This window comes from Pinus tabuliformis, chromosome 5_1 (assembly GCF_031772625.1).
Source record: "Pinus tabuliformis cultivar Carrire ecotype Pingquan chromosome 5_1, CPIR1, whole genome shotgun sequence".
Classification (NCBI taxonomy): domain Eukaryota; kingdom Viridiplantae; phylum Streptophyta; class Pinopsida; order Pinales; family Pinaceae; genus Pinus; species Pinus tabuliformis.
The window spans coordinates 721,450,783-721,594,961 of record NC_142305.1 but is presented as its reverse complement, the minus strand read 5'-3'; positions in this window follow the sequence as shown (position 1 = coordinate 721,594,961).

The following is a 144,179-nucleotide window of genomic DNA, read 5'->3' as shown; positions in this document are numbered from 1 at the left end:
GCTTTCAACCTAGGCTGAGCATTGTAAATGGTGATGAGGTTGCATGAAACACCGATACAGGATTCGGGGCTAGGAGTTCAACAAATCCACACGCAGCTACAGAATCTCTACTTGGAAATGCAGAGCCTGAAGCAGGATAGGGCACCACGACCGGAGGCATGCAAGGAAGTGTGGTGCATAAAATGCAAAGGCTAGGGCCACAACAAGGATCACTGCCCAGTATTCGTGAACTACTTAGTAGGAGGGGGGCTAATGCCGTTGAGACTAGAGGCACAGGCAGGGCCAAGTGCGGCACTCATGCAATGGTGTGTGATCTGTCAGATAGGGGGAAAGCACATGATGGATAACTGTCATTTGTTGCAGAAGTACACACAGGCTCCCGAGCAACTGTTTTGTAATTTCTGTACGTCAGTGGACCATGACAAGTGTACTTGTCCTAGCTATGAGTTTATGATGGAGTGAACCCCAGCCTATAGAATGCAGATAGAAACGCGAGGCCTTGACCCAGCTGTACGGATGGCGTGCACTGGATTTCAGGGCTGAGGTCAAGGACGAGGAGGGATGGGGCCAAAAAGGGGTTGCGGATAGTTGATTTTCTACAATTGCAGAGGATTAGGACACTACACCCATGATTGTACTAATCCAAAAAGAATGTCTTGTTCATATTGCAATCATTTTGATCATGAAATGATAGAATGTCCTACATTAATTGCACAGATGCGTGAGAAAGGGGTACTACAACCTACTCCAACTTAGAATATCCAAATGATGAGGTATGAACCACACAAAGAAGACCCCAACATGAACATGATGCTAAGAAGTGGTGCAACCACAAGGGAAGATAAGTGGAAGCAGCTTGAGGAAGACACATGGGTTTGCAAGGCTCCTACAAAGGAACCTGAGTTTGACTTAGAACGCCCAAAAGATATGTTTATGGAAGCTAAGAAGAGTTTCGTGGAGGCCTCTACCTCAGGTAGTAAGGATCAACCAGAGCCAGGAATGGATCCTTCTATGCTTACTACCTTTTTAGAGACATGCATGAAGTTGTTGCGCGATAATAGGGAAGTTAAAGGGCTACAAGAGCTGATCACTAGGTGTGCAGGGTCGGGTGAACCGCGCGTACTATAGAAATTGGGAAAACATACGTTGCGCACTAGAAGGGAAATGAGATTGACAACGTAGATTGGAGAATACGAAATGGATCAGGTAATCTTGGACCTGGGGTCCGACGCGAATGTGTTACCTAAGCAGACATGGGAACGCATGGGTGGGCCCGCGTTACAGTGGTCCCCTATTCAATTACGAATGGCGAACCAACAAAATATTTTGCCCATGGGGAGGTTGCAAGGGGTAACAATTGATATCAAAGGCGCAAGTACGTAGACGAACTTTGAAGTAATAGAGATTGTTGATGACAACAACCCTTATCCTGCATTTTTAGGGATAGACTGGGCCACTGATATAAATGGAATCATCAACCTGAAGAAGCAGAAGATGATATTCGTAAAAAAGTCCCTATGCGTAGTAGTTCTGCTAGATATAGCCAAAGGAACGCACTACACCAAACCTGTGCACAACGATGACAACGACGATGAGCTAGATTGCATTTACCAAATAATGGCACAAGACTAGGATCAGGTGAACCTGACTACAAATGGGAAAATTTCGTGGGAACGCAATAGTTCCTGTATTTCGGATTCAGATAAGTAAAACGCTGGCAGAATTGGTTGCACGAGGTAATGACACTAAATTGTAACATGATGATTAGATCATTCTATTGTGTAACGACATAAGCAATGGAACCACCAACACATGACAATGTGATGGTGGTAGAAGAATTTCTAGAGGAGGTTGAAAGCACAGTACCATAACAACAACAATACGCTAAACTGGAAGGGATACTATGCGCGACACCTGTACAGGGAGGGAGTACATGAAAAGAGACCATGGTAATCTGGTGCATAGGTAAAAGGAAGATGTGGGTATAGGTTGGAGGCCCCCATTGTCGAATAAGAATCGGGCAGCTAGGACAAGGAAGTCTACATGCCCACTTGTTTCGAGGGGTGCAGACGCATGTTGTGCGAGCACATCCCAGACTAAGTATCGACACTCGGAACCAACTACAGTAGCAAGAAAAGCACCGCACACTACAAAAGTTCCGCGTAAAAGCATTCAAGGGGGTACGCGGGATCTGGAATAGGGTTCACCAGGCCAGACAAACTAATTGGGAACAATGCGTACCAGCAGTTCAATGGGCCTCTAGAGCAATGTACAAGAATCTAAGTGCGGAAATGATCCTAAAGATGACGGGCAAAGCCGAGGCCATAGGTTTGGGAGGAAAGAATCCTCACATAACTGTGAGTCGTAAGGACCCGAACGAAGGAATTATGTCATCGCGTAGGGCCAAACACATGCAAATTTAGGAAGCCATTTGGCAAGGGCACTTGAAAATTCGCAAACTCAAATAAAATCGAGTATGGTTGTGGATGAAAAGTAGGATCTTGGATGAAGAAATCAACAAACTAGAAATCAAAATTGCATAGGCAGGCTGCACCGAGAAACTAAGTCCGATAGAACAAAAGGCAGGCAGCCACACTATCGTATTGGAAGGACTTGGGGTTTTGCTGCCATGGTTGTGGCCGCACCTCATTAGACAAAGGAATCGGGGGAGTGTGCCATGTAAAGAAGAAAGCAAAGCGCTCACTGACATTAGGGTAATTTTGGGGTAGCCGTGGGCTAGGATGGAAGGTACAGGGAAGCCTCGTGCGGGTGGAGTAACCACCTGACTATCCATAGAAAGCACAGTCTAAGCACTCCAAGCGATTGGAAGAGAGCGCGAGACTATAAATGAGTCTATATGGAAGCAGTGCAATAGGAGGACTACGCACAGAACTAGTTAGTCCCAAAGATCGCGCCTGCGCATGGGAGGCCACGCTGTCGTGCAAGTAGACTGGGAAGTGACCATTGGGGTCACTGTTCATGATAAGATATCCCATTTAAGACAACAAGGAGCAGGCAACGAGCAATTAACACATGGTGTCAGAACTCGATTTGAAACAATCTATCACCATTGTCGCATTAATGTGCTGAATATGGGAGGAATGGTCAAATTTGAATTCAAAAGGGCCTATAAATCACAGGGGGCTCTCCACCAAACAAACCTTGGAATTTTGAGAATTCAGTTGTTGCGTTATCAAGAGGGTATGAACCTGACGAATTTGGAGGTTATGAGAGAAAGTCCGTGATTTGAAGCGTTGCCATAGGAGACACAGGATTCCCTAGTCAGAATGATGTCAACAACCAAGGGAGCCATGCAGAGTTGTATGTCACCAATGGGGGATGTGCTAGAAATCCCAAAATCACCCCAAACACCGAGGACTAAAAAAGATCCGCAGGGAGCAGGACTGGTCTGTATGTCTCCACACAACTTGCGGTTTGGTAAGTTTTCCATGGAAGAGAAGGGAAAAACGGTTACCATTGAAAGCGATGATGAGGGGGAGGATTTCCAGGCATTCGTAGAGGAGATTGAACGAGAGGAAGAAATGGAGGAAGACATCCCGCCAGTATGCACCGCAACAAAGCTACCCAAGTATGTCCCTTTGCAGAAGGGGAGGGTAAAGGTACCTTAAGATCTGGATGCCCTTAAAAGCACACTCAAAACCCCATTCCTCCCCAAGGGAATTTTGTTTGAAGGTTCAGCTGTGAGCCGCATACCCATGATGAAGTTTGAAGACTGGGACCTCACGGATAGCGAAAAGTTCCCTCATTTGGAAACTAGTCAACTGATGAAACAAAGCAAGGAGGGGGTAGTTACAGCGCTATAGCCACAAAAATGTTTGTCTTGGGTGGAGGAGGCCGGGCTACTCCACCTCCTATGGATTCCACACTTTCATCGGGCCCCAATCACGATATTTGTCATCAGGAAACTGCTTTGCTTGGTGCACGATGGGTACTTGTGGTTGGAAGAGCCCATTACCATCACGGCGGAGCTTATACATAGGATTTCTTGGCTTCCCTGTATAGGAAGGGACCCCGCGGAAATAGTTGGCACAAGTGGAGACTTGGTGATTGTAGAGGCCATGAAAAATAAATATAGGTTGGAGAGAAAGCAGAGCGGGTACGTTATTACTAGCATTCAAAACAAAGGGGTCTGAGTCGCTACCTAGTTACTGGCAGGAAAAGTGATGAGAAAATGTCATAGCAATGAGGTACCAGCAACGGTCATCGCGCTGGCCGAGCAATGCACAGACGGGGTATGGTTCAACTGGGTGTAGTTCCTTTTTGAGGAGTTCCTGACGAACTGCAGGGAGGACCAGGAGTAGGGTAAGACATTCCACTACTACGTGGTTTCTCTTATCCATCCTGTTGGTTGCAGGAGAATTGCTTGAGGATAGTAGTTTCCTCCCCTTGACTAGGACCTACTAGAGGCAGCAAAATATGTGTCGCTTTGGGTGACAAGGCATGCCACATGCATCCGCAAGATCAAGATCTTCTGGATACTTATGGAGGCGAGCATATAGATGTGGATCAACAAACAACCGCGCCTATCCTCCATGGTGTATGACAGTCTGTGGAGCTTTGCAGAATTCAAATCAGATATGCAAAATGTGTATATCAAGGCACGCAAGGATCTGGAGCAGAGATGGAGCACGCTCCCCTTCATCGTAATTGATGATGCTTTTATCGCGGTGCTCGCTTCATAGCCACTAGAATGACGCGCACCAGATCTAGCAGTGCGTGATGAGATAGTGATTCAAAAGTACAAGGAGGCCGCTAGGCTGCTAGTACAACAGAAGCAGAATGAGCAGCTAGCTGAAGAAGTATGGGCTTCTCGCAAGGCCACGAAGCCTTTCATGGAAAAGATAGCAGCAGCACTAGCATCTGAGGAAACCATGACACAGAAAGAAAGGGGACAAGGGATAGAGGACACAACAAAAGGCGTAGACCCACCCACATCATCAACACAGCTAAAGCGGTCACACAATACAAAACGAACAGGGCCAAGGAAGAGGACCAAGGCTTCCAAATTAGATGGGGAACCCATCACACTGACTGAGGGTGACCTATACGACATCGGCGACACAGTTCGCAAGGTCACCAAAGAGGCGCTCTAAGAAGCAATGATGGAGCAACAGACTGTGTTGGGGGCACTCTAGGCGAAACTCCAGGAACTTCAGGTGCAGCCCCCACAGTAGGGAATGGCAGCTGCCTATGGGGATACGGGTATGTCAGCCACAGAGCAATTGTTGCGGGCCAAAATGGCTAATACCATCGCGCTGCTGGAAGGCACACTGACAGTGAGCAACATAGAAGACAGAGCTGCGGTAGGCCGGCTCAAGGGACTAGGCCTAAACTTGGCTGCCCTCCCGCATGAGATATTATACCAAGTGCAAGATGGAGCAATGAAAGAGCTCCACACTCGAGAAGGACGCGTAGTGCAGATGTTCAGTGAACAACAAATCAACATCGAAAAATTGAGCCTCCAATAAGATGAAGCGGTAGCACAGACTTAGCAATTGGAGCAAATCATCAAGGAGGCATGTCGTCATGTTCCCGAACCAGAGATTGCAACAGACTTGCCAGTAGGTATACGGATCCACAAATTGGCTAGTGGATTCCGCAAGGCAAACGAGGAAGCAACAAGGATCGAATTGGACCTCAACCTGTAGATCGTGGAGTTGCAACTAAATGCGTAGCCTTCTACACCCCCAGAAGTCAGAGAGCAATGGCACCGCACCATTCAATCGGGGTTGGAAGCAATAGAGCGTGCTATACAGGATTGCATGGGCTTATTAGATCAGTCACTTGTCACCCTCACATTACTGCAGGAAGAACCAATGCTACAGCGTTTATAGTCAGAAGCACAGGAGTTGCAATAGGCCTATGACAATGTCTAGGGGACCGTGCAGATGGTTTCCCTTACTTAGCGACTGGCCAAGATGAGGGAAGCCCAGGCTCTAAAGGAACAGGTGGACGCCGCGCGTCAAAAAGAAGTAGTGCTCAAAGCACGCATCCAGCCTTAGCTCAAGGAAGCATTCACGGTCACCGCCAAGATCGACGGAAAGTTGGCACAGATGCAGGGCATATATGCAGTCAGGCAAGGAATTGCATTGAACAATGACGCATCACAGATATGCACACAACTGGTACAACAGATAGGGGAAGAATGTGTTGTGGACGTCAGCGAAGCGCAGAAGTTGCTGGATGAACTCCATGCAAAGATCAACGCACCAGCCAAGTGACTTGGGACGAGTCACAATGATTGTGTTGGGGGCCTGTTGGGTAGGGAATCCCCCCATAACATGTTTGGGGCTTAAAGCCCGAGGTTTGGTCAAGATAATGTAAAGACCCTACAAAATGTGAGCACAGAGTGCGGAAGTCTAGGGTTGTCCTCCCTAAGATAATGTAAATTAATATAGAATGAGTTGGCCTACCCATGGTCCATGGACCATGGGATTGTATAAATAGAGCGAGGCTCTAAATGTAAAGTCAGGTTTTGTTAGTCTTGATCTTAAGTAATATGGGTTGTTGAATAAGGAATTCGCTCTGAGTCTGTAAGTCCGAGTCTTGGGTTGTAGTAGTAAGGAGAGGCTCTGCAGCTATGTGCGCAAGGCCTGGTAGAGTCCACAATTGTGTGCGCAGACCCCTGTAGTTGAGTGCATAGGGAAAAGTTGGGATTGTAATTGAACAAAGGTTTAATAAAGGATAAGTTGATTCTAGAATACTATGTGTTATTGTTTATGTAATATTTATGCATCTCTTTACAATTTATGATTGTGCGCACTGGTTATAACTGTTAAATTATTAATAAGAATATTGGGCCCATATAATTAAGTTAATATCTATAATAAGGCACAGTAAGGATAAGGGATCTAGGCAGCATCTCTTCACGCCCTTTACAGAGCTACGCGGAATAGTTGCATAAGGCGCGAAGGATAGACGGCTGCACAGAGCAGTGCGAGCATGCAAGATCGGTTTGCAAACTTTGCAAACTTCATCAAGACATCCCTAGGGTGCAAAACCCTGGTTCCAGAACCCTCCCATACTACCTCAAGTGAGACCTCACTTTGCACACCATGGACTGTTGCCAAAAGGACCGGTAGTACTAGGATTTGCTTTGCTAAACTCACTGTTGAACCTGGGTTAGGCTCCAAGTAACCAATAGACAGCCAGCCCAGTAGCTAGCAGAAATTGCAAGACACAATCAGACATGCTTCCTTGAGGAAAGTGTGGGGTCTGACCCAGGACAACTACTTAGCCTAGAAATTGTGCAATACCTCTGGGACAACCATCTTTGCTCAGCACAGAAACTGTGCAGATTTCCGTTCCAGGATCACAGACCAATGCATGTGCCTTCAGATTGACTGGTTCCCTCTAGGAGCAAGAAAGACTGATTTTCATGCATGGACTGCTTCTCCCAAGGTAGCATGCAAAGACATCCCTTGATTTAGGGATCTATTTTTAGTAGTTGGAGGTTACATGCAGGGATCATTTCAGAAACCTCCCACCAAGTTTCTCTTTTCCTAGATTGGTGGCATGCACATCACAAACTCGATCTTATAGAAACTCATCAACCAGATGCTACAGAGATCATTCCTCACATTGACCTTGCATCTCTAACATCCCACATTGCATCTAGGAGTCGTCGATACATTCAGCTATGTTGTTTTGAGGTAAGCTCGCTCTTCATGTCTCGAGCTGTGTTTCTATCATTTTTTTGTTTCACTTCATGTGAGTGTTGTCTGCTTGATTTTAGTGAGCGCTTGTCATTTTGATATATGTTATCTTGTAGAAGCATCGTTTCAATTTTCGTTTGCATCTCACTGTTGTCGCATGAATGACATTGTTTTTGCATGAACAGTCGTCATTGTGGCAACTCGCTTGACACACATGCATTCTTTCCCATTTTTCAAATCCTAAACTTGTTGTTTTCATATATGACCATTCATTCTTGTTTGCACTCATCTCATCATGCATTCAGACTTCTCATTTTTTCAATTTCCCATCGACCGGCCTAGGCTACCTTGGCCTAGATCGTGCCTTGCACAACTAGCACTGTGCATTCCCCGAAGCGAAGACTCTACCTTCCCTCTAGAAATTGAGCAAGTCTAGCCCAGCATTGACCTTTACGCTTTCATTGCCCAATTCTTGGAGGCAGTGTCTTGCTGGCCCCAGAAACTGCGTAATGCAGTTTGTTGGTTGTATGTCACTGCTGATTGAAATTGTGCATTGTGATGTTTCAGTCCTCAGCAAGCCAAGTTGGACTATGCATTGCACAGTTCCAACAGTCAGTCAGCCTCCTAACATCCCGGGCTATGCCTTGCACAATTTTGGTAGTTAGTCTTCTGACCTCCCAGCGGAAATTGCACAGCTTTCACAATCAATCACATCGGTATGTTGCATGTTAGTCCTCAAGTTTTTTTTGGTTTTCGACTGTCAGATTGCTTTCCATAAGTGTTGCTATGTCTCCAGGCATCGCAGGTTTTTGTCTGTCTCTTAGCAACACAAGTACAATGGCCTTCAGGAGAGCAAAATCAAAGGACACCATTGAGAACACAAAAGGGGTTGCCGCCAAGAAAGTGTCTATGATCTTTCCTACCTATGAAGACATCAAGTTTCTTATAAATAAGGAAATCAAGATAATATGGCAGCAACATCATAGCAAGAAGCACCATCAGTAGTAGTAGAAGGCAACACAGCTGCATGCAACGAATACAAGAGGAAGGTTATTGACAAGGCAGAGGCGAAACAAAGTTGCAAGCTCAAGCAGATCCACTTGTGATGAAAGAAAATTTGGAGACTGAGGGTATGAGGTGACGGTGTGACATGAATATCGTATGAAGGCAGAGAGAGAAACAAAGAAGGAGTCGCATGTGCTGAAGTAGAAACTCAAGGAAGAACAGGAGTTGCACAAACGAGAGAATGAGTTGTAATAGGAATAGGTACAATAGGGTGTGCAACATGCATAGACAGATGAAACTGTCCCCACACAAGTTATAGATCCATCTGAGCAACTGGCACGGAGTAGACAAGGTGAGAAGTGTTGTTGATCGCATGCAAAGGAATTTGGCAACATACATGCCATTGTGCGCAAGCATGAGATCCCACCCATTTGGAACACTCACCAAGGTGAATACAAGAAGAAAGTCCAACTGGAGCTAAACATGTACTTTGACAAGTTGATGCACATGGTCACCATCACACACTTGGAGATCAACACAGACACTATGCATCAATATGTTGCTTGTCCAATCACACTCAAGACGATGATGTGCATGCTATCGAATGAGTTGGATAGAGGGGCCATATCACCCTCAGCAGGATGTCACCATTAAGTGCATGGACACCATCACAGATGACCAAGCTTAGCATCATTTCACCATCATCGACCATCACAATGATGTCAAAGAGTTGGTCTCACCAAAATTGTCTAAGTGTTAGTGATGTCTTGCATGGCTTGCTCAAGCTATTTTCTCTCACATGGGTACATGTGCAGATTGTATGTAACGTCTTGTCAAGTGGAAGTTCAAGTGTCGATAGTTGAATGTAACAGTCATAGAGTAGTTGAAGAGTCATGAGGATAGACGAATGGTCACAAATGGGAATGTCAAGGGTCACCCCACCCTTTTCTATATATAGAGTACCTCATAACTCATTATATAGGCTTTTGGTCAGCCAAGCTTCCAATAGGAGTATCTTAGAGAAATCTTGGATAGTATTGCAATGAGCCTTGGCTTCTCCACTATGCAGAGCTAGTATATCTCTTTGGAGGAGCAGGTGGTTGTGATTGTAACATTCCACTATCAGGACTAGTGGTTGGACATGGATGTATTGTATCACTGGAACTTACACTTCTTAATATAATAGAGCCAACATGTTTCATGCATATCTCATATTGTATTCCAGCTATCTTGTTTACTCTAAATGATATATGTATTTGTTTTCTTACGCATGCATGTATGGACTACTCTGTATAAGTATGTATGAATCTCACTGAAATGTGTTGATTGGTTTAACCATCACTTTGGATTTCTCGCTATCTTGTTTTCCATCTTGTCATGAATCTTCTCTCGTGTGTTCCCTTCTAAGCCGCGTGCTATTACAGGTTTCCAAGGGGCATGCTCACCCCAATCTTTGTGTGTTAGAACCATTCATGCACCTTCCTTGACTCACTGCAGTTGTCACACCCTTGCTAACAACAGGGATATCTTACTTGCCTCTGTGCGAAACCGCAGTTAAGGCGATAATGTACGACCCACTGATGGGAATCGTACACCAAATGGTCTGAGGTCTAATTGGGAATTCTTACCGAGGAGATCCCTAGACATGATTGTGGGTCTAGCACTGTCAACAGGTCACTTGTCACCAGTGACTTAAGTGGGATGTTTTTGGTACACCTTCCAAGAAATTTCATACTAACAAATGGTGACTCTATTGGTGTAGTTATTCAGTTCTTAGGTGACTGAAATTTCATTAAATTTCAGGGTTTTCTACAACAATTTTTAGCCTCTCAGTTTCTATTTATAATTTTCTTTCCTTTTTTGTCAAATTTTCGGATTCTAGTGGATTTTTGGTTCTTTCCACAAGTCACGGGTACCATCCAAGTAGAAGATGACAAATTCTATTTGAGATCTATCGATCGAGAGTCCTGGGAGAAAAATGCACTTTTCGTCCCTAGATCTACGTTCTAGAACACACCTTTTGGTTCAATATTTGTGTTTTTCAATGTTTCCAAGTCAGTAACTGTGCTTTGGATTTTTTCCGAGAAATTTTCATAATTTTTTCATACTTGCAAAGAGTTTTCTATGTAGACTAGGAAGGTTTTCTTATCTCTATTTAAGTCTCCCCTAGTCCTATATTCTCTTAGTTTTTCTCTTTAAGGAAGGAAAATCCCCCCTAGGGTTTAGAGTAAACCTCCATATTTTTAGGAAGAGATTGGCTAGGTGAAGAGTCTAGGGTTTCAACATTTTTTCACCACTAATTTTCAGAGTTTGATCCATTACTTTACAACACTTGTGGATATGTTTATTTCACATTTTCTCCCTTTATATTTTCGTTTTTCCTTTCCCCCTTAGGATCCCCTTGAGCATCCTAGGCTTTAGAGCTTCATACCTATCCTTTACAACAATTGTCACCATTGATGTTTGTTGTGTATCTGCACCATTTACAATAGATTAGTTCCTCTAGATCCCAGTCCATTTGACATTAGATAATTTAGGAATTTTATGTTTCTTTGAGTAGCTTGTTTTCCTTCTCTTGATTAGTTGCTTGATAACCTTTTTGGGTGGGGTTTTTGTGTGCATGATTGGCTATTTATTTTTTCTGTCATTTTAGCATTATTTATAGCATTTCAGCACTTTATTTTCAGTAGCAAATGCATCATAAAACATTCTCAATTAACTCATCTACTTGACACATCATTTTCACACACTCACACCCTATGCGAATGTGAGCTTGGTTAACACCTCCAAGACAATACTTAAAACACGACACCTTAATAATTTAACATACATAGATTAAGCCCACTTGGGCACCAGGGCCAAACAACCTTTGTAGGTTAGGTGTAGGATCAGAGGGACTGGCTTCAAATAACACCCTGTTACACAACATTTTTTCACTATCCCTATACTCCCCATTCCTTGATCTTGGAGGACCTCTACAGTGAACCCTACATGCTTTCTCATCATGAAGAGACTACCCTTATGTTCCTCTTCATGGACAGAACATTTTGCTTTTGCATCATTTCCCAAGAATCTTCCTTTTATCCCAATTTACAAGACCGACACTAGTGCTCAATTACTTCCTCGCACCGATTTGCAGGGTTTAAAACTAGGCCTAGCATCGTACAGCACAAGTGAGCCCTTCATCACTCTTGTTGATCCTCTTTTGGCAAGTTTTTTAAATATGGAGTCAAATCTTCCAGGTCTAGAAGCTTTGTAACAAAAGTCTAGTAAATTGTTGGGCTGGATAGAGCCGAGGAATTCAGTTTGGGATCCTTTCCCCCATTAAGATGGAACAAACCCAAGAGATAATGTCTCTCCCATCATAAGAGGAACCATCTCCCCTCCATCAAAGTTATATAAACTCCTCCTTTTCCAAGCTAAACTAGTCTTTTTTGGAGCTTGAATAACCAACAAGATATCTATAGCTTGTAGATTTCTAGTTTATGTTTGTGGGGGGAGAATATTTTTTTTGGTTCAGTTTGGAACTAAAGGTAAGAAGCCTTAAAACTTCCATTGTTGGGGCTATCCATGAGATTCTAGCAGACGTGTGGGAACCCGGATACGTTAGAGGATACTTGCAATGTCAAGGCTTTGGTTGTAATCTCTTTCTGAACTTATATGAGTACAACTATTGATTTATTTCCCACACTAAGTGTTATCTTACATTTGATGGCTTAAGATTCCTTGACTTTTTAAGTAGGTTGAATGCAATTTGTATGCTATCATGTTTTTTGTTGTTGTTTGTTTGCTTGTTTTAGGTATTCGAAGGGAGGAAACAAAAATTAGCTGGAGTAAGGAAGCAGGATCATCACCAAGCGTAATAGTGTTCTAAGAGGTAGGCCCTCTTATTTGATTCTAGCTTAAGGAATCTTTCCATAGATTGTTTGTGTATGGCTATACCCGCTCTCTCGGGCTAGAGGAATTGTCGTTTTCCACATCGAGAATTTAACTACACCACAAATTGGCGACTTCACTGGGGAGCCAACCTCTTGTTTGATTGATTTTCATTTCATTGTTTGTGTGAACTTTTGTAGTATCACCCTTTCCCTTTTGTTTTCTCTTCTTTACCTGGTTTACTTCTTTGTTTCTGAAATTTAGAGTGACAGGTCTGGTTTTGATCTTTAAAAATTTTTGTTTTTTCTTTGAAATCCTTGATCAACACATTTTATTTTCTAACAGTCATGCCGACCAGTGTGATTTTCTCTTAAACAGTCGCATCATACCCCCTTCTGGTGCTTGTTTTCAGTTAGGCAATCGCATCGATTCCAGTAGGTGAATATCAGGGTTTCTCCTAAATCATAACCAGTGGGTCTTGCCCTCATAATTTCTGCCTATTAGTATGTTTGAAGGCATACAAACACTAGACCACCCTCTAATGTGTTAAGTCTGGCCCTATGTGAAGTTATTTTTTTATTTTTTCTGTGAATTCCTCGATCAACTCTAGTTGTCGCCTAGCTAGTCGCGCTGATCAAGCATATCAGTGCTAGTTGTAGTCTGGCCAATCTAAATCTCTAATTCCAAATGTAGGTTTCAACCCCATATATAAATTACCTGCATATGAATTCTAAAACACAGAAAATAAACAATGTGAGAGAATAACACATAAAACACATATACACAGAGATTTTCCCCTGGATCCAAAAACCGGGACTACCAGCTTGATTTTTCATTATGTTCCTTTCAATGTTACAATACATATTTATACATGTCGAAGCATCCAACGCCATGGACCGAAAGCCATCGCGTCCAAAACCATGGACCGAAAACCATAAATCATGTGCGAAAATCATTCACAAAACCATAGGTAGATCTGCCCAACCTAATATAGGGTCCAAAAAACAAAAAAAAATTGGGTCGCTGCCCAAGACCCCATAGAGGGGGGTTACCTACACCCCTCAAACCCCTTGTTACCCCCTCGCTACGCAATTAGTGCAACGAAGGGGGGGCTCCACCCCCTCTTTATCCCCCCTGGTTAACTATGTGAGCTAGTCGTGGAAATAATATAACACAACCCAACATTTTCCCACTTGTTGTTTTCTTTCTACAGGGGGCCACAAGAGAGCTTAGTCGTTTATCCAGCCCTATAATGCCCATTGATTCTCTACACCAAGAGAACTTCTCAGAGCTCACATATTTTGTCAATGCATCTACAGTATTCTTCAAAGTGTCCACCTTTACCAGCAACACCTTTTTGTATTCTACCACCTCACAAAGTGATACTGAACATCAATGTGCTTTGTCTTTGAATGATATGCAGGGTTCTTTGCCAAGAAAATTGCACTTTGGTTGTCATAGCCTATCCTTATAGATCCCTGTACTAACCCCATACTTGAACACAATCTCTGCAACCAAATTTCTTCCTTGTTTGTATGAGTGGCTGCCATGTATTATGCCTCTGTAGTTGATAGTGCCACTACATATTGTATCTTACTCATCCAACTGACTGCACCTCTAAATAGGTTAAACACATACCCACTTGTAGATCTTCTCTGATCCAGATCTCCAGCCCAGTCTACATCAACAAAGCCACGAATATCCAACACTCTGTCCAATCCTGGTCTTACTTGGTAGCACAAACCATAATGACTAGTGCCACGTAAATACCTGAAAACTTGCTTCACTTATGTCCAATGCTCCTTCCCTAGTTTTGACATAAACCTGCTCAATACTCCCACCACATGTGCAATTTCTGGTCTAGTACAGACCATTGCATACACCAGGTTACCGACTACACTTGCATATGGAACACAGGACATGTCCTCTTCCTCTTCTTGTGTCTTGGGATAATGTTCAGCAGATAACTTCACACCTACAGGAATAGGAAACTTCACCGGTTTACTATCCTGCATGTTAAACCTCTGCAGTATTGTCTCAAAATACTTCCTCTAGTTTAACTAGAGCTTCCTCTTTACCCGGTCTCTTTTAATTTCCATTCCAAAAATATAGTTTGCAGCACCAATATCTTTCATGTCGAATTTGGAGGACAATTGGGTCTTCGAATCTTGGATAATTGCTTTGTCATTTCCAACCAACAACATATCATCCACATACAAGACCAGATAAATAACACGAACACCAATTAATTTAAAATACACACAGTGATCTTCTTTGCTTCTAGTGAAGCCAAGTCCCCGTATAAATGTATCAAATTTCTGATACCACATCCTTGGTGACTGTTTTAACCCATACATGGACTTCTTTAACTTGCATACCAGTTCCTTCTTACCCTTCACCGCAAAGCCTTCAAGTTGCTTCATGTAGATTTCCTCTTCCAGATCCCCGTGAAGAAATGTTGCCTTCACATCCATCTGTTCCACCTCAAAATCAAAAGCAATAGCAACAGATAAAAGTAATCTAATAGAAGTTACCTTGGAAACAGGAGAAAAAATATCACCAAAATAAATTCTCGGCACCTGGAAATAACCTTTTGCTACCAACTGAGCTTTGTATTTCTCAACCTTTCCTTCTACATTTGTCTTCTTCTTGAACACCCATTTGCTACCAATGAGTTTCCTTCCAGCCGGAAACTCCACCAGATCCCAAGCCTCATTTTTGTGCAAAGATGCCATTTCATCAACCACGGCCTCTTTCCAGAGTTTGCCATCCTCTGAATCTACTACTTCCTTCACAATTCTAGGATCATCGTCAATAATAGATAAAGCAAAATTTGAACAGAAAGCAGATGGACTATACATTTCTGGTTGCCTTCTTTCTCGAACTGATCTTCTCACACCAAGAATTTGTGGCTCTTCAACTTTTGGTTCCTCCTCTGTTGTAGAGTCTGATTCTTCCTCCTTAAGCTCAAACTCTATCTTCTTAGGTTCCTTTGATTGGACTTCATGTTTAATAAGATCCTTTACCTCTCTGAACACCACGTCTCGTTTGTACACAACCTTCCTTGTTACTGGGTTCCAAAGCTTATAACCCTTTAGACCATCCTTATACCCAATAAAGATGCACTTTTCATATTTAATATCCAACCTAGTTCATTTCTCCTTTGGAACATGTACATATGCATCACATCCAAATACCCTCAGATGTGAAAGTGAGCGTTTCTTACCGGTCCATACCTCTTGTGGAGTATTATCTTCCAACACTGATGAAGGTGATCAGTTGACCAGGTAACATGCTGTGTCCACCGCCATTGCCCAGAATTCCTATCCTAACCTGGCACCATTGAGCATGCTTCTTGCCCTTTCCATCAACGTCTTGTTCATTCTTTCTGCAACTCCATTTTTCTCAGGTGTGTATGGAGTAGTCTTCTGTCGTGGTATACCACACTTCGTACAGAATTCTTCAAATTCCTTACTGTAAAACTCTCCACCGTTATCTGTCCTCAACACCTTTATCTTCTTCTCTATCTGGTTTTCCACCAGAGCCTTAAATTCTTTAAACCTGTCAAAGACTTCAAATTTATTCTTAAGGAAATATATCCATGTATTCCTTGAGAATTCATCTATAAATGATACATAGTACACAGACTTACCCAGTGATGGAACCTTCACAGGTCCAAACACATTGCTGTGCACAAGTTCTAATATTTGTTTCGCCCTCTTACCACCAGAGGGGAAGCTCACCCGATTCTGCTTCCCATATACACAATTTTCACAGAAATCAAAATCCAGAGAGCTATTACTCATACCTTCTACCATACCTTTACCATGAAGTATTCGAAGTCCCTTCTCTCCAATATGTCCAAGCCTTTGATGCCACAACATGGTCTTCTCTCCATAGACCACTAGATTTTCTGCTCCACTTTCAGGAAACATAGAGCTGTTGCACCCATCAACAACAGTGCTACCTTACAGCTTATACGGAGTTCCAATCCAAACTCCCCGCATCAATACTAGTGCTCCCCGAATCATCTTGCAGGTATCCTTCTCGAACACTATTTTTACACCTACATCATCCAGCTTGCTTACAGAAATCAGATTTTTGGCCAATGCAAGAATACGCAGAACACCCGAAAGTGTTCTAATCCTTCCACCTTGCAACTTCAACTTCACTTTTCTGCGACCAATGATTCTAGCCTTCCTATTATCCCCTAAGAAGACATCACCACCATCGTATTTCTCATACTTGCAGAACCACTATCTATGGGGAGTGAAGTGACAAGATGCACCTAAGTCAATCAACCATGCCTCATGATCTACATGTGTACTTGAAGAATCCAAGTACACATCCCCACCTTTATTTGAGGTGATTTTCACCTATGCAGAAGGAGCATCACCATATCCCTTTCCTTTATCAGGAGCTTTAGATTTACAGTCCCTTTTGTAGTGCCCTTCCTTTCCGCATTTCCAGCACACCACCTTTACAGGTATCCCTGGAGATTTAGATATCCCTCTAGATTTAGACATCCCACTCGATGACTTTTTTTTTTTTCCTATTTTGGGACTGTCCTCGTACAGGCAAGGCATCACCATTCTGGCTCTCCATATTTTTCCGTCTCATTTCCTCCATCAGCAAGGATGAGACTATTTCATCAAATTGCAAGGCAGTTACATTGCTACCTATTGCAATAACCAGACTATCCCACGAATCTGGTAGAGAACACAACAAAATGATGCACTTATCTTCATCTGAAATTTTAATATTAACAGATAATAACTAACTTACCATAGTATTAAATGCGTTCAGATTCTCTAGCACCAATTCTCTGTCTTTCATCCTCAGGTTATACAACTTTTTCCATAGGAACAATTTATTCACTAGAGACTTAGATTGGTACAAAGTCCCTAACTTGTCCCACAAATCCTTCACCGTTGCTTCTCGTGATACATTCAGCAATACTAAATCTGAGACACACAATTGTATTGTTCTCTTTGCCTTCTGATCCAACTTCTTCAATTCTTCATCAGACGCTCTCGTTGGTTTAGTACCTGGATCTTCCTCGATCCATTGATCTTTATCCACCAACAACTCCTCCATCTTGAGTTTCCATAACTCAAAACTCTAACCATTAAAATTCTTTATCTCTATCTTTCCACTACTTGCCATCTTCTTTCACCACCAGAATCGATCCTGCAGATCTCCCATTGAACAGGGTCTACCATAGGATCGAGCGAAACCCCTCAGTAGTAAAGGCATCCCCTTGAAGCCAAAAACAACTATGATACCAAATGTAGGTTTCAACCCCGTACAAAAATTACCTGCATATGAATTCTAAAACAAAGAAAATAAACAATGCGAGAGCATAACACATATACACAAAGATTTCCCCCAGATCCCAAAACTGTGACTACCAGCTTGATTTTTCATTATGTTCCTTTCAATGTTACAAAACATATTTATACATGCTGAAGGATCCTATACCATGGACCGAAAACCATCATGTCCAAAACCATGGACCAAAAACCATGACATCCAAAACCATGGACCAAAAACCATCGCATCCAAAACCATTTGCGAAAATCATGCACAAAACCATAGGTAGGTCCACCCAACCTAATATAGGGTCCAAAAAATAAAATTTCCTAGGGTGCTACCCCGGACCCCATAGAGGGGGGTTACCTGCACCCCTCAAACCCCTTGTGGGCCCCCCACTACACAATTGGTGCTACAAAGGGGGGCTCCGTCCCCTCTCTAACCCCCTGGTTAACTACGTGGGCTAGTCGTGGAAAGAATATAACACAAACCAACAATGCTAGCATGTTTGTTGTTGTTGTTTGTTTGCTTGTTTTAGGTATTCGAAGGAAGGAAACGAAAAGTAGCTGGAGTAAGGAAGCAGGTAGGTCCTCTTATTTGATTCTAGTTTAAGGAAGGTTTCCATAGATTGTTTGTTTATGGCTATACCCGCTCTCTTGGGCTACAGGAATTGTCTTTTTTAGGATCGAGAATTTACCTACACCACAAATTGGTGACTTCCCTGGGGAGCCAATCCTCTCATTTGATTGATTTTCATTTCATTTTTTGTGTGAAATTTTGTAGTATCACCCTTTCCCTTTTTTTTTCTCTGCTTTACCTGGTTTACTTCTTTGTTTTTGAAATTTAGAGTGGCAGGTTTGGTTTTGATCTTTGAAAATTTTTATTTTTTCTTTGAAATCCTTGATCAACTCATTTTATTTTCTGACAGTCGCGCCAACCAGTGTGATTTTCTCTTAAACAATCGCGTCGTACCCCCTTGTGGTGCTTGTTGTCAGTTAGGAAATCGCATCGATTCCTGTAGGTGAAGATCAGGGTTTCTCCTTAATCATAACCAGTGTGTCTTGCCCTCATAATTTCTACCTCTTAGCATTTTTGAAGGCATACAAACACTAGCCCACCCTCTAATGTGTTAAGTCTAGCCCTCTGTGAAGTTTTTTTTTTTTTTGTGAATCCCTCAATCAACGCTAGTTGTAGCCTGGCCAGTCGCGCTAATCAAGATTATCAGTGCTAGTTGTAACTTGGTCAGTTGTGTTAGTCGTGTCGATCAGTGCTAGTTGTAGCCTGGCCAATCATGTCGGTCTCTGAGTTAAGAAAAAAATCTGAATTTCTCCCTTTCTAGTGCCAATGTGTCCTGACCCTTAGACTCCCTTCTTTTGCCTAGAAGTGACTAGAATGCTTTATTTGCTGATTTTTATTGATTGGATTGAAGTTTCATTTCTTGAATTTTTGAGTTTTTGGATGGTTTCTATGACCCTAGGGCATCTAGGTCAATTACCGTTCATTTGTTTATTTACTCATTTTGTCAAGTTTCTGATTTACTACTTCATTTAATCCATATTTTAGTCGCGACATCTTCATTGCTTAATTTTCAATTGAATGAGTGAAAGAGTCTTGTTTGTTCTCTTATTTTGAGTGTCTCTTTACTCTTTCTAAGCATAGATTACATTGCATGGTTTCTCAGTTGAAGCATTTATGTGTTTGGTTTGTTCGATTCAGGGAAGAAGTTGCTTTTAGTTTCATTTTTCATTCTTTAGATTTGATTGATGCTTGTTTGTTCCAAATTGTGAAAATTTTCATTAAACTACTTTATGTGAAAGATTCATTTTGCATTTTATGAAAAGAAGAACATCATTCTAGTTTACTTAAGTGAAAATATTGCATTAGTAGCATTATTGAGAAGCTATAATTACATCATCATAAGCATTGGAAATGAAATGAAACTTCTTTTGTTATTGAGGGAAGATTAAGTGCATTTAGGACATTTATTAGTCAAAGATTTCATTATTTGATTCTTGCATTGATTTTGTGCTTTATATCCCTCAATTAGTGTAAACTTTCATCGAAGACAAAGTTTTTTTTCTCATACAACTGTATATAGGATTTTTCAGATGACAATGGTAGGGCCTTAGAATTGAAACCTAATTCAAGATAAATTGTCAAAATTCATTGAATTAACCTAAGGAAGCATTGAAACTTAACGCTCACATTTAGTGGTCTAGGCTAGAGACGTGTTCCGACATCTTTAAACCTAGGAGCTGTCGTTTGCTTTGGCATTATGCAGCGCTAGTACGGACTTGTGCTCCTCATACCATCGCGTATATAAAGGGAACCCCCTATAGGTTGCAATCCTTTATCCATAAGAAGTCAAGTTTTCTGCCTTGTAAACGTGATACACCAAACACAACATTCGGGGAGATTGCTTGCTCGTACTTTTCGGTTCACCGGGAGGTATTCTGTAGTTCACGTTTACCTGGTAATCCCTTTTGCCTAGACTATCTTGAGCAATCATTTTGGTCTTTTTGACTCTTTAAATTTAAAATACCATTGAACACTTTTCCTTTTGAGCTCGTTAACTCCGAAAGTGACTAGATTCATCTTTCATCCTTTTCTTGACTCTTAAAATATGAAAAGGAAAAGTTTTACTCTACTGTCTTAAAATTAACTACCAATGAAATACTCCTAGTTAAAGTTATCTTTCTTAGTGATTCTTTAGGGTCGATCCCAATGGCAACATTTCCAGAGTCTACCAGTCAAGGATTCCCCTTGGATGGGAATCCTAGTCCTTTCCCTTCTTTTGGAAACATTGGTGCTCCTTATATGCCAATGTTGTCCCTTCCTGGGTTAACCATTGGTTTACCTATCTTGTTATTTTTTACCTCGATGGTCCCGAGTGTCCCAACTCCTGCCTATCCATCTCCTTCATTTGAATCACATCACGATGATTCTAAGGTTGACCTCTCCCCTTCTTTCCCTATTTCTTCACCTTCCTTTTCTACTTCGCTTGGTGAAAGTTTGAAATCTAGTAACTAGGAGGCTAAGAAGAAGAAGAAGAAGTCAGATAAGTGAGAGGCAAACCGTGCAATTGTTACTCCAAATGCACCTCCCGTAGAAAAACCTTTTGATCCTCTACAGAAGGTCAAATTCCCTTGTAAGCTGTGTAAGGGTGACCATCTCCTTCGAGACTATCTTGGCATTCTCAAAGTCTTAGAGGTATGGTCTCAATACCTGGACCGCCACCCTCGTCGACCTCTGGAGATCATGTCGATGCTATGCCTTCAGCTAGTGATGGTAAGAAGAAGGGAAAAATTAAATTTCCCTATAGGTTATGTGAAGGAGAGCATCTTCTTCGCATTTGTCCTCTTATGGGTAAAGATTCTAAAGTTTTGGAAAACCTTATAGCTCCTCAACCCGAACTTCCTGTTGGTTATCAAAGGCTTTCTTCTAACCCTCTTCTAGTTGGTAAAGAGATTGAATTGGATTCATATCTTTCCCATCCTACTCTTCCTAAGCATGGCTCTCTTGTGTTTGTTCCCAACCAGCCATTGGTCAAAAATACTGTTGACTTGGCTTTGCCTTCAATTGTTCACTATGTTCCTCAAGAGAGTAGTGATGATCATACTGCTCATGTTATTCTCATCTCCTCAGATTCTCGTGAATCGAAGAGTGACCCTCCCATCCCAATTGTTTAGGAGAGTCTTTCTCCTTCTCCTAAAGGGCATGGGGGCAATCATATGATACTCCCACCAAGTAGTTTTGTTGTTTCTTTTGATTGGAGTCAATTGATTGCTTTCTGCCTCCCATCTTATGTGCCTTTCCATATCACAGTACAAGCTTATAATATGGTAGTACATGACACTATATTAGATGAAGGCACATTTGTTAGCATCATGTGTTCTACTACTTAGCAAGATTTTGGTTCCCCATAGCTTGTGCCTGTCACCCAGGATATGTTGGCTTTCAACGAAGGAACCAATCAGCCCTTAGGGATCCTTATGAAGTTCCCTATTACTTTGGGAGGAAAGACTGTCTATATAGACATGATGGTATTCCAAGGTCCCTTAGATTTCAATCTTCTCCTTGGATGTGACAATGTTTATGCCATGGGATCTCTTGTTTCTTCACTTTTCCATGTGGTTTGTTTTTTACACAAAGGGAGAATAATGACCATTGATCAATTGTCATTCATTGGTCACCAGGTGCCTCCTATGCAACCATCGTCCCCTATCGGTTATTTTTTTCAAGAAGTGCCCTCCCCACCACGGGTCAATTATGTGGTTATCCTTTATGTCTCCACATTTGTTGATGATCACACAGATCATATAGTACGTTATGTACTAGGGGCATTGGAACCCGATCTATCATTGGTACCAGTTGACATGTATTCCTCCCAGAGCATGGTTCTCCCGTCTAGTGAGGACCTCTTGGGAGCCATGTTCTCATATGGTCCATGAACAGATGTGAGAATAGTTCCTTGTCTTGTGTCAAGCTCATTAAAATATGAAACAAGGAATGTGAGCATAATTCCTTATCTCATGTCAAGCTCGTTAAAAAATGAAACAAGGAGTCTTACAAATAGTTATTTTACTATGTCAACCTCGTTAAAAAATGAAAAAACTCCCTTTTCCAAATTGAATCTTTGATTAAGATCTCGTAAAATCCTAGTCAAGTCTTTCCTAGATCTCAAAAGTGAACCTTCATTCCATCCACCTAGATGAATGAAATGAAGTTTGGGGGGCACATTCCGTGGCTCTCATCATATTGGGGGCATGCCATTTTTCTTATCCAAGCATAGATTTTCATTTCAAGCTTGTGTAAACATGAAACTGAACCTAAGCATAGTTCCCCATGGTTTAGGCTTGTATAAGAATGAAACCATCTCCATTTTAACTCTCGTGATTTCCATTTTTATCAGCTAATATTTGCTAGATGAGCCTTGGTTGTTTTATTCCATCGCTACCATCTCATTGGCTGATCATTCGCTTTCACTTGGATGTTTTACCCTTTCCTGAGGAACCGCAGCGATGAGTGGTTTTGCTAGCTATCCTCTTAACCTTTTAGTGTTTCGAGTAGTTCATTCCTTAACCAGACCCTGTTGCTACCCTTTATACCACTTGTTCCTGCATGACGAGTCACCTTTTCCTAACTCATAAAAACTCAAATGGAAAGATCGCCGAGTATTTTTCCCTTTTTAACTCATTAATGAGAATAAAAATGTGGGGTCCACTTTCAAGCTCTTTTTCGACTCTTTAAACACGAAAAGATTGTCAAGCTCTTGTCTTTTTGAACTCATTAAAGGCTGCAAAACATCGTTTACCCAGTATACGTTTACCCCTTTTTTGAGATGGGATAAACTATTTACGAAAAAGGTACTCCTTGATTGACATGGTCAAGCAGTTCTCTCAAGTATTATTTTCTACCTTTTCAGGCTTGAGAGACACAAATGTACAAAAATGGACCTTTTGGATTTTTCTTTTCCGTGTCTTTTTCAAACTCTCTAAACATGAAAAAGATATTGAGTTACACCTTTGTCGGACTCGTTAAAACATTAAACGACATCGGATTTGTCAACATGATGAACATGAGCTTCTCCTTCCTAGGGATCATTAATCTTTCTAGGTCAGGTTCATTTGAAGGATGGACTTAAAGAGCAAGCACATGCTATCCACTTCGTGCTTGCGATTAAAAAATAATTGGGGTACCTGCTAGAAATGGTGGGGGGAAATGGGAAATTCTATCAGTTGTGTTGGAAGCTCACTTTTGAACATGACACTTTCTGCTATGTATCGGGTTGGGATATCCTTACTTCATCATTGACCTTCCTAGGTTGGGCCATTCATTTTTTCCTTCCATTTGATCTTTTCCACATCATCATGACCTCTGATCCTATGGATCCAAAAGCTACCAAACTCCGGGGTCGTGTCATAGATATGTTCAAGAGTTTTCCTTCTACAGTTATACTCATTCCTGATTCTTTGTATCATCCATAATCATTGCATCCCTTTGTCTCGTGTCAGTGATGTGGGATACATCATGGCCCTCTCGTGGCACAATCACTTCATATCAACTTTAGCTCATTATCCCGGAAGTTGGCCGAGAGATTCCCTTCGAGTACCTCAGAGATTGCATGCCCTAATGGCAAGATCTTCACACTTGACAACAAGTTCACATCATTGGCTTTCAATCGAGTTATTTCATGGGTGTTCAACTTCAATTCCCTTATTCACATTCTATGGATTGCACTACTAGTACCTTTAGATCCATTCTCATTATTGGTGGTTTCTCTCGTGCTTGTTAACAGTTCACATCATTGACCGGTAATAAAGCGAATTTATAGCATGTTCGACCTCAACACATTTATTCACATGTTAGAATTTGCACTCTGATAGGTTCATGTTGGAGCGCAAGACCCTGGGTTCAGATTAAAAAAGCTCGGGTTGCAAGGCGATGTGACATGATCATGCTGACATACATGTCTCTCTCAAATGGATGGTTGCGACCATACCATGATTTTTTATATGTGTGATTCAAGAGAAACCCTAATCTCATTATTGGATGGCTACAACCATACCTTGGTTTCGATATGATCCTCTTTATTGGATGGTTGTGCCCATGCCTTGGATCCATTTACATGATCTCTCTTTAGATGTCTGCGTCCATACCATGATTCATGTATCATTTGTTAGATTTTAGTGATGTATATTTATCTATGCTTTCTTCTAGGTTTTCCGATGATGGACTCTGATTCCCTGCATCTACTTGTAAAGCATTTCACCCCACTCTATTTTGGCCTTCATGCTTTAGGGGGCATTTGTTACACAGCATTTTGTCACTGTCCTTGTACTCCTCATTCCTCGATCCTCGAGGACCTCTACAGTGAACCCTACATGCTTTCCCATCATGAAGAGACTTCCCTTATGTCCCTCTTCATGGGTAGAACATTTCCCATTTGCATCATTTCCCAAGAATCTTCCTTTTATCCCAGTTTACAAGACTGGCACTAGTCCTCAATTCCTTCCTCACGCCTATTTTCAGGGTTTAAAACCATGCCTAGCATCATATGGTGCAAGTGAGCCTTTCATCACTCGCGTCGATCCTCTTTTGGCAAGCTTTTTAAATATGGAGTCAAAGCTTCCATTTCTAGAATCTTCGTAACGGAAGTCTGGTAAATGGTTGGACTGGATAAAGCTGAGGAATTTAGTTTGGGATCCTTTCCCCCATTAATATGGAACAAACCCAAGAGATAAGGCCTCTCCCATCATAAGAGGAACCATCTCCCCTCCATCAAAGTTATATATACTCCTCCTTTTCCAAGCTGAACTAATCTTTTTTGGAGCTTGAATAACCAGCAAGATATCTATAACTTGTAGCTTTCTAGTTTATGTTCTTGGAGGGAGAATAGTCTGTTTGGTTTGGTTTGAAACTAAAGAGAAGAAGCCTTAAAACTTCCATTGCTAGGGCTATCCATGATATGCTAGCAGAGGTGTGGGAACATGAATACATCCGAGGAGACCTGCAACGTCAAGGCTTTGGTTGTAATCACTTTCTGAACTTATATGTATACAACTATTGATTGATTTCCTACATGAAATGTTATATTACATTTGATGACTTAAGATTCCTTGACCTTTTAAGTAGGCTGAATGCAATTTGTATGCTATCATGTTTGTTGTCATTGTTTGTTTTCGTGTTTCAAGTATTCAAAGGAAGGAAACGAAAAGTAGCTGGAGTAAGGAAGCAAGATCATCACCAAGAAGAATAGCATTCTAAGAGGTAGGCCCTCTTATTTGATTCTAGCTTAAGGAAGTTTTCCATAGATTGTTTTTTTCTATATAGACCCGCTCTCTCGAGCTAAAGGAATTGTCTTTGCCCACATCGAGAATTTACCTACACCACACACCCATCAATCGCTTACCTTGAGACATACAATTTGACATATTTTGGATCTTGAAATCCTTCACCATCCCATGGTCCAAAGCCGGAGTGCGTCAGAAACCCAATTCAAAGGGGGTTAGGCTAGGTCATCGTGTGAGCAGTTCTCCTCGAGGCTACCCAAACCATGGCAGGGAATCCCGTGCAGTGGTTGATCACCAAGAAGCTCAAGACTTGACCACCCCTATGGGATGAAGGTAACCATAGTGACCAATATTAGGAAAACACCCTATAGGATTGGTTGTGGGAAGCAGTTGGTTCTCTACCCTACCTTTCTCTGGAAAACTCTTCTTTCGGGGATGAGATTATGTCAAGTAATAAGTTCTTTGGAAGGCTATCTAAATCAATAGATTTAGGATTGTTTAAGGATTTAGACCAACTATAGGCTATAGGTCTTTTTCTTTCATAGGATGTGCTTACTTGTATTAGAGTAACATCATTAATATAGTTAGTTTACACTTGGCACCACTGCGCTACATGTTTGGTTGTTGTTTGTTCTTCTTTTACTCATATCATCATCCTTTAGTCTTTAGCGTCATCATTTTATTGACATCATTTCACCCCTAGGCATTTTTCGTAGAGAATTTGAGGCCTTCACCCTCAGTTTCCATTAGGACATATTACTCCTCCTCATCGAGCTATAGTCCATCCTCCTAGTCCTCCATCGATTCCTCATTCTGACTTTGGTTCTCCTGATTCTTCCAGTTCTTCCTTTGATTTTGTGTCTTCTCAACCTCATACCATCACCATGTCAGGCCCAACGTGGGGCATGAAACAAAGATGGTGACCAAGTTACTAACCAGGGTAACCCCGCAAGAGGGACCTCCACCAGTATGATCACTCCTACTCCATTGCTTCCTTTTATGAATGGTTTGAGTCTCCTTTCTTTCATCCAGCTCATCAATGATCCTATTCTCCATGACCCCAATTGGCTAACTATGCCTACTAAACTTCCTTCCGAAATCCCTAAATTTGAAGGTAATCCTGGAGAAGATCCCACAAATCATGTTTTCTCATTCCATATGTGGTGTTCATCCAATTCTATCACTCCATCCATCTTTGCCTTTTCCAATGCACTCTTACTGGAACAACTACTAAGTGGTATGTTGATCAACCTAGAGCCACTCATTCCACTTTCGCGACTCTTGCCAAAGCATTTCTAGCCTATTTCAAGTTACCTCTCCATTATGACACTGGTACCAAACTATTGATTTATTTTCGTCAAACTTCTACCACTTGCCTATCCAACCATGTTCAGGAATGGCATAGAAGGAGGAGCATCTCTAAATCTCTTGAATTCGAAGACTGCGTCTATATGGATTGGTTCCCTCTATCACTTTTGGACCCCATTGCTAAATATGTTGCTTCTCACTTTCCCCAATCTGAGGAAGATGTGCTCCAATTAGCCTTGAAATTTTATCTAATCTACCCAATCAGGTTATGTTTATACTATTATTCTTGATCTGCCTTAGCCTAGCGGTGCTAATGCACTGGGGGAATCTCATGCTACTGACAATATCGATGGATCCATTTCACACCCTTAACTTCCACCATATGCTCCACCTCCGATGAGTTATGGTCAATCCCCGAGAGGAACCAATTCCTCTTACATTTATCCCTCTACAAATCTTCCACATGGAAACTCTTATCTAGGTTCCAGCATGTCATGCATATCCCCATGCACATCAAAACATGTTAGCGCTAGATTTTACTCCGCATGTTTATCCTAATGTTGCCCGATCTCCTTATTATCCTTATGCATCGCCTAGCATTCTAGCCCCACTGACACTATAGCCCCAGCCTCCCATGCCTCCTCCACCTCTGCCACAAAAACAACCTCCTCCACAAGGTTAAGAGTATGCTCAACAGAGAGTATCCAATCCCCCTAAGCCCAAGAAAAGGAACAAGGGGAAAGGTAATTGTAGTGTTATTTTAATCAATCCTAATTCACTGAGACTGCAACATTTAATTGTCAACCTAGAGCAGGTCTTGTTGTTCCAATGGAGTTTGCATTGTTTGTGCTGATACACTACAACCAAGAATGAGAAAATGGAGAAAAATTAAAAGATGTCGCTGAACTAAATTGTTGAATCAAATCATTCATGTAGAAATAAAAAAAACTCCACAGAATTGAATCACACTTCGCAACTATCAAAGTAAGGGCGCGCCACGCAGTGACTAATATCTACTACAGCTGGTTACTACCATTCTATTGATTAACTCAATGTAACAGCATAATATAAATTGGAACAACAACAAATGTAATTCTCAATTTATACAGAAACAGCAAGAAACCATAGAACAATTAGCAAAACTAGGATGTACACTACCTCTATCACTACAGTCCCTACCAAAGAGGAGGGCCCTTCCTCCTTAGCAGGGCACAAGAACAACACAAAAGTAATTAATGAATTAGTTGAAGAGTAGTAGCAACATCACCGTGATGATTAATATTAAAAATAATTCAGAGTTATAGATACAGAGTAACAATACTCATCTATATGTCGTGTCCTTGTACAAACGAAATCAAGTTTCTTTTATAGTTATTACATACCCGAAATTAGAAACATATCACTCATGATAATCTCACGATTTGCAATGTTGATACAACCTATTTCTAAATACAAATATACATTAGTTAGAATTGCAACCGCTTGGGTTTATTTCTTCCAAAATAAACAATTCCTAGTGTCGACAGTTGTTATGTGGAATAGTACTCACACTTGCCACCTCCAGTGCAACAACATCCCGCAAGTGAATAATGGTTCAGGATGTTACGGAAATTGTTGGTGACAGCACCCTTGGTGTAACAGCGGACCTTTGTATCAGCGTGGGTGTAATAACATGCTGTAACAACATTCAATGTGTAACAGCAACCTGTAATATCATATAGCATGTAACAATGAACTTCTCTACCCTGCTCTGTAGTTAATCAACGCTGCCTGTCTACTCCATAACCTTGTTCCTACGAGAAAAACCTGAAAAGGATAAGAGCTTCCCAAAATACTTCTTCAATGCTCCCCCAGTTAGCCACAAAAAGGAATAAAGTATCATATTATTCAGTAAAATACAGAAAAATAACATGACAGTAAAATAGGTTATAAAAGTGAGAAAAAGGGAAATTAATCATATAAAGTTCATAGGCCGGGAGGATAAAAGGATCAAAATTGGTGAAAGAAGGTGCAGAAAATAGGTAAGAAGCCACACCCAACATCTCCCCCTGATTGAAGCAACTACATGTCCCCATCCAGAATCTCAGCTTCTCCTACTATACCCCTGATGCAAATCTGTAAAACTCTAAGCACCAAGAGTATCTTCACCCAGAGCTCTGTTGATCCGGATTTAAATAGGAACACAAAAAATTACAGAGAAAACCATAACATAGATATGCAACGGAAATAATACTTCATTTCATTAATACTAAAATATGTTCACAAACAGCAATGGAAATAAACTAGCGAGGGAAATGGTAGCTTATCTCTGAGAAGAGATGTGGTGGCTACATGCCTTTGAACTGTTCTAAACTGTGTTACAATGAGGCTCGAAGGCCTACTTATTATTGAGAAACAATGGAAAACCCTTCACATCCCAAAACCTAACCCTAGAAGATGAAACGCCAAATTGTGGGCCCCGTTTTGGGGTGAGTTGGACAGCCAACTTCTTGGGGTTGTGAATTGGTCGTATTATCTCCATTTGACGCGCATCATAGCCCATTGGAAAGATCTCTCCGAGGACTACGACGGAAAAGATGATTTTTTGACAGAAAAATAACTAGCGGTAGATTTCCCAAAAAACGTCGTTTAGGGCCTCAAAACGGCGCTGGAAGTTTAGGACCCAAAAAACTGCTAAAAATAGTAAATTGTGCTACAATTTAGGAAACTGAAAAGACTAAAAGAGACAGTTGTGGGGGTCCAAATGGGGTAGGTGGGTGGCCACCAACATCCACCTGGATCATTCCTCCCCCCTTAGGAAGCAATGGTCCCCATTGCGTTGAGTTCCTCCCTCAGATGAGGAAGCTTCTGCCGAGATGGATCTCTAGTGAAATATTCTGCAACCTCTGATGTTCCAAATATGGTGGGAAGCATGGTCGACGATGGTCCACATTGATCACTTGGTGCAAGCGAAGGAATGGAGGAATGTTGTGATTCAAAGCATTGTTTCGCGTAGCCTTGGTGCTAGTGTAAGGACCATGTCGAAGTGGTCTGAGCTTCTGATGGGTTCTGGTAAGGCATTCTTTCTGTCGATGCAACCAAACTTGGTCACCCACCTGAAACTTGTGTGGTACCCCTCTGGGCAAGGAGAAGTTGTTCCTGTGTTCTATCATGACTGTATCCCTCTATTGCTACTGATGCGTGGAGGAACCCTTTGCAGGATTCATGGATGTAGCAACGATCTTCCCCTTACTTTCAGAGCGAACCAGATAGAAAATAAATTTCCTAGTATGTGAGATGAGCTTGCTGCCTTTCTTAGCAGTGATCAAAGAGGTGGCGGTAGGTGGGGCTAACTCCGGTATCCTGTATAATGAATTATCCAAAGAAATAATGACAGCGCGAGGCCTTGACTCATACACAACATGTCGCCTCCACAAGTATGGCTGGCCTAGTAGTACATCACAAACATCCAGAGGTGTAACATATCACAATACCTCGTCTGTCAAGGGCTTGATGTTGTAGTGAAGGCAAAACTGTTGGAAAACTTTGTGATCTCGTCCTTCGTGAAGCCACCCGATACTGTACGGCTGCAGGTGTGGTGTAGTCGCTAGGCCCAACCGCTTCACGACCTCTGCTGAAATGAGGTTCTTTTGGCTGCCACTGTCGACAATGAATTGCAGCGGCAAACCCTTCACCCACATCTGTGAGTGGAAAATATGTTCCCCCTCCTTTGGATCTTTGGGCCCATTTTTCTGGATCTTGGCGGTGGCAACAGTGGCGCTAGGCTCCACATCAATGATCTGCTTCCCTTTTCCATTCCCCTTGTCAGGTTCTAGCTCAGGGTCGGAACATACATCTGATTCGAAAGCCTTCAACTCGGCCACCAGCGACTGCTTGGTCCGACACTCACTTGTGTTATGAGTGGGACTCTTGTGGAACTCACACCAATTTCATGTGTCCTTCTTCGGCTTCGTGGTGTTGTTCTCTTCTTGCGGCTTCGAGGGGTTGTCTTGGGTCACCCCGCCTTGGCTTTGTCCTTTGGGCTTTGGATTTGCAGATCCAAAGTCTCGTTTCTTCTATTTGAACTTTTGCTCGATTTTGACAGTGTATCAGTATGTTGTGCCGAGTGAGGAGATGTTCAAGAACTCCATCTCTTCTTGGATGTATCTGTGTAGGCAGCCGCGGTATTTGAGTACCAGATGCAGCTCAGAATCTTTGATACCCAAATGTGTGCGAAGGGTATGAAAAATGTTTGTGAACTCCGGCAAATCTTGGTCTCGTCCCTGCCGCAGTTTGGTCCATTTGATGTATTTGTCCTCATAGCTTTTGATAGGGTAGTACTACTCCTTCATGGCATCCCGAAAGTCATTCCAAGTGGGTGCGGCTGAAAATAGTGAGCCTGTACTTTCATCCTTCTGCTCGCAGTAGGTTTCCCACCAGTCCTTCACGTGGGGGGCTGCTTTGAGAAGAGAGAAAACAAGCTTTTCCCAACTTGAAAATTCATGAACAGAAAAATACCCATCTAGCAGATTTAACCATTTATCTATGGCATCTGCGTCTATTTGACCCTCGAATATGGGGATTTCAAAATTAACTTGTACCTTAAACGGTGTGGCATTTTCAGAGTAGTTGTTGGAAGCCGATGCGTCACCTCTGGGTAGCCGCTGAAGGATCTGCGCAAAGCTACCCATCATCGCGTTCCTTTGTCACTCGAGGGCTTCTTCGAGCAAGATTTTGATAGGATCTCCTGCCCCCTCGCTTTTCTTCTCATCCACCATGGGAGGTTGTTGAGATTTGCAAGGCTGGTCATGCAAAGGTTCGACCAGTTGAAGCCCCAACTCCTTATATCCCGACCTCATTGGGGACATGCAAAGAAAAAACAGAGAAAAAGTAGACCGCTCTAATACCACTGATCCGGATTTAAACATGAACGCAACCAATTATAGAGATAACCATAACACAGATATGCACCGGAAATAATACTTCATTTCATTAATACTAAAATATGTTTACAAACAACAATGGAAATAAACTAGCTAGGGCAATGGTAGCTTATCTCTGAGAAGAGATGTGGTGGCTACATGCCTCTGAACTGTTCTAAATTGTGTTACAATGAGGCTCGAAGGCCTATTTATTATTGAGAAACAATGGAAAACCCTTCACATCCCAAAACATAACCCTAGAAGATGAAACGCCAAATTGTGGGCCCCGTTTTAGGGTGAGTTGGACAGCCAACTTCCCGGGGTCGCGAATTGGTCGTATTATCTCTGTTTGACGCACATGATAGCCCGTTGGAAAGATCTCTCCGAGGACTACGATGGGAAAGATGATTTTGGAATAGAAAATTGCTGGTGGTAGATTTCCAAAAAAACGTCGTTTAGGGCCTCAAAACGGCTCTGGAAGTTTAGGACCTGAAAAACTATTAAAAATAGTAAACTGTGCTACAATTTAGGAAAATGAAAAGACTGAAAGAGACAGTTGTGGGGGTCCAAATGGGATAGGTGGGTGGCCACCAACATCCACCTGGATCATCTGTACCCTTGAATGGCCATCAACTGATGTGGCTAGGATTCTTATTCATAATCACATAGGTGGTAGTCTGACTGATACTCTTCTATTGGCAACCAAATCAAAGGAAATTTAAATCTGAGTCCAATCTAGAATGCCTCCAATGTCTGCATGATCCAAGAATACTTAGGCACCCATGTAATACAAGCCACAAATTTTCTGTTCTCAAAAGGATCCCTTTCTTGTAACTCAGCGCTACAGGCATCAGTGCATTTAAGACATCCTGCTACTGCTCGTCTTTTCATATGTGCATACAGGTTGAGGAAAATCCTCACAATCATTTTCCTATAGATGACCAACTATTTCTTGATCTCTGGAGTGCTCAAGAATAGCTTAAACTCACGCTTGAGTTCATAAACCACCCCTGGTTCGGCTCTGACCCATAATGTTGCCCTTTCTTCGTTGGTTTCTATTGATTTCATGGCCCGATGCCACTCAATCTAGTTCCTCATAAATGAAAGGAAGGTCCGCAACTGCAAATCTCCCATATAGGAGAAGACACTTGCTACCATTTTCATGCTGACATACTCACACATGATATTATGAAAAAATAGCTCGCAAAGCAAGCTCTGTTCATCAAAATCGCAGGAGTGAAAAATATCAAGAAAAGTTCAGGTTGAAAAACCCAAATAAGACCTATTCTCAAAAACTGATTTTAATTGAAATAAATAATATCGTTCGCAAAGGAACACATGATATGATGAGGACGGACACCAGCATGCTAGCAGGTTTAGGGAAAGGTCATAGAGCTTGGTCTTGCCATTCATCAGGTCTGAGACCTGTAGATGTAGATGATATAGTTGTTCATACTTCTTCTTCATGGCTTCCTTGTGCCTCTATGCTTCCCATTCTTGCTTTAACCACTTCTCCCTAAGGGAATCCATCATCCTTTTGTTTGCCTTGAGTGAGATCACCCCCTCTTGTAGAGAGAGTGCATTCTTCTTTCATTTTTGTAGCTCTAGTAATAACAACATCTTTTAAGAACACCATCCTTCATCATCACTTGGTGTTCTCCCACATGCACTTTCAATTGAGGGTGTAACAGCCTCCCAAGGGTGAAACTGCTCCACTTTGGCTGTTGGTTCTTGTGTAACAGCTGCTTAGCCAATGGATTTTGTTATAGTTTCCTTATCTCCTTAATCAGCTTCCATTCCCACTGTTGGTTCTTGTGTAACAGCAGTGTCAACCAAGGGCTCTTGTGTATCCGCTACTAGATCACTTTCTGTGGACTGTGCCATCTCCGTTGTTGGTTCTCATGTAACAGAAGCATCCTCAATGGGTTCTTGTGTCTCAGCCTCCTAGATTTCAGTTTGTGTTTCCCTCAAGGTGGTTTCTACTACACAGACTCTAAACCTTGTTGTCACTAGCTTCTCAGCACAATCCATGCACACAGTGGCTGGGACATCTCCCCTTCTGGCCCTGTCCACGGCCTCAGCCAAAGTGTCTAACCTTGGGGCTCTTGCCTCTACCTTCCCCTCTACTAGTCGTTCCCTTATCTCTCTATTTTATTTTTCTAAATTTTCAATTCTTAATAGCAAGGATTGAGTTTCACTCTTACCAGGTGAAGAAGGTTCCTCTGGCTGAGCCTGCTCCTCGTCCTTCTGCTCTACTACCTCTTTGTTCTTCCTTGACATGGATGGGGACTTTGGGTGCCCACTAACCCTTATCCTCTGCTTCGGTCGCCTATCACCAATTGGTTTGTCGACTGGCCTCTTACCAACTCTTATTGTTGAAGGATGGGGTTGCTCCTTTATCACCGCTGGAGCTTCCTTAGACGTGCCATTTTGCCTCTTGCGGGTGGTCCTAGCCTTCTTCCTCATGAATTCTTCCCAATTCCTGCAATGGTGGCTTAAGGCATCCAAAAAAATGAGCTTGATGAGGCCATGGTTGGCGACGCATGTTTTTGGATGCGTATCTATTTTCATGTCCGTGACCATATGCCTAATGTTTCCCACCAAGAAGTAGGAAAGATTGATCAGTTTCCAATGCCGAAGGTGATTTAGCAATGGAAAGTGGTAATTGAACACAATTTTTTCCCTTACCTTGCGAGTAATGTACTTGATGAGGTAGAGGGAAACATCAACCCATGGATGGGGAAGTGACAACCTATCGATCCCCCTCCCTTTCTTTACCAGCGACTCTTCCTCTTATAGGAAATCCCCCTTCAGGGAGGGGTCATTAACCTTCCTATTAAACCATCCCTTTCCTTCCACTCATAATCCTGTCACTCAAGAAATCACCTATTTTGTAACCTCTGGCTTCAACCCCCTAATCTCTATCTGGTTTCTCTCTAAATTCTTTGCAAATTCCATGGCAGCATCATCGTTTGATCCCTACAATCTCTGGAAGAACTCAAACCAGCCTACATCCTTGAAAATCTAGCATGCTTCATGGCAATTCTCCAAGGCTTTTGTGGACCCTGGCTCATGCCAAATTTCTACTTCACCCATTACTACTCAAATTCAATGATGTTTCTCTTCCTTCCCCTTTCCTTTAGAAGTTTCGGGGTAGTCGACACACTACTTAGTTGTTTCAGCCTGTATTGTTATTTTCCCACCTCTATGAGCACTCTGAATGGGGATGCAATGCTCCAGCAGAGGTAAATTGTAAGGTGCACAGGTAAGGATTTCAAATTAGGATTTTGCAATCATGGTTCATACTGCACAGTAATATTGCCTTATTAACGCTGGGTTATGGGAGGTCTCGTCGAAGGTACACTTCCCGTTTTTGGTATGATCGAGCATTAAGTAACAATAATTACCAAGTCAACATGCCTTAATTGTAGGTTTTTTTTGAATAATCATAGGTCATGTGAAGGTCATGTCCCAATATGATTCGCTTCCCCCGGCTTAAATGTGACAGTCATCCTCAGCCGTCAAAAGTCGTGTTAAGCTGCCATAATTACTTAATAAAGTGAATAACAATATTACCTTGTATGACATACCTGGGTGACGTGGGGAGAAGTTATGGGTGGCGAGATTCATGAACCTAGCTCCAGTGGCAAGACGCATGAACTTTAACTGTGCTGACAAGAATCATGATGATGCTTGCTATTTATTGCAATAAAATATCTTATTCCACTTATTTCTAAAATTCGTCAGTTGTTACAGGTGTAACAGCCAAGAAAACTAATATATATTATTTAATTTTTACAAAAATAGAATAGAAAAGATCATGTAACAACACTATAGTAAGGTATGCTTTCAAATAACAGATGTTGTTACAGAGCGTGTAACAACTGCCACAATGTGGTTTTCAACTACTACAAAAATTGTCTGTCTATGCCCGGGAAAGGTTTTCACAGCCAGATTTTTTTTTTTAATAAGTTTGAAAGTGTAACAACCACCAACCGTAGTTCATTTTCAGCTATTACACCTATTAGAAAAATTTAAAGATTTACAACACAGGGGGGCTTTCCCCTGTTCCTGTAATCTGAAGATCAGAATTTGTGACAATGTTGACAAATGAATCCCTTGAAGCGGGTTTGTGATATAACCAAAGATGATGCCCATTTGTAATCAATGGTGTCCTCGCACTGTCAATGGTCACCAAATTTACAGTCCCATTGTCAAAGATTGCAACTACCTCATAGGGACCTAGCCATTTGGTGCAGAGCTTACCCTTGAAGTCTTTAAATCTTGAATCATATAAGAGAGCCCAATATCCTTTCTGGAACTTCTTCTTCTTGATGAATCTATCTTGCCACTTAGCTCTCTGCTATTGGATAATCTCTATTTGTTAGATAACAGCTAACTGTTTCTCCTCCAATTCATTGAGTTGGTTCAATCTCTACTTTTTTGTTGTAGCCAAATCCAAATTGACCTGCAATGTTGTTCTTAGTGTCTTGATTTCAAATTCAATGGTGAATAAGGTGCTTTTACCATTCACAAGTTCATATGGTGAGAATCCCATGGTATTCCTCCATCTATTCTTGTATGCCCACAACACTTCTAGAAGTTTGTCGGCCCAATTTCTTCGGTGACCGGCCACAGTCTTAGTAAGGATCCCATAATTGAGTTTGTTAGTGCTTTCCACTTGGCTATTTGCTTGTGGATGATAAGGTGTTGTGATTCTATGATGGATTTTATATTTTTCAACCAACTCTGGATCATATGATATTTGAATTGGGTACCTTCGTTTGTGACTATCTCCCAGCGTATGCCAAATTGGACAAATATGTCTTCAAATAGAAAGTCTGAGACAACCTTCTCCGTGGCTCTGGTTAGTGCCTTTGCCTCAAACCATTTTGTGACATAGTCAGTGCATACCAAGATGTAAGATTTCTATCTAGATGAAGAATTAATTGGTCCCACAAAATCTAGGGCCCATTTCTCAAAAGGTTATAAGACGATTTGGGGCTATAATGACATCTCATCTGATTGAAGTGGTTGGCCCATCCTTTGGAAACTATCACATCCCTTCACAAATTTCTTGGCATCCTAAAATATTGTTGGCCAATAATACCCTGTTGAAAGGACTTTGTGTCCTATCTGTTTGTCTGCGACGTGCCCTTGACAAGGTTCCTCATGACAAGCTTTAAGGATTTAAAAGACCTCATCTTCTCTAACACAACGTCCAATCTGGAAATCTAGTCCAATGTGATAGAGCTTCCAATCTATCTAGGTATATGTAGCACTTTGTTGTATGATCTTTCTTTTCTCCTTGGAAGACAAATACTGTGGAAACTTCCCTGCAGTAAGATAATTGGCTATATCTGCATACCAAGGTGAGTAAGTAGAAATAGTAAAGAGATATTCATCCAGGAAATAATCCTCAGCTGAAATGAAATTGTCATCAATAGTTAACCTAGAAAGAAAATTAGCTACTACATTATATTTTCCATGTTTATCAATAATTGTGATATCAAATTCTTGTAACAGCAATAACTAGTGTGTGATCCTACCAATGGTAATTGGCTTACTCATTAAAAAATGAATGGAATAATGGTCAATGTGTACAAATACTTGATACTCGGTGATATAATTTCGGAATTTATTGATGGCGTGCATGACTGCTAGAATTCCTTCTCGGTCACTGTGTAGTTGAGCTCAACCGAGGTTAGATTTTAGCTTATGTAGTAAATAGCATAAGGTTTTTTATCCTCCAGTCGGCCCAAAACAACACTTACAGCAATATCAGGTGCATCTATAGCTATGTGAAAAGATAGTTCCCAATTAGGTCCTCGCAATACTAGAGTTTTTGATACACAACATTTCAACTTTAAAAAGGCATTCTCACACTCCCCTGTCCACAAAAATTAGACATCCTTCATGAGAAAGGAAAATAATGGTGATGCAATTTTTGAAAAAAATTATATAAATCTCTTGTAATACCCTGCATGCCCCAAGAAACTACGTACCTCCTTTTTTTTTTAGGGGTTGGAATTTCAAAATTACATTTATTTTTGTAGGGTCTACCTTGATTCCTTTAGTAGAAATGTAGTGTCCAAGCACGATCACTTCAGTCATCATCATGTGAAATTTTTCAGTGCTCAAGGAAACATTAGTCTGTACACACCGTTCCAAAACTTTTTCCAAATTAATTAATGTTGTTTCAAAAGTATCTCCATAAAGTGTAAAATCATCCATGAAGATTTCAAGGCAGTAATTCAAAAAGTCAGAAAAAATTCCCAATGTTTCCCTTTGAAAGGTTGTTGTTGCATTATAGAGTCCAAAAGGAATTACTTTTTATGTGAAGGTTCCCCAAGGGCAAGTAAAATTTTTTTTATCCTCATCCTCTGGGGCAATCTGTATCTGATTATAGCCACTAAATCCATCCAAGAATGAAAATAATTTCTTCCGGAAAGGGTATCAAGGACCTGGTCTATAAATGGTAAGGGAAAGTGGTCCTTTTGAGTGGCCTTATTGAGTTATCTATAATCTATACAGACTCTCCACATGCCATTCTTTTTAGGAACGATGACAAGCATCGACACCCAGTAACTGTCAGATATCGGACAAAAAAAAATAGCACTCATAATTTTTTGTAATGATTCCTTCACCACCTCCTTCAGTGTAGGGTTCATGTGGCGTTGCGGTTGTCTGACTAGTTTGCAGCCATCCTTCAAATAAATACGACAAGTGCATAGGTTAGGGTGGATCTCTTTCATATCAGTATAGTCGTATGCAAATGCATTTTTGTATTTCTATAACAGTTGTAACAACAGTTGGTTTTACTCAACAGTCAAGTTTGGGTTAATATTCAAAAACTTTCCAAGTTCTATCTCAATTGCACTATTGTCAATATTCACAGTGGTTCTCATTTGTTCAAAATCTATATCTTCCACCTCTTCTTCCTCATTCACATTTTTAACAGAAGCGACAGAAATATAGTTACTAATAAAACCATTAATGACATCATCTTCTATCTCATCTTTGAAATACTAGGCTTTCCCCAGAGTGAGGAGTGGCAGGGAAAGATCTGACTCAGGCTCAAACTCATCCCACCAAGGGTTGTATACATCCACATTTGGTTTTGGGGGGTAAAGATTAAGGTTCTTTGTCGCCTAGCAATCTGATATCACCATAGATCCAGATATGTTGCCTATAAATGCATCTACAGTGGCCAGCCAAAGTCTCCCTAAGATCAAAGGATGTCTCCCAAAATTGGATTTGTGCTGTAAGATAAGAAAGTCATCTGGATACCTCCAGGAAGCTATTGTAATCACTATATCCTCTAACACCCCCTCGGATTTAACACGGGACCTGTCCGCTAATTCAAGTATAGTAGGAGTATGTCTAAGTCCGTGTAGCACGAGAGTGGTAAAGAGGTCCTTTTTCATTACATTAATGGAAGCTTCGATATCGATCAACATGTTAGATATGGGTTGATCATTAATGTAGACCATAACCGTAGGATTTCCTGGATAATTATACTTAGTTAGAAGAGGCTGGGCTAACATTAATTCGGATAATTTTTCCATCACATGTATGGTGGCAGGGTCTTTAGGCTTCCTCCCAAGTTTCTTGATGCACAAATCTCTCACTGTTTTAGCATAAATATGTACTTCTTTAAGTGCTTGTAGCAAAGGAATTCTCACATGAAGATTTTTCAACTCCCTAAGAAAATCAAATTCGGGCTGTGAAGTCATCCCAGGTTCAGCCAATCTCTCAGGATACGAAGACTCTTAAGTTATAACAGTCGAATCAGCTATTACAGGTGTATCATCCTTTCCTGAGTTGGTTGTTATAGCAATAACAGTTCTTCACGAGTTGGTTGTTACAGACGTAACAACTTCCTCTTATTCAGTTGTTATAGGCACAGTAGTCACCTCAGAGCCTTCGATACCTCTTGTAGATGGTTCACATTTCTCCTCTGTAATGATAGGGGAGTGACTTGGTTTAATTACCTTGCTCAATCACAATTTTATTTCATTAAGCCCCATGGGGGTAATAAGGTAGGTCTGCAAGGTAGTCAGAGCCTCTATGCCCTGAGATGCTTTATCGTTTGGGTTTGGGTTAGGTTGCATAGGTAGTTGGGGTCACACAGGCGGTGGAGGAGCAGAAGTTTGGAAAGGAGGTAACTGCATCTGTTGTTACATGGGTAATCCAGGTAAAGATGAATTCTAGGCATGCCCTCTCCATTTCTGATTCTAAGGGTATGGTTGAGATTGAGGATATTGGATAGAGGGAGATGGAGACCACTGGTTCCAGGGTGAAGGAAACTGCACTGAAGAAGGAGAAGGATATTTCCATGGATATTTCTGAGTATTATATGCATTGTTCCATGAATTGAAAGAGGAAAATTCTTGACACATACCTGGAGGTCATGGTTCCCATGGCCTCCTTGGTGCGATGAAATAAGAGGACTGCACTTCCTCACTTGACTCTCTAAGTATTGCCTTCAGTCTAGGGAGCTCTGGACATTTCCCTATTGAATGTTCCATCTCACAAATGTTACACAAGATAATGATGTTTAATTCGCATTCCCTCAAAGGATGTTTCTTCCAAAAATTTGGACAGAACACAGCCAGAGGTGTGTTAGCTTCTTCTTGTGCCTTCTTGATCTATGTTGTTGTTATCTAGGTAGAGAGTATTGAGGATATCAGTCTTGAAATTTTTGAACAAATTCGCAATATTTGCTCTGGTTACTCCAATCCTACATATTTTTGTATTCGGGCAGAGGCATCTCGAATTGTGCTCCTCCCCTTAGACGATCCTCTAGATCATCTTAAATAGAGACTTACAATTTTAGCGAATGGTTCTTGCGATATATCCACCTTCCCAAATATGTCCAGGGTATCAAGGCAATCGTCTCTCATTCCTCTAATAAATATAGTCTTCAAGATTTCATTGTCTAAATCGCTATCTTTAGACCTCTACAGACTATAGTGGAACCATTCTACATAGTCTTCCATCCTCTTATCCTCCTTCTGTGTCATTCTAAATACCTCCTCCCTTAATTCCTTGGTTCTACGATAGTCTTGGTACTTTGATAAGAATGTTTCCTTCATATTGTTCCATGTTTGAATAGAGGTGTAGCCTAGTCCCATGAACCATCTCAAGGTTGCCCCTTTTAAAGTAGCAGGAAATAATTTCAATTTCTGTGCATTTGAGGTATAATCATAACTTATGCATATGACATCAAACTCAAATAGTAAGGTGTCTGGATCTTCCATAGTCATCCCCTAGAAGGATGGTAAGGATGATAGAGGAATATTTTTCATAGGAGCTTCACATCTGATATCCTCGATTAGTAACTCAAAAGTGGTGATAGTAGCTTTCGTTTTAGTGTTGTTTTCATTGTTTTCCCCCATGACTAATCCTTCTAACCCTTGTTGTAACATATGTCCTTCAAACTATTATTGTGACGGTCTTGTAGGTGTGATTAATGGCTCAGGTATCCTTGGGGTTGGTTTTTTCACCACACTACCTGTATCTGGATATTGATAAACCAACATGTGCTCTTCTGTCTCAAGTGTTTGATGTTCCCCCTTAGTTTCCCCTTGTCCCTCAATCCTCAAGTTCTAGCTAATAGCTTCCCCCTCCTGCTGCTGAATTGGATTCTTGATCTTGGGGGTCTAGGTGCTAGCTTTAGAATGATATGGTCCCAAGATAGAGGAATCAAAGGTTTCTTCTCTTGCTATGGGAGTAACAGCTTTTTGTGCATTTTTTTCCTTGCATCCCTTTGAGAGCTAGATTTTTCTTTTCTTGCCTTAGAGATTAGTTCTTGGATAAATGTTTTCATTCCCAAATCTACACTCTTCCTTTCCCTTTTACGACCTGTTTTTCCTGTGACTAATTAGAGTGGGGATAGTTTTGGTATCTCTGTAATTCCTACAGTTGCACACATGGACCCTATGTGTATTAACTCACACCCTAAGTGTCTGAGTCTTCGACAATGGTCATCCTACCCAGGTATGTTAGAGCAATCCACAGGTTCTTACCTCTCATCTTATCGCCCAGTGACTGAAGAGTTGGAGACATGCTAAACAAAACACCAAAATGTCCTAAGTGCACTAGTGATCACAATGGTGAGCCCGCCTAGGTATGTTAGAATGATGTGCAGGTTCTTAGCTCTCATCTTACCACCCAACGATTGTGGACTAGGAACAATCTCATCAAACAAACAACTTGGTTGATTGTATTGTCAACTGCCATCGAAGGAAACAACGCCAACATGTAGTGTACTTTTAATCAATCCTAATTTACTGAGACTACAACATTTAATTGTCAACCTAGGGTATATCTTACTATTTCAATGGAGTTCGCACTATTTGTGCCGATACACTACAACCAAGAATGAGAAAATGGAGGAAACAGTAAAAGATGTCGCTAAACCAAATTGCTAAATCAAATAATTCATGTAGAAATAAAAAAAACTCCACATAATTGAATCACACTTCACAACTATCAAAGTAAGGGTGTGCCATGCAATGACTAATATCTACTCCATCTGATTACTAACATTCTGTTGATTAACTCAATGTAACAACATAATATAAATTAGTACAATAGCGAATGTAATTCTCAATTTGTACAACAACAATAAGAAACCATAGACCAATTAGCAAAACTACAATGTACACTACCTCTATCACTATAGTCCCTGCCAAAGAGGAGGGTCCTTCCTCCTTGGCACGACACAGGAACAACACAAAAGTAACTAACGAATCACCTGAAGAGCAGTAACAGCATCAACATGATGATTAATATTAAAAATAATTCAGAGTTACAGAAGCAGAGTAACAATACTCTTCTATATGTTGTGTCCTTGTACAAAGGAAATCGAGTTTATTTTATAGTTATTACATACTCGAAATTAGAAACATATCAGTCATGAGAATCTCACGATTCTCATGCTGATAAAAAATAAAAGTAGTTACAACCTATTTCTAAATACAAATATACATTAGTTAGGATTGCAACCACTTGGTTCTGTTGCTTCCAAAATAAACAATTCCTAATGTCAACAACTATTATGTGGAATAGTACCCACACTTTCCAGCTCCGGTGCAAATGTTGGAAATAATACTGAGAGGGGGGGTGAATCAGTATTATCAGTTCAATAATTTTTCATTTCCCAAATAGAATTATATATGCTACTTCTATGAGGTGAACTAGCATGTATACGTTATTGTTAGTAGAAAAACCATTGTATACCTAGAGAACTTATGATTTAATCAATTTATCATGTGTTGATCTTTAATCAGTGCATCAGTAACTTGTTAAGCAGTGCAGTAAAAACATAATAAACAATCACACATAAGAAACACACATGAACACCAAGATTTAAGGTGGAAACCCAATGCGGGAGAAAAACCACCTGTTGTTGTCATCTCTGACTTATTTTAATAATAAGAAAATATGTTTACAATCTTGTACTGGTGCAGACTCATACCAGTACATAGGCACGCACCTACAGAAGGCTACAACCTTCTCTCATTTTCCAGCTTCTACTGGAAGGGAGCTACAAACCCTAGCTCTTGTACTATCCAATGTGTTTAATAGTACATAGGCACCAACCTACAGAAGGCTACGACCTTCTCTCTTCTTCCAGGGACCACGTTTCATAAATTTTCAGGCTAGATGCTCCTGGTACACAAAAATACAAATGAAGGCCTCGTTTCATGAAATTTTCATACTAGACCAATCAGAACTTTCAAATTGCATCAACCAATAATCAGTTAATCTGAACAATCATATCACTGTCACCAGAACAATGTGCTGAACCCAGAAACCTGCATCATCATTTAGAACTAGTTGCAACTTCAAAAAACATGCATCAAAATGTATATGCTACTTTATTGAACCCAACCTGCGTGTATACGCTACTTCCTTTAACAAAACCTATGCATACCTTCAAAACTACTGAAACATAAAAATTCTTAATCAAGTCTATGCCAGCCAGCAATGTACTAAACATCTACTATCAATTTACAGAGCTTTACAGAGGCAGTAGCAGAGATAACCCTTCTTACTTAGATAATCAATCAATTAGACACCAAACTCCTTATGCATTCAGCTTTACATTCAGATCTAAGAAGACTTCATTGACAGACAACAGTAAAACAAAAAAACTAATCAGATAGATCAGTCAGATCTGAAGAATAGGCTTTTATTTTCTATACACTACTTGGAAGAGTAGAACCTGCATGTATACGCCCTTTTACCGAGACAAACCAGCATATAGATCTGAAAATAACTTATAACTTCGCTGCTATTCTGGATTTCAGACAAACTCGGATCATGACATTTAAAGAATAAAACAGGTGTACACAATCAGATCTAGCCCAACCAATATCAGATCATTCAATGATAAGTCATTTCAGGTCTCATGATCCTTATCCAACATTGAATTCAAGGTGCACATAATATTTCAGATCAAATCACAAACACAACCCCTAAAACATAAAAGATACTTCAGATAGAAGTATTCCTGAGAAAACCCTTTACTTGCACACTCTAGCCTTATGATCTTCTCCTCGTTATATAGTTTTAGGCATTTCTTAATACCTCAGACCAAAATCACTTAGGACTCGTGGTATTCTTGGACGGGATCAAATAGTCATTACTTTGCTCAATATTTTGGGCTAATACCATGGTATTGAGCCCTGTTATTGTTTAGTATTGAATTTCCTTGATTTTCCAACATATATGCACTTTTCTTCTTGTGAAAGTGCATGTATACGTATATGCTCTTTTTGTTCTGTGAACCAATGTGTATACATTTTTTTGACTAAGTGGACTAATGTACACATCTTAAACTACTTTACACCATCCTTTTCCTTCAACTTCTTTATTCTGATCAATAAACCTTAGTTCCATCTACCTATTCTCTTGTACCAATGCCCTATTACATCTAAATAGACTTGTTACACTGTGAGTTACCTTTCATCAAAACTGAACTAACCTGTGATTGAGTTGCCATGAAGGACAACACTTGTATCATAATTCTAATAGCAACATCATCCTACGAGTGAATAACGGTTCGGGATGTTACGACAATTGTTGGCGACAACACCCTTGGTGTAACAACATACCTTCATATCAGCGCAGGTGTAACATCATTCAATGTGTAACTGCAACCTATAATAAAATACAGGGTGTAATAATGAACTGCTCTACCCTGCTCTGTATTTAATCAGTGATGCCTGTCTACTCCATAACCTTGTTCCTGTGAGCAACACTTGAAAAGGAGAAGAGCTTCCCAAAATACTTCTTCAATGCTCCCCCAGTTATCCACAAAAAGGAATAAAGTATTGTATTATTCAATAAAATATGGCAAAATAACATGACAGTAGAATAGGTTATAAAAGTGAGAAAAAGGGAAATTAATCATGTAAAGTTCATAGATCGGGAGGATAAAAGGATCAAAACTGGAGAAAGAAGGTGTTGAAAATAGGTAAAAAGCCACACCCAACAGTAACCACAACCAACAATCTCAAGGTAATCAAGGTAGCCAGCGTCCACCACCTAATGCCCCTCAGGGAAATCAACCTAATCCCGCAACCCAGGAATAGGGTGGAAAACCCAAGAAAACAAAGGATCTTCATACCAACAAACATTGTGCTTGTTGCAGAGTATATGGAAATTCTACTCATGAGTGTCCCATTTTACCATAGATGCATCAAGTATGGGAAGCTCAAGTAGCTGCTTCTAGAGGACCGAAGCCCATGTCTCCTTGTCCTCCTTCTGCTTCATCTCAACCGCCTGTGCTTACAAATCATTTTCCTCACCAAGTATATCTAGCTACTCATCCTACACAAGGTCATGAAGGTACCCCACTTCCAACATCTGGTCAAAATGATTATCAGATCCTTATGATGAATTCTGATGAAGTCAACATTGAACAAGTCAACCTTCAAACTCGATTGTGCTAATATGACAAACCACCTACTAAGTTAGCGACTGAGTCCCAACCCCAAGTTTCCACCAAACCCCTGTCATTATCAAATGGTACCTTATAGATACCTCCACCTAAGGTAAATGTTATCCCTAAGATCCCCAAAGGTCCATTATGTCAAAACGTTGCTTCTGTTGAAGCCTCCCATACCTATAACATAGTAGATGACTTGGTGCAATGTCTTGTTGCCATCTCAACGTTAGAAGTCCTCCGAACGTGCCCATCTCAAAAGAAATCTTTACTCTCTCCTTTGGGTGTTGTGGATCCATCTGACTATTGTGTGATTGTCTTTGACATTGACAAGTCGGAACATCCCCCACTCCCTTCATCTGTTTCATTTCAAATACCAGTCTCCATAAGAAACGCCATTGTTAAGTGGTGTATCACATATGAAGGCACCTCCACCTATGTCATGGTTGTTGTTGTTTGGAAGTAACTTTGTTCACTTGACCTATCTCATTCCACCATCACTCTTTGTTCTTGTGATGGTCATCCCTCTCGGCCCATTGGCATATATCACAATTGTCCTATCACTATTGTCGGCAAGACTGCCTCTATTGACATCGAAGTCATTGATGCACCATTAGATTATAACATCCTCTTGGTTTGTATTTACATCTATGCCATGTTAGTTGTCGCATCTGTGGTTTTCCATAAGATGTACGTCCCTCATAATGTGAAGATCATCACTATCGATCATCTGACGTATTATGATCTTAAGTCTCAAACTTCACCTCAATCCACTATCTCATCGATTACTAACAATAATATTTTCTTGTCCCTCACCAATGTCTCTCTTGGAGTCTACAATGATTCCACCATTCTTCATGATTATTATGGTCCACCACCTACTCCTTCTGAGCCTAGCACATTCGATGTTTACATGCTTCAAGTGTCACAAACTTCTCACAAGCAGTCTGGTATGCATTCACAACAGCCAGCACCTCTGCAACTTGTTGTTCCCAACTCAACACAGCCTTCCAATACTACTCCTTAAGGTCCTCTTCCTTTTGCTGGTATCTCTCCTAGTCCTTTTCATCTCGGAACTATTCCTCCAAGTCTTAACCAGCTCATAGTTGTTCCGCTAGGTCATTACCCTTTTGGTCAGATACATTCTTATTTCAACCCGCGTGATTTTCTACACTTGCCACGGTTATGTTGAGTTTACCTAACATTACCTTGGGGATTCCAGTCTGGTACATTGATCCTCCCACAAACACTCCCCCCAATCAACTCAAACATTACACTTCTATGACCCTAGTTCAACCTATTGTTCCTAACCCTTCCTTTGCTTAAGTTCCACAAGAACCTACTACTATTGTGAAAGCATCTAGTGAGGGGGGCAACGCCCAGAAAAATGGAACCAAAGACGAGGCACCAAAACCAACTCCAACTCCTCCTAAGTCATGAAAGCCTACTCCTTCATGTGCTTTGTGTGATGTTGTTGGTCATGCCACCAATCATTGTCCCAAACTCCCTCATATAAAGAATAAGGTCTCTGATACCTTCCCTGATTTTAACATTCCCGAGGTCCATGTCACCTTACCTGAATCAGTTAAGAAGAACATATCTATGCATGAATCCCCCCTATGATTTATGTGATAATTATGTCCATTATTCTCATCATTTTCCCCGTCTTGCAGAATTTCTTGATACACTTTAAGTTCTTGACGAATTAGAGGTCTCTCATTCCACTCCTATGCCACAGTAGGAGGTCTCTCAACCACCCATCGTGACCCCCCTGAAGTCGAGATGATGGATAGTACCACTCCTATTCTCTACCTTTCGTCATCCATGGGATCAATATATTGGGACTCCCTTCACATCTCCTATTGTGATTATGTTGAACCTTCTTCGATGAACACTTCAGTATCAACATCAGTAGATGTCACATCTACTAGTCATTTGTCTCCTAACATTGATGATGCACATGTAAACCTTGTCTCTCATGAAGATACCTTAGGTAGCCCCTCTTCATTATGTGGTCTCTATTCCTTCAGTCCCCCCATCTCCCATTCTGATGGAGACATCATGTAAGCCATGACCACCCCTGATTATCCTTGGGATGATATGCACCATTGTGCATACTTCTTCTGCAGAAAGCCCTTGATCAATGTGTTGTGGAATCAAAAGACTTCATTCATGATGAAGTCGTTTGGTTTAAAAATACCATTACTGCACTAGATTCTTTTGAAGAAGGAAATATGGCTAAGATTTACCATACCATCAAAATTAACATTTTCAATAGACAAGGGATCAAAGGAAATATCATCTTCGGGCACAATGCACCCTCGAAGAAATTGATGCTTAAACCAATTTATTCAAATAATTCCTTTATGTTTTCACCTATTCTTATTCTAGAATTCCTAGAATTGATCCCTCCATTGTTGAACATCACATCAACACCTGGCCTGATGCCATCCTTGTCGACCAAAATCAAAGGCCTATCTGGCATCCTTCCAAACATGTATCTATCAAAGATGAAATCAATAAGATAGAGCAAGCTAGTTTCATCTATCCTATCAAATACACCACATGGGTGTCCAATCATGTTCTCATTCTAAAGAAACAAGGCACCATTCATGTATGCATGAAATTTCATGACTGAACAAAGCTTGTCCCAAAGAAAATTTTCGCACACCCTTCATAGACCAAATCATTGATGAGTGTGTGGGGCATGAGATTCTGTCCTTTATGGATAGATTCTCTAGATATAACCAAAGCATATCCATTATGTTGATCATCTTAAAACTGCCTTCAGTAGTCCATGGGGAACTTTGGCTTATAGGGTCATGCCTTTCAGTTTAAATAATGTTGGGGCCACTTTTTAGCATGCCATGTTTTATTTTTCTCATGGCCTGGCTCATATTATCCTTGCATATCTAGACAATCTCACCACTCGTTCCAAACTTCAGTTACAACATCTTCATGATTTGCATACCATCTTTCTTCGATGTTGCAAGTATAAAATTCGCCTCAATCCCCTTAAGTGTGTCTTTTGTGTTCTTGTTGGCTGACTTTTTGGCTTCATTGTGTCCAAATACAGTATCACTCCTGACCCTCTCAAAGTTCAAGCCATTCTCGAACTGCCTCCTCCTCGTACCCTTCTCCTGTTGCAAAGACAACTTTCTTCGTAGGTTTTTCCCTGGCTATGCTGCCATGGAGACAAGTTTCTTAGACTCCTTTGATCTAACATTCCATTTTTTTGGGATGACCATGCTCAATAGTCTTTCAATGCCATCAAACGTGCTCTCACTTCTGCTCCCTTGATCAGGCCACCTAACTTTGAGAGAAATTTCATCTTGTATATCTTTGCATCTTCCTATTCGGTTGATGGGATCCTCATCTAATAATATTGTGCCGGAAATTAGCATGTCATCTATTATGTTAGTAATAACCTTCATGGTCCCCCTGTGTCCTATTCACACGAAGAAAATATAAAACTAGCTATTGTGTTCTCTATTCAAAAGCTTCATCAATATATCCTTATGCATACCACCAAAGTAGTGAGCAATTCCAAACCCATGGCCTTACTATTGATTCGATGGATCATTGATAGGAAGTATGCCCATTGGATTGTTATCCTTCGAGAATTCGATCTTGAATTTGTCACACCCAAGAGTAAGAAAGGTTTATCCCTTACTGAATTCATTTCCAAATTTCCCACTGGTGCACCTAATCCACTAGTAAATGATAATCCTCGAGATGAACACTTGTTCTCCATTACCTCGAATGATCCTTATTATGGAAACATCCTTACCTATTTTCAAACCCATAAATTCACCCCCCATCTCACTCGTGACGATCAATGACGTATTCGACATCAATCCCCTCGCTACCTCCTCATCGGTGACAATATTTATCATCACGGTGTCGACATTATCCTCTATCATTGTCTCTCCCATGCTGAAGATGATAAAGTGCTCAATGTCTTCCATGGTGGTGCTTGTGGTGGTCACCTCTCCATAATAGCCACTACCTAGAAAATTATGTGTGTCGGTCATATTTGGCCTTCTCTCTTTAGCAATTGTAATGAGGCAACCAAATACTATCCAAATTACTAGTTATACACCCCTAAGGCATGATCTCCACCTACTCCCCTCCATCCTATCATCGTAGTCGATCTTTTCAATAAATGGGCTTTTGAATTTATGGAGTGTCGACCCCCATCTGCTAGTAACCATAATTATATTATCATTGTCATCGTTATTTCACCAAATGGGATGAATACATGCCAATTTTCAATAAGACCGTGGTCACTACAACCCTCTTTTGCTTTAACCATGTTATCGCTCGAGTTGGGGTTTCGAAACAATTGGTCTCTGACCATGGCCGACACTTTGTGTATGAGATATGTTGTGAGTTATCCTCTCTATTGGCCTTCGACACCAATATTCGTCATCTTACTACACCCAAGTCAATGTCCAATTTGATACCTAGACCCTAGGACCCTAACATTGGCTCCAATGGGGATGGAAACCTCCTAGGGAGGTGCCAAGAACACCCTAGGCTAGTAGCCTAATAATTGCGCAAAGGATTCAAAAACAAAAAAAACTAGAACTCAACAAACTAACTAATTAAAAAGTTGAAAACTTTAAAGGAAATAAGAAGTTTGAAAACACATCACCAAAATCTTAGGGCCTTCTCCTTGGGCTTCAAACGTTGATGATAGTTGTCCACACCTACAAATTTGAACAATAATACCAAACTGCCGAAAGAAATTGCTAGAAGTTGGCACACTGTTGAAAAATATGCTCAAACCATTTAGCTTATTCATACTCTTATCTATGCTAGTTTCTGAATGACCTTCTCACTCAAGCGATACATAATTTCTAATGAAGCCAAGTAAGGAGATGGTAATTTACTGAAATTATGCTCACGCCCTCTCTAAGCAGACAAAAAGATCTAAATGTTGGCAACTTAATATGAATCCTGAGTCCAAAACCTGTGTTGAAGAACAAAATGAACTCTGGCTTTCTGATGCTTCCAACATACTAACCAAAGGATCTTGAAAAATATGATGGATTTCCTCTTGTTTATTGGAAAAAGGAGAAAAATAAACATCATTCCTAACTCTTGGTTGTTCTTGTTCTATGTCATCAGTTTGTTTATCATCCTCATTATTAAGAGAAAGGAGAGACTTTGTATATTCTTGAACAGATTGAAAAAAGAAATCCACATAATATACATCAGCCACATTAAAAGTTAACCCTTCATGTGATTATGTCTGAAGTGTGTCATATACCGAGCTATTTCTTTCCTGCAGCTCTATAATATATGATGTTTAAGTGTCTAAAGTTTCTACACTTGCTTCTTTATAAAATTTATTCAGGTCAATTTTTTCTTGAATGAAATATTCAGGAAATGAACAATCTGAAGAGACGTATGGATGACTATCCTCATACCTCTAATCGCAAAAAGATTGACAAAATTGTTGAAATTTCTCATCAACTTAGAGGATGGAACATGATTGTCATATATAGCATTGATTCTTCATTATAACTGAGATTATTGTTTTCTTGTTATTTGAAATGTCTAAAGTTTTTTGAAATAACATCATCGAAATGCATATTTATATCATTTTCAACCGAGGATAAATAACTACTTGCTGAGAATTTTCTTGAGTGTCATGGCAACTAGATTCTACATCTTTTTCATGGTTAAAAGGGTTCTCATGAAAGGCCTCTATTATGTCATCATCCATAAACTAATCATATTCATAAAATATTTCCAAATGCTCAATAAAATTGTCAAAATGTGTACAACAGTCTTTGACCAGCAACAAGGAAGGATGACATTATTTATACCTCTCATAAAATAAAACATGAAAATATCTAAGAGAATACAAGCAACCATTTGGCAAGCTTCCATACCATGATTATGCATTTCCCTCCAATGATACCATGAACATCTTCATCAGGAAGTCCTCATGAAATTGAATCTTAAGTCTACGTACATGCATGTGAAATTTGACCAAATGAAGAGAAGCATCATCTCCTACCTAATCTTTGAATTTTGGCAAAAAAATTGTCAATCTACATGAAGCATGAGGTTAGGAAAACCTGGAATGTGATCTCATTTTAAAGGATCATACCTTACATACATAGACCTCATCTTGAGCCAGCAGAGTCGCTATGTGAATAGTTCGGCCTTCATGTTTCTGACTGCTATCCACCATCAACAACTAGATCTGAAACTTTGATAATCTTGCCTGGAGAAGATGAAACCTTTCAATCCTTGGCAATGGAGCCAATATGTTAGCACCCAGTAATTACCTCTAGGATGAAAAGAGGCTTACAGGGGTAACCACAAACCATTTGTAGGCAAAGGTCCAACCCCCCTAGCCTTGGAGAGGGCTCTCTTACTGTCTCGTACTATTATCACCTAGGGGACTGATAGGATCTGGGTTTTAGGCTGGCTATGATGATCAGAAAAATATTTTTGGTTTTATTTTTGAAGGTGCGTGTAGAGAGAAAGAACTAATTTGGATCGAGGTTATAGATCCAAATGAATAAAGGGCATAGTGAAATTTTCAACAAGAAAAGATAAGAAGACTTACTAGTGATTAATCAAAGTTCGTTGTAGTGGAAGGATGAGTGGGGTAGGGGAAAAAGTGACAAACTGAACATCAAGCCACAATTGAACTCATATTTTCCATAGACGAAAAGTAACACATATGATCAGCTTAATATAAATAGAGAAAAAAACATGAATTTTGAAATAAAAATTCTTTTAGGCTGAGCATGAAGAACTTATATAGTATGAATCTATATTTTAGAAACATATTTGAAAATAAAATGCATATGATTCATAAAGAGAAAACAAACCAGTAAGCATGGCACAAGTATCCCTATCCAAATAGAATTCACCTTCTTCTATTCATTTGGAAAAACAATACATGCATACAAAATAGCCTTAGCCTCTCTCAATTTAGACCCAACAAAACCCTTTTTTCATGTTTTGTCCTCCTTAAATAAAATAAGGAATTTGAAATTACTGCTAGGTGGTCGAATTCACCGCATACAATGTATTTGCAAAGAAGATCGAGACTATCCTAATTTAGAAACATCATGATTTAAAACTTAAAGAAATATTTATCATATCATGTCTAGAAAATCATAATCTAGCTTATACACACCCATCTGATCACTAACATTCTTCTAGAAGGTCCAAAAATACCAATATGCAAAAATAGGCCTTACTTATATAGTTGTTCAATAGTTACGTAACAGGGCATTGTAGGTTTCAAGCTTGACATGGTTACAGATCATTCTGTAAAAAACTGAGCTAATGGATGTGCTTGAAATAGTGTTTTACTAGTGTAGAACTCCTGAGATATTATGTTTAGCCTTTTCTAACCTCCGCATTGAATGCTCACCACTTGGGCAACACTTGCGCAACAAATTTGAAATTTTGAATCTGTATTGACATTTGTTGCTCCAAACTGATTGTAGTAACTATCCAGTCATCTTGACCAACCTTATAGCACTTAACATGATTACAATCTAACAAAATCTTGAATTTCAAAATTTTGTCACGAAGAAATTGTGGAAAATTGGTCTCCAAGTGACACTTGTAATTCCCAAATCGTAATACTTGCGCACAAACTGAGAGAGGTTTTTGTTACCTAACCTAAGCTAAACAAAAACCTGCTTTAGTTTAGAAAAATTAATTTCATATTGTTAGAATAAAAGGCCTAAAAACAATGGCTAAAATAGGAGGAAAAAATATAATTTTATTTTTTGATAATTAGGCCTCCAAGAGCATTGAATATCTCCAAAACCATAAAATCAGTGTAGAAACTGAAGGTTTTTTTTTTCTTTGGACCGTTATTGGAAAACACTTCTTTCATTTTTCTTTGAAATTCATTTTTCATTTGGTCAGAAAACGCTTTTGAAAATGATGGCTAAAAAAATCAGTTTTGCAGCAAATTCATAGCAGAGTGTGGCAAACCTCCATGGTTGATATGTTTGTAGAGTGTTTTGTGCAAGGTTAAGTGTGTATATGTGCTTGAGGACCTGGTGATGGTGTAGCACCCTCTGAGTGTTGTCCTCCACTCTTCAATATCTCCATAATTGTTGTTCACAATTTGCATAGTATTTGCGTAGTGACCTTCCTCCACCTAAACAACACTTCCCTTCAACCTTATTGCAACCTTCCTTCGGTCCTCTGCAATGCTTTTGGCCCTCTGATATAAAACCTATTGAAACATCTCAGAGCGTGGGCTACAAATGGAGAGAGAATGAGGACAACTTCAAAAAATTTGAAATTTTGTGCCTCCCTATGTCTTGTTTTGTTATGAAGGTGAGCTTTGAGTAAAGGGGGTAATGGTAACATGAATTATGAATTATGAATTTATGGGGTGTAATGGTATGATGATGAGATGTGAATTGATGGGTGACATGATGATAAAATATGAATGAAGGTAGTATATGATCGTAAATAGTGCATGGAAGGAGTACATAAAGGTGAATTATGAATTGTGAATGGTGAATTGTGAATGGTGACATGGGGATATGATGGACACCACTAATAGACCCATAGAACTTTAACTAATGGAACCTCGTTCTCATGGTCTTGACTTGTGATAAATGGGACCCCATGAAATGACCCCTTGAACCCTCAATGACTCATTTTCTCTACATGAGTATAGATTTGGAAATATGACCTTATGACCCTCTCATGGACTTTTCACTGCCTTGGCCTATTAAAATGTATAAATTGTACATTAATTTTGTTTTATAAATTTATTTATTTGTAGATAACTAATTTTCAATTGTAAATATTAATTTATATTTTATACATATCCCCTGAGACCAAGATTGATATAATTAACTGGCTTTAAGTTAGGCCTTAACCATTAAACGAGTGGTTCTTTTATGCAAATGAAATAATCAAAGATATTGAAATTCTTACATTGAAGGAATCCTCTTAGAATTCCTCGATGTAAAAACCCTGATCTATATTATAAGTGGCATGGAGAGAATATTAAGTTCGAGATATATATGTGGCAAACCCCTTTTATAAACTTCGGAGTATTAAAACAAACATATCATATAACCAAATTCTGACCATTATATAAAGCCATTATAATTTATAAGAGGATATCGGAGAGCCCACCTACCACATCATTACTCCCGCTCCCATCAGGGTCAACATTTATCCGAGATTTTAAATTGAGCAAGCTTTTAAAAACTCTGATACAACAATCCCTCTGATCTCCAACTTCTGATAATGATATCCCTCTGATCTCTGACTTCCGATATCTTCCAGGCTCCGATAAGTCGAACTCGATTTGCATATTAACAGTGGCCTAGTCAAAATATCGTGTATGCTTGTATATCAGAACTTTTAAATGGTAACAATTGTAAAAACCATGATATCAAATCTCTGATACAAGACCTTTGATATAATGGACCCGATGAGCTTACATCTGATACCACCCAGCTCTTCCACTTATCACTATTCTATATGCCCTCTTTTTCATGAAGTAAAATCCAATTAGTTATGAAGTTGGGCATAAGAAAAGTTAATTTACATTTTATTTTTATAATTCATTTTTCGATGTAAAAACATCATATGCAACTAATTTTGTTTTTTTTACAAAGAAGCTTCCAGGTCCAAAGAACAAATAGATCCAGTAAATATTCTCGAAGGAACCCCACCAAGTGGCATAACATTGGATAAGAATAGATAGATTTGGCTGAAACAATGAGGCTAAAATTGGACTTCACTATGAAAAGTTACATTCTATCTTGTCAAAAGCAAACCAAAATCATCAGCACGTACCAAATATGGCGATTTTTCTCAACTGTGGTCATCTACATTTGGAGATAACCCCAACCGAAGGAATCATTTTGTTTCATTTCCTTATAATTAACTCAGTTGTTGAGAAATAGAGGGGGACTATTAATATTTCCACTATGTATCATACCCATATCTAATTTTGATAAATGGGATTCAAATTTGAGAGAAGAGAGGAAGAGTAATGCTTGGGCTTACAACCTGTTTGTAAGGAGGGATTTTGTGATTCATTTGCACTATTATAGTGAGAGTCGATCCATCTCTGCAGGCAGGTTATCGAGTTAAGAGGTAGCAAAGAACTTACACTAAAATAAATCTCTATTGTTTCTGTAACTTTCATCTTTATAATAATATTTATTTATGTAATTGGTTGCATAACGCTGTTACTTGATCTGTTATTGAAAGTAAATGCTTCAGCTTTTAGATATCATTTTTTGTGTATAAGTATATTGGTTTGGCTTTAGCACTATTGTTAAATGTTTACTAAAATGCTCATTTAAAATATGGTTAAGCTATATTGCAGGGTTAATCAAGAATAAGTTCTGAAATTGGAAATTGCATAAGGACATACCTTTATATCCTTAAGCTACTAGTTATCTAATAGTTTAATCTTATAGGTGTCTTGCTTTCTACATGTCATGTAGTTGAACTATTTCAGTATTGTGGCATGAATATTTTTTGTTCTTATGCATATGTTTTATTAGGAATTGGATATGTCTGCAGTTGCATGTGTATTAACTATTTAATAGGAGTTTATTTGTATATTGTTAGAGCCTAGATTTGTCTCAGGCTGAAAAGACAAGGTTCTAGGTCCACATCAAACCATGCTCAGCCTCGTAGCTAGCCCTACGAGGATAGGAGAGGGCTCTCTCTGGGTTGATCTCGGAAAAAGACAAGCAATGGGGCTCAAGATGACTGAAATAAACACTAATTTTAGGCTAGGTATGAATTACAAGGGTTTGATTTGAGTTTTTGGGGGTTTTGTGCTGGAAACAGGGAAAGGCAAATTGGGCTCGAGGATGAGGCACAGTTTCTGCAGAGTTCTGATTGGGGCAAGGAAGGCAATCGTTTTGATGCTTTAAAGTGAGTGAATGGATAGATCAGACTGGTGAGGAGCTAAGGAGAGCAAGAGAGTCTCAATAATTCTCCTTAAACAGATGAAAACATGGAAATTTAAACAAAGTCAAAGGTAGAGCATAGCAGTTAATGGATTCTACCTTAATCACTCATTTGTTCAAATTCAGAAGAAGAGATAGGAAAATTATACACATAAAAATAATGAAATTACAATTACTTAGAGAAGAACACCATCAAAACATAAAGCCACATGGATCCCAAACAGTGCTGCAAAACCCTGGTCTTTCCTTAGCCAAAAATGCAGAGATATAATGTACAATGATATGCCAAGAAATCCCAAGTGTCCAAACCTGAAAATGACCTAGGAATTACATGATATAGACTAGCCCAACCCATTCCCTTGCCTCTAGGGGTCAAGCTCATCATTCTCGGAGCTGTTTCAACCAATTCTAAACAAAGCACTAAAATCTAGGCAATCAAAACAACTTGCCTCTATAAGGTAGGAAATTGATTCATTCATTAAATTTTCACTTTTTAGTGAATGAATCCTCTAGAACAAGTAAATAAGTGCCAAAATTACACAATTACATCAAGATAGATCAAAAATTACATCAAAAAAAAAACTAGTCAAACTGGCCGAATTTCTGAGCTGGAAGGTGAAAAATTGAGCAAAAATCCTCTATGCGCCGCGCCAAATCCTCTCTGCATCGCACCACTTTGAGGCTGAGTTTGAGGCACTTCCTGAAGTCCAAATTGATCCCAAGATAGCTCATTGGAAATCCCTACATGTCTAATTTCCAACCCAAGTGGAATTTTCCAATTTGGATGTCATTTTCCCCTCCAAAACTTCAATCTCCAAAGACTGTTTCGTGTGTGTCAAAATAGGGGCAGTAAGGTCATTTTTTGAGTGTTTTTGACCTCCCGAGGACTCAAAACTTGACCAAATTTCTTGGCCATGCACCAGCAACCATGATTTTTCATGAAAAATCCAAAAATTTAAACTTTTTTCAATTTGGAGTTCCCTAGCAAAAGTGCGCGCCACGTGGTGCGGCGCATAGGGAGAAAAACCCTGTTTTTTGTGCCAAAATTTGTCAAAATCCCAAAAATGCCCCAAATTTCTTGAAATTTGGGTTGGAGCTTCTTAATTAAGTGTCATGTTTGGCTAAAGAGGCTTCAGCCAATATCTGAAGACGATCAAGCTCCCTTTGCCTCTTTTTCCTTTTTGATGCCTTCCTTAGTTTTGCCTTTAAATTCCTGATTCGTGCCTTGCAAATCTTCTTCCGTGCCATGTAGTGGAAAGCCATGTGTCTTAGAAATGCATGGTCCTTATCAGCCTTGTCCAATATTCTCTCCAAGTGGATGTTGATTGTCTCGAGATTAGACTCCCGATCCTCATTAATCTCTTGCTCCAATGACGTGAGCTCAGTTCTTCTCCTTTGTGCAGCTTGGTGATTCTTGCGGATGTTTTGTAACTCCATGATTGCTTACTGATCTTCAAGCTATTTTTTCCTCTACACCAAGTATTTCATAGTCCACTTAGCTCTCTCCAAGTCAAGGGATAAGGCTTGGATCTCTGTTTTCTACTCCTGGATGATCTCCCTAAGTTTGGCACTTTGTGGGCCCGTATCTGTATCATCATCATGAATGAGAATGAAGTCAGTCTCTTGTTCACCTGAAGGCCCCTCATCCTGCATTGGCTTCTTTCCTTTGTCATGTACCTATGATGCTGATGGAGGAAGTGAGGCCCCTTCCACTCCGGGTGGAGATAACACTCGCTTCGCTACTGCAAACAAATGTCTAGTGCCCCTCTGATATGTGATGAATACCGGCACACTAGTGGTCTCATGGCACTCATACTGATGAGAAGGTCCACCTACCTCATGCTTAACCACTGATAATCCCTATGAAGCTCTGAAGAAGTCACGAGAGATGAAATCATCCCAAGTGATGCCCTGTAATCCAAGCTGATGAACCACCAAAATCTTAATAAGAGAAAAATGATAAACACTGTTAAGCTGTTGCTAAGGGGTTTGATGTATAGGGCTAGGAATTGTTGTGTAGGGTTTGAGGTGTGAGATTGGAGAATTTGGGACAGAGCATTTAGGAGAAGGAATTAATGAGCTTAGGGGGGTATAAAATTAGGGAATGATAAAAACAAGCGAGGAATGGGAAGGAGGAGTGACTTTGGTAGAAAAACAGTGAATTGTGGAAACCACAGCAATTTCTTTTGAGGCACGTTGAAGTAGGGTTTGAATTTTTTTTCAATCATTAGCATCCATAAACCACCATCACTCAGCACAAAAATGGATGAAACATAAACATGTCGACCCTACCTGGAAAATCCACGCAAATAAATGGCAATTTGGAGAAATTTCAAACGTTTTCGGGCTTTGGACTGCATGCGTTGCGCCGCATACCCAACGCGCCATGTCGTCCCAGTGTGCCACGCCTAAGGATATTTACACTGGGTTTCTCCTCCCAGTGCACCGCGCCTCCCCAGTGTGCTGCGCCACCTGCTCTATGCGCCGCACCAACCAAGTTTCCTCCAACTTCACCCAAATCGCACACTAACTCAACCAATTTGCTTTAAGTGGCTTCTCTTTGGTCTTGGCATGCAAATGACATTGATATTCATGAAAATATCTTTATAAAGACATGGATTTGATTTTTGACTCTCCAAGACCCATCTTTGTAATGTTTTGGCATTGGCACTTTTTCCATTTTAATGCAACGCTGTTTTTAAATTTCCTTTTTGATTTTTTGACTTAAATGATGAAATTCTTGGAAATTTTTTGCAGGGATAGCTGACATGGAATTTGGAAAAGGAGACCAGGGTTGCGCCTAAAGAATTCAACAACTGAAAAACTTTTGAAAATTATTACAAAAACGAAATGTTGAATTTTCTTCAAAACAGAGTTTTGAAGAAAATTCATAATCCATCCATATGATGATGAAAATCTTTGAAATAACAACTTATTAAGAACCTCCCTCATGATTCTGCTGGCATTATTAGACATTGTTGAAGACCAAATTGACTAACCCTAGACCTAATGACTGAAATGAGCTTTGTGATCTAGAAACTGAAATAGGACTGTAAGTGACTTTAAAACTTGTTTTTGATGAATAGACCTGAGCCAGCAATGGATAAGGCATGAGGGGTAATGAATGACAGGATCCTTCCATCAGATTTATGGCATGCTCCTAGCGGAATGCAACTAATTGAATCGAGCAAGACACCTAAAAATGAAATGCAATAAAGAGAAATGATCTCCGACGGAGGGATGTAAAGGCCGACTCTAACATATATGTTAAGGGATAAATTCCCCTAGGGTCTTGGGTTGATACCCTAGCAGATCAGAGGTTGTCTATATAGAGAAACACACATTCCATACAACCATAATGCTCATATAAGCAAACTATACGATAAGGGGCGTACCTGGGGGTCCTTCGTTTGAGAAGATCCTACCAGGGTCCAAACCCTCTTGGAGTTCCTTTTGCTCCTTCAACCTGCGAAACAATCAATTCAAGAAAGTATAGCAATATATGGACTAAACATCATAAAGAAATCATCTTCATAATATATTGAAAGGTAGTTAGTTATGCAATTAAACAACCATTCATATATGAATCATAACATGGATATCATAAACATGAAGAAGATTTATATCAGGAACAAAGACATGTGTTTCTTTTATTATAGAAAAATAAAGTACAGAAAGGAATAATTTCACCTGATTCGTCCTTTCGCAGGCTCCAAGCAGAACTGTCCTCCGGATTCATCCAGTCTCAAGCCTTTAACAAGCTCCTTTCGTTACTTACTCCATGATATCTCAAGTAGTAGATAGACATCATCACACAAGGAAAGAAGGGTTTCCTGTAGACGGGGGAAGTGCAAGAGTGTTGTGGCCAGCAAAAACTCCCCTTCTTATTTGGTGTTATTACTAATACTAAATAAGTGGGGACCCTTAGTCAAAAATTTAAAAATTAATTAGTACTTCCTTTTTAATAAAACTTACCGTCATAAGATTAGAAGAATATCCTTGAAAAGTCTAAAAGTCTTAAGTTTTATGGTAAGGTAGGATAAAATCACACCTTAAGAAATATTGCATCGCAAAAAGATAATGGATACCTCCTTACAAGCAAGAGTCTAAGATTGCGAGATTGCGATGCGAAGCTACGCATTTAAAAAAAACATTTATCGCACCGCATGCCTCAGAAAATCACTTATGCTGAAAAACCTCAAACTGCCAATATGCGATGGCGCATATCGCAAATTGCATTTCGCGGAAATCAGATTAACGAATGATTGACACATGTTGTGATCCAGTGATATTGCGATATAGCGATCTTGCAATGTTGTGATATAGTGATCTTGAGATATAGCGATATAGCAATGTTGCGATTTTGCGATATTGTGATCTTGTGATATTGCGATATAGCGATCTTGCAATATAGCGATATAGCAATATAGCGATGTTGCGATGTTGCGATCTGCGATATTGCGAAGTAAATCGCAAAATTGCTTCATCGCAGATCTTTCGAGCTCATTGTTCAAAAAAATATTTTCTATAAACTGAGACCTAGTTATGCGCTTTAATGCTAATTAATGAGTTAGTTGCCAGTTGTTAATGAAATATGGTTTTGTGCTTATCGAAAAGTCATTTCACGTAAGGTGGTGTATTTTATATGTCTTCTACATTTAAAACTTTCCCGTCACCTTTCCTTATCATGATTGTCACTTCACTTGTAAACTGCAGGAACAGAGAACAAAGAATTAGACAAAGCAGTATACAGGATATTATGGGGAAGAAAGGCAAAGCTCCAAGCTCTGAAGAGAAAGAAATGGTGGCCTTGTATACAGACACTGCCTGTAACAGAGGCACTAGTATTGCTACTTGGGAAGGCATGTATAGTCTACTTGAGGAAGAGAATCCCAGAGTGATGGAAGTTGCGGCTATTGCAGGCTCACATGGTTCTTCTGAGGCATCCATTATAGAGCTAGCTTGTTCGTTCTTACACCAAATAGCGGCGAGGCCCAAAATTCTTCCATACACGGACATGGTTAAATGGGTACTGGACAGTGCTAACATCAAAAATAGAAAATTTAAAACTCAGGGTCAAGAGCCTACGGAATCATTATTTTCACAAAATTTGAGCTTTATATCCACTAAAAGAAAATGCGCAAAAGGCGAAAAACGCACCAAGGAAGCCCGAATCAAGAAACGGAGGCAGTTTCCTAGCGCTAATCGCACATCGCTAGGCAAAACTTCTTGAAAAGGAAAGCTTCTAATTTCTCTCTCACCTGTAAGCCCAAAAATTTGTAAAAAGAATGTTAGAGGTTAAATAAAAAGTAAAACTTGAATCCTAAAACCAGTAGTAATTTCCCGAAATATCTTCAACATGGTATGTACATATGAACAAAAATTGTAGAAGACTCAAGAAAAGGCAGAATCAATCAAAAGATTAACTAAGTTGAATTGGGATTCTTATTGGGCGTACTTGGTAAAACCACACATCCAGTGCATGACTCTCAATTGTATCATCAATTCTGCCGAGAAGATGGCGCCAGCTCTTGCCAATTCCGTTTTCGCAGCACAACTAAAATCTGAAGTCGGCCAACTGACTCTTCTCAAACAAATGCTGAACACATGCGATTTCAAGGAGCAGATACAGAAATAGTTAGTTAGTATTTTTAATTTTAGATTTAATATTAGTATTAATTTTGCTTTATTTTTTCCTGAAATGAGGACGGCCATTTAAACCGCATCCTACATTTTGTAATAAGTTATTTTTAGATTTAGTTAATAGTATTTAAACCCTTCTCATGCATTTAGAGAAGAGTCCTGAAATTTGTCAAAAACTTATCCCCAGAACATGCACTTTTGTACCCTCTGAGGAGGTTTTGACGAATGAATGGAACAGGATTTATTGATATCTGTATTTAATATCTGCTACTGGTGTTGCACTTCTGTACTCTTAATGGATGTTGGATTAAGAAGAGATAAATCAGTATCGCTTGAAGCTCATAAGTAGAACTAGTTATAAATGGTACTTCTATCTCTTAACTATTTCTTCTTTTGTGTCAAGGTGATATTTATGTTCAATTATTTATATATTCATGCGTGAATGCTTGAGTTATCATTTGGCACTTCTGTATGGTGATAGCTATTTATTTATGCTTAATGTATGAGTAACTTATTATGCGATATGTTTTTCACAACTGTTTCGTCTAACTTTTTATACGAAGTGGTTCATCTTTATTGAATTCTTTTCTCATAACAGTTGAATGATCTTTATTACCAATTGTTATTTGAAATCATTTTAGATCGCATAACGGAAGGATTACACCTCAGGTTAGTGTAGACTTAGATATTTCTACTTATTAGAATACAATTTGCATGTTATTAGATTAGAGTTAGAAGTAGAGCATCTCACTTAGGAACTTTTAGAAAGGAAATATCAATTCTTCACACACACGCACATAAATTGGGAAACTGGTCCCATATCCCTAGTCGGACCGATTATACCAAATGGAAAAGGAGCTGCTAACCAAGGTCCGGACCGGGTGGGTATCCCCCTTGTTGTAGACCTGATTTTCGAGGCTTCAACAAGGAGGCACTAGGATCTTCAGACCTGGTCAGGGAAATCTCAGCATAGTAACCTTTCTCTCTCTTCTCTCCTCCTTTAGGCCTTCCCATTGAAGCCTTTTTATACTTCTCCCAAAGTAGTTTTTTAGTTGGGAATTCGTTGGGAACAGTTGGGCCACGGGCACTAACAGGTAATCAGCAGGTAAAACCCGCGATCTCTGCCCGAAATTAAGGAGATTTATTTTTTTTAAGTGTTTTAAGACATATACGCGGGTTGGGTATACACAGACCCACATACACACGCGTTTAGCTCAGGGAAATGTCGCGTATAGGGAATAAAACACTGTTTTTTAAATTTTGGACCAGGTCTAGAAGGAGGGGTTGCCCTGGGCCATGAGTGCAGCATCACAAACCTCAAGAGTGAGATTTGGAGCTATAATAGATGCCCCCTAATATATGAGGTCAGAAGGGGTACATGATGGCCGAAATGTATTAAGCAAGTACATGGAAAGGAAATCTGTCAAAAACTGAGAAGGACTTCACTAGAGTTCAACCTGCCAAGCCACAAAAGGAGATCAGAAAGAAACATTGTTTGAGGCGAGCATACCCATGCTCAAAGAAAGTACAGCGTGTCCACATATCAAGTACAAGTGGATCCACTAAGTATACAAGTATAAAATACTGGAAAATACATAATGGATCATCTGATCATGATCGAACAAGTACATGTATGAATATCACATATAATAATGTCAATGATGTTGAAGAATGAACCGGATCACTGACATCAAAGACTGATCACAAAAGGTACCAACTGAACATGATGGAATAGGATGGAACTACACTGAAAACTCAGGTGCCAGCATATAGATTGTCACCATGAATGACTGCAACATATAAGGTGGAGTGGTATCAACTAGCAGCAACAGGAGCAACTATCAAGTGAACCAATGAATGTTGATACAACCTGAGGTCTTCACCGACCACCGTGGTACATTTCTACACTATGGGAATAAATGATCTAAAGTCGACCATGTGAGAAATCGTTTGATTACCGGTCATTGATGTATACTGTTAACAAACGCAAGACTACTCACCGATAATGATAATGAGTGTCAAGGTACCCAGTACAATCTAAAATGTGTGAATGGATGAGCTGAAGTTGAACACCTGTAAGAATCTATCAATCAGGAGACAATGATGGTTTCCCACTGTCAATAGCGAAGGATCTGCCACTAATGACTGCAAACCCAAGGTACTACCAAATGGACTCTAGATATTTACCCCAGAGTAATGAGTCATAGTCGATGGGGAAAGATCAGCTAGAAGGAAGGCATTAAGGCATTCTTCATCAATCTAGCACGAGTGTAACCCGTAGGCCAATAATGTGGAAGGAATCTGACGAAAAAGATGTAGTAACCCAACTGAAGTATGTTTCCGGCGTACACAAGATGTGGCTAGCGCACGACAGAAACCGTTTGAACCAACTAATAATGAAAGCTGACATAGAGGTGAGGTATCCACCAATAGGTTCAAATGGAAACCAAGTTACTGCATGAATCCCAATGTGTGATAATGTAAGCTAATGTCGAACACAAGGGAAACCACTTGGTCAAAGACCCATGATACTGATCGATGTTGAGCACAAGGTGACCTATCAATAATGAAAATAGGGCTAGGGTGCAGCTCTAGGCCTGTCCTCAAAGAAAGATGTTGTCGTCGATAAGGACAAGACCCGCCAACAAGAAGTCAATGGAGACCTTCTCAAACTGGCACGAGTAAAGGACCAATATAGCTGATGTGATGATAGACATGATACTGACAACCAGGGATGGCCGACTAAAAAATGAGTCAAGAGACACCATAGAAAGGCCGACTTAGGCTAACTTCCCTTGAACAAAAGCACGACTCAATGTGACTATGTGGCAGCATATGATGACTCTGTATAAGTTCTTCATGCAGGAGGCACAAACAAACCCTCCATATGATTGGAAGAGATAACCAATCGGGAGAGAAATGACTCCATAACAAGGTTAAGGCATACCTAAGTCAAACTAAATCATGCCCAAACGGAGGAGACTTTGCTTTTGAGTGCTTTGTTCAAGGGCGACACGACTGACTCCAGCTGCCAACAATAAATGGAAATATTGTCCCGTTCCTGCTCTTTTTTTGGAATATGTAATTTTTTTTGTCTTTTTCTTTTAAGCTGGAAAAAGAATAAAAGAATACTATAGTACAATGGAAAGAACGAGTGTCGGTGAAACAGATGATCTAGTTCTTGGGATTGGAACGTTCCTATGCTCAATGCAGGGAGGTGAAAACTGGTCAATGACACTCAAAGGTGTGTTCCTTCCATGGGCCAGGGTGTGTTAAGTTGCAGAAGTCAAAGATATGCAAGTTTGATTTTGCAGTCGTCATGGTCAAAAGTTGGCTTAAACACGAGTCCAAGTGAAGCCAGCTCAAGGCCAAAAGGTGCAAATGGTCAACATGCAATGCAGTAGTACAACTCAACACAAAGGAGCCTTTAGGGTATAAGGCCAGAACGAAGCGAAGAAGCAAAGAGGAATGAGTCTTCATCGTATTAGTCATGGTGGGACTACAGAGGACTCCTGAGCCTACTCAGATCGGAGCAGCATGGGCAAAAAATATCAGTGAGGTGCTAACTATGATGCCCATGTAAAGGATGGTGTCTACCATCGTGTCATGATTTAAAGAATCGGCAAGTGAAGATGTTTTATGAACCATAGCACGATGGGATCGACCCTATGGAAAATGTATCGACAAATGGAGGCTAGTATGCATAATGCAACGGAAAAATGGCTTCCCTAACGTATATGCTAGTGAGAAAACGATACCTGCCATGACGGGTCAACAGTCATGGAACCGTCTCAAAACCGTCGAAAAAACGTCCAAAATTTCCTGAAAATCAAACCATTCTTGACATTCCAAGCTCCGAAGTTAAAATTTACATGAGGCCGAACAAAATAAAATTTTGAAAAAAAATTCATTTTCAAAACCTATAAAAGAGCTTTTGGACTCACCATTTTCACCATTTGAGTTTGAGAGTAGAGAAGTGGAGCAAAAGGAGAAAACTTTTCATATGCCAAATTCAACCATTCAGATTCTTCCAAAATCCCCAAGTAACTCTTATACTTGTCTTGCAATCGATTGTGACTAGTTTTAGAATTTTTAATTTATGTTTTACCATTGAATTTTTTGTCAAAAATTTCACCGCGGTGTATACGCGGGTTGGAAATATGAAACCCGCGTACACGCGGGCCCTACACGCGACTGTGTGTAAATGGACCCGCGTATACGCCACAAACATTTCAAACAAAAAAACTAATGGTCTAAAATCATTTTTTCTTCAGGATGCTAGTCACCTGGTGAGAGAGAGAGCATACCTTAATGGATGATGAGGTCATGAATGATCCTAATGCTTTGGATGCCTTACGGGGATGTGGTTTGCTAAAATTCTTCAAATTTCCAAATATGAAAGCAAACATACGTCTGCTTGAGATGCTCATTGATTACTGGAGTATCGAGGATGATGCATTTATGATCGACCAGATGCCACTCAGGATAGAAGTGGAAGATATTTATTTCATCACAGGCCTTTTCCAAAGGGGAGAGGTAGTACATTCCAGGGGCAGGACACGAGGCAGTCTCTTGATCGAGGACTACGTACATATATATTGCCTGAGACATCCTAAAAGGTTGGAAGTCAAATTTCAATCACACATGTGGAGAGTTTATCGTTGAGGATAATCCTGTTCACCATAGCTAGAGTGAACGGATCAGCTTCTCTGCACCAGGCATCACGGCTAGCCATGAGCTTGGTGGTAGACTGTCTCACCACCATATTCGACTGGTGTACTCCTCTTCTGACCAGCCTGAAAAGCCAGCTCACTTCCATCAAGAGATGGCAGACCAAAAACTTTGGATATGGGACTATTTTGTGTTCTTTATTTTTTGAGAGGGTCCCTGCACTTCATCCTAGAGTACCAGTTTTAATCAGCACCCCATGAGATCCACGAATGGGCAGGTGGGCTGACTTGATGAAACGTCTAGGAGGTGGGGACATCCCACGGACTACATTTGACGATGACTTCTTTTCCTGGTGGGATCAGTAGATCATCGTAATAGATTACTACCCTTATGCTGGGTTGGATTTCCGAGGAGATCCCGATCTAGTATTACCACCGACCGCAGCATGGGGCAACATTGGTAAATATTTTTTGATTTTATGATTTTTGTGATTTTTCAAATATAATAATGAATTTTGAAAAATGTTTTTGATAGGATTCAAATGACTAATATGATGATCATGTTCCAGATATTAGGCCGGTACGACTAGTTGAGTTCCCACGGCACAGACGTCACGGCCGAGGGGCCAAAGAGGCAGCTGCAGACATAGAGCGACTACTTCACACAGTCCAGTGGCACTTGGTGAGACTCACTCACGGAGTACCGATGGTGGCGGTAGAGGATATTCCTGAGGATATGCAACGTCATGTGGTTGGCATGCCACGTGAATGGGTTCGCACTCTTAGGCATGTGGCCAATGCGATAGTTACCTACTTAGCCGCTCATCCTGAGCCAGGGCGTTAGATGTACTAGACATGATTATGGGCATTTGAGTTCCAATTTTTGTATATTATTTTTGGACAGACTTATGTACACTCGAGATGTTTTATGATATATATATATACAGTTCAACTTTTTGATGCTTGAATTATTGTGATGAATGATTGATGTGCCAGTCTAATGCTTGATTAGCAATAGAATCAGCTAACCAATTATGAGATCTTGGAATGTGCAAATAATTAATGTAAGTAAATGATCTTTACAACAACCTCACCCTTAAATACTGGCGATATAAACATGGATCTCTTACCCGATAAATGTTATTCAATTGTGACACTATCAATTGTGAATCAAGATAAACTACCAACAAGTCGATTTCATGAGAAATTGCCTCAGATAGTAAATTAATGACGGTAGTATACTCAGCCATATTATTTGAAGCGGGACCAATGCATACTCTCCTTGATATCAACAACTAACCAGTTGGATAGTAGAGTACCCAAGCTGTGGAAGTGAGGTTCCGAGTGTGCCAACTAGCACCATCGGTGAATCCAAAATAGACCAAGTCATCCATCAACACCTTCCACAGCAGACCAAAAAGTGTTGATATCAAAAACTCTCGATGAGATATGTACAAATATACACAATGTACAAAGAAGCAATTGCCTAGCTACTACTTAAGCAAAGTACTTCTTGAGGTGGAGCCCATTTCGGGGCTCCGCCAACTTGTTTCCTTCAAAATTGATTAACTCGTATGCCCCTTTTTCTAAAATTCATTTAATAATGAAGGGACCGTACCACATAGGCTTAAACTTGCCTGCCCCCAAGGTGTCCTTATCTTGGTCATAGACCAAGACAAGGTCACCTTCATAAAAGACTCGAGGACGGACAGCTTTATCATACTACGTTTTAACCCTTTTCTTATGAGCCTCATTCATCATGGCGGCATCTCGATGTTGCTCATCGAGATGTTCCAAATGAAGGAGGCGCTCTTCAAGACTAGAAGTCTCTGAAAGGAGCTCAACAGCTAACTTAAGATATGGGATTTCACATTCGATAAGAAAGATAGATTCCATCCCATAAACTAACTGAAAAGGTGTAAAACTAGTAGCAGTCTTCACGGAGGTTTGGTATGCCCAAAGAGCCGGATACAACATAAGATGCCAATTGGACCAATTTTTGTCGATTGTCCGTTGCAGGATCGTCTTAAGAGTTTTGTTGACTGCCTCGACCTGTCCATTGGCCTGAGGATAATAAGGAGATGAATTCTCTTATCGGAAACCCAATTTGAGAGCCAATTCAGACATTATTTGATTCTGGAAATGACTGCCATGGTCAATGACAATCTCTCTCGGGATACCGAATCTTGAGATAATCTGATTAAAAAGGAACAATGTTGCCATTTCACTATCGTTTTTATAAGTGGGCATGGCCTCGGCCCACTTCGTGAAGTAGTCTACAGCCACGATAATGTACTTGTGATTCGCTGTTGAAGGTGGATTACAAGTTGTAAAATCGATACCCCACTTAGTAAAAGGACCGACAGTGACAACGGGAAAAAGAGGAGCTGGATGTGCATGCATCTTTCAAGTATAGATTTTACAGGGGTGATAGCGTTTGACCATTTCAACACAGTCTTTGAAGAGCGAAGGCCAAAAATAGCCAGCACGCAAGATATGTTGGGCTGCAGCCGGCCCTGATAGATGACCACCACAAGCTCCACTGTGGCAGTCATTGAGCACTGACTCTTCTTCCTCTAAGGTTAAACATCGCCGAAGGATTGAATCAACCCCTTGACAATATAATGTATCACCAATGATAACATAATTTTTAGTTAGGTGACGTAACTTTCAGCGTTCATCCTTAGAGAAAGTAGAGGGAAACTTCGAAGTCTGGAGATAGACAATGATATCTCCATACCAAGGGTCGAGTGAAGAGATGAGGAATAAATGTTCATCGGGAAAACTTTCCTCATAAATAGTATCCTCTCCACAAGACAGCTCGGAAATTAGCTCAGCAAAAACCGTGGATTTCTTAGACTTGGCGGACAAGAACTCAAGATCAAATTCTAGTAAAATGACTATCCATCGATTGTATTTTCTCCCAATCACTCGCCTACTGAGGTCAAACTGAAATGGATTGACCGTTGCTAAGACAAAAGTTTTGCGTAGCAAGATATAATGACGGAGCCGCTGGACAACATGGACAGCTGCCAAAGCCAACTTCTCAACTAGAGAATAGCGAAGTTCAGGACCTATCAAGCCTCAGCTCAAATAATAAATCACATGCTCCGTGAGAGCATCATCTTCCTGAACAAGAACCATACCAATGGTTGATTTTGCTGCAGCGAGATATAAAAGAAAGTCCCTACCATTATTCGGTGGACTCAAAAGCGGGGCAGAGACTAATGCCTTTTTCAAAGCATCGAACGACTGCTGCGCAAAGTTGTCCCACATGAATGGAATTCCTTTGTGTAGCAAATGCATAAACCTTTTATTGATCTCAGCATAATTGGCTATAAACTGTCTTAGGAAATTAGCCTTCCCTTGAAGACTTTGAAGTTACTGAATTGAGGACGAGGGAGGTAACTGAATTATTGCCTCAACCTTGAAGGGATCAACTCGAATCCCTTCATTTGACACGATGAACCCTAATAACCAACCGGACGTAACTGCGAAAACGCACTTGTTGGGATTCAACCAGATTTTATAAAAATGACATCGCTCAAAAACCAATCGAAGATGAATAGGGTGATCAGTTCTCTTTTGAGAACGAGCAGCGAGATCATCCAAGTATGCTTCGATGATATGTTTAATGTTGTGGAAAGCATATGACATGGCCCGCTAGAAAGTAGCTCCAACATTTTTAAGACCAAAAGGCATCTTTATGTATGCAAAGGTACCCCAGGGACATATAAAAGTTGTCTTATGTTGATCTTCAGGATGGATAGAAATTTGATTATAACCAAAAAAACCGTCCATGAAGGAAAAAATCTCATTACCTACACACTCGTCAATAATCTGATCAATAAATGGTGTGGGGTAATTATCTTTGGGACAAGCTTTATTTAGGTCCCTAAATTCAATGCAGACTCAGATTTTTCCTTTCTTTTTGTCCACGGGGACTAGATTAGAAACCCAATCGGTAAGAGGAACAGGGTATATAAAACCCGCCTTGAGCAGCTTCTCTACTTCAGCTTTAATGGCTGCTGCTTTCCTAGGATTAACCAGCAGAAGCCTTTGACAAATCAGTTTGGCGTTTTCATACGTCTTGATCTCATGTTGAACTATAGATGGATCAATTCCAGGCATTTCTTCATAAGAACAAGTGAATACATCTCGAAATTCCTTGAAAATGTTGGTGTAAACTTGAATTTCTTCAAGGGAACTTTCAATTCCGATGAAGAGATTCTCGATCACGTTAGGGTTCGTAGAGATGTTTATAGGTATCATTTTTGAAATCACTAAAATATTACCTTCGGCATGAAAGTGTGCTGGAGGCAAAGGATTTGATACCGTACAAACATCACTAGTAATTTCTCGGAGAACCTAGATTCTACTTCCTGCAATGGAGGAAGAAAATATGAACGATGGTGTAAGTCTTCCCAAGGTCGATCTATACCCATCATTGCTTCTAGGATTACTTCTTCAAAAGGTAAAACCATATCTAAGCAGTCCAAGGTGGAGTTAGAATCAAGGGTCTAGGCCGGGGCCACATCACCATCTAGCTCCTCCTCAGAAAAAGGAGTAGAGTGGTTGTCTGTAGAGTTAACGATAGACTAGTATCTAAGCTCAGTTTCAGACATAGGAAATGCCATTCCATTAACTTTCCCTTCAGCTAATGTGGTCGTAGATGAAGGAAAGGTCCAAGGGTCCGAAAAATAATGAGTTCGGAAGAACTCTTTTTAAGGAGACTCCTTAGATGATGAAACGACATTGATTCTAGCGATAGGAGAGGGAAAATAAAAGGTACCCATAAATGAGGAATACATCCCAACTCCTAGATTCTCAGTAGGCGGACAAAGGTTATCCACTAAAGGCACAGTAGAGTCAGAATTTGCTTGAGGATCGACTGGACAATAATCCAATTGATCAACCTTAACGATTTTCCCTTCATGAGGAAAGTAAATGACACGAAAGAGAGTCGAAACAACGACATCCATTTCGTATACCCAGTTCCTTCCTAAGAGGAGATTGTAGTCTAGGTTAGCATCAATGACTTCTACTTCAATATTAACGACCTTCCCCCCAACACATATGGGAAAGGCTAGGATAATCCCATGTGGCTTATGAGAATGTCCATCGAATGCAGTCAGGACGGTAGGTGAAGGAACAGCCGACGACGATCCAATAGCCTTCCAGCATGACATCGACATGACGCACGTGGAAGCTCCTTCATCAATAATAGTACGAAAAATGTTAATTTTCCGGTATGTAGACTTTATTTGGAAAGCCATATGATGAGGGAGTCGCTTTTTGACATTCAACATGTCAAAAGTGAGCACTAAAGAGTTAGTTGGATCAATTGCCCCAATCGCCGAAAGTAAAGCACTTCATTGAGTTGGACACAACTCAAGCACCTCTAAAGCAGACATGGCACATGGACTCTGAGCCAGATCCTCAACAATGGAGTAATTCTGGGTGGCCCTAGCATTAGGATTAATAGTCGCGCGTTTAGTGGAACCTTTCGGTATCCGTGGTATAGTCTCGATAGGGGGTCGCTCAATATGAAGGTCGGTATTTCTGGGAGCAGTTTTTTCCTTGGAAGTTTCTGCTTCACCATAATCACATGACCGAGTGGCCACATGGACATTAGAACCCATCATGAAAACATTTGATGATTTTTCCCCTTCCTGGCTGCCCCCTGCGGAGGTACCAGGGTTTGAACTCGTGCCAGCAAGAAGTTGTTGCCCTTGGGGAAAAGGGTTGGTTAACACAGCTTGAGAGCTAGAAGTCCCTTGCTGCCCTAACAAGCGCTGAGCATCTTGAATCTTGGGGTAGAGATGAGTTAAATGGTCTCCACTGCATAACTTGCATGGAAACTTGACTTTCTTTCTAGACTCATTTCTACCACCACCAGCATTATTGCCGGATTTATTTGTGTCAGCCTTCCCATCCTGACTCTTTTTCTTACCTTGTCCTTTCTTTTCCCATTGGAATTTTGGTTTCCTTTGGGGTTATCAGATTGGACGGTATTAATCGAAGAGGGTTGGGAAGACGAAGGGTTAGACGATGTGACTTGGTTGTTAGAAGCAGTTTGTAAAGACAACTGTTGCAGTTGGCTCAACAAGTTCACCACATTTGTGTCTGCCAATCCAACGATACCATCCGCATGGGGACCTAGCTTCGACTTGGCTATATCAACCTTAGACCCAGGAGCATCTGGAAAGATTTTTTGTAGGATCCCAAACTGAGAGTAAATCAATTCTAATTGCTAGGCCCTAAAAATAGCTTGCTCCTCAGAATAGACTCTGGACATGGAGACATCATGAGAGATTTCAGGTTGTAAAGATTTCAAAAACCATTCGAAATGGTATTCCAGAGGAATTTCAACTTTAATGAGCCTCTTTCTTCGTCTCCATTCCTGAATGTGATTAGAAATGTGAGTTTCCGTATCTTGACAAAAAGTGGCCAGAAGTTCAGTTCCGGCCTCATAACGGACAGGCAACTGGAAATGATTTAAGAAAATATTAGCTAAGTCAGCAAAAGATGTAAAGCCTCCCCTTGGCAACTCTATGTACCACTTGGCTGCATTACCAGTCAAGGTGCGTTGAAAAAGTCTCAACCTAATCGAGTCATCAATAAGGGAGTTTGATGAGCACCACAGATGGAATGTGGTTTTGTGGTCGCCTGGGTCTTCACCACCTTTCCCTTTGAATTTTGGAATGTCTAAAGGGAGTTTGGTTGGGACCGAAGGCCAGGCCGGGTTATATTTGATTGGATCATTTGTTAATTTTGTGAGATCTGGCAAGTTCAAAGTTGCCAAAAAATGAAGCCTAGGAGAACCTTAGGGATTCCACCGAGACTGGGCAAAGTTCCCAAAGTTCTGAAAAGATTGGCCTGGATTTTGAAAGGCACCAGGCTGCCCGAAGTATCTAGCAGAACCAACTGAACCAAAAGGCAATCCTTGTGATCCAGCGAAACTTAGAGTTTGACCAACTCCTACTGCAAAACCTCCATAACCGGAGAAGCTTCCTCCTAAAGGATTATAAGGAGTCGATAACCCCTGATAAGGATTCTGAGCAAAAGCTAAGGGAGGAATACTTCGAAACAAACTAGCTGTGGAGTATGGCCCATTCCCTTGTTGGCCGAAAAATGGATTCCCAGTTCCCATGCCACTAACCGCAGGGTTAGTCCAACCTTGGAAAGGATTGTTGCTTTGTCCTGTAGAAGAAAAAGGCATAGATCCTACTGTTGATTTGGAATGTGGTATATGACCACTTCTGAAAGGAAAACCCTGAAATGAAGTCGATCCACCCGTCATGGATGTGGAGGCACTAAATGGAACTGATGGAATACCTTGTGAATGGGTGCCAAATGGGAAGAATCCAGTACTAAAAGCATTGGCTTGGGAATTTCCACTCGTAGAAGGAATGGGGGTAGACCCAACAAAAGATGTGCTAGCAAAAGACCCAAATAAAGATGCAGAGGGGATGGAAATAGTTCCTCCCCCTTGTACTAATGTTGGAGTCTGCATAGTTGTAGCACTTGTAGTAGAAGCCATGCTTCCAGTAGTGGTCATCGATGGCGTAATGTGACCTGGACTTGATAGTTTATGCATCGGAGTCCCAACGTATCGTAATACTTCTGGATAACTAGAAGGTAGGGGAGAATTTGGAGCTACTAATGGCTTTGGGAGTTCTTCTACCTCTATGTTATCTTCCGTCTGAAAGAGAGCTCGAGAAAGAACTAGAGTGTTCCTCTCTTGTTCTGTGGAAGTACCAGGCCAAATCTGAACACTAATGCCCTCAAGAGGAGGATCAATCCTCGATGCATCAGCTGCCATGGGATGAAACCCACCGACAATATTACCTCTGCGCCTTCTAGGAGAAGGCTCTAAACTTGGTGGTGAAAGACCAAGAAGTCTTCGAGACCGTCTAAGTGATCGGTCAGCCACTTTGAATTTTTTATTAAGATCTAGCTAAAGACTCAAAAAATTGAAAGCTAGGCCAACTAGGATCACAGAGCACACACTAAAAAGTCCCTAAAAGATACCAACCAGTCAAACAACTTTTGAGTATTTCTACTTCGGGTGATGAGGACCGGACACCAAAATACAAGAAAGTGAAGTAAGGAGCCTTCCGAAGATAGTCTGGGATAATGACGGCCCAATCCTATCAGCGAAGGTAGCAGAGGAAGTTACGCTGACCTCCTAACAACAGCCTACGCCGGTGCAAGCCCCCAAGCTTCGCAAGGGTGCCCTCCAATAGTACTGTTGAGAGTGATACAACGTCAACCTCAGGTGCCACGGGATTCCCCTCCATAGCCACCTATGTAGATCCCTAGGAGTAGCAACTAAGGTTACCAACTTGTATCAGAAGCCAGGCAGAATAGTCTTGAGGTTAGATCTAACAAGTAGGAGAGGGGGTATCTCTCTTCCCTGTCTTAAAAAACCCTCGTGCTTAACTCCCAGATCCAGAGCTTTCTTAGTCTCCCTAATGCTATTGGATTTTCACTCACTATTCAGACTCCTATGTTTGACAATTTAAATGGCCTTGGAGAGTTATCTCTCCACTCGCCTAATCCAAGGCCCTAAAATATCCTAAAACTTGTTGGTGTGTCTAACTTGACAATTATAAAAAGTTCTAGTATATTTTAATTAGCGCTTGTTTTTAAATGGGCTATTCTTTAAGTCAAGGGATAAGCGGAAGTGAAACTAGTGGTGTTTTGATGCAAAAGAAATTAATAAAAACCAAACTATATGCAAATGCACTTGTTTTCGTTTTTAGATGAAAGAAATTTCTACTGGGTTCAAAGGAACTTCAAAGAAAGCAACAAATCTTTTCTTTTCTTTTACTCACACTTCACACTCACAAAAATTAACAAAAATATGGATGTCCTAAAAAGATGTGCAAATTTATCCTAATGCAACAAGTACATGCTGATGCAAAACTCAAAACTACTCTTAAATCAAGAAATGAAAATTACTTGTTTATCAATTTTTTAGTTTGCCACTTAAAATGTTTAGATGGAATATGAGTTGTTGATGCTCATTTTTGTCTCTACACTAAAAGCAAGTTTCAAGACAAACAAAAATGCACTTTCATTCACTAAAAGAAACTAAATCAAAACCAAGTTCAAGAAAGCAAAACCAAGTTTCAAGAAATTTTCTTCAAAAGAAAAACAAAAAATGACTTTTCAAAAGTGCTCTAAACAAGACTGAAACTTTATGATCGAAGAATAGGCAATGAAACACTTTGCGAGTTTGCAACACAAAACAAGTGAGAACTCAACAAAAATGTGTTTCAAAATGCTCTTAACAATCAAAAAGCAGCAACAAGAGCTTGGCAATAAAGACCAAAGGATTGAAAAGACAACTTTCAAGAAAGTGTAAACCAACAACTTTCGGAAAGCAAGAAAAGCAGATGGTCATAAAGATATAGTTTTGACATGCAAACCAAAAAAGTCACCAAAACAAGATTTGACACAAAGACTAAGATCAACCTTTCTGCCCTGACAAAACAGAGCAGCCAAGACTCCTAACAAGAAATCTTGTGTGCTTAACAAAAACGATGACGCTTGCAATAAAACCAATAAGACCAACACTTTCCAAAATCAGAGAGAATTTGAAATCAGATACTTGCTGTAAAACTAAAAACTGACACAGAAAAGTAATTATTCAGGACTGAATCAAACCAGCAGACAAACCTTTAGAAACAAAAAGATTTGAAAAATCTTGAAAATTACAAGATATACGTGACTGTATTGATGTACAGTTGCGTGTATACGTGACTAAGCCTAAGGAAACCTGTGTATACGCGGGTTAACTTAAGGAAACATGCGTATATACGCTTTTGTAAACAAGAAAAACAGCGTATATAAAATATTTCAAGAAAAACAAAAAATTGTCTAAAGAAACTGACCAAACTTACAATTCAAATTCCTACCGGAACAGGCTACACAGTAACAGCAAGCAAACAAATAGTTGAGCACTGATTGGCTTGAATAAACCCAAACTAGGAACAACAATACTGTTGTCCCCAGCGGAGTCACCAATTCTGTTAAGGGATAAATTCCCCTAGGGTCTTGGGTTGATACCCTAGTAGATCAGAGGTTTTCTATACAGAGAAACACACATTCCATACAGCCATAATGCTAATATAAGCAAACTATATGATAAAGGGCATACTTGGGGTTCCTTCGTTTGAGAAGATCCTACTAGGGTCCAAACCCTTTTGGAGTTCCTTTTGCTCCTTCAACCTGCAAAACAATCAATTCAAGAAAGTACAACAGTATCTGGACTAAACATCATAAAGAAATCATCTTCATAATATATTGAAAGGTAGTTAGTTATGCAATTAAACAACCATTCATATGTGAATCATAACATGGATATCATAAACATGAAGAAGATTTATATCAGGAACAAAGACAAGTGTTTCTTTTATTATAAACAAATAAAGTACAGAAAGGAATAATTTCACCTGATTCGTCCTTTCGCAGGCTCCAAGCGGAACCGTCCTCTGGATTCGTCCAGTCTCAAGCCTTTAACAAACTCCTTCCATGACTTACTACATGATATATCAAGTAGTAGATAGACATCATCACACAAGGAAACAAGGGTTTCCTGTAAATGGGGGAAGTGCAGGAGGCACTAGGATCTTCAGACCTGGTCAGGGAAATCTCAGCATAGTAAAATTTCTCTCTCTTCTCTCCTCCTTGAGGCCTTCCCATTGAAGCCTTTTTATACTTCTCCCAAAGTAGTTTTTTAGTTGGGAATTCGTTGGGAACAGTTGGGCCACGGGCACTAACAGGTAATCAGCAATTAAAACCCACGATCTCCGCCCGAAATTAAGGAGATTTATTTTTTTAAGTGTTTTACGACATATACGCGGGTTGGGTATACATAGACCCACGTACACATGCGTTTAGCTCAGGGAAATGTCATGTATAGGGAATAAAACACTATTTTTTAAATTTTGGACCAGGTCTGGAAGGAGGGGTTGCCTTGGGCCATGAGTGTAGCATCACAAACCTCAAGAGTGAGATTTGGATCTATAACAGTATACATTTGATCAAACAAGGATTAGATCTTGGAACTATTTCCTTGATCCATTTCCTTTATCTCATTCTAATTTCAGCATGCTTTTGTTTCTTTTCCTGTTCTTTTAGCTTGCTCTTGATTGAGAGAAATACTAATCCTTCCTTCAATCAAGATAGGTCTGGTATTAGATGCATCTTAGATTATACATTGCATTTAGTTCTACTTTCTGCATCCTAGAAGTCCCCTCACATAGGAGCAATATTTAGAGTTGTTTGGATAAGCCATAATGTCAGCTTAAGGATCACTTTCTTGTCTGATCAGCAAGAAGAGTCGATATGATGTCTCTTCTCTATTGGTAGGTGAAAGTCGTACTTTAAGCTAGTAGAGATAGAGAGAGGGTAAATGGACCCAATTGAACTAGTTGGAATCACCATTTCAATGAAAAAGGAATTGTTTTAAGTTCTCGACCAGGTGGTCTCCCTTAAAATTTTGAAAGGTCATTTTTGCATATCAACACCTCCTTAAATACAATAAGGAATTTGAAATTACCACTAGGGGGTGAAATTGACTACATGGAAACTAAAAAGACTAGATACAATATATTTGCAAAGGAGATCGAGACTATCCTAATTTAGAAATATCATGATTTAAAACTTAAAAACAAATTTAGCAGCATCATGTCTAGAAAACCATAATCTATCTTATCCACACCTATCTTATCACTAACATACTTCTAGAAGGTCCCAAAATACAAATGTACAAAAATGGTCTTGATTGATATAGTTGCATAACAGTTGTGCAATATGGTGCAGTAGGTTTCGAGATTGAAATGGTTGCAGATCATTTTAGATAAAATTGATCTAATAGGTGTGCTTGAAATAGTGTTGTTCTGGTGTAGAACCCCTAATATATTCCCTTTAGCCTTTGTCGACCTCCCAACTGACTGCTCACCACTTGCGCAACAAATGTGAAACTTTGAATCTGTATTGACAGTTGTTGCTACAAACTAATTGTAGTCACCGACTAGTCATCTCATCCAACCTTATAACACCTAACATACTTCAAATCTATCAAAATCTCGAATTTCAAAAACATTTCAGAATTTTGTCAGCAAGAAATTGTGGAAAATGGATCTCCAAGTGATACCTGTAATTCCAAAATCGTAACACCTGTGCACAAACTGAGAAAGGTTTTTGTTATTTGGCCTATTATCAAAGAAAAAAACTTTTAATTTTGAAATAATGATTTCCTTCTGTTAGAAAAATGCGCTGAAAAACAATGATTGAAATAGGAGGAAAAAATAGAATTTTATTTTTTTAACAATAAGCCTCCACAAGTGTTGAATATATCCACAACCATAACAACAATGCAGAAAATAAATTAGGTTTTTGTTCTTTGGGCCATGCTTCGAAAACAACTCTTTCTATTTTTCAAAAAAAATTTACCATTTTGTCAGAAAACGCTTTTGAAAATGGTTGCTAAAAATCTAGTTTTGCAGCAATTTAGTAGCAGAGTGCGGCAGACCTCCATGCTTGATATCGTTATAGATGGTTTTTTTGCAAGGCTGAGTGTGTACATGTGCTTGAGATGACATTTTGATGATGTAACACCCTCTAAGTGCTTTTTTCCATGCTTGCAAACCTCCATAATGGTTGTTCTTAGTTTGTGCAGTATTTGTGTAGCGACCTTCTTCCACCTGAACATCACTTCCCTTCGACCTTCCTGCAACCTTCCTTCAACCCTCTGCTGTGCTTTTTGCCTTCTTCTCTACAACATATCGAAACCTCTCAGATTTTGGGTTGAAAATCGAGAGAGAATGAGGGCAGCTTTAAAAAATTTGAAATTGTGCGCCTCCCTATGTCTTGTTTTTTTTCATGAAGGTGAACTTTAAGTAATGTGGGTTATGGTAATGTGAATTATGAATTATGAATTTAGGGGGTGTAATGGTATGATGATGAGACATGAATTGAGGGGTGACATGATGATAAAATGTGTATGAAGGGAGTATATGATGGTAAATAGTTCATGGAAGGAGTACATAAAGGTGAATTATGAATTGTAAATGGTGAAAAGTGAATGGTGACATGCGGATATGATAGACATGACTAACATACCCATAGAAATTTAAATAATGGAACCTCACTGTCATGGTTTTGACTTGTGATAAATGGGACCCCATGAAATGACCCCTTGAACCCTCAATGCCTCATTTTCTCTACATGAGTACATATTTGGAAATACGGCCTTATTACCCTCTCATGGACTTTAGACCCTCTCAAATTTAATTTTTTATTTAAAGACCCCTTTATGACATGGAAACGTAGTGACCTTAGACAATGACTCTTTAGACTATGGTATCTGTGATTCATAGGCTAAACTGACATACAAACCCCAAAAATGGATATAAAGAGGCAAAGACACTTTGATCCTTAGACCCTAGGGCCCTAACATTGGCTCCAATGGGGATGGAAACCTTCTAGTGAGGCACCAAGAACACCACAGGCTAGTAGCCTAACCATTGGGAAATAAGTCGAAAACAAAAGGACTAAAACTCAACTGAATCACTAATTACAAAGATGAAAACTTTTAAGGAAATAAGAAATTTGACAACACATCACCAAAGTCTTAAGGCCTTCTCCTCAGGCTTCAAAAATTGATGATAGTTTTCCATACCTGCAAATCTGAACAATAATACCAAACTTCTGAAATAAATTGTTGGAAGCTAGAACACTACTAAAAAGGATGCTCAAACTATTGAGCTTATTGATACTTCTATCTACGCTAATTACTAGATAACGTGCTCACTCAAGCGATACAAAATTTCCAATGAAGCTAAGCAAGGATATGGAAATATACTGTCATTATGGTCACACCCTTTGTAAGTAGACAAAAGGGTGTAAATTCTAGCAACTTAAGATGAAACCTAAGTCCAAAACCTGTGGTGATGAAAAAAATGAACTCCACTGTTTTTTATGCTTCCAACATACTAACCAGAGGATCTTCAAAATATGAAGGATTACCTCTTTTTGATCAGCAGAAGGAGAAAAATAAACTTCATTCCTAATTGTTGCCTGTTCTTGTCCTATGTCATTAGTTTCAAGACCACTCTCAAAATAAATGGCAGCAGTTTGTTTATCATCCTCATTATTAATAGCAAGGAGAGGCTTTGAATATTCTTGAACAAATTAAAAAAGGAAAGCCACATTATATACATCAGCAACATTAAAAGTTAACCCTTCATCTAATTTTGTTTGAAGTGTGTCATATACTAGGCTCTTGCTTTCTTACAGCTCTATGATATGTGATGTTTGAGTGTCTAAAGTTTCTACACTTTCTTATTTAGAAAATTGATTCAGACTGTTTTTTTCTTGAATGAAAGATTCACGAAATAAACAATATAAAGACACATTTGGATGACTATCCTCATACCTTTGCTCACAAAAATATTGGCAAGACTGCTGCAAATGTTCATCAAACTCAGAGGACGGAACATGACTATCATATCTAAGTATTGACTCTTCATTATAAATGAGCTTATTGTTTTCTTGTTCTTCTAAAATGTCTAAAGCCTACTGAATCTAATCAACAAGCTCAAGAGAAAGCATGTCATTGATATGCATATTTATTTCATTTTCATCCAAGGGAGAAATAACTATTTCCTGAGAATTTTCTTTAGTGTCATGGAAACCAGCTTCTACATCTTCTTCCTGGTTAAAAGGGTTCACATGGAAGGCCTCTATAATTTCATCATCCATAAATTGATCATCTTCATAAAAAATTTCCAAATGCTCAATAAAATTTTCAAAATGTGTACAAATTCTTTGACCAGGAACAAGGAAGGATGGCATTCTTCATACATATCACAAAATACGAAATGAAAATCTCTAAGTGAATACAAGCAAACATTTGGTAAGATTTCATACCATGATTGTGAATTTCCCTCCAATGATACCATGAACATCTTCATCAGGCATTCCTCATGAAAGTGAACCTTAAGTCTATGTACATACATGTAAAATTTGACCAAATGAAGAGCACCATCATCTCCTACCTGATCATTGAATTTTTCTAAAAAAAAATACAATCTAGATGATTCATGTGGTTTGGAAAACCTTGAATGTGATCCCATTTTAAAGGAGAATACCTTACAGATATAGAACTCATCTTGAGCCTACAAAGTCACTAGGTGAATAGTTCATCCTTCATATGTCTGATTGTTTTCCACCATCGACAACCGGATCTAAGAATTTGATAATATTTCCCAGAGAATATGAAACTTTTTTATCCCCAAAAACGACGCCAATATGTTCGAAGACTTTAGGAACGCACCTTCCTTAGCTCCCTAACATCCCTCACTATCCTGTTTGGACTGTTCGTTTTTGAACTAGAGCTCCCATGCCCCTAGCCAACCTTGGCTCCTGCGGCCCTCTGGCTGGCAGCCCCTGCTGCTGGGCTCTCTGCTTCAACTCCTGGAAAACCCACAAATGGGCTCTGCCTCCCTCCTCTAGCCAATGTTGTTGCTGGCTTTTTTTCGGCCCCATGGCACTCATGGCTGGGAGTGACTCCTCCCAGCTACAAGACTCTGATGAACAAATGTGATTTTCACTTCTCTAATCTCTAAAAATGGTGCCCCATGAAACAAACCCACAGCTTCAAAGTTTGTTAAAAAACTGGCTGATATCCCAGAAATTTCTCTTCCTCCTTGTCTTCCAAGGAAAGCAACAATCTCTCTAGCAGAGAGAGGTCTGGTTGGCCAATTTACTGGTTTGTGGCCCTCTTCCAGAGCTGTTCAGAAATGGGTGGAGTGTAACTGGAATGCGAACATTCAAGGAAAAATCGCAATAAGATTCTGTGGAAGAGGATACTATACATTCCTCTTCGAAACCAAAGAAGACCGGAATCTCATCTTTAGAAACGGCCCTTACTTCATGGACTCGAGAGGTCTCTACCTGAATAGATGATCACCAGATTTTGACCCAGAAATGGATATACCTAATGTAGTCCCGGTTTGGGTTTGTTTGCCTCACCTTCCTCTCCATTGTTGGGGAGATGAATCGGTTAAAGCAATAGGAAATGTTGTTGGAAAATACATTGACAGATGTGAACCAAAGGACAACATGCACGCATGCGCCAGGATTTGTGTTGAAGTCAACTTAGGGAAGGGCCTCCTGGAAGCAATCAAGATCAAAGTGGACCAGTGGACCCATATTCAACAGCTGGACTACGAACAAATCCCATTCAAATGTAAGGTATGCCATGAATATGGTCATTTTGCTAATAGGTGTAGTAAATTAAAAGAAACTGAAATGACAGAGAATGCAAAAGCCAACGAAGACACATGGGAGCAAGTTAAAAAAAAAAGAAAACAAACTCCAAGCAACCAGGTCCAAAACCAAATCAACCCCTAGAAAACCAGGCTGCAACCTCCTCTCCCCCTCCCATCTTGACCCAAACAATACCCTCATCATCAAACCCTTTGAATCTGTGGAAGAAGAAGATCCTTCATTCCCCCATTCTCCTTCTCAAGTCAAAGCTCTAGCAGTTATACACTCCCCTACTCAGAACTTTCCTTCACCTCCTCCCACCATAGACCGTATCCTTACAAGAAACAAAGTCAAAGAAGCAAGCAACACCTCAGAGCAACCAAAAAAATCTGGCAGGAAGTCGAATAAAGAAATAAGAGATGAAACAGCAGCTAAAGAAATGGCCACAGGTACTCAACAACCGATGGATTCTTTTTTGGCCAAGCAAAGAGGAAGCAAGGAGAAGATAAAGGAGAAGAGTGGGGCTCACCAAAAAACAAGTAATGATTTTGGTCTCTTGGAACAGCAGGGGTTTGGGCTCCTCTCTAAAATCCAACGCAGCCCGGGATATCATCAGTCAAGAATAGCCAGATATCTTTTTGATCCAAGAGACCAAAATGTCCAACCAAGATTTTCAAAAATTCATAAAAAAACATAAAAGCTTTGAAGGAACAGTGATAGACTCATTGGGTGCCTCAGGAGGAATAGGTACAATGTGGAACAAGAGGAAATGGGACCTCATCAGTCAAAAATCAAATTACTGGTGGGTCAGAACTGATCTCAAAAACAAAATCACAAATGAAAAATTCACAGTGTTAAACATTTATGCTCCAAATCATTACAAGAACAAATCCTATTGTTGGGACTCTGTTAAATCAGAGATGCAGGAATGCCAAAGAAGTAAGACGGTTTTAGGAGGTGACTTGAATTTAATAAGGAACATTGAAGAAAAGATGGGAGGAAAATATTTCGTTGACCCATCAAGAGTTGCTTTGGAAGAAATAATAGAAGTCCATAAACTCATTGATATACCACCATGTAATGGAAAATTTACATGGAGAAACAAAAGAGCAGGAACTCATAATATCAAAGAAATACTAGATAGGATCTTAATTCATGAAAGTATAGCAGCAGGATTCTCATCCATAAAAAGCAAGATTGTCCATGCCACAGCCTCAGATCACAAACTAGTGGTTTTGATTCTAGATAGAATAGAAAATTTTGGGCCAATCCCATTCAAATATAATAAAAATTGGGACAACAAGGAGGACTTCAGCAAGATCATCAAAGACAGTTGGGAGATGGAAGTTATTGGATCCCCTCACTTTGTTTGGGAATCCAAATTAAAAAATTTAAGAACAGCAATCAAAAAGTGGGCAAAAGAGAATGCAATAACAGAGAAAAATAAAAAAATTGAGCTGCATAGAAAATTGGAAAAATGGAACCAGGAAAAGGAAAGCCAACAAACATCAGAGGAAGAGCAAGTCCAGGAAAAAGAAATTTTCATGGAATTATATAGGCAGAACAGAATTGAGGAGGAGGAGCTGAGACAAAAATCGAGGTGCCTTTGGCTCAAAGCGGGAGACAAAAATACATCTTTCTTCCATAACAATCTCAAGCTCAAAAGAGCTGGCAATCAAATAGACAAAATCCTTGCTGAGGGGAAAGAAGTAAGAGAGCAAGAGGAAATCAAAGAAGCAGCCCATAACCATTTCAAATCCCTCTTATCAACTGATGCCCAACCTATGGACAGCGTGGATTTTCTCCTTCCGTTGGAATGTAAAATCAGTGGGTAGCAAAACAGCGAGTTGGAACAGGATGTTTCTGAGGAAGAAATTAGAGAAGCTACGTGGAGTATGTAGCCAGACAAGGCTCCTGGGCCAGATGGCTTCACCATTTCCTTTTACAGGACTCATTGGGACATAATAAAGAAAGATCTTATCAGGATGGTTAAAAATGTTTTCAAAAAAAACAAGATGGGAGAAAATACAAAAACTTCCCATTTGGCGCTCATCCCCAAAGAGCCAAACCCCCTCTCTTTTGATCGTTTCAGACCCATCTCTCTTTGTAATGTCTCCTATAAAATTGTCACAAAAATCTTGGCAAATAGGTTGAAAAATCTCTTGCCCACTCTCATCTCAGAGAATCAAGGAGGATTTGTCCCAAAAAGACAGATAACGGATAATGTTATTCTGGTGCAAGAAGCCATCCACAGCAGTTTACAAAGAAAAGAAAAAGGCATGGTCATTAAACTTGACATGGCAAATGCCTTCGACAGGGTCAACCATAAATTCCTTGTGGCTATACTTCAGAAGTTTGGAATCTCTAACAAATTCATCAACATCATAATGGAATGCATTTCAAATCCTTGGATAGCCCCCTTGATCAATGGAAGGCCCAGCCACTACTTCCGAAGTTCCAGAGGTTTGAGACAAGGTTGCCCTCTCTCCCCCTTCCTTTTCATCATCATGGCGGAAACTTTAAGCATACATCTGGAAAACCAAAGGAAAAAAGGGAGATAACTGGCATCAGCATAGCGAGAGGAATAAAAGAAATCAATCACTCTCTCTTTGCCGATGATACTCTCCTAATTGGAGGAGCCTCAAGCTTAACAACTAGGAGATTCAAGAAAATTCTTGAGACTTCCTAGCTGTTTCAAGGGGATTGCTTAACAATAAGAAGTGCAGAATATATACTTGGAATGTCTCACCCCAAGTAATGCAAAGGATCTCACAAATCATGGATATCCCGGTCCAAAGGAACTGGAGCCATTTTTCCTACCTTGGTCTTCCTCTGGCAAAGGAAGTGGTCAAGTCTGAGACTTGGAACAAGCAAATAGAAAAAATGAGAGGGAACCTTCAAAGCTGGGGGCTGATGTGGTTAAATTTAGCGGGCAAGACCATCCTCATTAAAGCTCTCCTTTCAGCCCTTCCTATTTATCAGTATGTTGTTATTTTGGCTCCAGCTAGCATCCATAAACAAATGGAGCTAATCATGAGAGGCTTTCTCTGGCAAGGAGGGAAACAAGACACAAAAAAATTCAGTCTGGTTCGCTGGGAACAGGTGATCCTTCCCTTTGAAAAAGGAGGCATATCTATCAAGATCCCAAGTTTAACAAATAAAGTGATGGGCTTTAAACTTGTGTGGAGAATGCTAATGGAAAAAGGCAGCTGGTGGGTCGAGGCCCTACTGAAGAAATACCTCAATGGACAACATTCAAAGATTCTCTCTGATCTGATCACGGAAAGACCATGCACTCAAGCATGGAGACTCATCAAAAAGGTCATTCCTCAAATCAAAAATTATATTTCAAAGATCCCTGGAAATGGAAAAGATATAAATCTATGGACAGATAGAATAATGGGTTCGGAGCCACGAAGTCATTATCAGTAGTATAGACTCTTGAAAAATTGGATGGAGGCAAAAAGCCTAAATTCCCTCCATGACATTTCAGTCTGGGATCAAAATTGCTGGTCCGCCTGGAAGGACCTTCCTCTCCCAAACCACTTAAAAAATCAGTGGGCTGATTTGAAAATAACGTTGACCGGAGCTGCCCCAACAAATAAAACCTCTCAAGACAGCTTTGTTTGGGATCCAAGCGGAGGGAAGTTTACAGTGAAAGCTGGGTATCAGCTCCTACAATCCAGCAATAACCTTGAAAACTGGAACCTTCGGTCAACAGTTTGGAAGAATGAATGCCTTCCAAAAATAAAATTTTTCGCTTGGACCCTCTTGAAGGGTAAAATTCTCACTGCTGAAAATCTCAAGAAAAAAGGGATTCAAGGGCCATCAATGTGTTGTCTATGCCGCAATGAGGAGGAGAGCAGTCAACATTTATTCCTAGAATGCACCTTTGTTAAGCACTGTTGGTGACAAATTACAAGTCCTTTGAGGTTACCTATGGAAAACTTTGATCAGCTCACAACTCTAAATAGAAACTGGGAAAAAGGCTACCCATATGCAAAAAAAGGTAAATCCACAATTATTAGAATCTGGAAATGCATCCCATCTGCTCTTTGCTGGAAAATTTGGCTCTCCAGAAATAGCTGTATCTTCAAAAACCAAAAGCCAAACCCAACACTCATTCTGGCTAAAACTTTGGGGCTAGTTGCAGAAATGATCAGCACCAACTCAGTGTATAAAATCAATCATATCAACTGGCAGAAAGATGAGGAAGAATGGTTCAACAAATTCTCGTTGGTTTACTCAATGAACAAACAAGAGGCAGCAAAGTCAGGAAAAAGGAAAAAAGAATGGAAACCCAGGGGAACCCAAAATGAAATAGAACAATGGATACAAGACCAAAAGACTTTCACTCTTCAGTTCAATGGTGCCTCCAAAAATAACCCCGATAAAGTAGGAGCCGGGGGGACTACCTCTGATCAAGAGGGGAAAGCTATCACTACTTACGAATGGGGACTAGGCAATATGACAAAAAACAAAGCAGAGGCCTATAGTTTTCTCCTTGGCACTTGCGTTCTTAAAAATCTCCAAGCTAAAAACCCGGTAATAATAGGCAACTCAGCAATAATAATCGCAGCTATGGAATCAGGGGGAGATTTCAAAAACTAGGCCCTCAATAGAATTAAGCAAAGGATCGTGGAAAACACAAAACAGTTGGGGATCATCCAATATAAACATGTCATGAGAAATTTTAACACTAAGGCTGACTCTCTAGCCAATAATGCAGTAAACAGACCTATTGGGCAGGTTCAAGAGAATAATAGTTCATATGAAAAATCAATTCCATAATTTGTCCCTCCTCGTGGTCGGGCATGTGACTCAGTGTTCCATCAGTCACCTCAGCAAAAAGACTGCTTCTCCTCATAGACAAAACAGCAGGATGTCCGAACTACTCAGCACTGACATTACCCTCTATCATATCTTTAGAACAGTCAGGAATATCTCTAGGCATAGAGAAGATCCGCATTGGATGACGGAGCTGGGAAAGTCTCGTGGGAAGGACACTCAAAATTTAGGCATCAGTCAATTCGATATCTTCAGAGACTGCACAAGCAAAATCCGAAATGACGCTTGGGACAGGTGCAATCCAGTGCAAGATGATCTGCCTCTCGAGGTTTTGGTGAAAGAGCGGGCTTATAAGCAGCCCGGGGAGCGATGGTTCCTTCAGAATCTCATTGCCTGTGGCATTAAGGTAGGAGTGCTTTGTTTTCTTGGCAAAGGCTCGAGTTCGTGCTGCTTCCGAATCAGGCCGCTTGCTGTGCGCTTCAGGTGTTGTAGCAGTCCTGGTGGAAGAGTCATCTCCCCTCTGCCAGTTCTGAGAGGTATTGTTTTCACCTTCTGGGATTGTATTTATTATTTTTCCTCTAACTTCTGGTATGTCTCTGTGAACCAGACTCACTCGAACTTCTCGGCATTTGACTCTTTGTGGATTGTCCCCTCTTCACTCTGTTTCCATCCCCCCACATCCCTCGCTTTCTCCTCTGTCTCTTTTCCTTCACAGCTCATCCCTGGTAGCTTCTCCCCCTTCCCTGTGATCAATTGCTTCCCGCTCATCTCAATATCCGGAGATCTGTTGCTTATTCTCCCCTCCCAAGACTACTCCTTTGTCCTCAATATCTTGATTCAGTTGTCTTTAACTCTTAGAATTTTAGCTAATCATCATTCTCCCTTCTGGAGTAAGCTGTTCAAGCTCCGAAGTAAGATCAACAAGCCAATCAAAGACACCTCAACAATGTCAGAAAATCCATTGGATCACGTTGTAACCAACAACAGTTGCACCCTCTGCAAGGCGCACTGCTTTATGATAGCCCGTTTCATAAAGCATTTCAATGAACTCAAAGCAGAAGTCCAGTCCGAGAATAAATCAAAGAAGAAAAAACTTGAAAAACAGAAGGCGGAAATTGAAGACCTTAAAGAGAAGTGCAATCACTTGGAAGAAGTAATCAATCACATAAGAACGCTGAATCAAAGTATCCAAGGTGAAGCATCCACCAAGAATAGTGATAAGAAAGAACAGCCCCTAGATGACTCGGTCAACCAGTTCTGGTGATAAATCCACATGCATTGTAAATACTGTTTGCTTCTAGGTCAGTTCTTACAGCAATATAGCCGTTATGTCTTTCAAATCTTAAAAAACAAAAACAGTGAATTGGATTTCGGGACTACGTGCCCATTTTGCAACAATTCCACTGTGCTACCTCAGGCATATGTAATGGGACTTGTCCCTCTTCTGATTTTTTTTAATATATAAGTACTCGATCTTGTTATAAAAAAAAAAATGACGCCAATATGTTAGCACCCTAAAATGACCTCTAGGCTGAAAAGAGGATGACTGGGGTAACCAAAAACCACTTGTAGGCTAAGGTCCATCCCCTCTAGCCTTGCAGAGGGATATCTCACTGCCTCGTTGTTATAGACATTTTTGTGCCTCGCGTCAAGGAGCAGGAAATGTCGATAATTACAGGGATCCTCAGTCCCTAAACATGTTGTTCTTACCCCTAAAAGAACAAGGTCATCAATCAACAGCACTTCCAATCAGTTCTCCACCTGAAAACACTTCAGAACAGGCTTATTTTGGATCATGTCAGCTGCTTAACTGAGCTTCTGCGCTGTATTGCAACTGTCCCACTCTGTACCTGCGCTGGAAGTCAAAAACAATGAAGGCTACCTGCGCTGGGCGAGATTGGCCAAGTGGCACAGTCCTCCTGCAAGGTGTCAATTGCCCAGGAAGCTTCCAAACTGACACTTGGTTCATCAGATTCGCCTTGTGATGAGTAAGAGGTACTTGATCACCATGTGTAACCAAGGATCTCCAAGTGGACTCAAGAACTGAAGATTAACTGAAGAGGGAGAGGACACTAGTCAGCTCTATGCCAGCCTCAAGCTGACTCATCCTCTCTTCTTCTCTCCTATATATAGAGCTCTTCTATGAGGTCTAAGGAGGCTGGAATTTTGTATAAGAAAGGAGGTGCTGTTGGTATACTGCCAGGATTATTGGGTGATTGTTTTACTAGAGGTAAAGAAGAGAGTTCTTGCTGCCGAGGAGGTGCTGCTGGATTGGGGCCAACATCATTGGTTGTAACTTCCTCTGGAACCCTGTTACTTTCTATCAATAAATTTTGCATGTTCTTCTATATACTTGTTTTACATAGATGCTTTTGTGTTTACATGTATATTTGATGCAACCTAATCCATGCTTCAATTATGATTGCTTGTATCTCGTAGTTTGCTCCCTTTTGTTGTGCAGATTCTGTGTGTAGCTGGATCGGCTTGGAGAGTAAAGAGCTGGGAACGGGATACAAAGCGAGAAGGACAAGGATCGACTAAGCGCAAGACACCAGGTTGGTTGATCCTCTTTCTATTCTCTCTGTGCTTTCATAAAGATGAACATGAAAACTTTGTCATTCAGTTGTTGCTAAAGTCTGTCACCTTTAGAAAGGGTTAGTGTCATCCGCATCGGATACTTTTCCCCACAACAAACTGGCGACTCCACTGGGGAGATCCTAGTATCTTGTTGTTGTAGTATTTTGCTATTCATTTCTTGAAGAAAAGAGTACCGAATCGAAAAGCTTTTGACTCTATCAAAAGCGAAGTAGAGGGTTTTGCTACTCTTGCTCCTTTGCTGAGCAAATTCAAGATTTAAAGAGCTAATCTACAGATGAATCCTTACTCTTAGTGATAGATCTTTATCCTCTTGATCATCCCTTAGCCTGTACTTAACCCATAGCATTTTATTTCAGTCAAAACAGTACATTTTTGAGCTTTTTATGACCCGGAATTCTTAGCAGACGTAACTCTCGTAAGTCAGTGCAGGCTGTCCACAGGCAGTCTGCATTACAGCGCAGGTGCTCCCTTCGGGAACTGCGCTGAGAGTGAAACTGGCAGACCAGTGCCTGCGCTGGTCCAGTTGGCCTTAGTCTGGCTTAGCTTTCCCTTTGTGTCTTGGCCTTGTTTGCACTTGTTTTTGGCTGATTGCTTGCTGGTTATTGTACTTGCTGTAAGCCACTTCTCCTTGACATTATTCCGCCTCAGTTGTGTGATGAAACTATGAATGTTCTTTCAGTATTTCTTATTTCAGTTACAGTTTCCCATTGTGAAAAGCGAACCAGTATAGCTGTGGCCTCTTAGATCCTGAACTGTAAAAGTGTCTTTGTGATCTTATGAGCTAGTTTTATTACTGTTCATGGCTGTTTAAGTTTGTTTGTTTTTCACTTTATGGTTTGAATTCATATATTTTTAGTGTTGAAACAAGTACCTGTAAAGCGTCTTTTCATTTTAGAAAAAACTGGTTTGTTTACGCTTCAAATTGAATTCGAAAATCATACAACAGTTTTCCTTTTGTCTACATCAACATTAAAGGAAAAGAAAAGAAATACATGCATCTTGCATTTGCATTTTGGTAAGTTTGGGTGTCTGATCTAGGAGAAAGTGCATTAGTTTGTGCTTGGTGCTCTGTGTGGAAAGATATTGTTTTTTCTCTCCCCTCATTAGTTAGGATTTTCAAAGCTAAAAAGATTGTGAAAGCTTGCTTATCATTTTAGCTGCATTTAGGAATTTGTACCAATACATCTCGTGGTGATCCTGAAAGACAAACTGATAAACAAGATCAACTTAAAATATATTGAATGAATCTAAAAACGCATTGTAACATAACGCTCACAATAGAGGTCTAGGTAGAGACGTGTTCCGGCGTCGTTAAACGTAGTGACTGTCGATCTCTACGAAGGTGGGTGATTCCTCCTGAGGGACGATAGCACTAATACGGACTTGTGCTCCCGCGTACCGTCGCGTATATTGGGAGACCCCTATAGGCTTTTATCCTTTATCCTTAGGAAGCCGTGTCGACCGCCCTACTGATCGCGATGCAGTGAACACAGCATTCACGAAGATCAACCACCCGTACCGTAAAACGTATTCTGTGGTTTCGCGAAAGGTTTGGCACACCCTCTGCCTAGATCTCCAGAGCAGTTTCTTTTGGCCTTTTTCAAACTCTATAACTGAAAAAGTCCAGCCGAGCATTTGTCACTTCGGGCTCCTTAATACATCGAAGGCGACTAGAGTCATCTTTAGCTTTTTCTCGACTCTTAAAACATGAAAAAGCAAAGTTGTGTCTAAAAGCGTCTAATAAAATTCATTCAATACGGAAACATAATTCCCTTTTTTGTATTTTAGTTGATCAAGTAATCCGCAACCGTGGAGGAAAGTCAATTAAAACCCCGTCGTTCAGGGAGGCTTGCGAGTCAACCGCCTTTGTCTCCGGAACCAAGAGTAGTACGGACGAAGCGAACTCGCTTGACCAGGTCAAAATCTCCTGTTAAAGTTAGAACGGAAGTTCCAACAACATCTGAGATTCTGGTCACTCCCAATATTTCTGGAATCCCTGCCTCTATTGAAGAAGTTCAACAGCAACAGAAGGACAGTGGTACTGATCCTAGTCTGAAGACAAGTACTTGCATAACTGAACCAGTTCCATCTGAAACCGGTCCACAGAGTCTTGTTTTTCAAACGACTGTCGCTGTCGAAGCAACCCCTTCTTCGGCACCAGAAATCTTTTACGGACCTGACGGTCTGCCTCTTCCTCCTGGTCTGATTGCAATAGAGGAAATCGTAGAGGACCAGCAAGCAAATACTCCAATTCATTTTGGAGTAGGTACCCCTCTTTTTCCTTCTGCATCAGAAGTTTGTCTATCACCACCAGAAGTTCCTGAAGAATCGTTAGGAAGTTTATTGGATAGACTTAAAATGTCTGAACAACCGTCGACATCTAGAACTGTGCCAAACGACACAGCGACAGCAGAAGTTCCTGCTACCAATCCAACGATGTTTGCCGGCATACCATCCGTCCCGACTAGCTCTCATCAGCTAGAAGGAGTCCACCCAGGGACTATTATGACAACTTGGTCTGTTCCAGTTTGTTCTTCCGGTATAATACCCGGTAATTCTTATGTTGAAACTAGACAAATTGATCCCTTTGGGAATCATTTTGGGCCATCCAGTCCTCAAAGGCCATCTATACCCTTGAGCTCCGGATTGTTACCGTATGGGGGGCAATATGCCCTTTCACTTCCCCTTTCGGGGGGATACCCATACGGCAGTTTTCAACCGCATTCAGGTTTGACTGAAGTAACGACGAGTGGTTGGGTACCTATGTTACCCCAACAACCAAGAGTTGTATATTCCATGCAACAATGTGTACCTATGTCTAGTATCCCGACAACGCCAGCAATTGTAACCGTGTCGCAAGTTCAATCGATGCCTGTTGTATGTCAACCCCAAGTTGTAATGCAACATCCTATTGACCCTGCAACACAACCACAATCACCAACTGTCGGGACGACACAGATACAAGCGGGAACCATAACCCCGCATCTTGGCCCGTCGGTTAGTGTTGCACAGCAAAACATGGCTTCACAACCATGGATGGTGCAATACCAACAACCTCAGTTTCAACAGGTGTACCAAGGATCTGAGCAACAGATCTTTGCGAATAGTGGGCAACCCTATATTCAGAACGGGTTAAACCAACCACTTTACAGTGGCCAAGCCCACCAACCATATCAGTCATATCAACATCAGTTGCATTATGCTGGTGTGCAAAGACCTACTGCTCAGGCGATTCCATCATATCCTGGGTACGCCTCGCCAAACCTGAATCAGCAGTTGCCATTCGTGGCAACCTTAGAATTACCAGATTTACATCGATTGATGAACGATCCAATCGCCTATGCCCATTGGTGGCCAGCGATTCCTCACAAACTTCCTTCGGACATTCCTAAATTCAATGGAAATCCTGGCGAAGACCCGTCGAATCATGTGATGACATTCCATCTGTGGTGTTCGTCGAATACCTTGAATGATGATTCGATAAGGCTTCGTCTTTTCCAGAGGACATTGACTGGTCCGGCGGCCAAATGGTATATTGAATTACCTAGAGCCTCTTTCGACAATTTTAGTTCCCTAGCCACGACTTTCTTAACACACTTTCAGTTACCTATAAGGTACGAAACTGGAACAGAAATCTTGACCAATTTCAAGCAGACAACTGCCACACATATATCTGATCATATACATGAGTGGCGTCGTCGTCGCAGAATGGTAAAGACCTATGTTCCAGATCAGCTATTAGCTGAGTGGTTTATAAAGTCGCTTCTTCCTGCTATAACAGAAGATGTGGCCAAGGGAGGCGTCGTAACAGAGGAGCAAGTTATTGCTCGTGCCCAGTATTTAGACTTAGTATATACTCAGTCTGGCACGCTCTATGACAAGATACCTGACGCCCCTAGACCGGAATTTTCAATTCCTCCCCCTCCTGGATCAAATAGTGACTCTCATGCCGGCGATGGTGTGATTGGCACTGCAAATGCAAAGTCAACACGGGATTCGTCTAAGAAAACCCGTAAGACTTCGAATCAAAATGCAAATGAAGAACTTCTTGCCTCGGAAGTAAGTGTCGTGTCGGACGACAAGGGCAAACAACTGAAGCAACCAGGAGACAAGAAGAAAAAGAAAGGGAGAAAAGGGAAACCCCCTTCGGGGTGTCATATATGCGATGAGGATCATTGGACAGCAGATTGTCCATGCAAAGCTGAGCTTAAAAGATTCTTTAAGAGTCCGAAAACCTCAGCTGTGTTGACTGATCCGTTTCCTAATCCTGGTCAAAATCTGGTTGCTAATCAAAATGCTTCCCGATCCCAAGTGCTTATGTTGTCCACCTCAAAGCAGCAGAATAATGCTTTGACAAGGAATAAAGGTTACCGGAATCCACATCGGTCGAATAACAAGGCTGATAAACAACCTAGTAGTTCGACAACAACTTTGAACGAAGTTGTGCCGCCCATAGTCCTGGGAATGGGATACAAGATTGGAATCTTTAGGATCCACCCCACCAATTGTTGATAACAATGCCTGCCTTTGGGATGGGCAATGTTGTAGTACTTCAAGAGTCGACATAGCAGATGGCGATTGCGCCAAATCCTCCACTATATTATAGTGTTGCGCCGCTCTGGCGCGAGGGTTAAATGTCGATTTGTGTACTACTCCCTTAGGTGGCTTTATTGTTAATTCATGCGTGAGGGGGGGTACAACTTCTGCCGAAGTTGTTGTCGAACTGCTAGGTTGATCTTTACCTTTATCGTTCGACACCTGTGGATTCCCGTAATCTTTGTTCCTTGTCGAAATTAAAGCATCATCCTGTTGCTTCGATATCGATAACATAAGCACTTGCGACGGTGAAGCATTTCCACTACCAACCAGATTTTTTCCTCGATCGGGAAACGGATCAGTTAACACAGCTGGAGTTTGCGAACTCTTTAAGAATCTTTTTAGATCAGCTTTGTATGGACATTCTCTCGTCCAGTGATCCTCATCACATATCTGACACCCATAAGGTGGTTTCCTATCTCGAGGAGGGCTTGAAGAAGTTTTTCGAGGAGATGACTCTCCTTGTTTCTTCTTCTTCCCTTTGTTTTGATTCTTCTTGCTTCCTGGTTGATTGGAGTTTTTTCCTTTATCCGTAGATACAGCATTTACCTCCGAAGCAAGAATCTCTTGATTTGCTTTTTGATTCGAAGTCTTACGGGCTTTCTTATTCGAATCCCTTGTCGACTTAGCGTTTGCAGTTCCAATCACGCCATCACCGGCATGAGAGTCACTATTCGATCCGGGAGGAGGAGGGATTGAAAATTCTGGTCTGGGGGCGTCAGGTATCTTATCATAGAGCGTGCCCGACTGAGTATATACTAAGTCCAAATATTGAGCACGAGCAATAACCTGCTCTTCTGTTACGACGCCTCCCTTGGCCACATCTTCTGTTATTGCAGGCAGAAGTGACTTTATAAACCACTCAGCTAATAGCTGATCTGGAACATAGGTTTTTACCATTCTGCGATGACGACGCCACTCATGTATATGATCTGATATATGTGTGGCCGTTGTCTGCTTGAAATTGGTCAAGATCTCTGTTCCAGTTTCGTACCTTATAGGTAATTGAAAGTGTGTTAAGAAAGTCGTGGCTAGGGAACTAAAATTGTCGAACGAGGCTCTAGGTAATTCAATATACCATTTGGCCGCCGGACCAGTCAATGTCCTCTGGAAAAGGCGAAGCCTTATTGAATCATCATTCAAGGTATTCGACGAACACCATAGATGGAATGTCATCACATGATTCGACGGGTCTTCGCCCGGATTTCCATTGAATTTAGGAATGTCCGAAGGAAGTTTGTGAGGAATCGCTGGCCACCAATGGGCATAGGCGATTGGATCGTTCGTCAATCGATGTAAATCTGGTAATTCTAAGGTCGCCACGAATGGCAACTGCTGATTCAGGTTTGGCGACGCGTACCCACGATATGATGGAATCGCCTGAGCAGTAGGCCTTTGCACACCAGCATAATGCAACTGATGTTGATATGACTGATATGGTTGGTGGGCTTGGCCACTGTAAAGTGGTTGGTTTAACCCGTTCTGAATATAGGGTTGCCCACTATTTGCAAAGATCTGTTGCTCAGATCCCTGGTACACCTGTTGAAACTGAGGTTGTTGGTATTGCACCATCCATGGTTGTGAAGCCATGTTTTGCTGTGCGACACTAACCGACGGACCAAGATGCGGGGTTATGGTTCCCGTTTGTATCTGTGTCGTCCCGGCAGTTGGCGATTGTGGTTGTGTTGCAGGGTCAATAGGCTGTTGCATTACAACTTGGGGTTGACATACAACAGGCATCGATTGAACTTGCGACACGGTTACAATTGCTGGCGTCGTCGGGATACTAGACATAGGTACACATTGTTGCATGGAATATACAACTCTTGGCTGTTGGGGTAACATAGGTACCCAACCACTCGTCGTTACTTCAGTCAAACCTGAATGTGGTTGAAAACTGCCGTATGGGTATCCCCGCGGAAGGGGAAGTGAAAGGGCATATTGCCCCCCATACGGTAACAATCTGGAGCTCAAGGGTATAGATGGCCTTTGAGGACTGGATGGCCCAAACTGATTCCCAAAGGGATCAATTTGTCTAGTTTCAACATAAGAATTACCGGGTATTATACCGGAAGAACAAACTGGAACAGACCAAGTTGTCATAATAGTCCCTGGGTGGACTCCTTCTAGCTGATGAGAGCTAGTCGGGACGGTTGGTATGCCGGCAAACATCGTTGGATTGGCAGCAGGAGCTTCTGCTGTCGCTGTGTCGTTTGGCACAGTCCTAGATGTCGACGGTTGTTCAGACATTTTAAGTCTATCCAATAAACTTCCTAACGATTCTTCAGGAACTTCCAGTGGCGATGGACAAACTTCTGATGCAGAAGGAAAAAGAGTGGTACCTACTCCAAAATGAATTGGAGTATTTGCTTGCTGGTCCTCTACGATTTCCTCTATTGCAATCAGACCAGGAGGAAGAGGAAGACCGTCAGGTCCGTAAAAGATTTCTGGTGCCGAAGAAGGGGTTGCTTCGACAGCGACAGTCGTTTGAACAACAAGACTCTGTGGACCGGTTTCAGATGGAACTGGTTCAGTTATGCAAGTACTTGTCTTCAGACTAGGATCAGTACAACTGTCTTTCTGTTGCTGTTGAACTTCTTCAATAGAGGCAGGGATTCCAGAAATGTTGGGAGTGACCAGAATCTCAGATGTTGTTGGAACTTCCGTTCTAACTTTAAAAGGAGATTTTGACCTGGTCAAGCGAGTTCGCTTCGTCCGTACTACTCTCGGTTCCGGAGACAAAGGCGGTTGACTTGCAAGCCTCCCTGAACGACGGGGTTTTAATTGACTTTCCTCCACGGTTGCGGATTACTTGATCAACTAAAATACAAAAAGGGGAATTATGTTTCCGTATTGAATGAATTTTATTAGACGCTTTTAGACACAACTTTGCTTTTTCATGTTTTAAGAGTCGAGAAAAAGCTAAAGATGACTCTAGTCGCCTTCGATGTATTAACGAGCCCGAAGTGACAAATGCTCGGTTGGACCTTTTCAGTTATAGAGTTTGAAAAAGGCCAAAAGAAACTGCTCTGGAGATCTAGGCAGAGGGTGTGCCAAACCTTTCGCGAAACCACAGAATACGTTTTACGGTACGGGTGGTCGATCTTCGTGAATGCTGTGTTCACTGCATCGCGATTAGTAGGGCGGTCGACACGGCTTCCTAAGGATAAAGGATAAAAGCCTATAGGGGTCTCCCAATATACGCGACGGTACGCGGGAGCTCAAGTCCGTATTAGTGCTATCGTCCCTCAGGAGGAATCACCCACCTTCGTAGAGATCGACAGTCACTACGTTTAACGACGCCGGAACACGTCTCTACCTAGACCTCTACTGTGAAAACTTTATGATCTCCAACAATTATTGATGAGGGGGCATCGACATGTATTATGTCGATGAGTTGCTGGAAAACTTTAGGATCTCCAACCTTGACGCGATCATCAACAACATTAAAAGCATTCGACGGAAGGACATATACCCCTTACGGTATCCTTAGTAACTTGAGAGTTGAACTAGGGGGCAAAACAGTAGAAGTAGATGTTGAAGTCATCGATGGCAATCTTGACTATAACATCCTACTGGGAAGACCATGGATTTATGCCATGGAAGCTGTTGTGTCGACCTATTTTAGGAAAATCGCATTCCCCTTTCAAGGAGAGATTACGATCATTGACCAACAAAATTTCCTCCCTAATGGTTCACAAGTTACAGGAAGCGTTCCTCTGATCCATGGAAGCGACCATTCGTTTCAAAATATCGGAGTAGGTCTCCTAAAAGACCCTGCCTTAATGGGTACTTTCGCCCTACCGCCTCCAATTAATCTGGCGGGAGTGGCCACGGTGGAAACCTACAAAATGAAATCTAATCCAATCTTCTGGTTGGATTCGGAAGATTCCTAGATATTTGGTCGGCTTCGAGGATAGTTCCTATCTCAGGTCAACCTCGTTGAAAAATGAAAAACCATGAGGATAGTTCTTTTACTATGTCAACCTCATTAAAAAATGAAACAATCCCCTTTCCAGATCTCAATGGTAAACCTTCATTCCAATCAACAAAGTTGAATGCAATGAAGCTTGGGGGGCATGCACCTCGGTTGCATTATTATGCTGGGGGCATAACGAGCAGTTTTAGCACATAGTTCATGCTCGTTAAAAAATAAACGCAAGATCCGAGCAGTTTTAGCGCATAGTTCATGCTCGTTAAAAAATAAACATAAGTTGTGAGCAATCTTCCCTTAGAGTTCAAGCTCACCCAGAAAAAATGAACCGGTAAATAACCTTGGTAAATGTAACCTTTGACAGCCATATTAAAGCCCTTGGTCGTGTTCTTGCAGTCTCACCTCCATCCGTTCATTTGGCCAATCGTTCATCTCCATATGTTTGTTTACCCTTTTTGAGGAACAGCTGCGAAGAGTGATGCCACTAAGCCATCCTTGTGACACTGCCATGATTGGAATATTCCAACCTATACCTGGAATCTGCTGCTACCCTGTTAATCACTCATTCCTCGAAAGACGAGTCGTCTTTAAGCTCTTTTCACTGACTCGTAAAATATGAAAAGATTGCCGAGTTTTGGCCTTCCAGCTCGTTAAAGCGACCGGAACGCTATCCCTCATTTAGACTTTAATCTTTTTGGACCTGAGGGATTATTACACAAAAAGATCGAGCGCTTGTCTTGTTCGGCTCGTTAAAAGTACCGAACACCCATCCCTTCTGTATTGTTTTATACTTTTTCGGACTTAAGGGATTAGATGACGAAAAAGGAATTATGGAGTTGACTTTCTGTACCTTTTCAGACTCTCTAAAAATGAAAAGGACCGAGTTTTCTTTGTCGTTAGACTCGTTAAAATGATTAAATAGCGACAAACTTGTCTTTAGACGAGAACGAGTTTCCCTATCGCTAAGCTCGTTAAATCATAGCAATAGGCTTGCCCGAAGGGCAGGTTATAGAACAAGCATATGTTATCCTCCTCAAGCTTGACAAAAATAAAGAGGTACTGGTCAGAAATGACTGGGGAAAAATTGGGAGAACATTCAAAGTTTAATGGTAGCAAGTCACTCTTGAACATGACACTTTTCCTCCGTATCACATCGGGTTGGGTTGTTTCATTCACCGGTCTCATCACCATGGTCCTCGCCACACCATCCACGTTTGGGGTAATGCTACCGATCCATCGCATCAGTGTCGTTATATGTTCAAGAGGGGTCATTCTGAAAGTGTCAACCGTGTCCCATCCACTGCCATACATTATCCTTCATCCATTCATGATCGCCACCCTGAATCATATGTCGCAGTTTGTTTTCACCTCCGCTAAAGTCATTAGCTCCGTTCCGTGTCATTGATGTGGGATTCATTAAGGCCCTCCTTTGACGGATCGCTTCTTGTCGACTTCAGCTCATTATCCAAGAAGTTGATCTAGGAACACCCCCATCAGTACTTTGAAGCTTGCATGCCTCAATGGCAAGTTTCTCACTTCCGGCGACAGGTATACATCAATGACCTTCGACCAGAATATTTTGCGTGGCGTTCGACGCCAAGTCCTTTTTCACGCCACGTGAATTGTACTGCAGTACCTTGAGGGTCATCGTCATTATTGGTGATTCCTCTCGCGCTTGTTAACGGTTTACATTATTGACCGGTAATCAAGCGATGTCTTTCCATGTTCGACTTCAGCGCAATTCTCACATGGATCGACTTGTACTTAGAGTGAAGATCGAACGAGTTTGAAGACCCCGGATCTAGTTTCATCCATCCGGGCTGCGATATATATTCAGGGAATATAAAAGCATTTGCCATGTACATCATTGCAGCAGATGATCATCCTACTCAAAGGATGATAATTTCAGCAGAAAATTATCAGTCTATCTTCAGACGATCGTCTGTCATATGTACCAAAATGTATTTATAAAAAGCTGAGCATGGGAATGCCCGCCTCAGCTAGATCATGAGAATAATGATGAATGAAAAATAATGTATTGTATTGTATTGTATTACAGGGCACTCTCCTCAGCACTGGAACGAACTTCGGATCCTCTAGATAAAGCATTTCACCCGATAAACGGCCTCATACTTTAGGGGGCAACTGTTATAGACATTTTTGTGCCTCGCATCATGGAGCATGGAATGTCAATAATTACAGGGATCCTCAGTCCCTAAACATGTTGTTCTTACCCCTAAAAGAACAAGGTCATCAAACAACAGCACTTCCAAACAGTTCTCCACCTGAAAACACTTCAAAACAGGCTTATTTTGGATCATGTCAGCTGCTTAACTGAGCTTCTGCGCTGTATTGCAACTGTCCCACTCTGTACCTGCGCTGGAAGTCAAAAACAATGAAGGCTACCTGCACTGGGCGAGATTGGCCAAGTGGCACAGTCATCCTGCAAGGTGTCAATTGCCCAGGAAGCTTCCAAACTGACACTTGGTTCATGAGATTCGCCCTGTGATGAGTAAGAGGTACTTGATCACCATGTGTAAGCAAGGATCTCCAAGTGGACTCAAGAATTGAAGATTAACTGAAGAGGGAGAGGACACAAGGCAGCTTCATGTCAGTCTCAAGCTGACTCATCCTCTCTTCTTCTATCCTATATATAGAGCTCTTCTATGAGGTCTAAAGGGGGCTGGAATTTTGTGTAAAGCAAGGAGGTGCTGTTGGATTACAGTTAGAGCTATTGGGTGATTGTTTTACTAGAGGTGAAGAGGAGAGTTCTTGCTGCTGGGGAGGTGCTGCTGGATTGGAGCCATCATTGGTTGTAACCTTCTCAGAACCCTGTTACTTCTATCAATAAAGTTTTGCATGTTCTCCTATATACTTGTATTGCATCGATGTATTGTATTTACATGTATATTTGATTCACTCTAATCCATGCATCAGTTATGAGTACTTGTATCTTGTAGTTTCCTCTCTCGTTTTGTGCAGGGCTTGTGTGTAGCTGGACCGGCAAAGAGAGCAAGGAGCTGGAAACAAGAGACAAAGAGAGAGGATCAAGATCGACTAAGCGAAGGATACCAGGTTGGTTGATCATTTCTTCCCCCTCTCTGTACTTTCATAAAGGAAAACATCAAAGCTTTACTTTCAGTTGTTGCTAAAGACTGACACCTTTAGAGTAGGGATAGGGTCATCCGCATTGGATACTTTTTGCTTAGTCGATCCTTGTCCTTCTCGCTTTGTATCCCGTTCCCAGCTCTTTACTCTCCAAGCCGATCCAGCTACACACAGAATCTGCACAACAAAAGGGAGCAAACTACGAGATACAAGCAATCATAATTGAAGCATGGATTAGGTTGCATCAAATATACATGTAAACACAAAAGCATCTATGTAAAACAAGTATATAGAAGAACATGCAAACTTTATTGATAGAAAGTAACAGGGTTCCAGAGGAAGTTACAACCAATGATGTTGGCCCCAATCCAGCAGCACCTCCTCGGCAGCAAGAACTCTCTTCTTTACCTCTAGTAAAACAATCACCCAATAATCCTGGCAGTATACCAACAGCACCTCCTTGCTTATACAAAATTCCAGCCTCCTTAGACCTCATAGAAGAGCTCTATATATAGGAGAGAAGAAGAGAGGATGAGTCAGCTTGAGGCTGGCATAGAGCTGACTAGTGTCCTCTCCCTCTTCAGTTAATCTTCAGTTCTTGAGTCCACTTGGAGATCCTTGGTTACACATGGTGATCAAGTACCTCTTACTCATCACAAGGCGAATCTGATGAACCAAGTGTCAGTTTGGAAGCTTCCTGGGCAATTGACACCTTGCAGGAGGACTGTGCCACTTGGCCAATCTCGCCCAGCGCAGGTAGCCTTCATTGTTTTTAACTTCCAGCGCAGGTACAGAGTGGGACAGTTGCAATACAGCGCAGAAGCTCAGTTAAGCAGCTGACATGATCCAAAATAAGCCTGTTCTGAAGTGTTTTCAGGTGGAGAACTGATTGGAAGTGTTGTTGATTGATGACCTTGTTCTTTTAGGGGTAAGAACAACATGTTTAGGGACTGAGGATCCCTGTAATTATCGACATTTCCATCGTGATTGTCCTTGTATTCCCCGGATACTAAGGGACTGGTCCCCGAGGTTGCACAATCCGGTAGCATCAACCTCTGGTTGTCAAGTTGATTGCATTCCCTCAACTAGCGAGAGTGAAGAACGAAGAAGGGGACCAAGATCACCCTGTCTATTGTGTGAAGGTCACCATGCCATCCACAAATGTCCATTCTTAGATGAGGCAAAGAGAGTTTTGGAAGATCGCCCGGTGTCACCGGTGCAACTTCCGCCTGGATACCGAAAACTCGCGCCTAATCCCTCGATAGTTGAAAATCCAGTTGAACCACTCAAGTGGTCAGCTGATGTGTCAGTCATTGAGAATGAACCTACTGAATCTAGACCAGACGAAAGTCTAAAGGTCGAAACGGCAGTTGACCCGGTTCTTCCTTCAAAGGTTCTATCGTCCAATGACTCCATCATTGAAGACCCGTCTTCAAATGACACCGTCACTGAAGTGTCGTCTTCATGTGACACCCTCACTGATGAGAACAAGGATGACACCATCCAGGTTCTCTTTATCAGCACCGACTCCGACGAGCATCCGGGCAATGCGCCCATTCCTTTATCGCAGGAAGGAACATCATCTGAGTCGTATCCGGCCGTATATTCGGTCCCACCACCAAGCAACCTGGTTGTATCCTTTGATTGGAATCAACTAGGCAGACCCCGGTTACCAGCCAGTACACCATTTAGAATCATTGTCCAGATCTATAGAATGGTTATGGCTGGTACTATCATTGATGAAGGGGCGTCTGTGAGTATCCTTTCCTCTATTGCTTGGAAAGCACTGGGTTCCCCAGCGCTTTTACCTGAGTTGAGAAATCTCTCAGGTTTTGATAAAGGAACCAGTCGACCATTAGGAATCCTCCCCGATGTACCTGTTACATTGAAGGGGAAGACCGTCAGGATGAACGTGTTGGTAGTTCAAGGACCCTTGGATTATAACCTACTCCTTGGACGCGACTATATTTATTGCATGGGAGCGATAGTCTCCTCACTCTTTAGAGTAATGTGTTTTCCACACGAAGGAAGGGTGGTCAAGCCCTAGTAGAAATACTGTAAATACAGTAGTGTCATGTTCAAGAGTGATTCACCTTTGTCTAAAAAAGTGGGCAATGCCCAAGTAGGAATTCCCTTATTGTAACAAGTAGTCACCATCTTTAAATTCAAGCCTCGCCCATCGAAACATATGTTTTGAAGGATAAGCAGGGGCAGTAAACTAAGAAGGAGACCGTATTGTTATGACAGAGGGTAACCATCTTTGGAAAACACATTATTACAGTCTCCTTCCTATCTTGTGTCAACCTCATTAAGAAATGAAACAAATCCCCGAGGTAAACCTTCATTCCAACCACCGAGTTGGATGCAATGAAGCTTGGGGGGCATGCACCTCGATTTGCATTATTATGCTGGGGGCATGCAAACTTATCTTCGAGCAGTTTTAGCACATAGTTCATGCTCGTTAAAAAATAAACGCAAGATCCGAGCAGTTTTAACGTGGTCTTCATGCTCGTTAAAAAATAAATAAAAGCAGTGAGCAATGTTCCCTCCAGATTTTAAGCTCATTTTTATCTAAAAAAAGAACCTATCCCGGTAAATAACCCTTTGAGATCGTAAATCCATCAGCCATAAAAGCCTTGGTCGTGTTTGTGCACCGTCACCTCCACTTTTCATTTGGCCGATCATTCACCTCCTTTTGTGTGTTTACCTCTTTTGAGAAACAGCTGCGAAGAGTGATTTCACCTAGCCTTCCTTGTGACACTACCGTGATTGGAAATTCCGATTTGTACCTGGAAACGGTTGCTATCCTTGTTTATCATTCGTTCCTCAAAAGACGAGTCTTCTTTGAGCTCTTTTCACTGACTCGTAAAATATGAAAAGTTTGCCGAGTTTTTGGCCTTCTAGCTCGTTAAACGACCGAAAGCTATCCCTCCTCTAGATTTTAATCTTTTTGGACCTGAGGGATTATTACACAAAAAGATCGAGCGCTTGTCTTGTTCGGCTCGTAAAAATACCGAATAGCCATCCCTTCTGTATTGTTTTATACTTTTTCGGACTTAAGGGATTAGATGACGAAAAAGGAATTATGGAGTTGACTTTCTGTACCTTTTTAGACTCTCTAAAAATGAAAAGGACCGAGTTTTCCTTGTCGTTAGACTCGTTAAAATGATTAAATAGCGACAAACTTGTCTTTAGACGAGAACGAGTTTCCCTATCGCTAGGCTCGTTAAATCTTAGCGATGGGCTTGCCCGAAGGGCAGGTTATAGAACAAGCATATGTTATCCTCCTCAAGCTTGACAAAAATAAAGAGGTACTGGTCAGAAATGACTGGGGAAAAATTGGGAGAACATCAAAGTTTAGAGGTAGCAAGTCACTCTTGAACATGACACTTTTCCTCCGTATCACATCGGGTTGGGTTGTCTCATTCACCGGTTTCATCACCATGGTCCTCGCCACACCATCCATTCGGGGTAATGCTACCGATCCATCGCATCAGTGTCGTTATATGTTCAAGAGGGGTCATTCAGAAAGTGTCAACCGTGTCCCATCCACTACCATACATTTTCCTTCATCCATTTCATGATCGCCACCCTGAATCATATGTCACAGTTTGTTTCACCTCCACTAAATCATTAGCTCCGTTCCGTGTCATTGATGTGGGATTCATCAAGGCCCTCCTTTGACGGATCACTTCTTGTCGACTTCAGCTCATTATCCAAGAAGTCGATCTAGGAACACCCCCATCAGTACTTTGAAGCTTGCATGCCTCAATGGCAAGTTTCTCACTTCCGGCGACAGGTATACATCAATGACCTTCGACCAGAAGATTTTGCGTGGCGTTCGACGCCAAGTCCTTTATTCACGCCACGTGAATTGTACTGCCGTACCTTGAGGGTCATCGTCATTATTGGTGATTCCTCTCGCGCTTGTTAACGGTTTTCATTATTGACCGGTAATCAAGCGATGTCTTTCCATGTTCGACTTCAGCGTAATTCTCACATGGATCGACTTGTACTTAGAGTGAAGATCGAACGAGTTTGAAGACCCCGGATCTAGTTTCATCCATCTGGGCTGCGATATATATTCAGGAAATATAAAAGCATTTGCCATGTACATCATTGCAGCAGATGATCATCCTCCTCAAAGGATGATAATTTTAGCGGAAGATTATCAGTCTGTCTTCAGACGATCGTCTGTCATATGTACCAAAATGTATTTATAGAAAGCTGAGCATGGGAATACCCGCCTCAGCTAGATCATGAGAATAATGATGAATGAAAGATAATGTATTGTATTGTATTGTATTACAGGGCACTCTCCTCAGCACTGGAACGAACTTCGGACCCTCTAGCTAAAGCATTTCACCCGATTAACGGCCTCATACTTTAGGGGGCAACTGTTATAGACATTTTTGTGCCTCGCGTCAAGGAGCAGGAAATGTCGATAATTACAGGGATCCTCAGTCCCTAAACATGTTGTTCTTACCCCTAAAAGAACAAGGTCATCAATCAACAGCACTTTCAATCAGTTCTCCACCTGAAAACACTTCAGAACAGGCTTATTTTGGATCATGTCAGCTGCTTAACTGAGCTTCTGCGCTGTATTGCAACTGTCCCACTCTGTACCTGCGCTGGAAGTCAAAAACAATGAAGGCTACCTGCGCTGGGCGAGATTGGCCAAGTGGCACAGTCCTCCTGCAAGGTGTCAATTGCCCAGGAAGCTTCCAAACTGACACTTGGTTCATCAGATTCGCCTTGTGATGAGTAAGTGGTACTTGATCACCATGTGTAACCAAGGATCTCCAAGTGGACTCAAGAACTGAAGATTAACTGAAGAGGGAGAGGACACTAGTCAGCTCTATGCCAGCCTCAAGCTGACTCATCCTCTCTTCTTCTCTCCTATATATAGAGCTCTTCTATGAGGTCTAAGGAGGCTGGAATTTTGTATAAGCAAGGAGGTGCTGTTGGTATACTGCCAGGATTATTGGGTGATTGTTTTACTAGAGGTAAAGAAGAGAGTTCTTGCTGCCGAGGAGGTGCTGCTGGATTGGGGCCAACATCATTGGTTGTAACTTCCTCTGGAACCCTGTTACTTTCTATCAATAAAGTTTGCATGTTCTTCTATATACTTGTTTTACATAGATGCTTTTGTGTTTACATGTATATTTGATGCAACCTAATCCATGCTTCAATTATGATTGCTTGTATCTCGTAGTTTGCTCCCTTTTGTTGTGCAGATTCTGTGTGTAGCTGGATCGGCTTGGAGAGTAAAGAGCTGGGAACGGGATACAAAGCGAGAAGGACAAGGATCGACTAAGCGCAAGACACCAGGTTGGTTGATCCTCTTTCTATTCTCTCTGTGCTTTCATAAAGATGAACATGAAAACTTTGTCATTCAGTTGTTGCTAAAGTCTGTCACCTTTAGAAAGGGTTAGTGTCATCCGCATCGGATACTTTTCCCCACAACACTCGTACTACCAATCACCTAGGGGAGTAATAGGGATTGGGTTTTAGGTTGGCTAGGATGATCAAAAAATTATTCTTTGTTTGATTTTTGAAGGTGGGTGCAGAGAGAAAGAACTACTTTGGATCAAAGTTACAGATCCAAATGAATAAGGGACATAATGCAATTTGAAAAAGGGGCAGGATAGGCATACTTACTGGTGATTAATCAAAGTTCACTGTAGTGGAAGGATGAGTGGGGTAGGAGAAAAAGTTAAAAACTGAGCATCAAGCCACAGATGAATTCATATTTGCCCATAGAAAAAAAGTAACACATATGATCAACTAAAATTATACAGATAAAATACAAGAATTCTAAAATAAAACTTCTTTCAAGCTGAGCATGAAGAACTTGTACAATATGAAACTATATTTTAGAAACAGATCTAAAAAGAAAATACATATGATTCACAAGGGCAAATAAACCAATAATCATGACACACGTATCCATGTCCAAATAGCATTCACCTTCTTGTATTCATTTGGAAAAACAATACTTGCATACAAAATCGCCTTAGCCTCTCACACTTTAGAACAAAAAAAGCCCTTTTATCATGACTTTTCCTCCTTAAATACAATAACGAATTCAAAATTACCAGTGGGTGATCGAATTCACTGCATGGAAACTAAAAATACTAGATACAATGTATTTTCAAAGACCAAGACTATCCCAATTCAGAAACATCATGATTTAGAACTTAAAGAAAAAATGAGCAACATCATGTCTACAAAATCATAATCTAGCTTATCCATGCCTATCAAATCACTAACATACTTCTAGAAGATCGCAAAATACCAATATGAAAAAATAGGCCTGACCGATATAATTGCGCTACATTTGTGTAGCAAGGTGCAATAGGTTTCAATCTTGACATGGTTTCAAATCATTCTAGACAAAACTGATTCAATGGGCGTGCTTGAAATGGTGTTGTGTTGGTGTAGAACCCTTGAGATATTCCTTTTAGCCTTTTTCGACCTCCCAACTGACTACTCACCACTTGTGCAACACTTGCATAGCAAATGTTAAATGCTAAATTTGTATTGACATATATTGCTCCAAACTGATTGTAGTAACCTGCCAATCATCTGATCCAACCTTACAACATGTAACATACTTCCAATCTACCAAAATTTCGAATTTCAAAAACATTTCAGAATTCTGTCAACAAAAAATTATGGAAAATGGGTCTCGAAGTGACACTTGTAAGTCTCAAATAATAACACCTATGCACAAAATGAGATAGGTTTTTCTTATTGGCCTATTTTCAAAAAAACCCTCTTTTATTGTTTAAATATTCATTTCCATCTATCAGAAGAATGAACCAAAAAATAATGACTGAAACAAGAGGAAAAAATAGAATTTTATTTTTTGAAAAATACGACCCCAAGAGCATTTCATATGTCGAAAAACATAACACTTTTGTAGAAACTGAAGGAGGTTTTTGTTCATTAGCTCGTTCTTGAAAAAAACCCCCTTTTTTTTCTAAATTCATTTCAATTTGGTCAAAAATTGCTTTTGTAAATGATGGCTAAAATAGTCAGTTTTGCAGCAAATTCATAGCAGAGTGTGGCAGACCTCCATGGTTGATATGGTTTCAAATGGTTCTATATAGGTTGAGTGTGTAGATGAGATTGAGATGGATTTTTGATGAGGTATCTCCCTCTAAGTTCTTCCCTCCATGCTTGCATACCACCATAATTGTTGTTCTCAATTTGTGCAACAACCTTTTTCCACTTGAACAACACTTCCCTTTGACCATCATGCAACCTTCCTTCGACCCTCTTCTATTCTTTCAGCCTTCTTCTCTACAATCTATCGAAATTTCTCAAAGCATGGGCTACAAATGGAGAGAGAATTAGGGCAACATTAAAACTTTTGAAAATTTGTGCCTCCCCATGTCTTGTTTTGTCATGAAGGTCAACTTTGAGTAAAGGGGGTTATGGTAACATGAATTATGAATTATGAAGTATGAAGATGAATTATGAATTTAGGGGTTGTAATGGTATGATGATGAGATGTGAATTGAGGGGAAACATGATGATAAAATGTGAACGAAGGGATTATATGATGGTAGATAGTGCATCGAAGGAGTACATAAAGGTGAATTACAAATTGTAAATGGTGAGTTGTGAATGGTTACATGGGTATATGATGGACACCACTTACAAACCCATAGAAATTTAACTAATGGAACCTAACTGTCATGGTTTTGACTTGTGATAAATGGTCCCCCATGAAATGACCCTTTGAACCCTCAATAACTCCTTTTCTCTACGTGAGTACATATTTAGACATGTGGCCTTGACTTTAGATCCTCTGAAATTTAATTTTGTATTTAAAGACCTTTTTATGACATGAAAAAATTGCACTGACCTTAGGTAATGACCTTTTCCAAATGTTGAATAAAATTTTCAAAATGTGTACAACAGTCTTTGACCAACAACAAGGAAGGATGACATTCTTTATACCTCTCATAAAATACAACATGAAAATCTCTAAGAGAATACAAGAAACCATTTGGCGAGCTTTCATACCATGATTATGCATTTCCCTCCAATGATACCATGAACATATTCATTAATCATTCCTCATGAAATTGAGCCTTAATTCTACGTACATGCATGTGAAATTTTACCAAATGAAGAGCAGCATCATCTCCTACCTGATCTTTGAATTTTGGACAAAAAGTTTACCAATCTACATGAGGCATGCAGTTTGGAAAACCTAAAATGTGATCTTGTTTTAAAGGAGCATACATTATAGATATAGAAATCATCTTGAGCCAGCAAAGTTGCTAGGTGAATAGTTTAGCCTTCATATGGCAGACTAGTGTCCACCATCAACAACCATATTTGAAACTTTCATAATCTTTCCTGGAGAAGATGAAAACTTTCGATCCCTGGGAACAACCCAATATGTTAGAACCCTATAATTACCTTTAGGATGAAAAGAGGATCACATGGGTAACCACAAACCACTTGTAGGCTAAGGTCCAACCCCCTAAGCCTTGGACAGGGCTATCTCACTATTTTGTACTACCAATCACCTAGAGTATTGATAGGATCTAGGATTTAGGTTGGCTATGGTGATCAGAAAATGATTTTTGGTGTTATTTTGAAGGTGGGTGTAGAGGGAAAGAACTACTTTGGATCAGAGTTATAGATCCAAATGAATAAGGGACATAATTCAATTTATAACAAGGGAAATATAGGCAAACTTACCGGTGATTAATCAAAATTCGTTGTAGAGGAAGGATGAGTTGGTTAGGAGAAAAGTGACAAACTGAGAATCAAGCCACAGATGAATTCAGATTTCCATAGAAGGAAAGCAACACATATGATCAGCTGAAATTAAACAAAGAAAATACATGATTCTGAAATAAAACTTCTTTCAAGATGATCATGAAGAAATTATATGCTAAGAAACTATATTTTAGAAATAGATCTAAAAATAAAATACACATGATTCACAAAGGGAAAACAAACCAATAAGCATGACACACGTTTCCCTATCCAAATAGAATTCACCTTCTTCTATTCATTTGGAAAAATAATACATGCATACAAAATAGCCTTAGCCTCTCACACTTTAGACCTAACAAAACCCTTTTTTCGTGTCTTTTCCTCCTTCAATACAATAATGAATTTGAAATTACCACTAGTTGGTCGAATTCACTACATGGAAACTAAAAACACTAGATACAATGTATTTGCAAAGAAGATCGATACTATCCAAATTTAGAAACAACATGATTTAAAACTTATAGAAAAATTTAGCAAAATCATGTCTAGAAAGTCATAATCTAGCTTATCCACACCTATCTGGTCACTAACATACTTCTAGAAGGTCCCAAAATACCAATATGCAAAAATAGGCTTGATTGATATAGTTGTGCAGCAGGGTGCAGTAGCTTTCAATCTTGCGATGGTTGCAGATCATTCTAGAAAAAACTGAGCTAATGGGTGCACCTGAAATGGTGTTGTGTTGGTGTAGAACCCCTAAGATATCCCCTTTAGCCTTTGCCTACCTCCCTACTAATTGCTCACAATTACACAACACTTGCGTAGCAGATGTGAAATTTTGAATATGTATGGACAATTGTTTCTCCAAACCAATTGTAGTAACCATCCAATCATCTCATCAAACCTTATAGCACCTAACATACTTCTAATCTACCAAAATCTTGAATTTCAAAAACATTTCATAATTCTGTTAGCAAGAAATTGTGGAAAATGGGTCTCCAAGTGACACTATAATTCCCAAATCGTAAGAGTTGTGCAAAAACTAAGAGAGGTTTTTATATTTAGCCTATTATTGACAAAAACATCTTTTAGTTTCAAAATATTCATTTATTTCTGTTATAAAAATGCGCCAAAAAACAATGACTAAAATAGGAGGAAAAAATAGAATTTTATTTTTTGAAAAATAGCCCTCCAATATCGTTGAATATATCCAAAACCATAACACCTGTGCAGAAAATGAATGACATTTTTTTTCTTTAGACCATTCTTGTAAAAAACCTCTTTCCTTTTTTCAAAATTCATTTCTATTTGGTCAAAAATTGTTTTTTAAAATGATGGCTAAAACAACCAGTTTTGAAGCAAATTCGTAGCAGAGTGTGGCAAACCTCCATGGTTGATATGATTGCAGATGGTCTTGTGCAGGCTAAGTGTGTAGATTTGCTTGAGATGACCTTGTGATTATGTAGCACCCTCTAAGTGCTTCCCTCCATGATTTCATACCACCATAATAGTTGTTCTCAATTTCTGCAGCATTTGCGCAACGACCTTCTTCCACCTGAACAACACTTCCCTTCGACCTTCCTGCAACCTTCCTTCGACTCTCTTCTATGCTTTCAGCCTTATTCTCAGCAACCTATCGAAACATCTCAAAGCACAGGATGCAAATGGAGAGAGAATTAGGGAAGCTTTAAAAAAATGATTTTTTTTCCTCCCCATGTCTTTCTTTGTCATGAAGGTGAACTTTGAGTAAAGGGGGTTATGGTAACATGAATTATGAATTATGAAGATTAATTATGAATTTAGGGGGTGTAATGGTATGATGACAAGATGTCATTTGAGGAGTGACATGATGATAAAATGTGAATGAAGTGAGTATATTATGGTAAATAGTGCATGGAAGGAGTGCATAAATGTGAATTATGAATTTTGAATGGTGACATGGGGATGTGATGGACACCACTAACAGACCCATAGAAATTTATCTAGTGGAACCTCATTGTCATGGTTTTGACTTTTGATAAATGGGACCACATGAAATGACCCCTTGAACCCTCAATGACTCCTTTTCTCTACACGAGTACAAATTTGGAAATATGGCCTTATGACCCTCTCATGGACTTTAGACCCTCTTAAAACTTAATTTTGTATTTAAAGACCCCTTTATTATATGAAAAACTTGTACTGACCTTTGATAATGACCCTTTAGACTATGACACCAATGATTCATAGGCTCCACTAGCATACAAACTAAAAAAATGAATAGAAAGAGGAAAATATACTTTGATCCCTAAACCCTAGGATCCTAACACCCAGTACACAGTGATGATCAACAAACTCACCTTTATGCATGTTTTGGAGAATTTGGTATCTACTGATAAATACTAATTCCCTGGATAAGTAGCCATATCTAGAACAACAGTTGAAAGCACTGTAGCCTTTTCCTGTAAGCAATAGATAAAACAAAGATGATGAGAACATCTACTTGCAGGTTCGCTTTCCTCTTGTCTCCTTTGTATCAGTCCCATCACTCCTTCCCATATTTAACACGCTTGAGAAGTACCTATAAACATCAATAGACGACAAAGAAACAATCAAAGCAAAAGATATATTGATTACAAGTAAATGGAATCAAATACATTCACACATATATGCATTATATAAGAAGATAAGCATATGGAAAAAGGTTCAAATACTTTATTGAATAGAAGGAAGAATTAAAACCATGAAGTCTGATTCGAATTCACTCCTCCAGCTTTGATCCCATCCACATCACATCAAAAGCATGACACTCCAGTACCATAACAATACTTGTCTCAAAGTCAATTCTCATAGCAACATTATCTCCTTACAATTCATCAAAGTCCAACCCCTGATCACTTAGATGAGTGCTCAATTTATAGGAAGATGGAGGAGGTTATGTCATAAATGGGGGTATTGAATGGCCTTCCATTGTTAGAATTAGTTCCATGGAGGAAGGGATGAGAGGATAGGATGCATATTAACTCATTCCTCATCCATTTTCGAGCTCGTAGGAGTTTATAAGTGAGGGAAACTTCCAGAAGACTCCAAGAGATAAGAATATTCCCCAAAACCTATGTGAATTTCACTCAATCTCACCCAGAGCAGGTCAAAGAGGGCCTGAGTTATCTGCAAATCACCCTAACATGGACTTAACTGCTCTGCAGCGCATCCCTACATGGGCCTACCGGCGCTGGTCCCTTTAGAGATCATTTCAGGATGTCTTCAAGTCATGAAACTATCTGGGAAGGAGGTATTCAAAAGGTTGACTTGTTTATGGCATGTAGCAACTAAAATTAGGGTTTGATGAGCCCTAAAACACTGATTTGGATGATGGGAGTGATATGCCCAAATGGATCTATAACAGTTGACCCCTAAAGCATGAAGTCAAAAAATGTAAATGTCGAATGAAATGCTTTACGATGTGATGAGGAAGTTTCGAAGTGGGAGGTGACCTACATCAATTACAATACATATATCATGATATTTTTATTTTTACATGAATCGCTGAGGGAAGGCATTCTCATGCTCAGCATATAAACTTTCATTACATGTACATAGACAGTCGCCTACAGATATAGACCCATGAATGAATGATCATCAGCGTAAGGCCATTGTACATATGATTTAGAACTCCTGAAATCGCAACCCGGATGGGTGAAAGTATATTTGGGGCCGTCTATCTTGTTCAATCGTTCTCTCAAGTACAAGTCTAACCATGTGAATATGTTATGTGAAGTCGAACATGGGAAGCCATTGTATAATTACTAGCCAATGATGTAAATTGTTAACAGATGTGAGAGAAATCACTAATAATGATAATGATCCTAAAGGTAGTGCAGTACATTCTGCATGGTGTGAATGGATGTTTTGATGTCGAACACCATACAAAGTCTTTCGGTTGAAGGCTAATGATGTCAACTTATCGCCAGAAGTGAGAAACTTTCCATTGATGTATGCAAGCCTCAAGGTACTGGAAGGGTGTTTCTAAGTCAATTTCTTGGATAATGAGTTGATGTCAACAAGAAGCCACTCGTCGCAGGAGAGCCTTGATGTATCCCACATCAGCAACATGAAACGGGTGTAATGATTTTGGATACGGAATTTGATTGATGACACAAGGTTCAGGAATAGCGGTCATGAAAATGAAGGTTTATGGTATTGCAAAGCATAAATTTTAACTGGATGACTTCTCTTGAACATGTCGACGACATTGAAATGAATTGGTAGCATTGACCCAATACAAAGTGATGGATGATATGATAGACCAGCGGTATGATAACCATCAAGTTGATAACCCAACCCAAGTAGGCCATTGTACATATGATTTAGAACTCCTGAAAAGTGGTTTACCCCTTTTTCCATTTTCCCTAGTCATTGTTGACCAGTACCTCTTTATTTTTTTATCAAGCTTGAGGAGGATAACATATGCTTGTTATATAATTCCACCTTTTGGGTGAATCCATTGCTATGTGATGTTTTTACGAGTCTAGCGAAGGTGAAACTCGGTCTTGTCATGATCGACAAGTTTGTCGCTATTTGATGTTTTAACGAATTCAACGACAAAGATAACTCGGTCCTTTTCATGTTGAAAGATTTTGAAAAGGGACGAAAAGAAAACTCCACAAGTTCTTTTTCATATATTTTTCTCTCAAGCCTGAAAAAGCGTAAAACAATATGAGAGAGAACCTATTGACCGTGTTCGGTCAACATATTCCTTTTTCGTAATTAATCTATCTCAGTCTAGAAAAGGGTTAAACTTATACTGAGTATATGTCATCTCTAATCCGTTAACGAGCTAAAAAGGACAAGCGCTCAGCAATCTTTTCATATTTAGAGAGTCTGAAAAGAGCTTAAAGAGGACTCCACTTTGAGGAATGAGTGGTGTCTAGGATAGTGACTGGTTCTGGTGATGTTGGAACTTCTCAAAACATGTTGATTTATGTGAAGAGACTGGATAATAAGACCACTCATTGCAACAATTCTTCAAAAAATGGTAAAACAACCAAGTGAAAGTGTATGATTGTCCAAGCAGATAGTGACGATGGAAGGAGAAAAACCAAGGCTCATCTGACGAAAGAGGCTGATAGAATGGCAATCACGAAGGTTAAAATGGATATGGGTTCATTTTTACACAAGATTGAACCATAGGGAACTATTCTTGGATTCCATTTCATGTTTAGACAAGCTTCAAACGAAGAACTATGCTTGAACTTAGTTTCATTTTTACACAGGTTTGAAACGAAGAACTATGCTTGAATTCAGTTTCATGTTGAGACAAGCTTGAAATGAAGAACTATGCTTGAACTCAGTTTCATTTTTACACAAGCTTGAAATGAAAAACTGTGCTTGAATTTAGCTTCATTTTTACACAAGCTTGAAATGAAAAACTATGCTTGGATTCAGTTTCATGTTTACACAAGCTTGAAATGAAAAAAACTATGCTTGAGATTGGTTTACATGCCCCCAGCATGATGACTCAAAACTAGGTGCATGCCCCCCAAGCTTCATTGCATTCACCTAAGTAAACTACTCTTGGATATCAAGTGGATGGAATGAAGGTTCATTTATGAGATCAAGTGAAAGACTCGACTGGGATTTTATGTTATCTAATCAAAGACTCGAATTGGAACTTTGCTCCAAGGGACCTTGTTTCATTTTTTAATGAGCTTGTCACAAGACAAGGAACTCTGCTCAAATTCCTTGTTTCATTTTTTAATGAGCTTGACACAAGACAAGGAACTTTTTTTTTGGGACCTGTTTCATTTTTTAAATAGGTTGACACAGTAAATGACTATCCTCATATTCCTTGTTTCGTTTTTTAATGAGCTTGACATAAGACAAGCAACTATGCTCTAGGACCTGTTTCATTTTTTAAAGAGGTCAACACAGTAAAAGAACTATCCTCATATTCCTTGTTTCATTTTCTAACGAGGTTGACACAAGAAAATGAACTATCCTCATATTCCTTGTGTTCACAACCCATAAGTGGTCATGACTTCCAAGAGGTTCTCATCATATGGGAGAACAATGCTCTGGAAGGGATCCGTAGCAAGGAATCTGAGATCTGGTTCCAATGCCCCCAGTACATAATGTACAACATCACGAAATTGATCGTCTGTTGATGTAGGCATGAAATGTGCTTCCACATAATTGACCCATGGCAGGAAAGATACCATTGGTACAAAAGGACCATTTAGGGAAAATGGTTGACTGGAAGCCATATTTGGACCAGGAAATGAAAGCTGGTCAATGGTGAGAATTCTGCCTTCATGCAGGAAACACATCACTTGAAATAGTGTTAAAACAATAGCTCCCATGTCATAAACATAGTCACACCCAAGAAGTAAATTGTAATCTAAAGGGCCTAGGACTACCATCACATTAAGATAAACAATTTTTCCTCCCAATGTAATAGGAAACTGAGGAAGGATCTCTAATGGCTAATTGGTTCCTCTATTAAAATCCAACAAATTCTGGGTAACAGGCACAAGCGGTGGTGAACCGAGTGCTTGCCAAGTAGTGGAGGAAAGGATACTCACAGATGCACCTTCATCTATAATAGTGCCAGATACAATCATATTACAAACCTGTACTATGATCTGGAAAGGCACATCAGAAGGAAGACGGAATCCTGCCAATTGATTCCAATCAAAGGAAGTGACCAGACTACTTGGAGGTTGTATCATAAGAATGGGAGAATTATCCCCTTGAGTTACGAGAAATGGACGATTTTCCTTCTGTCTTGATGGAAGCTCATTGGAATCTGAAGAAACAAAAAGAACCTGATGGTATCATACTCACTCTCTACGGAAAAGGTATGATTAACTGAAGGTGAAATTCGGTCAACTGTTTCCTTGACCTATTGATTTGCGTCAGGTATAGACTCATAGGATTCACTTTTAGAGAGAGTGGGTTTGATCGATGGTTGATTTTGGTCAGTTAATTCATCAACTAGTGAAGGATTAAGGGAGAGTCTCCTGTAACCAGATGGAAGTCATTGCGGAGAAGTAGGACGGTTATCCAACACTTTTTTGGCTTCACCCAGATAGGGACAAAGGTGAATGGGGTGATTCCCTTCACACAACCTATAGGGAAACTTAACTTTACCCTTATTTCCATGAACTTTACTACGATAGTGTGTCACCAGCATGATCTCGAGAAGTTGATGACACGGGATGATGTGAATGAGAAGACCATTCTTCTAAGATCTAAGGAATATCAAAAAATTTCGAAGAAGATGGTCTCCCTTACAAATTTTGCATGGATATCAAACTTTGAGAGGCTTATTGGATGGTTTATCATCAGAAGTTGCATTCAAAGCAATGGTTGCTTGGTTATTCCCCTGCTGAATTTTCTTCTTTTTCTTCTTCTTAGCCACCTGGTTAATAGTACCAATAAAGGGTCAACTTTAGGATCAACTGGAGGTTAATTTTTTCCAGTTGGAGGAGTACTCAATTGTGGAGAAATCATGAAATTTTGAAACAAGGAGGTTGAAAACAACCATATTGGCAAGCCAATGGTAAGTCCCGAAAGAGACAATGTAGCCATATAAGGAGAACCAATATTTCTGAGAGGAGGAAAAGGACTACGATTCCCATCAAAAGGAATTCCTTAATCGGTGGACTCTGGATTTGTCGCCATATGTCTCAGCCTAATATCAACTAAGGAGTGAGCATGGAGGATGTAATCCTCAGTCAGTTAAATTTATTTTAATCAAAATAACTAAACAAAACAAAAGAGGGATGATCTAGGCAAAAGGATTACCAAGTAGCTATGAACTGCAGAATACCTCCCAGCGAACCGAGAAGTATGGGCAGGAAATCTCCCCTAATGTTGTGTTCAGTGTATCATAGTGTATAAGGCAGCTAACTCGGTTACCTAAGGATGGATAGAAACCTAGTGTTGTCCTCCCATATATACCTGAAAGTACCTAGAGGCACAATCTGTATTAGTGTTATCTAATGTGAAACTGCACAGTGAGAGCATTTCCATATACTTTACGTACTGTAACAACGCCCTATATACTCGAAGGTACGTGGACGAGCTACAATATACTCACATATGACGAATGAGGTATCACACTCGGGATGTATCGCAGACAAGTTAGTGACAGCTGCTATGTTTTACGATGCCGGAAAACGTCTCTAGCCTAGAACCTCTATATGTTATTCGCTAAGTTACAATGCTCCATTAGGTTAATTCAGATGAATTTTAAGTTGATCTTCTTAAGAATTTTCCTTTCAAGGTTGACCATGTGATGTATGTTTGCAATTCCTAGAATGAAACTAACATGAAAAACATTCTTTCATTCAATTAACAACGAAAATCATAGCTAGTAAGGGATACAACAATCAGATCTTTGACAATCAAAGAGCAAAGAGCACAATCCAATGCGATTTCCCTAACTATTCCTATGAGCACACACAAACTTTTTCAACGAAAAATACATGTATTTCTTTTCGATTTCCTTAATTTGAATATGAACAAAAGGAAGCTAATGCACATATAATCAATCAACCTTTTTTGCAAGAATAAGGACTTTACAACAGTTCTTTTTCAAAGGAAAAGAAGACTTTTACGACACTTTCCTTCGAACAAAGATTAATCGACTATAATATTACTTTGACTATGGATCGATAATGACAAAGAAAACATTTAAGAAACATTAATCAACCAAGTCAAAGTATGGCTAGCAAAGGAGATAAAAACTTGTTTTCTAAGACATGAGATTCATTGACCAATTAGGAAGCAATCAAACAACAGAAGTTTGGCAAAAACGTAATCCAAAGGTGGGAAACTCACCCTAGGAGGATCAGCACAGCTTTGAATGGGAGACAATGCACCTCAGAGCACTGTCCCTAAGCCAAGGGTGCTTTGTAGTGCACTGTGTCTCTCACAAGCCTACGCTGGTGACAGTAAGCCATTTCAAGAGGCAAATTGACACAGTTTTTTACCAAAATTCAATGCAATAAAGCTGAAATACAATCAATGAAAAATAGTAGGGTCTGCAAGAGTGTCCTAGGAGGTGGATAAGCTACTAGGAAGAATGATCTTCCCCAGCGGAGTCACCAATTTATTTTGGAGAATTTTGTATCTACGCATAAATACTAATTCCCTATATAATTATCCATATCTAGAACAATAGTTTAAAGCACTTTAGCCATTTCCTATAAGAAATAGATAAGATAAAGAGGATTATAAGACCTACTTGTAGTTTCGCTTTCCTCTTGTCTCCTTTGTATCGGTCTCGTCACTCCTTCTTGTACTTAACACACTTGAGAAGTACCTGTAAACATCAACAGAAGACAAAGAACCAATCAAAGCAAAAGATCTATTGATTACAAGTAAATGGAATCAGATACATTGACACATATAAGGATTATATAACAAGATAAGCATATGGAAAAAGGTTCAAATACTTTATTGAATAGAAGGAATAACTACAACAATGAACTCTGATTCGAAGTCACTCCTCCAGCTTTGATCCCATCCACATCACATCAAAATCATGACACTCCAACAGCATAACAATACTTATCTCGAAGTCAATTCTCATAGCAACATTATCCCCTTACAATTCATCAAAGTCCAGCCCCTGATCACTTAGATGAGTACTCAATTTATAGGAAGATGGAGGAGGTTATGTCATAAATGGGGGTATTGAATGGCCTTCCATTCTTAGAATTAGTTCCATGGAGGAAGGGATGAGAGGATAGGATGCATCTTAACTCATTCCTCATCCATTTTCAAGCTCATAGGAGTTTATAAGTGAGGGAAACTTCTATAATACTCCAAAAGACAAGAATATTCCCCAAACCCTATGTGAATTTCGCTCAATCTCACCCAGCACAGGTCAAAGACAGTCTAAGTGCTCTGTAGAGCACCCTGGCATGGACTTAACTACTCTTCAGTGCACCCCTACATGAGCCTACCTACATTGGTCCCTTTAGAGATCATTTCAGGATGTCTTCAAGTCATGAAACTAACTGGGAAGGAGGCATTCAAAAGGTTGACTTGTTTAGGGCATGTAGTAATTGAAATTAGAGTTTGATGAGCCCTAAAACACTGATCTGAATGATGGGAGTGATATGCCAAAATGGATCTGTAACAATGCCTCCCACGAGGTGGCACTAGATGTATCTACCCCACCACTCCCAAGGGGGGAAATCCTATCAGAAAATATATGTCCTGGATCATGTTCTTCATCCTATACCCCTGTACTACAAAGGCCTCCTGATCTGGATCCCAGTAGTTCACAATCCTCAACAGCAAGGGCTTACCAGCCCTCATCAATAGGTTCTCCAAGAACTTTATCACCCTATACCGTGCCAAAACAGCTCAAACTGCTTGATTCCCAGGAATCTTAGCACGAAGGGTCTCCAAATATCTTTCTCACCATGACACCTTTAGCTCTGCCATACCTACAACATACCATTATGTTTTTTCATTTTAGAGTCAAAGGCACACATCATGGGTACAGAGGTCCATCTCAATAGACACCCCTCATTCTTCTCTTCCTCTTAGTCCAAAACGTAGTCTTTTCCTTCAAAACTTTAGTGGACGTACTTATTGTCCCAGTTTCTACATTCTAGAATGCAGATCAGGGCCCAAAATGTGTGGTCTAATTGTGAAGAAGAGAATGGGTTCCCCTAGAGCACTGAAGCCCTAATATGAAAATCTAATCCATGAAAAATGATGAGTAAGGTTAGGCCACCTCCCTCCAACTTGCAAATCATAATTTAGATGATTGGTTTGTCTACTATGATCTCCACAATATTTAGGGCCTTATCCTCCTCTCCAAATTCTCCAATAGCTCATATGAAAATGAATCGGATTAGGGGGAAACAATCCCTTTTATAGGGAAAACCCTAATTTTTCCATCGCCCATTACAACCAAACCATAACTCCATTTGATGAATCGTTAGCACCATTGGAAATCTGTCATTGAGTTCTATAATGGGTGTCCCTTTTTTTTTGTAATTCGATACTTCACCAGGAAACCATTTTTTCCATGAGGTCTCACTTTGATGCCTATTAAAAATCTAATATCTTCATTTGAGAAATCTATACTTTGGTACCACTTTACCCGTGCATTGGTTGACTCACGTGTCAGTTTTCATCATGAGTAACCATCATTTACTCATGTTTATATTGTCCCCTTCGGGCCTCCCCCATGTGGCAGCATCATCAAGTCACCCTTGCTCAAAGCATCAAAGATGAGTCACCCTTGCATCTATGGAGTTTGTTTAAAGTCCCCTTGAGTCCAGTTACAGTGTTTCATATATATTTGTGTCACATCCATCCCATCATTTTCATATTTGGCCTCCAGCTATACTGCTCCATCTTTGAAAAGCCCCTGTATGAGTAATTGACCATGCCCTCTGGAATCGAGTCAGTCGTTGCTAGGTCAACCATGTATATCATGCTCTAATATGGGAAAATGGAAATCTACCACTAATCTTGTTTCCTTTTATCATCATCCCTCGTTTCATTCCATCAGTCACTCTATTATGATACCTCGTGCCTTTGTTAAGGATTCTTCATTTCCTTAACTCTGGCAGGCCCTCTTCTATCGACTTTAGCACACTTATTCTAGAAGTGTGTTCTAAAGGATGGTGTACCTTGGTTCCAACCTTCATATTTGTTTTATGCCTCAGATCAAGCAAAGGGAATCATCATTACCCTTCAACTTGGTTGTTTCTCATGTGCTCAACACCAACTCATTATCTTACGCTTGAGAATCGTACACTTGACAGTTTGGTGATCCAAACGATTTTCTAGTGATTCCTGGGTGTGTGTGAGATGTGACAGACCTCGTGAGGGGGTGGCCCTTCAGGTAGCCCCCCACATGTCCAGATGTCTGCAGATGTCGATCCAACCTTAAATGTAGTTCTGCAGACGTGATGGGTTCAGTTTCAGTAGATTGTAGCGCCCACAGCATGCATGTCTCCTTCACATGATCCATTCAGATCTTCAAAGACCTTTCCTATTCAACATGGCTTCTTTGGTTGCGATCCCCCCTTCACCATTTCATCTTAAGGGGAATTATGTCTCATGTACTCATATGTTATTGTATTCAGTCCTGACCTATGTTTAACCAGCGACATTATGTATATGGGATTCATTGTATTATTTTTTGGCTCATTGATGCCAGCATAACATGTATCATGTACTTTGTAGCTCATTCCCACATTGTTGGGCTCACCATTATTATTTGTACTCAGTTATCTCAATGGGTATGGGTATGTCTCCCCTACCTCATTTGAGATCATGTACTCCAACATAAAAGGAGACTTCTATCAGTTTAGTAGGTCTCACCCCCTCCATTTTTGTATGTCCTTGCATTGCTTCAGCTATCTCTCTCTCTCTCTGACCCCCCTTTGGTGTCTCGTGGAAGTGTGACCTACAATGTATTTCGGTCATACGATTTTCTCCTAACAATCATATGTTGGGGGGCAATCTTTTATGACCAAAGAATGATCACCTAGCCATTTCTAACTAGGTGGATCAAAATACACCATGTAGAATCAATTTTACCATAGAATAATCACTTTCACCATGGGAAATAATTTAGTAAACAATTTTTATTAAATTATTTATGGTCAAAATTAAAAAACCCCATGAGAATAATTGAATAAATCATTATTTAATTTACTCTAGGAATAATTATTAAATCATTATTTGATAGTTATTCCTTGTCTCATTTGACTAATTTACCTTGGAACAATTAAATAAATCATTATTTATTTATTATTCCTTAATTATATTATTGGAATAATTGGTAAATCACTATTTAATAATTATTTCAATCCTCGTGAAATAATTAATTAATCATTTTTCTAATTATTTCTAAATAAAGATATTTGACCATTTTGAATATATTTTCCTATATGAATTCCTTGCAGATTCAAACTATATATTGTAATATGATAAAACAATTGACTTGAATTTACTCTACTCATCAGCTGAAACAATAAATGATGAAATCACGAAGCATAAAATAGAAATAATTCAATCACACATAGCATAATTATTTTCTGGGGAAAGGCATGACTAAAAACCCTTGCTATCTGTATATTGCATTAATTAGAAAATATGAGAAGATTACAATGATTTTCTCATGCCCGAGAAACCTCTACACTATCTCTATCTATCTTACTGCTTCCCAGACAAGATCAAGCCAATACTTAGCCAATTTTGTTGCCTACGAAGCTCATATTTCCTTGCACATTTTGCTTGGGAATTAGGCCATACTTAGTTGGGAAATTCTTCAATTATGAATTGCAGAATCCTCATGGGCCTTCCTCTGATTGTATGCACCACTTGTACACTTTGGATGATTATACAACTGATAGTACACTATCCCTGAACTCTAATGTCAACTAGGTCTTTCTTAGATCTGACATGCATGAGTTAACTATGAGTGAATCTTTAATTTACTAGTTGATCACTATAGGTTACACCCCACTATTGGATCTCCCACTAATTCCTCCATAATTTGAAACTAGTTTAATTGACTTTAACTCAGTTATACTGAATTAAATAATTACAACTCAAAATAAACTCAACCGGGGCTCCTATAATGTAGGAGACAGTCTACTTGACTCAAGTTAGACCTTCAAATCGAATTAACTGAGAGTCAAATTAACTTAGTTAACTATTATAAGTTTTCATGAGATGAGGAATTATAATTTAATTCCTAATTTAATTCAAGGAGAAACTTAAATTGGGAATTAGCCCATATTTAATTGGTAAATTCCTCAATTATGAATTGCACAATCCTCATAGGCCTTCCTTTGATTGTATGCACCGCTTGTACACTTCGGATGATTATACAACTGATAGTACACTATCCCTGAACTCTAATGTCAACTTTGTCTTTCTTAGATCTCCTATAACGTAGGAGACAGTCTACATGACTCAAGTTAGACCTTCAAATCAAATTAACTAAGCCAACTAAGTCAAATTAACTTGGGAATTAGCCATGAGACATGCATGAGATAATTATGAGTGAATCTTGAATTTACTAGTTGATCACTATAGGTTACACCCCACTACTGGATCTCCCACTAATTCCTACATCATTTGAAACTAGTTTAACTGACTTTAACTTAGTTACATTGAATTAAATAATTTCAACTCAAAATAAACTCAACCAGGGCTCTTATAATGTAGGACACAGTCTACATGACTCAAGTTAGACCTTCAAATCGAATTAACTGATCCAACTAAGTAAAATTAACTTAGTTAACTATTAGAAGTTGTCATGAGATGAGGAATCATAATTTAATTCCTAATTTAATTCAAGGAAAAAATTAAATTAGGATTTTCTTGTTGCATTTTCAACAGTCCCTCTCAACAAGAAAGGGATTATCTACTACCTCGATCCTACCTCTATGAAACTTGAATTTGCATCTTGACAATTCCTTTGTCAAAATATCTACATCCTTATCCTCTATAGGAATGTACTCCATCAACATGATTCTCCTATGCACACATCTCGTAGATGGTGATATCGGATGTCAATATGCTTGGAAAAATCATGAAAAATTGGATTCTTAGAAAGTTTGATATAACTATGATTATCACAGTAAATCATTGTAGGATCCATTTGCTGAACAAATATCCCAACATGTATCTTCCTCATCCAGATAGCCTCACAAGCTACTTGACTAGTAGCCATGTACTCTGCTTTTGCTGAACTAAGTGCAACTGATCTTTGCTTCCTCTTGTACCAAGAAACTATTGTTGTTCCAACGCTGAAGATTGCCCCTTGTGTGCTCTTCTTATTGGATGGACTCTTTGCCCAATATTCATTTGTGAATCCTTGAAGCCTCACTCGCTCTGTCCTTCTGTACTAAATACTAAACTGAGTGGTGCCTCTAAGGTATCTCAACACATGTTTAGCTGCTTTCAAATATAGTTTGGTTGGATTAACCATGGCTTGACTAAGTTGGTTACCTACTGTGGTGGTAAAACACAACCCCTCCATTTTTTACTTTTTCACTTCAAATAATGGGGACCCTTTCTATAAAAAATTTGGCTAAGCACCTTTTTAGCATTTTTATTTAATCGATTATCCTACGCTTTTGTTAATTTTTCATTTTCTTTGGATTCTTGTTTTGATTGCTTTGTTAGAATCAATTTTTAATAAGCTTCCCGTTGACGTTTGTTTTGCCTTATTTGATCAACTCGTTTGAAAATGGTACTCCTTTGAAGTCCCATCTTTTATCTAGTCTGAGTTAAAATTGTTATTTTTATTCTTTTTATTTATTTTCGGAGTAGCTGTAGTTTAGAAAATTTCATAACTAAACTAAACATCATTAAAATAAAACCAAAATAAAAAATTGATATTTAATATTAAATTTTAAGATTAATTAAATTAATTATTATAATAAAATATAATTAATTTAATTAAAATTAAAACTTAATATTAAAATATATATATATAAAATAAATAAAAAATAAAAATTTTACACCACACATCACACATCGCAATATCAGATTATCAGATTGATCGCAATTTTTATAACATGCACATTTGAAAAACCCCAATCCAAGTTCTTGCAATATGCGATAGTTAAAAGGCTTAAGGCATGAACGAAGGGCTTTTTATAAAGCTTTTATTTTTGTTTTGAGTTTCAAAAACTCACTCATACGTATGAGTGAAGGTAGGAAGGTAGGTTAGTTTTTTTTTATTAGTTTTAATATTAATTAATTTAAATAATTAATTTTATATTAATTAATTTAAATATAAAATTTAATTAATTAAATTAAATTAAAACTTTAATATTATTTAGATTAATATTAAATAGTTTGTAAATAGTTAATTGTGTTAATTAGTTAGATTAACATTAATTAATAATAGTTATTAAGTAATTAGTTTAGTTTAACAATTAAATTAGGATTAATTACTAGTTAATTAAAATTCTAATTTAGGATTAGATTTTTAATAAAAAAATTTGATTTTATAGCCCCAGAAATCCAGAACACGAAAACACTTATTAGAAAAGATATTTCTCGCAAATTTCCTTCTCGCAAAGTCTTATCGCAAATTCTTAAAAGCCTTAACATTTGACAACCCAAAATGCGATATGCGATAAGGGAAAATGTGATGTGTTAAAAGATTTTAATACAAAGTTTTTCACTCTTTATGCCTCCCGCACCTCCACCTCACTCACCCTCACATCGCCCTCACCTCACGCTCCACTCACCATATCCCTCCATAATCTCACGTGGATGAATTAATGGGTTTGGATTGACTCCAATGGTTTGTTTTATGGGTTTTAGGTTATGATTGATTCCAATGGTTTGTAAAAACTATTTTTTATATTATAATAATTATATTATAATTTTAATTTTAATATAATTTTAATTATAATATTAATTATATTTAAATTAACTTTTTCAAATCATTTGTATATTAACTTAATTTTGTAACTTAATTAATTTTTAATTAGATGATAATTAATTAGAATTAATTGTATGTATTAGTTAGTTAATAATTAAATTAGAATTAATTATTAAATAATTAGAATTCCAATTTAGAATTAGATTTTTAATTAAAATTCTCATTTTTAGCCTAGCAATAGAATTTCCAGATTTATGCAAAATTTGACTCATCGACTTTGGAGACCCATAGATTGAGTTTTACTTGGCCAAATGAGGCCCAGGATAGCTCATTGGAAAGATAAAATCAAGGAGAACATTTCTTAGGAGGTTTCACTAATAGATTTCGTCATTAATTGGGTCAAAAATCATGCAAAAGATCAAGCTCCGAATTTCTAAAAACAAAATCAATTTTCTGAGTTATTTTCTGCATTTTCATTTGTCCAAGCCTCTTCTAATTACAGATCCATTCGTCAATAATATCCTTGGCTAATTAAACCATCCTAGGCATCAATAGAGAGCTTATATTTTATTTTCAATTATTTATTTAAATAGAATTTGATTGGATTTGTTTTAAATGCCAGAAATGATATTTTGTTTTTATTGATTGCATTTTAATTTATTTTGATTTCTTCTTGCAGGAAAACAGTAGAAGAGATTTGGAGAAAAAGATCTCAATCAATGAGAATGCTCTAGCAATTAAAGATTGAAATTTTGAGCGAATAAAATTGGATTGGATAGATTTCTCTTCAACAAACTTTCCTCTCAAGAATTCCTTTGTAAATATTATAAATAGCAGATTGCAGAATGTAAAAAGGGTTGCTCTCCTCTGCAATTCTGGAATTCTAAAAAGCACTTTTGTAATAGGGATTTAGAGTTGTAGGTGGGAGGAGTAGAATCTCAGATCTGGAGATTATTGAGGTTTTTCTTTTACATCCTGAGTTATGTATAATGAACAGAGTTTGCACTATTGTAGCTTTGCTTTTGAAAGCAGAAACCTAGGCAGTGTAAAGGACTATTAGAGACCGAAGCTGGAGAAATGGATTTAATAAACTGGTATTTCGAATACTATTATTTTAAATGTTGGTTTTATTTTATGATAACAGGAATGGTGTCAATTTACTTACATATTTGTGCACTTTTGTCGGTATGGGTAATTTGCTTCTATTTTATGTTGTTATTTATCTCTGCTCTTATGAGCTGAATTCTGATTTCTAAGTAACTATTTACTCATAAATCTGTCTTTTAATATTGGATGAATAAATAGTGATATGTTGTGAACTTCTTCCGCATATTATTGTTTAATTATTCAAGTTACTGATTAAATGATCAAGATCATTCTGTGAACTACTTCCTTAGTGTTGTTGATTGATTATTTCAGTTAAAAGGTCTTAATAGAATGTGTTTGGTATCCATAATGTCAGTTAATTGAACTATTTCATTAACTTGATATTCATTATAAACGATACATTTAAATCTCAATATTTTAAATACCTGCTCTTGGTTAGGTTAGATCTATATCTGCCTAATTAAGATAGGATTAAGATAGTTTCTTTTATTTGCACCTTAGAACAAGTTTGCATTTAGAGTAAATTCTACATTCTTTTAAGTCCTCTTCCCAAAGAGGCAAACTTTAGTAGTGGATTGGCTAAGCCCTAAATCAGTTTAAGGATCACTTTCTTGCCTGATCAGCAAGAAGGACGATCTGATGTCTCTTTTCCATTGGTGAATGAAGGTCATATTTTAAAGCCATTGGAGATTGAGAGAAGGTAATTGGACCTAGTTGAACCAATCGGAACCACCATTCCAAATGGAAAAGGAGCTGCTTTAAGGTCCGGACTGGGTGGTCATCCCCCATGTTGTTGCAGCGATTTTCGAGGCTTCAACAGCTACAAAACACATGTTTGGTCATGTGTTCACCAAATACATAAATGAACCCACAAGTTGTCTATAAATAGCAGCCTCCACTACTTCACCTAAAGTAGTATCTTCCTTTCTCCAATTACATGCTAGAGGAATCTTGATGGGTTCAATCCTCTCCATGTGGAACTTATTCAGTATCTCATTGTCATAATTTCCCTGAGAGACAAATAGTTCATCATATCCTTGCCACTTCCTACCAAGAAAGTAATGCATGAGTCCTAAGTCCTTCATCTAGAATTCCCTTGCAAGATCCTCTTTGCAAGATTTTATCAGATTCTCATCACCTGTTAGAATCAAATCATCGACATATAATACTATAATCAACAATTTACCTTCAACCACAATATTTTAAAGGCTCAAATTTGCTTCACTTTTGGTGAAGCCCAACATAGTGAAATATTTTTCAATTATGGTGTACCAAGCACAGGGTGCTCGTTTTAGTCCATACATCTCTTGATTGATTCTACACACATGCGACTCTTTGTTTAAGGTCTCAAAATCCTTCCAGCTGCTCAATATACACCTCTTCCTCAATCATACCATTGAGGAATTTTTTCATCACATCCATCTGATGTATCTTCCATCCCATCTATGCTGACAGTGCTAGAATAGATTTAATTGAAGAGTGCCTTACTACTAGAGAAAAATTTTCATCATAATCAATTTCCTCCACCTGAGAGAATCCTCTAGCCATAAATATGGCCATTTTTTTCTCCACACTCCTATATGTCACTTGATTTACCTTGCGGAGCTATCTGGAATTCACCACTGACTTATCTGTTGATCTTGCAATCACTTCCCAAACTTTTTTTCTGATAATGGAGTCATACTCCTTAACCATGGCATCAACCCATACTAGTTGTTGCACTACTTCCTTGAATGAAGATGGCTCAACCTCTACACTCTCACTCATCAGAGCCATGTAGCCAGTGTACCAATCTAGTGGCCTCCTCTGCTTACAGTGTGATGTGAGTGCTCCCACATTCTCTCTAGCATCATTCATCATTCTGTTAGCTTCTCTGGCACACTTCATTCCATCACTAGAAGTCTCTACATGAGTGGGTGCTTCCACTCTTTTCTTCTATGCATGTGGCTTCTCCACATCATCCAGAGGTTCCTTCCTTAGATCTAAAATATCCTCATCTACATGTAACTGAAGCTCCCTCTCAAGGGAACATCTCATGGCATTCGCTTTATCAAACTTCACATCTCTACGAAACATTGCCATCCTATTGGATGGTAGATACACTCGATAGTTGTGATGTGTATTAGTGTACCCCACAAATATTCCCAAATCAGTGATTGGCTCTAGATTTTTCTCTGCATCCTTGGTAACATGATATTAGACTGATGAACCAAAGATCTTGAAGTGTGCCACATCTATATTCTTACCTGAAAAATCTTCTTTTGTTGTACTCATCCTGAGAATTTTGAGAGGACTTTAGTTCGGAAAATAAACAACTGTGTTGCATGCTTCAGCCCACAAGTTCAACATTAGGCCCTAACCATGTAACATCGATCGTGAAACTCCCACAATACTTTTGTTCTTTCTTTCATCAACCCCATTCTACTGTGGGTTATGAGGTTTTATTAACACCCGTCGAATGTCTTCTGAGGCATAAACATTCTTGAATTCATTTGACACATATTCTCCACCATTATCGCTTCTAAGATATTTAACCTCTCTTCCAGTATATTTCTTGACAATTGCTTTAAATTCAAAAAAAATAGCAAATGTTTGATCTTTCTTTTGCATGAATAAAACCCATCACTTATGAGAAAAATCAGCAACAAATATTACATAATACATGTGCTTGGCCATGGATGTTGTCAAGAATGGTCCACACACATCCGAGTGAACTCTATCAAGGATCCCTTGCACTCAACGATATTTATCATGAAAGGAAGCTTTAGTGTACTTCCCCAATGTACATGTGTTTCATGTGTCTCTCTACTCTAGTGTACCCTTGGGAAATCTTGTAGAAAGTTTTTGCATGATCTTCAAACCTCCATGGTGCAAGTGACCCAATATTCTATGCCACAACTCATCGATGTCTCGGCTCTACAGCTTCTCTGCTTTTGTGCTCAAAGCAACATAGTCTTCTACATCCAATTTGTAGAGGTTCTTCACCCGAACCTCGATCTACTTCACCTGTCCTCAAGCTATGTGACAAAGGAAATCCTTTCCCTTGCTAAATATCACATTGTATCCACTGTCCTCCAACATCGAAACTGAAACCAAATTCTTCTTCAAACCTGGAACATACATGGAATCTTTTAATGTGAGAGGAGAACTAGACTCCCTCTAAAATGTAACAATACCGATGTTGGTCGCGTTATACCTCCCATCATATCCCATCTCAATGTGCATCTGGAGGTCCTTCTCCTCCAAGTCACTGAAAAACTCTTTGTTGTCGATCATATGGCTGCACTATCTAAGTACCACACACTACCCATCACTGATTTCACTATGCAAGTGATGAGGCTGAAATCCAGCTCAAATTGTGAAGTAAGGGATTCACCTGCCACTCCTCATGAGGGCTTCTTACCAGCCTTTTTTTGCGAACACTTTGTGACATAGTATCCCAACTCGTGACAGTGAAAATTTTTAATATTTGACATGTCCTTCTTCTTGTTGCCCTGACTAGAATCTGATTTGGAATGGGATAACTTCCCCTTTCCTTTCTTTGCCTTTCTAGCTAAGGCACATTTCTCCTCGTCATCATGCTTGGATGAGTATCCAACTTTGGTGTTCCACCGAAACTCTTCTTGTACCAATTCAGACCATAATCACTCCCACTTTGGTAGCTTCTCCCTCCAATTAACTGAGTCCTGGTATTTGTTCCAACTCTTGGGAAAACCTAGAAGTGATAGGCTCACTAGGTCATCTCCAACAACTGTAACACTGACACTTCCAAGCTCATCTCGACATTGGGTGAACTTGGTCAAGTACTTCACTATTGAGTCACCCTTCTCCATCTTGATCTTTCTAAGCTTTTCCTTTAATTCCAGTGTCCTATGGTCATTGTTGTTTTGAAATAGGTATGTCAAGGCCTTCAATATTGTAAATGGAGTTTCCTTACTGTGGAGGTTCAAGACAATATGATCTAAAACTCCTTCTAGGATAATCCTTCTCACTTTTTCCACACATTTTCTCCACTTTGTTAGATCTTGAGCATCAGCTGGCTTAGGAAGATCTTTGTCTATGAATTCCTTAAGCCTATCATCTTCCAACACTACCTCCATGATATCCTTCCAAGCAATAAAGTTTGAACTAATCTTAAGGGAATATTCAAGTCTCAATCCGTAGAATGACATCCTGTTGGCTTTGAAGTATGATACCGCAAATTCAATTTCTCCTGCAAAAGAAAAATTCATATTCTCCTCTTCTATAGTGATTTCATCTCTAATAATATGCAGAAATTCCTTGTAGATTCAAACTGTAGATTTTAATATGCTAAAACAATTGAATTGAATCTACTCTACTCATCAGCGGAAACAATAAATGATGAAATCACAAAGCATAAAAGAGAAAGAATTCAATCATACATAACACAATAATTTTCTGGGGAAAGCCACAACTAAAAACCCTTTCTATTTGTATATTGTATAAGTCAGAAAATATGAGAATATTATAATTATTTTCTCAAGCCCAAGAAACCTCTGCACTATTTGTATCTATCTCACTGCGTCCCAGATAAACTCAAGCCAATACTTAGTCAATTATGTTTCCTGCCAAGATCCTATTTCCTTGCCCATTTTCCTTGGGAATTAACCCATATTTAATTTGGAAATTCCTTAATTATGAATTGTGCAATCCTCATAGGCCTTCCTTTGATTTCATGCACCACATATAGAATTCATATGATTATACAACTAATAGTACACTATCCCAAAACTCCAATATCAACTGGGTCTTTCTCAGATATGACATGCATCAGTTAATTATGAGTGAATCTTCAGTTTATTAGTTTATGACTATAGATTACACCCCACTATTGGATGTCCAAATAATTCCTCCATCATTTGGAACTTGTTTAGTTGACTTTAACTCAGTTAGACTTAATTAAATAATTATAACTCAAGATAAAGTCAACCAGGGCTCCTATAATGTAGGAAACACTCTACATGACTCAAGTTAGACCCTCAAATCAAATTGATTGAACCAACTAAGTCAAATTAAATTATTTAACTATTTCAAATTGTCATGAGATGAGGGATTACAATTTAATTCATAATTTAATTCAAGGACAAAATCACATTAGGATTTTCTTGTTGCATTTTGAACATTTCCCTCTCCAAAAAATATAATAAATTATTCCTAACAATTAGATCTTGATTTAGTCAATATTATTTTATTATTCTCCATTTTCGAGATCAACCCAATACTTTGTTATAAATAGGAGGGTTTTCAATTCATTCTTCACCATGATCATTATCATCATCACCGTTATCGTCTCTTTTCATCTGAGCTCCCACTTGAGTTCTACACATTGTTTTGGGTTTTTCACACATTGAGAGAGAGAATCGATTACTTAAGCATCAAAGAAATCAAAGGGCCCATCCCATGGAGGAGGATTTGCAAACCCTTTTTATAGATCTTCTTCACCAAGTGTTATCAATAAATATTATTATTCATTTAAAAGTATTTCCATATTGGGTTATTACATTGGGTATGCATTGTTGTTTGTTGTTCTGGATTGCATGTCTTTTTGTTGCAGGTTTTTCTTGTTTTATTATTGCATATCTGAAGCGTAAGCAGCCATAAATTGTTTTTAGGGTTACTTGTCACCAGTGACTTAAGTGAGATGTTTTTGGTACACCTTCCAAGAAATTTCATACTAACAATTTTGGATGCTTCTTTGCTGAGTTGTTGCAGTAGAAATAGTAACAATGAGAGTGAGTGTTAATTATGTTACAATACATTCCACTGGGGTAGGATTGGGATTGAGCATAATCCTTTTCTCTCTAAGGGGGAGTGTTGAAATTGTAACAATAAAAGGCTTCATTTTAATTGTGCCTTAGTCAAATGGAGAAATTTGAATTTCCACATAAGCAAGATGACTTGGATTGTAGTTAGCTAGAGTGACATGGCCTTGTATCCTAGTTAAATAAGTAAATTTGAGTTTGTACACTAGAAGTAGAGTTGTGCATGGGTTGATTGCTAAAACATAGAAATTTAGTGGATTTATTGTTAGTTAAACTCAGTTAACTGAGCTTTAGTATTTAGAGGAGTCAGTAGGAGTTCAGTTGAGTAGTTATAACAGTTGTTAACTCACTAGTCTCTCAATTAACTGGTCAATTTACTAAAAATAGCCCTATTCATGCATGGAATTTGAATTTTCTAGTTGGAGTAGATGAAAAGGCGCATCGTAATTATAAATTGTATACTAGTTGAGTGTACCAACATTGTATGGACCAGGTGATCAATTCCTTTAGGAATTATGCAAGGAAATAGGGAATTATCCTATTTTTTAGATGATAATTTCCTCAAGGATTGCACAAGGAAATAGGAGGATAACTGAGGCCTATTTTGGCTAATTGTTGGTCAAATCAGGTCAATGAGCAGGATATTATAATTCTAATGTAGGGTGTGCTTTAGGATTGAAGCAAGACATTTTAATTGATCCACATTCTCATATGAATTAATGAAAAACAACAGACGGGTTTTTCCCAATTGGGTTCCCCTATAAAATATTTATGTTCCTTATGTTTTCATGGTTGTAATTCATTGCATGTGTTTCTATCATGTGTTTTCCTTTCCGAAGAATAGTAGAAGAAATTTTTATCTCTTGATTTCAATTCAATTTCATTAGTAGTGGAAAATTTCTTTCAATTTCCACATTCAAAGTGGAAAAATTGGAGGAATCAACTCAAAGGAACATTTTATCAGTGGGACCCAGTTTGAAAAATTGGGGTCTTAAACCTTTCAAGAGCACCTTCAGGAATCAAATGGAGTTTTTTGGGTAAAATATTTCTACTTTAACTTTAAACTAATTTTCCTATTCCACATGTAAAGATGTTTCAAACAATACAATAATCACCTCAATTGGAGTTCCTATGCAAAATTTATTCCGTTCAGAAGTTGAACTTTGTGTTTTCTCTATCATAGTTTGAGAGGATGCCACGTCATCCATAATTACTCATGGAAAAGGGGTTATCCATGTGATCATGATGAATAAAACTCTAGAACAATCAATATTGTAACTCTAGTTAAGAGTTGAAGGAGCTAAACATAACCACTAGTAGGCTTTCAAGGTGTATTATAACTAAACCACTAGAAGGAAAACAGGTTCTATTATTTTTTAGTACATCTTGTTCCATAGAGAATCAGAGTATCCAAGAGGGATAGGGAGTGAGAACACAAAGAGGATTTGTGCACTGTAGTAGGCCACTAGCCATATCCCTTACTTCTTTGTAATCATAATCGTTTTCTATCCAAAGAAAGAGAGTAGAGCTACCTCACCATCCAGTTGGGTTTTCTCTCAAAAGGGTTTCCCAGGATATAACATATGTCAATGGTGGTTTGTGAGTTCTTATTTCAATGTTCTCTATTTTTGGCATGATTCTAATTTTCATGCATACACAATAAACAAAAAATTATAGATCTATAAATCGAAAGAGAAATAAACCCTCATATTGTACATGAGTTATACTTTAGATATAATATTAAATCAAATATGGTGTGACCAATTTTCCAATGGAATGTCCATGGTAGTTTATGGATCATGGAAACTTGCATGTGGTAGTCCCTGATTGGACATAAATACATTTGTGTTCCATTATCCACTTTTCCCCATAGCGAGTGACTTGCTCACTTGTATATTTGATTATTGATTTTAAGGTATATCAACGACCTAGATTCTAATTGGGATGGAACATGCACTAAGGTTATAGTGATATTGTGTGCTTCAGGAATATAACAACTAAGAATGCTTTAATCTGACATCCCAGATGTATATCAAGATAGAACATGCACCATAGATAAAGTAGGGGGTGTGCACTTGATAGATCTAATGGATGAGATCACTCTCCATCATTGGTCTAGATCATCCATTGTTTTCCCATTTGTGTAGGGTATAAAATATACTTTCCTCCCCAATGGATCTAACAACCATGATTTATCTCCATCAGTGGCCCAAATCACTAATTGGGCTCCAACTTGAGTGGGAAATAAAACAAAGTTACACCCCTGATAGATTCAAAAACCATGATCAAACAAGATCAAAAGTACATAATCCATATCAAGTGGAAAATAACATGGACGTTTATGGTGTGTAATCCACTTGATGGATCTAGGAGTATAGGATTTTTAATTTGGATGGCAGATATTCCTATAAGGAGAAAAGAAATGTCTTGGTTAACGGAGAAGAAAATGCTCGATGGATCCAATGACTATCATTACATGAGATCAACAATTTTGGGGAATTTTGAGTGGAAAAAATCACAACACTTTAACACACCGAATTCACCCTACAATATCTAGTCATGCCATGGTATTTCACTTGGACTCCTCACTTGCCAACTTAGTTGCCATTTGGCATCACCACCTTACCATTGACATCATAAATTTTTATTTTTTTATTGTTTACTTTATTTTTTAATTTTAATTTTAAAATGTGCTTTTATTTTTCATTAATAATAATTGTTTTCCCAAAAAAAATTGTCTGTGTGAATTTTACCATTTCCATTGCTAAAATTCACTCATCGCTTCACAAATTCTAAGATTGCAACCATAAATTTTACCATTCACATTTATCATTCTTGTGGATCTTATCTCAATTTGAGAATTTCATCCATCTCTAATCCCTATGAATTCTTTCAAATGGTTTGCTAACAACCTAAGATTTGTCTTGTAATGAATTTTGACCCACATGGCCCAAGTGTTGTAATATTGGGATTTTATACCACTATGTAATGTTCCCAACCCTATGTTGGTCACCTACTAGTATATTATACACACTTGTTTAGGAATACTCGTACCTAATAACCCTATGTAACTTGGGTTTTTTACAGTTCTTCTTCCGTTTCAATTATAATCATGCCTCTAACGATTAGCTAAGGCTTATGTCTATGAATGCTACCATTGTGCCATGTTTTCTTGGGAGATTCCCTTTTAATTACTCCCTCTATGGGTGCTATGCATATCTAAATGAACTCTAAATGAAATTTCTCATATACATACATATACTTGTATAACAATATCATTTAACTTATACTTCACACACAATACAAGAGAAATACATAACTAATTGCAATATAACTAAAATAAATGTTAATAATAAAAATTGTCTACTGGTTGCATGCCTCATACATTCCTCTCAATTGTAGGCCATGTTGTTCATTTTCTCTCAACAATGAGTCATTCTCAAGCTGGGGCTTCAAATCCATGGAGAAATAACTCACTAAAATCTAGGAACATGTCTAGTAACATAAAACAACTGCCTAGGGCATCAAATTACAATAGCCTCCAACCTACAAGCTCACATCCCCCACCATACCACACCTACGTAGTTCATCCTTTTCTCTATTGAGAAGCATAGCTTGGGAGGTATTCCCACAACCCTTGGGGTATTGGGTTTGTGAGGATTTAACCCATGAAAATGGTGTTTTATGGGCTATGTACCCAAGTGGTGGGATTTTGGCACAAGTTGGTGGGCTAAAGACCAAAAATAATTATTTCTTTATTTTAATGGTGTAATAGGGAATCTTGAATAAATCCAAAGATCCCCTATGTCAATCAATTAGAGTTTATAAATTAAGGATGCCTAAGAGGAGGTCTTATTACACAAGTTCATCTCATCTTTAAAAGCATACAAGCCCAAGGGAAGACGTAGATCATAAAGAGGAGCCACATATCTTCTAGGAGGGATGAAATAGCTTAAGGAAGAGGTCTATTTTCTATTGTTTTGAGTTAAAGGGAAGAGGTTGAGTTACTTGTCTATGTGTTGGAGGATAATGGAAGAATTTTATGGTATATATCATGTTGAATAATAGGCCAAGTTTGCTCAAGTAGGAGGCCAAAATTTCATGTGTGTTATGTGCCCTAGTTAGGGATTTGAACATGTCAAATCAAGGAGAAATTTTGTGCCCTAATTAAACTCTATTCATACCAATATTGCCACTAAATTCTCTATTGAAGATTGTCTTCTGTTGAATGTTAAGAGAGGGTTGGTCGAGGTTTCTTGAGAGATTTTTCTATCCTTGAAGGAGGGCCTAAAGCCATAACATAAGTCTTGTTTATGTTCTTCAGAGGGTTGAAGCCCTAATCTCTATGCTACAGGTAGGCCAAGACCTCATGATAGTTCAGACTGAGGATGAAAATCTCATGTTTATGCTCACACTAGGAGGAAGGGGAGTGTTGATATAAACAAGCCTTTTAGTGTGAATGAAAGTGTGATTGTGCTCAGACAGGGAAGTAGCTATAAGGTAGAGAAGCAGATAATCCTATGGAATATTTCGAGCTGCTAAGAGTGCATATTTGAAGGGTTGTCATGCAATGATTTGGAGCAATATATTCATTGTGAGAAGTCAGACTTGTTAGAGTTGAAGTGTGCAAAGTATTTTGAAGGAGAAAAGTCCTTGTGAGCAGCTCAGTGTTGATACATTGGAGAAACAAGACCTTTGTGAGAAATGGTGGAAAAGTACCTACCAGGTACACCAATATTAAGAGGATACAAAGGGTTGTAAGTATTGGTCACCTACAACAAGTAAGTCATTGAATTTGTATCTTATTCTTTTAGTAGATTGAGGATCATAAGTTGTTGACCTCAAGCCTTAGTTTTTCCTTGTATCAAGGCTAATTCTAAGGGCCATGATCCCTAGTACAGGAACCATATGTGTGTTTTGTTAATGAATTAATAAAATAAGTTTTGGAATTATTGGGTACTTTAATTTGTTCATTGTTGTTACAATTCCACTGTGAAAATTTCTTGAAGTTGTGAGTATTTCAGTGTGTTTATGATCATAATTAAACGTAGAGATGATCTTGAAGTACTATGAAAAATCAACATGTTATCATAGCTACTTTATAGGGAAAGTTGAATCAAAGTGTGCATAGCAAACAACTCAAGAGGGAGTTGGTTTCCTTATTGTTAAGGGACTAGCAACATGGCGAAGTTGGTTACTAGTCTAAGATATGAGGATAGGTTGGATGTGTTGTCCAACTATATTCCTTGGAAGGAAAGGATATGTATGGTCTTGTTGGTGAACAAGATATGTTATTTTTCCAACAAGGAGATTAAAAAACCAACATATCCTAAGGATTTGGGAGGATATGAAGAATTGGATGTGAAGGCTAAGCTCATCATCCTAGATGGTGTCAAAGATCACTTGATACCTCATCTAACTGGGAAGAACATTGCATGAGAGATATGGAAGGCTCTTCAGGACTTTTTCTAGAATAAGAATAATAAACAATTGTTGGTATTGATAGAGATGTTGAAGAACACCAAGATGTTGGATGGTGAAAGTGTGGCTACATATCTGACAAGGATCTCTAAAGTTCATGATGAGATTTCTGCCATCAAATATAATGTTCTAGAGTTAGAGCTAGTGAGGAATTATTTGAAGGGATTCACTAAAGAATGGAAATCATTTATCAAATAATAATTGCTCGAGATAAGTTTCCATATTGGAACAAGTTATGGGACGACTTCATCCAAGAATAATTGTGGGAAAAGGATCTTAATAAGAAGAACAAGTCTACTAAAGAGAACATAGCTCTTGTAGGAAATATGAAGGGAAAAGTGAAGAAGGACTTGAGTAAGGATAAGCGTTACACATGTGGCAAGCATGGCCATTATGCAATTAACTGTCCATGATGGAAGAAGGGAGACAATGCGAAGAAGAAGGAGAGGGCTACTAACTAATTTATGTTTATTTTCTTATTTCTTACAAGTGAGGATTAAGGTATGTTCTAATAGGTTTTAGGGTCAATATTTTCAATTTGAGACCTCACAACATGTGTAAGAAGGGGCCTCAAGCTATAAAATAAAATATTTATTTATTCTTTAATCAACAATTTGTTTTTATACGTCTGCAATGTTATTATTTTCATGTTTTTTCAAAAAAATATTCATAATGTAAACAATAAACAACATATTTTAAATGGATATAATCAATAATAGGAAATAATTGGTTGTTGTTGTCCTCTTTCAATTCTCTTCTCAATGAGACCACTCGACTAAATAAGCTGCCTTTTCAACTAAGAATAGTTTATCCAATTTCCTAGCCTAAGGAACCTCCATAGGTTCCCTATCCCTTTGAGCCCAAGTCCAAAGTCATAATTGTAGTGTGTGTCCAACCTTTAGGTGTTAACCACCTTCCTCATCACAACTCTAAAATTTCATTGCCAAGTTTCCTTCCCAACTCCTCTATCTGCTTCCTCCCATCCAAAGCCAAAAAATCCCCTTCACTCCTCTACTCCTAAAACAGAAAAATAAAAACAACAAAACTTCCCCTCAAGTGATCCATCCTTCCCCATTTTCCCTTCCCCTATCGCTCCCTTCTAATTTTCCACCTGTCACTCTTCAAGTCTATACCTACCTTATTTATGAAAGCTCCCTTCAAATTTCTTGAGCCCACCCCCTTATTTATCTCATTTATATCATTATCCCCAAGTTAATGTGCCTTGAGTGGTCCAATCATTCCTCCGATTACACTCCACTATATAATAATAATATAATAAATAATACAATCTCAAATGTCTATTCAAGATCAATGGATTACTTAAGAATCTCGTTTAAATTTAATATTAAATTAATCATAGGAAAATATACATAATTAATTAATTGTTAATAAATATTAAGGCATATAATCATTTAATTAACCAATAATCAATCTTAAGGCTTAACCATTAAATTACATTATGATTCAACTGTCATAGTAGATCATAGAATACTAGTGTATTCATGTGAGGTGTGGATATGTAGGTAGCATATGCATACCTTGTACATATATTGATCACTATAATAAGGATCTATCATAGTAATCATTCTCTATTTCCATATATAATATGAATTTACATAAATGAACTTACATAATAACAAGATGGGTATCTTGGAATTCATAGGGTCCTTAACTAGCTTGAAGTTTCCTTCCTTTCATGTGATTCTTAAAACCTTCCCAAATGAATTTACCACCTAGCCAAGTAGGAATAGCCTATATGGCTTCCCATCCCTAGGGAACTTCCATAGGTTCCCTATCCCTTAGTGCCCAAGTCCATAACTATAGCTTGTAGTGTTTCCAAACCACCACATGCCTAGCACCTCCTTCAACCTCCATAGACTGTAACAACTCCATCATATAACTCTTCCCATTTTTACCAAAACTTCCTTCTCCTCCCCCAACACTCCAAAGAAACCCAAGATGACAAAAAATAATGCTTCCTAGCATTCTCTCCCCACCTCCCCTTCCCTTTATTCCTCACCAATCTCCAAAAAGATATCTTTCCCAACTAATGATTTCCCTAACAAGTCATAAAGTATCCAAACCGACATCTTTTCCCTTCATAAAGATTCACCTACCTCATTAATTTTAGTTCCTTGGATCCCCCTTACACTTAGAGGATAAGATAACACACAAGTTCAACAATCAATTAAGTAATCAAGAAACAACCAATCTCAATGTTCTAGTCAAATCCAATGAGTCGTGTAAGAAACTTATTTAATTCAACATTAAATTAAGATAAATTTGCATTAATTAATAATTAATCAAGCTTAAGGACTAATCATAATTTACATTTAAGGTCCAACTCTCATAGTAGACCATAGAATACTTGCATATGCATGTGAGGAATGGGTATGTGGCTAGCATATACACACCTCATACGTATACTAATAATTCCAATAATAATTTATGTAACAATCAATATTTTAGTAGGTAGGCTAATAAATAAGAATAACTTAATATGTTTAGGGAGTGGGAATTACAGAGAACCCTCCTTTAGAAAACTTAATCTTGAAATCAGTGATGGGCCTCCAAATTAGACATAAATTAAGGCCCATATGACCATCCTTTAGCACATTAAACCTCTCTTTTTACATCAGATAACTTATTTTTAACTTTAATATGTTCATTAGGAAGTTTTATGGATAATTGCATATTTGTGCCTAATATCATTTATTTTTGTAGATTATTGTTTGAATATTGGGTAGATTATGGAGATTCGGGGAGGAGATAATTTAGGGACTTGTCCCCACTATAGGAGGATTGATATTGGATAATAAATCAACAAGATATTATGAAATTATTGCATAGATTCTAGAGCTCCAATGATTGAGAAAATCTAGGAATGTGTTCCCTCTCAATTAATGTTGGGAATTAGATTCATGGGGAATGCTTCCTAATCATTTGTATAAGTACCAAGTTGAATTTTTCTCTAGGGGTTGTTTTTCTTAGTCTTCTTGTGGGGATAACTCGTATTTTTGCAGCTCATCTTTCATTTCTTGTAGTGATGTATATCTATTGATGGAAATAATGAAGATTGGTACCATGTTCAACTTCCAAATATTGGTCTCATTCATAGGAATATGAGTTTCCTTGGGCTTGGCCATCCCAAGAGCCTCATAGCCCTTTTGTATCATTTACTTTTGTTCCTTTCACTTATTCAAATGCATCTTTTGTTCTTGTTTTTTTCTATTTCTACATTTAGTATTAATGATTTCTTGTTGTAGTGTTGACACCTAATCCTTGTGAATGGGTAAATATATGTAAATAAATAAATGAGAAATGTGAACAGTCATCGGGAGATGAATTGAACTGTCTCTCCCTCATGTATATAATAGACCTACCTGATTGAATGAATATATGAATCATTTTTCTACCTAATGGAGTTACTGCCCGGCCTAACGTGGTATCAGAGTCAGCTCCTTTTTAGCTCTCATGCTCCTTGTAACCCCTCTGCCTGTCTGCTATATTCTTTTTATACAGACCTGCACCTAACATTGCAAACGCTCCTCTGCCTGACACTGCCAACGCTGCTCCTCCATAATGTCCTAACTGCCCTAGCGTTTCATGATAATTATTAGCGTTGTCCTGCTAGCTTGCTCCACGTATTAGGTGGTAGCCTGAAAAGTTCCTCTGCTCTCTGGTGGCCTGTTCTACACACACATTTGAACGATGTCACATTTTAATGTTGGACTGAGTTGAACGTTGGATGTTGGACGTTGTCACATTTTTTATGGAACGTTGTCCTGTTGCAACATAAACCTAATATGCGTATGCATGGTCATGTTTTGGATCTGATATGCGTGGTTGACATGGTATACATTGTTGCAAAGCACTAGTTTTCTTGTTATGTTGTGCTATGAAAGTTTATGGGAGATTGACTTGTAAAATTCCACTTTGAGGTAAAAATGATTGTGAGCTTTTCTATGAATTTATCTTTGGAGGAGTGTTCTACATTTATCTATCTTCTGAATTCTGAGACTGTGAAGGCGTTTAAATGGCCGTCATATACGTTGAAAAATATTTCAAGGATTGCTTTGAATGGTATGTCTGCATTCAATTCTTATGTGCGTTGAACCGTCATTCACATGCTGTTGTCTGATTGTATTGACACTGCATACGCCTTATATTGGAGGACCTAATGGTCGAAAGAGTCATTTGATTTTCTAGGGAGGATTGAATGGTCGAAGGAGCCATTTCATTTTTCTTGGGACGTTTTCTTCATGGAACGTTCTTTAAACCAA